General features: G+C 52.9%; 6 protein-coding genes and 1 long non-coding RNA gene across 13 annotated transcripts; 4 read left to right on the forward strand and 3 right to left on the reverse strand.

The window, feature by feature from the left end:
• Window positions 1-14,770: 14,770 nt before the first annotated feature.
• On the reverse strand, window positions 14,771-34,907 carry FKBP6 (FKBP prolyl isomerase family member 6 (inactive); the record flags this gene model as incomplete). Its single annotated transcript, XM_084493437.1, has 8 exons — window positions 14,771-15,198; window positions 27,043-27,131; window positions 29,806-29,915; window positions 30,223-30,417; window positions 31,459-31,578; window positions 32,876-33,078; window positions 33,645-33,734; window positions 34,742-34,907. 7 exons carry the CDS (start codon window positions 34,905-34,907, stop codon window positions 27,053-27,055), a joined length of 963 nt encoding a protein of 320 aa, XP_084349563.1. The 3' UTR covers window positions 14,771-15,198; window positions 27,043-27,052.
• Window positions 34,908-35,607: 700 nt separating this feature from the next.
• On the forward strand, window positions 35,608-41,583 carry TRIM50 (tripartite motif containing 50). Of its 3 annotated transcripts, none has more exons than XM_084492850.1 (7): window positions 35,608-35,999; window positions 37,268-37,707; window positions 38,598-38,693; window positions 39,557-39,787; window positions 40,106-40,128; window positions 40,421-40,545; window positions 40,874-41,583. In XM_084492850.1, the coding sequence occupies exons 2-7, from the start codon at window positions 37,285-37,287 to the stop codon at window positions 41,479-41,481; spliced, it is 1,506 nt and encodes a 501-aa protein (XP_084348976.1). In that variant the 5' UTR covers window positions 35,608-35,999; window positions 37,268-37,284; the 3' UTR covers window positions 41,482-41,583. The 3 variants fall into 3 exon arrangements, with proteins under 3 accessions (XP_084348976.1, XP_084348977.1, XP_084348978.1); XM_084492851.1 differs by having other exon boundaries at window positions 35,608-35,987; XM_084492852.1 differs by having other exon boundaries at window positions 35,608-35,976.
• Window positions 41,584-41,871: 288 nt separating this feature from the next.
• Window positions 41,872-46,765, forward strand: NSUN5 (NOP2/Sun RNA methyltransferase 5). 3 transcript variants are annotated; one of them, XM_084492893.1, is made up of 11 exons: window positions 41,872-41,984; window positions 42,102-42,224; window positions 42,301-42,475; window positions 42,551-42,659; window positions 42,960-43,098; window positions 43,510-43,625; window positions 44,009-44,187; window positions 44,275-44,479; window positions 44,597-44,749; window positions 44,906-45,002; window positions 46,465-46,765. In XM_084492893.1, the coding sequence occupies exons 1-11, from the start codon at window positions 41,892-41,894 to the stop codon at window positions 46,552-46,554; spliced, it is 1,479 nt and encodes a 492-aa protein (XP_084349019.1). In that variant the 5' UTR covers window positions 41,872-41,891; the 3' UTR covers window positions 46,555-46,765. The 3 variants fall into 3 exon arrangements, with proteins under 3 accessions (XP_084349019.1, XP_084349020.1, XP_084349018.1); XM_084492894.1 differs by having other exon boundaries at window positions 42,331-42,475; XM_084492892.1 differs by having other exon boundaries at window positions 42,301-42,659.
• POM121 (POM121 transmembrane nucleoporin) lies at window positions 45,770-60,423 on the reverse strand. Of its 2 annotated transcripts, none has more exons than XM_084492891.1 (13): window positions 60,074-60,423; window positions 59,790-59,993; window positions 59,348-59,509; window positions 57,363-57,443; window positions 56,857-57,028; window positions 55,710-55,801; window positions 54,729-54,799; window positions 53,443-53,567; window positions 52,941-53,043; window positions 52,486-52,668; window positions 50,503-52,182; window positions 48,949-49,077; window positions 45,770-48,720 (listed from the first exon to the last, which is right to left on the reverse strand). In XM_084492891.1, exons 1-13 carry the CDS (start codon window positions 60,382-60,384, stop codon window positions 48,626-48,628), a joined length of 3,408 nt encoding a protein of 1,135 aa, XP_084349017.1. In that variant the 5' UTR covers window positions 60,385-60,423; the 3' UTR covers window positions 45,770-48,625. The 2 variants fall into 2 exon arrangements, with proteins under 2 accessions (XP_084349017.1, XP_084349016.1); XM_084492890.1 differs by having other exon boundaries at window positions 52,486-52,671; window positions 60,074-60,353.
• A 1,387-nt stretch (window positions 60,424-61,810) lies between these two features.
• HIP1 (huntingtin interacting protein 1) lies at window positions 61,811-111,676 on the reverse strand. Of its 2 annotated transcripts, none has more exons than XM_084492742.1 (31): window positions 111,533-111,676; window positions 82,410-82,473; window positions 81,576-81,718; window positions 80,642-80,698; window positions 79,292-79,372; window positions 76,820-76,896; window positions 76,509-76,570; window positions 74,488-74,628; window positions 74,099-74,156; window positions 71,819-71,894; window positions 71,291-71,422; window positions 70,554-70,651; window positions 70,115-70,187; window positions 69,536-69,719; window positions 69,371-69,459; window positions 69,180-69,296; window positions 68,913-69,014; window positions 67,091-67,285; window positions 66,669-66,816; window positions 66,436-66,522; window positions 66,123-66,230; window positions 65,897-66,033; window positions 65,661-65,771; window positions 65,453-65,511; window positions 65,132-65,225; window positions 64,655-64,755; window positions 64,423-64,528; window positions 64,108-64,231; window positions 63,855-63,916; window positions 63,246-63,357; window positions 61,811-62,805 (listed from the first exon to the last, which is right to left on the reverse strand). In XM_084492742.1, exons 1-31 carry the CDS (start codon window positions 111,647-111,649, stop codon window positions 62,795-62,797), a joined length of 3,126 nt encoding a protein of 1,041 aa, XP_084348868.1. In that variant the 5' UTR covers window positions 111,650-111,676; the 3' UTR covers window positions 61,811-62,794. The 2 variants fall into 2 exon arrangements, with proteins under 2 accessions (XP_084348868.1, XP_084348869.1); XM_084492743.1 differs by lacking the exon at window positions 111,533-111,676 and adding an exon at window positions 90,535-90,755.
• LOC311421162 lies at window positions 90,876-93,748 on the forward strand. The gene is made up of 3 exons (XR_014684724.1): window positions 90,876-91,215; window positions 91,581-91,692; window positions 91,852-93,748. It is a non-coding gene; the product is annotated as an uncharacterized lncRNA (long non-coding RNA).
• Window positions 111,677-121,808: 10,132 nt separating the features above from the next.
• Window positions 121,809-127,412, forward strand: LOC311421202 (E3 ubiquitin-protein ligase TRIM39-like). The gene is made up of 6 exons (XM_084492840.1): window positions 121,809-122,303; window positions 122,897-122,992; window positions 124,758-124,988; window positions 125,115-125,137; window positions 125,692-125,804; window positions 126,564-127,412. The coding sequence occupies exons 1-6, from the start codon at window positions 121,878-121,880 to the stop codon at window positions 127,133-127,135; spliced, it is 1,461 nt and encodes a 486-aa protein (XP_084348966.1). The 5' UTR covers window positions 121,809-121,877; the 3' UTR covers window positions 127,136-127,412.
• Window positions 127,413-133,623: the final 6,211 nt, after the last annotated feature.

Raw genomic sequence — 133,623 nt, forward strand, 5'->3', positions numbered from 1 at the left:
GGGGATTTCTGGGGACAGACACCAAAGAAATGGGGGCAGGAACGTGGCACCAGCAGGAGGAGGTGGGTGAAGCAGCTGGAGTTTCGTGGCACTGTCCCTGCCCCAGCCCCAGCCAGCACCAATGGAAGGGAAAAGCCATTTCTTCCCTGACTCAGGCATTAATTATAGCAATGCAACGAGAGCCCCGGGGGGAGGAGGGGGGGAGGGGACGGATTAACAACCCCCCTCATCCTGCTCCCAAGTTGCAGCTATTTTTATGGCTTCACGGGACTCTACAGCGTGTGTCACTGGGCAGGCAGCCCTGTCTAGGAAGGACACTGTGGGCATGGCAGCACCAGAACATGGCATAGGGCAAGCCAGTGAGCAGTGGGCATGGCCTCGCGTCCTGGGGGCTCCTGCTGTCCCCCAGACACTACCTGACAGCCCTGCAAGGCTGCATGTTGAGACACCTGGGCCCTTGCATGTGTACCCTTAAAGGACAGGGCTTGTCCCCTCCTTGTCTCACTCACCTTCCATCTGCACACTCACTCTCCAGGCTGTAATGGCAGGGGATGTCACGTTCTCCCAGTCCTGGTGCCAGGCTGGTGTGGGGTAGGCAAGCGATGCCAAAGGCTCTGTAGGGTCTCCAAGGGCCTGTAAGAGCCCCATCCATGCCCTTCCAGCTTTGAGCCAAGCCAGGGCCTGACCCAACACTGCATTGTGGGGAAGAAAACCTCTTTGCAAATGCCCCCATGGCCTTTGGCCCCTGGCAAGGGGGGACAGGGGATGTCCCTGCCATGCTGCTGTCCCTGTGTGGGACATAAACTGCATGCTCACAGCCAGCAGAGCCAGCGCCTCTGCCACACTGCAGAGAAGGTTTCCAAACATTTCCTGGAGGATTTGGGATTTTTTTTCCCTTTCCCCTTGGTGTGTGGTTTTGGTAACTTCAGTAGTTGCAAGAGCCATGTTCAAGAAGGTCAGTGGGAGCCATAGGCAAGGCCAGGCATGTCTGCACCAGATGCAAGCCTGGAGGGAGCAAATGCATTGGCTGGGGCTGGAGGAGGTGAAGGTGCTGAGGACATGTCTCTGTGTATGTCCATGTCTCCACCAATGCCAGCCACACATCTTGCCCAGCTGGGAGCTGTGGATGTGGTCCTTTGTTTGCATTCCCCACCTAAAAGGGAGATTGTGCAGCCCTGGACAGTAAGAGGTGCTACTGGAATGTTGTAAAAAAAGACAAAGCAGGGTACTGGGTGCTGAGACACACACCAGGGATCAGGGTGCATGGTATGAGGGCAGAGAGAACAGGCTAAGAGCCCTGCATGGAGACTCTGGCTCGAGGCTGCTCCTGCCTTGTGCTCTCTTCTTTCATCTCTGTCAGCAGGGTGTTGGGGATGCTCAGTGCCCACTGCTAGCTCTGAGCTTCCCCTCACTGCTCCCAGGGGTGGCAGAAGAACAGGATTTATCCTTACCAGTAGAGGGGATGTGGGCAGGGGGATGGCATCCCAGCTGCATCAGGCCTCGTTAGGGCAACAGCAGCCTCTCTCCAGAGCACAATGGGACAGCTCGGAAGAAACGCCCTGCTGCTGGCAGCCATCCCTACCCTAGAGCAGCTGGGGGCAGGCAGCACAGGGCAAGGCCCTGGCCCCCTGAGAGCCCTGGGAGCCTGAGGGACCAGCACGTGGATGGGGACCATGTGCAGCATGGGACTGGTGGCTCCCCAGCCTCCATGCTCAGGGGTCAGAGCAGGATGGCAGTGGGGTGCCCCTGGGGGAGCCCCAATGGGGAGGTGGCTAGCACAGGGACAGGTGAGAAAATAAGGCTGTCCCCCACCATCTCCCTTGGCTGCTTTTCCTGCAGACACTATTTTTAGCTGGTGAGTGTGGCTGATAATGCAGCTGGTGGCACAACCAGCTGCTTCCAGCCTCCTTTGAGGGCTGGGACGCACAAGCCTGGCCTGGAGACCCCAGCCTGCCCCAGCATCCTCCTCAGAAAGCTGGGCTGAGCCATGTCCTGCCCCAGCCTTCTTGCTCACCCCAGCAGACCCTACCACAGGGAGGACAGGACACAGGTAGGCCTCAGCATCAGGCATTCACTCTGAACCCTACTGATGGCAACATCAGCAGTTCACAGCAGCTGCCTCACAGAGGCTGGTGGAGGACTGAAGCTCGCTGCCAGCAGACTGAGCTCTGGGAACAATGGGTCATACAGCCACCAGACCATGCCATGGGGTGACTGTCTGCCCCACAGCTGACCTTCAGTGTTCCCCAGTGTCCTGGCAGACCAAGAACAGGCAGAGGAGAAGCATGGTGTTTGAAGCTGGCTCTGTTGTGCTCTCAGATGACTTCCCAGGCTAGCACAGAAGCCCTTTCATCCACAGCTCTGCTGCCTGCCTCTTGCACCCGCTTGCTTTGCCAAAAAGGAGCTCTTCCCCAGGACGCCGTATCCCACAGCCCTGTGGTGCCACTGGGCTGTGCTCCCAGCATGCCAGTGTCAGCAGCGGCCCCAGTGCAGGCACACACTCGGCTCTTTCTTCACCCGGTCCAGGCCCCTCAGCCCCGCACACAGCCCAGTGCTGGCAGGCGGGCCTGCACTGCACAATGTGCCTCCTTGTTCGCCCTGTCCCAGGGCCTGCTTGCGGGGAATGGCAGGGAATCGCCTCCGTTTCCTGCTGGAGTTTTATTACATCTCCATATAAATAAATAAATACGGCTCAGAGGAGAAGACGAGAACCATGGGGCAGCTTAGAGCCAGGCAGGACGTGGGCTGGGCAGAGCCCTGTGGCGGGGCCAGGAAAGGGGGAGACGACACCAGGTCTCACCCTGCCGGGAGCACCCCAGCATAGCATGGGACAGTGGGAACATGCTCTTCCTGCCCTTCCATCCTTTCATCCCCTTGTCTGTATCCCTATGCTTTCTTGCCTTTCACACTGTGCAGAGCAGCGTGCTCCCCAGGTAGAGTTTCAGGCTCTTCCAGGCATCCCTGCCTTCCCCCACTCTTGTGCCTCTCCTTCATCTTCCAGTGACTGCAGCAGCCCTGTCCTCACACCCAGCTCCTCACAGAGCTGAGGATAGCCAAGACACTGTGCTGGGCTGGAGATGCTTTTAACTTCCTACTACTTCCTAGTTGGCCAAAGTGCCCATTCGGCCAAACCAAGGCAGGTGCCCAGTGACAGCTGAATGCACTGAACCCACAGAGCCCCCAAAACCTCCCCTGCTACCTGTAAGCGTGGGTGGCCTCTTGGCAGCCCTGTGTGCACATGCCAGAAAGTCACAAAATTATAGAATCAGTTAGATGGGAAAAGGCCCTTAAGATCATTGAGTCCTCCTCATACTTGCTGCAGACTGTAACACCCCTGTGGCAGAAGCCTTTCTCCCAGCTGCGCAGCCATGCTGAGCAGCCAGGGCCAGCACCCAGCTACCACAGACACTGTCATGGGGCAGGGGTGGCCTGGGAAGAGTTTTGGTGCTTCCACCAGTGCTTTTGGGCTGGGCTGGCTTCAGTCCCTTCAGCAAAGTTCAGACTGAGGCAGATGAGACAAAAGCAATCTGCAGCTGAATATGTGCACATCCCTGAGATCTCATCCCCTTCCCAATGCTCTGTTACTGAACAGAGCTCATTGCCACTGGGGAACGCAGTACTACACTGCTTCTTTTCTTTCCATGACCCAAGTCAGCCCACGTTCAGGTCACTGTCCTTCTTCTTCCTGACAGTTCCTACCCAATGTTGTGTCTCCTCTTGCTCTCAACCAACCACCTGGTACGCATGTCCTCCCCTCCCATCCAGATCTTCCTTCAGTACTTCCCTCATCTTCTCCTCTCTGTGTGGAGTGTGCTCAGACCATCATTTCCAACCTATCCAGAGATTTGTTCCAGGGAGAAGTTCTTCAGCCATGTCTCTTATCTGTTTACCTGGGCACCGTGGTCATTCAACAATTTCCATTGCTATCTCCATCCAGCCTTAGCACATAGTTGATAACCACACAATTCTTCATTTCAGTGTGCTTAGAGCTGAGCTGCTGCGGATGAGCTGCTGCAATAAGGAACTGGATTACTCCAGCACCCGACAAGGCCAGGACTGACACTGATGTCCTGGCCAAGCCAGGTGGACACTGAGTTTTGTACACTTTTGGACAGAGGATTTCCAGCTCCAATTCAACTGAAAACAGAACCCTTCTTGCCTTGCTGCCTCACTGCCTGCAGACTTTTGGACTTCATGCCCAAACAATTGTTTCCTTATCACCAGTCACTCTGGTCCTCATTGAGCCTGGCAGAGACTGACCAGACATCTGATACTTACACTCATGAGTGATCAGCAAAAATCGATCGCCTGCCAACACCCGCTGGCAGTGCCATACCCACTCGAAGACACTCCTCAGGGATGTCCCAACCTGACCCAAGTGGGATGGCCCAGGGACAAAGTTCAGGCACAGAGTATCCAAAATGGAGAATTAAAGCCCCAGGCAAATACTGGTGTGTGCAAGCAGCTACAGGTCCTGAGAGCATGCAGTGCACCCCAGCAGGACATTGCTACCAGCAGCATGCCACACACCTGGTAAAAGACATCCTAATACACAAATATTTATGAAAATACTAAAGAATGCAAAGTTTTAAAATACAAACAAACAAAGCAGTGCAGATGGTGGGTAATCAGAGCACCTCCTTCTTTTTTGAAAAATTTGATTTTCACAAGCTGGGGTAGTGCTTCCTTACAGCTGTCATCATGGCACTGAGAGCTCAAGACAGAAACTTGGAATGGAAACCCTCAGGTATGTTAAACAAAAATATTATTTACCATTCACTTACTAACCCTGTTCTCATCTAGGGAAAAAAACACAGAACTCCAGTATTTATTTAACAGGACTCAGCAGTTTGGGGTTTTGCTGATGGTGCCTAAATATAGTTCATGAGAAACAAATAATCTTTCAAGGGACACCCCCTCCCTCCACCTCTCAACCACCTTTCTTTAAAGGTCAGACAACAGCAGGGAAGGCTCTGACCCCACTCTGGCAACTACTGGCATCTGCGCATGATTTTTTAAGGGAAGAGAAGGCTGGTGCACCAGCAGCTCCATGAAGGTTAGTTGACACGTGGGCACTGTGTGGGGCTCGCCCTACAACACTGATCCAACCCATTCGTGTGCTAGAGGAGGGCTTTGCTCTGTCCCATTCCTATTCTCTGGCTATTCCCTTTGGGCCTCTGCTGCCCTCTAATCAGCACCAGCTTAAGTGAGCTGGGAGCACTTAAGGAGACACAGAAGGGCAAAGGCCCATGTGCAGTACTGGGCAGGGGAATGCCTACAGGTCACGTCACATCCTGCAGTGGAGCCAGAGCAAGGTCCCAGCTCTCAGTGCTGGCAGATCACTCTGAGCCCTGTGAAGTACTCGCTTCTGCCAGACACAGTGGAGGCAGGAGAGCTGCTGCACAGGAAAGGACCACAGCTCCAGGGCAGGGAAGAGATGGTAACAGCCATGGAGATAGGAAAAGAGGAAAAGGATTAAAGACAGGGTGAGCCCTCTCTCTGCTGAAAGGTCTTAACGAGAAGAACTCATGGAAGTATTCGCAGAGGATGGGAAGTGACCCAAGTCTTCTTCCCCTGATGTCCCACCTGTGTCTTCCCATCCTTAGCATTTCCTCAGCTACCTCCTTGGTGCTGGGAAAGGCAGGAGCTTTGCCAGCCTCTTCCCGTGCCAGCTCGCCCTTCCAGGCTGGCTTCTCCAGGTGCTCTTACAGACATTAGTAGCAAGAAAAAGGAATTTTACTTAACCTGAGTCATCCTTACCTCTTTATATCTGCCATCATCTTGCCTTGTCTAAAGGGCAAAGAACCAAGAAAAGGAACATGCCCTGAAGCTGACAATGGCAAGCAGAGCTGGACAGGAATGCAAGTGTGCCTCCAGATGTGCAGCTTAGACCAGTGAGCCACACTGTGTGAATGCTGCACTCCACTGCACTGCCGTGGCTGTGGGTGAGCCATGCCCAGTCATGCCAGGGGCTGCCCTCTCAGATGGCTGTTGCCCCAGGGTACGTCTTACTTCTGAGATACCCTTTCTTCCCACCTGAAAGCCCAGAGGATCACAGGAAGCTGCAACAGCACAGCAAACCCAAGCCCAACCCTGTGCTACAAGGCTTGGCTGGTCACTGGCCACCCTCCAAGCATCCCCAGCCTATAAAAGCCTCAAGGGCTCACAGCAAAGAATCATAGGATCTCCTGAGTTGGAAGGGACCCATAAGGATCATCAAGTCCAACTCCTGGCACCACACAGGTCTACCCAAAAGTCTAGACCATGTGACTAAGTGCACAGTCCAATCTCTTCTTGAATTCAGACAGGCTCGGTGCAGTGACTACTTCCCTGGGGAGCCTGTTCCAGTGTGCAACCACCCTCTCTGTGAAGAGCCTCTTCCTGATGTACAGCCTAAACTTCCCCTGCCTCAGCTTAACACCATTCCCACGGGTCCTACCACTGGTGATCATGGAGAACAGGTCACCTGCCCCTCCACTCCCCCTCATGAGGAAGCTGTAGTCTGCGATGAGGTCTCCTCTCAGCCTCCTCTTTTCCAGGCTGAACAGGCCCAGTGACCTCAGCTGCTCCTCATGTCTTCCTCTCTAGGCCCTTCACCATCTTCGTAGCCCTCCTCTGGACACTCTCCAGCAGTTTAATGTCCTTCTTGTACAGCAGTGCCCAGAACTGCACACAGTGCTTGAGGTGAGGCCACACCAGTGCAGAGCAGAGCAGGATGACAATCACTTCCCTCGACCAACTAGCGATACCATGCTTGATGCATCCCAGGATATGGTTGGCCCTCCCGGCTGCCAGGGCATACTGCTGGCAGTGGGTGGGATGGAAGGGCAGAGCTCTGTCCACTGCTTCCCTCCCCCAAAATCCCAGAAAGGAGAGAGGCCACTGGAGGCCCCCCATCCATCATCACGTACCCAGGGGGACAGGGAGCCCCAAGGGTGCTATGCTGCAGGAGGGGGCAGGCAGGGCCAGGAGAGGTCCTCAGAGTACAGCAGCAGGTTCCCATCCCACTGCGCTCCAGGGCAGCAGCCACTCTGCCATGGAACAGCTTCCTGATCACATCTCTTCTGCCACCCCAACCCACATCCCTTGTGGTCCACAACTGCACCCCTGCCCTACAAAGCACAGCTGGACAGGCTGGTCTGTGCCCTGGCAGGCATTTAATGTCGCAAACATCCTGGAAAAGGAAAGCCTTCCTTGCTGTCCCCACTTGTCCCCCCTCCCACCCTCTCCCCCCTTTGGGCCTCCACATTTTCCATCCTGTGAGTGCAGGAAAATGTGAAGGCATGGAAAACCAAACCATTCCCTAGCAGCCATGCCACCTTACTACTACTCATCCCCCATCACCTTGCAGTTCACACATTTCCAGTGCCTGTGTCCAGCTCTCAGGTTCTCCTTTGCCCCTAGGATGCAGGACCTGCCCTATCCCACCCAGCTCATGGCACAGAGGCACTGCCCTGTATCCAGCATCAAGCCCTCAGTGCGTGCTGCTGATGAGAGCAGCTTTCAGCACTCACTAAGGCTGTCTGGAAGGAGCCAGCTCTGCCACAGGGACCTAAGGCAGGGAAGAGAGTGAGAGCTCAGGAACACCAGCTCAAAGCTGCCTGGAAAACCTCTGCAATTTCCCCTGCTCTCTCTGGCACTCGGTGCTTTCCCATTAGCCTTTCCAAGAATCAGCTACGCTCAGGGTGACTGCAGGCGCCTTGCAACTGCAAGCCCTTCCCTGGTGCTGTACCCAGCCCTGTCCTGCAGATACGTACATGGCTCCAGCCTCTGGTAGCTCTGCAGTCTTGGCTAAAGCCAGCATTGCACAGGAGGACCAGCCCCTCTGCCTGGCACGTGCACGTCCCCCACAGCCTGCCCCAGCTCACACAAGACTTGCTCCATGCCCCCAGGTGTGGGAAGCTCTGGCATTTCTACCCCACCCTGCTGCAGGAAGGCAGAGCTGTAAATTTCACTTTCCCCGCTGCCGGCCAAGTCGGGCAGAGTGTCAAACACTCCCCGTGCCAGGGCAGGGTCCCAGCCACAGCTTTCAGCCCTATTTTAAGTTAAATACGGATCCTCCTTTTTCCCACCCACTTCACAGATTTCTCAACTGCAACCCCAGCCTTTTCCTGGACCCTTCCTTTCTGCCCAACCGGACAAACGTGTGCTTGTGCATGCATGCATTCACACACACAGCTGCCCGTGTTCAGGGCAGGAGCTCACCAAAAGGGATGCAATCCACCACCCAAAGCGCTCTTCCACGAGAATTTCTGCCCCAAAGTAGTCTCATCATCATCCATTCCTGATGCACAGCTCCTCACACGCCTCCTCACTGAAGAGCTTGTCTTCAGCATCCTGTTGACTCAAAGCAGGATCTTGCATGCCTTTCAACTCCCACATCCCATAACCAAATGGAGGAGAGGTTCCAAGGGTCCAGTGCAGCACGATCCAGGGCCAGCTCCAGAAGCACTTCCGTGGCTTCTCCATAGCCTGACTTGGGCTGAGCAGGGATGCCCCTGGCAGCAGCAGGTCCCCAGGGTCACAAATGTGGGGCCACTGAGTGCAAAGGCCCGGGCACTGCTCACCCGGTGCTAGCAGGGCCTGCGGGCTCACCACACCATAAGAGCATTGCCATCAAGCATCAGGACAGCAGGACCCCTTCAACACACTCATGTCTGTAATATGGATGGCCACAACAACAGATAAACAAGCAGAGCCACCTAAGGAGTTAGGGGATGCTCCATCTCCCAACCTGTGCAGATTAAACCCCTTCCAATGGCACCCTTCATCCATAGCTTGCATCAAACAGATTGACCCATGGAGAAGTTGTTCGCTGAGCTGCAGTCCCACTCAAGAGCATCTCCTGAGGTCCCCCTCAGGAAGAAGGGTGATGCCTGTGTCAGCCATAAGACAGAGCAACAGCAAACAGACGTTCACTGAAACAACTGCTAATTGTTCCCAATTTCAGCCAGGTCTTGAATACTCATCAGCACATGGCATGATCCATAATGCATTTCACAGGATGGTGAGGAATGATGGCAGCTGACCTCAGGGGAAGGAGCACTGCCACAGCTCCAGTGCTGCTGATCAAGGCAGAGGGGGATTTGTCTTCACACTCCTTTGACAGAAAAGGAAAACGTGCTCCAAGAAGGCAGCTGCTCTGCGCCACTCTGTGCTTTCACTGCAGCACCTCAAGCTCTGCCAGAGTTATGTTTTGCATGTGTTTGAGGGAAGGACTGAGGATGCCAGGGGATCTGCAAGGATGCTGCTGCCCCACTGAAAGGCTGTGGCTCAGGGCAGGGTCCTTTCCCAGGACAGGCCCTGGGACATGACAGCCACCTCACCAGGCATTCCTCCTACTTCTCACTGTAGCAAAATCTTATTCCAAGCCCTCCTAATGCTTTGAGATGTACCTAATACAGCAATTGCCTTTCAGACAGGTAGATGAAGACCTGACCTTGCTTCTCACCAAAGCCAGTGAGAAACTTCATTTGGCCAAACAAGAAAACAAAGCAAAAAAAAAAAAAAAAAAAACAAAAAAAAAAAACCAGCAGGCAGACTATCTGGTTTCTTAAGCAAGAAATGCAGGTTAGTAACATCCACACTGAAGAAATGGCCTTTAACACAGGACCCCACACAATCCCAGGATGAAGGTCAACTCACGTACTTTCCTCAACAAGCTGCCTCAGCAGAGGTCCAGTGGCAAAGCAGGTGATCCCATTGCTAAAGGAGTCCCACGGATTTCCTTGGGCAAAGCAACAAGGTGGGATGCTGTTCTCTTGTGGCACTGTGTCCCTGCCCCACGTGCTCCTCCTGTCGTGCAGGTTGTTGTTTCCCATCAGGCTGTGAAACAATACCCGTGCACAGCACTTCCAACATGCCCATGGCCACAGACCCAGGGCCACTGCCCAGACCCTGCTCCAGCTCCAGCTCTCGCTCCACTCCTGATGTCCAGGACAGCTGTATGCTGCCACCCACCTTTGCTCGCTCCTATGGCTCCATCTCCCTCGGCAAGTGCTGGCCAGCCCTGGGCACCCCACAAACCATCAGATCCTGGACGCAGGGGCTGTGTAAAGGCCACAAGCACAACAGTAGCACCAGCCTGACCCAGGCACATGAACTGTCTGTCCATGAGGACACCTAAGGGAGGCCACTAGGGGTTGTATGGCCACTCACTGTTGCCTCATACACCTACATTGCCCAGAGACTGTGGCCTCAAGCTCACACAAAATAACCTAAATGTGTTAAATTCAACAAAAAGAGGAAGTCTGAGATGTGCATGCCATTTGAGGAGTGCTGAAGAGCACACACAAGGAAAGCAGAGCCATTTCATGAAGACCAAGCAAGGCCTCTGCCTGCAGTGCCCATAGGAGGGCTAAGCCAGTGCCTCTGCAGGTGCACAAGGCAGGCTGGGTGCTTGGCTATCATCCCTGAGAGCAGCTTTCTGCTGCTGCAGGTCATAGGGCTCTTTCCTGAGTCACAGAAAAAACTTGCCCCTAAGAAGAGTGGCATTGCACGACCATGACACAGAAGCCTGGCTGTACGCAATACGTCAAAACACACCTAACAAAGAACAAGCCCCTGAAAACTTGCTTGTGCCAGAAAAGCCTTTGCTACTGAATACAGGAGCAAGGCTGAGGAACCCAGAAATGCATGCAGGATTTCCTGAGGCCAGGCCCTGACTCCACGGCCTGAGCTTGCATCAGTAAATTGCAGCTCCAGGTGCCAGCAGCCCCAGGACACATTCTCATGCCCCTGCCTTGCATAGGAGAAGTTTGATGGAGGTGCAAAGCAAGCAAACCAGTGGATCCCCAGCGGGTCTACCCAGCTCACCCTTCAGGCGAGCTCTCATCCATCACCTGCAGCCCAGTCCATGGTGGTGCCCAGCCAGCAGCAACAATGCCTGGACATCATAGCCAGCCGCCACTCTGGTGCACTGGTGTGCTGTGAAAGAAAGGAATTTCTGTATAAATCCCATTTACCATCAGGTTTCTCACTTCCCTTCCAGCAGACAATCGCAGCCCTCAGAGCACTGCTGTATGAAGGGACTGTTTAATATATTTTTGGAAGAGGAAAAAAAAAAACCACTCAAAAGAGCCTCTTTCAGCTAATAATGAAGTGAATATTATATTAAGAATGAAAACATATTCAGGGTAACTTACAGAGGGAGACAGAAAACCTTTTCATAACACCCTGGCCACAAACACAACTGCCAATTAAACCAGCTTCGTTCTCTAGCCTGTGCCAACACAAACGAGGGGGCAGGGAACATGGAAGCACCCTGTGCCCATGCAGCTCAGCCCCGGCCAGGCAGCTGGCGCCACCAAGCAGTTTCCGCTCTGCTGACTTTCAGGCCCAGCTGCTGAAATAAAAAGGCTCAAGGCCCCATCCGGCACAGCTCAGGGCAGCCCCACATGCAGGGGCTCTCAGCCGGGCTGTGGCAATATGCCAGGGGATGCTTGGCCCACAAGCCTGTTTCTGCTTCTCCTTGGGAGTACACCACACTGTAGGGCTGCTTTGGTAAAATTTTGTTTTGCTGCTCTTTGCAGAGGGCAGGTTGCAGCACCTGGGTACTGCCACCGTGGGGACAGGAATCCCCATGGCACCAGACCCAAGGGACCACAAGGGCAGCAGTGTGTCCCTACAGCAAGGTGCCGAGCTGGTATAGCCAGCCTCCAATACCTGCCATGGGGTCTCAGGTAGGTGACACCTGCACCTTGATGCTCTCTGCATCTCCCACCCACCACCCTGCAGGGCTGAGGACAGGTCTGCCACCAGGACCACAAAGCTCAGCTCGGACTGTAATAGAGGTGCCAAAACACGGAGCACCTGCAAACATCCCCTATCACCACCAGTGGCCACAGGTTCTCACATGCCCTCAGTATGTCACCCTGCCTTTGTTTCTGACATTCCATGCATTTTGGGTACCTGCTGGTGATCCCAGCTCACCCTAACCCCAGAGGTGCTGCAAGCACAGCCCACACACTTCTGTGCACAACATGGTAGGGGCACTGACACCTGCCAGTGCTCTCCAGGGTCACATCAGCTGCCATCAGAACAGACAAGGGAGGCACGGGGACAGCATCCTCACTGCAGGGCTCACTGGCACAGAGCAGTGGTGCAAGGACAGGGGGGCAACAAGCAGGAGAGCTGGCTGGCAGCTGACACCCAAGAGGCAGGGGTTCTCATTTGCAGTTCATGTGCAAGCCCGAAAACCTAAAGTGATGGTGAAGGAGTGAGGGCACGCATCATGGGTTTTGGTTAAGCTCAAGCACATCCACACCAGGAAAACATCATATGATATCAGATATTTTAATTTCAAGTTCAGAAGCTGCAAGCTGACATTAGATAAACCCACACTGGAAATACAAGACCACTTTTGAGCTGTAAGTGGTAACCAACCTTTGGAACAGTTTCTTCATGGAACACCCTGAAGATGTTTGTCAAGCTATTTAATAGGGGAGAAAAAATTAGCATTTTGGCCAAAAATAAAAATTCCAGTAGTAAACTTCTCAAAAGCCCACATTTTCTGATTAACAATCAGAAACTGTGTTTCTCTGCAGAGATTTTTCTGTTTTGCCCAAGGACTTGCATTTCTGTTTTAATGCCAAGTAAAGATTCAAGCACATTTTTGATCTTGCCCAGAGGCTGAAAATTCACATTTCTTCCTTTAAAAAAATCACAACAGTAATTTTTGGCATTAATTTCATAAAGACTAAAAACAATCACTTCAGCAATCTCTACTTGATCATGCAAAGTCTTCAATATATCAGTAAACTTGTCTTCAAACTAAAGACAGACTCCAGGTCAAATACATGCCCCACACAGCCCTGGCCTTGGGCAGCAGCCTGGAGATGTGTAATTACCATTACTGGAAGTACTGCAGTGTGCACAGCCAGCAGCTGACAACAGGAGCAGATCTTTCCGAGACTTATAGGAGTCCCACCATCCCACCAACATCTACTTACATATATGTGATTTTACACCTTGAATGCCTTCCTTGAGTTTTGTCTCTACAAGTTTAGAGAGCAGCCTTTGCAAGGTTGTCTATGCACAGCTGTGCTGTTCGCACATCCATCCAAAATGGTGGTCACACTCGCTCGACCTATCACCCAAAGGCTCTCAGAAATGCTAAAATGTCCCACAACAGAGCAAAAGGCTGAGAAAGCACTGTAAAAGGCATAGCTACCTCATGCTGGAAAACACTGCCACATTTATGTCTTCAGGTGTTTTATCTGATCCTAACAGTCACAAAACAATTGTCTGCTTCACACAGCAAAAATGCATCAGCTTCCAATCAAAAGAAGCTATTGGAATAGCTTGTACAAAAACAGTATCCAGATATAAAACCCACCAGAAACAAACCCCTTAATTGCATTACCTTTGACATAAGTATTACCAAGGATGCATTGCCATCTAGTGTCGACCCAGCAAAAAAAAAAAAAAAAAAAAAAATCCATCATGGTACTATGAACCAAACAGGGACTGGAAAAGACCAATGCAAAGCACAGGAGACTGGGCTGCCTGTGCAGTCTGTGGGACAGAACAGCTGGGAAACTCTGGCCACAACAGCTATGGAAATCCAAATACAAAAAGCCAGCCACATTAAGCAAATGACAGCCCAGGCTTAAGACCTTTTAACCTGATTTGTGTCACCTGCCAGTTCTTTCAGTCTCACTGAATACCTTCCATGCAACACTTGCTTTTCTGTTGCATATTATTACCACACATCAGGACTCTTGAAGCAGGATAAAACATTACATAGTATAATTAAGACAGGTAGTATTTTATAATTTTCTGGTCATCAGGTTGATGCTTTTGAAGGCTTTTGGAAAAAGCAGGTCTGGCAAAGAGGCATATTGTTTGTCAGGGAAAAGAGGAAGAAACGAACCTCACAATCCCTTTAGACCTGTTTTCTTCAAACTAAGCAGCACAGCAGGTTGGATGTTCTCCTTCTCAGAGCCCAAGATATCCTTTCTCCAGAAGCACAAAGGACAAGAACAAGTAGACAAGCAAAAAGGCCCACAAGAGGGTTTACAAAGTGCTGCCAATCCAAAGCTTTCCTAATTTTCCTTTTTTTTTTCCCCCCCTTCTTCAGTATGTCCTAATGAGAGGGAATTTTATTTTAACATACCATCAGTGTGGTGATATGGAGTCCAAAAGCCATAAAGGTGCTGGCATAACTGCGGAAAGCAAGAACACTTCGTACATCTCTCTCCAGGCAAGAGGCCACCTTGGAACACATGTTGACCACAAACAACTCTCCCTGCCCTGCAAGTCAACAATGTGGTACTGAATCATGTTTGGAAGACATTACCCATTCTAGTCAAACAGACTGGACAAGTATCATTAAAACAGCATTTCACGTTACCAGGCTTCTCCTCCACAGAATCTGAGTGGCTTCTTGTCAGTTCTGCATTCTCTTGCTGCTCTCTCACTAAGAGGCACTTGGTTTTGCACTTACCAACTCAGCCATGCCACAAAGGCCTATGTTCAGGAAGAATTAGAGCACATAGTGGATTTTACTCAAAAAGGAAACCAACTTGATCAAATCTAGAGAAGTCAGCAGTATTTGAAGGGGAAAAGGAAAAAGCTGGTAGTCTTAAGTCATTAGACATTTAGTATCAACACTCACTGGAATGTTTAGTCAAAAAAAAAAAAAAAACTGTAACATGTTGCTGCCCCAGACTGGAGCTAGCTACACTAACAAACTGGAGCCTATTTCCAAATTCCAGTTCCTTACACTGGCAGAGACATTAATCACTCTTGCACAATAAATAGGCACAAGTCCTGCCAACATAGTTCTGATTTATTTTTCAGAACAAAAACAGTATGAAATGTAACTTTTAAAGAACAATCTGTATAAACAATACAAAACTTCATGGCATTTGTATTTACAGATTCCATAAAAGCAGCCCAGAACCTGCAAAAGGTAAGGCTTCAAATTTTCTTCAAAGAGCATGCAACAGAGAAGAGAGCAATCCTTCTATACAGCAGTACTTAGTTCTAGAAACTAAGCCCCAGAACATGGGGAACAAGAACCAAATTCAGGAAAACCAGGTTGTGTATATACCAACAGAAACTCCACATTATACTCTAAACAAGACCACACTTTCCCCTTTTCCCAAAGCACAGATCCAATGCTGAAATCTTCATCTGCCCAGAGGTAGGTCATCTTCCCATCCAAGAACTGTTCTTTCATCAGCTGGGGAAGTCCTAGGACAATAAATACCAGTCAACATTCCCACAGGGATCACTGTGTATTTTATTCCATTGTAGCATCTCCAAGCATTAAGAAGTCAATCATTACTAGCCCATGTGTACAGTAGCCTTAAAAGAATTACCAAAGAGTTCTGTTAATTAGCATAAGTGGAACTGGCATAGTAGAATTCCTATGAAATTCAACTTCCTCACCTGGGACTTGGAAGAAACTGATTATTAAGCAATAAGAATTTAATATTAGCAAGCCCACCTCAGAGTGGCCTGAAATTGCCCTTCAGACCACCTTCCTTCCTACACCAAGTCAATAATATTACACATAATCAGTGTTTTTTCCAACCCTGTTCTGGGAACCCAAGACTGGACATCTACATGTACTCTTTGCCTTTGAAAAGTTAGTCTTCTGTCTTTTAGATTCACCATGCTCCTCCTCTGAGATTCCTGTTGCTTCTCACTGCATTTGTTTGCTCCCATCTTCATCCCCTCCTCACACCCTAGTCCCATGTGGAGGTCATTTCCACCAAGAGGCTTAGCAACATACAACATCTGCAGTGCATCAAGGCACACAGTGCTCCCAGCATCTCATCCTTTGTTATCTCCCCTTGCCCCATCACTCTCACTTGGCATTTTTTTTTTTTTTTTAAACCAGTCTTGGAGTCCTGACATATACCAAATGACAGATTCTGTACCCAGAGAAGCCTTTCTCTCACTTGCAACTCCTGCCCCATCCCACCAGCTCTTTAAGGTCAGTAGAGCTTCACTGGAAGGAAAATAGTATCTAGATATAAGGCATTTTCTCTGGATGTAATGCAGACCTGTTTCTAAGCTGTGATTTTTTTTTCCCCCCTCTCTGTGGAACCCCTTGGGTCACTGATCAAGACTCAGATCACCTGCCTCACCCTCTACATGGTGACAGTTTCACAACACTGACCTTGCTGGGAACAGCTCACCTGCTCCTCCAGTGCCTCTTCCAGCCATACTTTGCCTCCCCAACTGCAGAGAGGAGCAGCACCTCTTGCTCCTAGTTCCTCACAAGCTGTTTGAGCCCGTATTCTAGTACTGGCTCAACACCACAAGTTCTCTAGTGCAGCTGTGTTGCATGTAAGCAGAACATGGGATTCCCTGTTTTCCTCACAGCCATTAAGCACCTGTGGTAAGACATACGTGCTGCTTTCCTACGTACCTGTTATGTGTTTCAGCATCCTGCTGCTCACGATGCTTCTTCAACTGACAACCCTAAGATCACTCAGAGGAATACAGATATGGAAGGTGTTCCCCTAATTTGTCAGGGCACAAACGATCCTGAAACACTGCTGAGAAGTCAGCCTCATTCCTCCAGCATTTTGAGGCTGAACAGTGGAAGGGAAAGAAGGAAAAGAACCAAAAACCTCGCAAAAAATCCTTAAAAACCTTTCCACAAAGTAACCCGTTATCTGTCTCTTGCTCTCCTGTTCTGGGGGGTCAAAAGAAGAATGCACATTCAAAAGATGCCCTATCTTCTCTCAGCTTAAGAATACCAGGAGCCCAAGTCAATTTTTGCTACTCTTTCAGGAGCTGTAGCCACTTGAGCTTTTTCAGTTAGCTTGGCTGCAGTGATCTCTGCAAATTTAAATCAAATAACTTCACAAAATAGAGAAGCCTGCTCCTTAGAGGATATCAACTTACAGACTGCTATCCGGAAAGTTGAAGAGCAGTAATTCTAAGGAAAACAGACATTTACCAACTAAAGGATGAGAAGACAAAGCATGCTTAAGATACACACCTCATTTATTACATAACCTTGGAAGGCACATATTTTGCTCTGGCACCACAGGATCACAGGACAATTAGGGTTGCAAGGAACTGGTCTCCAGTTCAATACCCTGTTCACAGAGTTAGCTGTGAGGTTGACTGGATTACTCATCTTCCCCCCAATGACTTTGAAGAACCCAGGTTTTATTCAGTCAGTACACTCAGAGCCACACAAGACAACTCAGAACCCATGACTCAAATGACACCATGCCAGAAAAAGTAGTCTGAATCAGGACAATCTGCCTCTCTGAAAAGCTGGCCCCAACTACAGTTTGGGATTTAAAAAAAAAGCACAGAACAGTCAAGTAACTTTCAGGATTACTGGAAATTCACAAGCAGCAGATTTCTAGTCTAGCACAAAATAGGAGTCACTCTATCAAGTCAGCACTTAGTCACTGCCCTGGTTCATCCAGACTCATCTTACAGCTTCATTTATAAGGCTACCTCTTACTGCCAAACCTTCCAAAACCAGGGGTTCACTGAGTACCTTGTGTTACATTCACGGCTTTGTGCTGACAACCTAGTACATATCCTGACCAAGAAAAAAGGGAGAAGTTTATGGAAAAAAATTACTAGAGGACACTGCAGCTGATCTCTTTTCTTTGAAACTTTGAAAGTTAATCAGAGATAGAAATGCTTAAATGCTCTGGTGTACAGCATAGAATTGTAGCAATCAGGACTAAAAATAAAAGGTTTCTAAAGTGAAAAAAAATCTGCATACTTGATGTTCTGTGCTTTATTAGAGAAAAGCATCTTTGCTCTTGTTAAAATGCAACTGACTTCTACTCTGTTGCTACTTGTCAGTCTACTACTATACCCACGCAGCACTTCCTTTTATGTGTCCCTGATAGGCATACTTAAAAGATAATCACTTTATGTTTCTACTGTTAGTTGCGGTTTGGGGTGTCTAGCTGGATATAAAACCTACAGTTACTGAGATTTCTCATGCACCACAAAAACAGGAGAACAAACAGAGTCTTCTGGTTTCATGGCTGCTATTTGAAGTAATAAAGTCTTTACATAGAGCTAATTAAAAAAAAAATATTCAAACTGAAACCCTAAAGCCATTTCAAGGAGCGTCTGATCAGTTCATCTCTTTCATTTCCACCTAATGGCTACACAATCAAAAGAGAAGTGGAAGGGAAATGAGCAGCCCTGAAGACGTTGAGTTGGAAGGCGTTCAAAGAGTTTGCTGTTTAGGTAGGAGAACGGCACGCTCCAACCAGGACTCCACTCCAATGTTTGTTCCCTTCCCTTAAAAACAGGTTGGCAGCAGCTCAGCCACACAACAGCAACACTTGCTCACTTTGAAGTTCAGACAGAAGTCTGTTGTACCAGCTATTTTAATTCATGCTTCAGAAAGACAAAGCAGTTGAGCACCAATTTACAGTGAACAATAAGCCAGGTCACAGGTCGTTTATAACCACAATCGCCTTTACTCTGCATTAAAGCCATAACTAACTATTAATGTTCAACTAAAGCTTTAAAATTTAAGCTGCTTTTTCTTGCATGAAGAACTGCAGTTGCATCTTCCCTGGTTCCCCCTCTCCTGCCTCAGCCTCCAGAAGGGCTACAGGAAAGAACATGTAGGCACCAAGCATAGCAGATGAAATTTTTGCTGAAGCACAAAGAAGCCACGAAGTGTGCACTTAAAGCACTGTTCCTGTCTTTTCAGCCCTCATTAAACTCATGCTTTGAATCAGCTGCTCCCAAGAGCACTGCACTAAGATAACCCACTGTGAGAAGGAACTTCTCAAGAGAAGCAATCAAATCATCAGCTTTGTGGAGAGCAGATAACCTAGGAGGCTAGCCTGGCTGTTAAATCCCAGTGAAGTGCCTTTAAGAGACAACACCTACTTTCAGAGAAATGCAGCCTACAAGTGCTTCTAACAGGAGGCAGAACACCTCATTTTCAGCACTTCAACTCAAACCTTATGGTCACTGACTATAGAGAAGAAAGGAACAGTCTTGATTTGTTAGTCACAAGGATATAGTACATCTTATACCACAGGTCCCCAAGAGCACTCCAAAAGCGCACATTTCATGCACATTTTTTAGAGCACAGATCAGCAAAGGAGCTAAAACCTTCTACAATAGCAATTGCCCGAGAAGTGCTCTTCATTCAAGACCTGACAAGTCCAAAAGAAACTGCCACTCTGAAATAACAGTCTAGAGAAAAAACACTGCCACCAGGACATGAACAAGCTCCTTCTTAAATGCATCATGTGGACTCCCTAAGAGGTTACAGACAGGCTGCAGATCTTTTGAACACAAGAAAAAAGCCCAGCTACAGCTTTATCAGCTAGCTGATAAGATGTGCTGAGTGATCCATCCTGATACAGTGAGAAGAAACAGCTATTTACAAGACCAGAGAATCATGGTTTGTCAGAACATTATTAAAGGGAATGCTACACATCCCCATGACACGTATTCCATCTCGGAGCATGCAACATTCCTTCAGAAGATAACCTAATTAGGATACCATTTATCTGCTATGAAAGCAATTTTGATGTCAGCCATACCTTCGTCTCACCTAGGTGTTTAGGGATGTCCACCTGTTATTGCCTCAAGTGAAATCATATTGCTTCAAGTGAAATTACTTATGGCCAAGATTACTGTGAAGCCTATCTTCAGGTAGTACAAGAGCATGCAGAAGCTGAGAGGCTCTGCAGGTCTGAAGGTTTCAACAGGCTGATCAACAGCTGCCAGGAGTACCCCAACACAGGTTCAAGAGATGTCAAAATTCAAAAAGCGAAGGTGCAAGGAACAGATGCTTTACTCCTTGCTTATATTGAACTATATCAATTTTCATTGTCTTCTTAATATCTGTGCTTAAAGTGCTTTTTTTTTCCCCCATGATAGCTTTTCTTGCCAGTGGATCCATAACCCTCAACCCTGCAAAGGATCCACAATGAGTCCAATGCCCGTACACTAGAAAGACAGTTCAGTGGAAGGAAGAATTAAGAATTAACCGGAGATCCTTAATTAGTCTTGACAACAGAGAGCTTGAATGCTGATGACATGCACTAGCACCCTTAACCTGAGGTGATGGTGAAAGGGTCTGTCAAGTCTGCTCAGGTCTTTTGTGCAACAGGGATACCTAAGGCAAAGAAGAGAAACACAGGAAGTAGAGCTCTTTCCCAGGCATTTCCAAAGGAAAATCCCTTAAAAGCAGCAACAAACCTTCATCAGAGAGCAAGAGCTCTCATAAAACAGGCAATTATGAGAAGGTGAAAGGAAAAAGATCATCTCTTCAGCACACACTTCTGACTCAGTAAGGACATCATACAGCAAGTGTGGGGTGAAATTGATCCACACAGCAGCTCCCAGTCCTTCAAGAGCTCAGATAGCTTTCATGTCAATAATGCTCCGCATTCTGTCAAATCAACAGTTCCCCAATAAAGCATCATGGGTACTGGGAAAGGCGCATGAAGGTCACGTCTTTCATGTCTTCCCTTATTGCAAATAATCCTGCAGATCTGCAGACTAACTCACAGTAGTGCCAAAACACTTAAGCAAAAACCCTTCCCTAAAGTAGTATCCCCCAAACTGGAAAGCCTTGTTAATATCTCCTGCCTCTTGGTACAGAGTACCACAAAAGTTGTCTTGTTGCTAAGTGCTATCACCAGTGTCACACATAGCAGTGAATGCCCTGGTGCTGTTCAAACAGTGATGAGCCTCAGATCTTACAATAGGCTGCACTGTGCCACTGCTGATGGCTACACCCCATTACGAGGCTGAACATCATGAACAATGCTTGGTAGCTCACAAGCAGGGGAATATTTCCCAAAACCACAGGACCCTCTTATGAGGGTCCTTAGCACTCTTTACTCTCAGCTGTCTCTGTATCATCACAGATATCATGACACCTGCTTAGAACATTTTAAACTCCTCTGAAGTTTGTCTGTGTTTCACCATGTACTCCACTAGAATGGAAAGCTCACAAGAGCCCTGACCACTGCCAGCACCCCCTCATGATCAGGAGAGCACCTTGCCAGGAACCTAGGGTGTCAGGACACTAGAAGTTTAGTTTTACTTGAACAAAGTGGTGTCTGCGAAATAAACCAAAAAAAAACATGGAAAGCCCCAAAAAAATAAGCCACCAAGGCATGGTTTGCACCACCGTCATCTGAGGTTTTTCTACTGTGTTGAAATTAACTTATAGTGTGCTGCAGCTCCTCTGCACTGTGAATCCTACCAGAGGCTCTGATGTCTGGTCTCAGTGACAGAGTCCTCAGTGCAGAACCATGCTGAAGCAGTAGAAAACAGGCACACCCACACTCCATGGATCAACTGATCCCACTGGAGGCAGTACACATGGCTAAAACAGACAGGCCACCTCTGACCCAAGTCCAAGCACAGATTTAGATCACTTTGTGTTTCTGCTCAGGATAAGTTGTCACTGAAATAAGCAAGCAGCAAAGAGCATCCTTTACTCTTTGGAGGCAGTAATGTCTTTCAAACCCAAAACAATGCATGTTTCTTTATACAGGCATAGTTACAGTTCTCCACACTCAACACTCCTCCTGCCTGACTAGAAGAACAAGCACACAACAGCATATGGAAAAGGGACCTTTGTTTTGCTGTACAAGGCTGTGTGTGACATTAAAACCCTCAGATTTAAGACTAAAACAGATACAATAAAGACATCTCTTCTGCTAGCCCAGAGAGGAAGTCTGTAGCACCCCAGATCAGGAGGACTGGTGGCCAGTTCTGCCTATCTACTGTATGGGATGGCATATGCACCTGGCAGCCCAGGGAGAGCTGCTTACCATCTGTAATACTGCAAGAACTAGAAGTACCAGTGGGGGCTTTTGTGCCTCAACAACAGTACAATTAAGCAATAATCTGATCCCAGGCACAGCCACCTGCAGTAGGCTGCCATCCAAAAACTGTTTGGTTACAACTTACTTGAGGTAATGTTTCTCCAATTTTCCCTTTTTTGCTTGTCAAGCTAAAACATTTCTACTTACACTTCATACAGCCTATCACAGCTGAAACACAAGAGGTAGAGAAAGGAGACTTTAAGCTCTTCTATGAAATACCATTTTTAAAATAACCACACATCTCCTTGCTGCTGGAAGTGAAGGCCAATAACTCTGAAGGCTCTGCAAAACTAAAGCTTTCTTCATAAAGATATTTACATCTTAGACACAGACCACTGCCCTTCAAATTCTACCTGCACAATAAACCACATATTATCATAGTAATAGAAAGAACCCAGCATATTTTTCACTTTTCACTGGTTTGTAACAGCAGCATTGAAGTTAGCATGTTTTACCTTCCTGCTCCTGGCAGAAGCTCTGAGAAATAAAAGCCCATAAAAGGAATATTCACCAGGGGCTCTGCCTGTCCTTTCCAGGGCAAGAATGCTGTGCAGGCCCAGGCAGAAGCTTGAGGAGAAACACAGCCATGAACACTTTCCTATCTCAACAGGGAGGCTCAGAATTGAGCACACGAAGGGCAACACCAGGTTTTAGATATTCACAAAGTTTCAGAGCAGATGGGCTTGGGCTGGGCCCTGAGGCACCCCTCCAATGAAACTAGAGTACCAGCACTTCACTAATGCCTTGGAGGATGGGCAATGCAGGGCAACCTGAGATACTGCATGGATCTCCCTCCTAGTCTGGGCAACATCACCTCTAGTACCATAAGTGCCCTCACCAAGGACTTCTGTAAACAAGCCTTTGTGATTAAGTGTTAGGAGGATGAAGCCAGGCTCTTCTCGGTGACATCTACTGATAGGACAAGGTGCAATGGGTGCAAGCTGGAACACAGGAGGTTCCACTTAAATTAAGAAAACTTTTTCCACAGTTAGGGTAACGGAGCACTGGAACAGGCTGCCCAGGGGGGTTGTGGAGTCTCCTCCTCTGGAGACATTGAAAACCCACCAGGACATGTTCCTGTGTGACATGATTTAAGTGTTTCTGCTCTGGCATGGGGATTGGATTAAATGATCTTTCAAGGTCCCTTCCAATCCCTAATGTTCTGTGATTCTGGGATCACAAAAGAGTACATCAGAGTTCAAAGAGCCCAGGAGCTCCTGTTGGTCCCTGCCCTCAGTTCCCTCTAAACCATCTTTTAGCCCAACCTGTTGTCACAGCATAACAAACCAGGGACACATGTCCAGTACATCAGAAGGGAAGCAGGGGATCCCTATGTGGAGGTGGAGTCATTTCTCCACTCCTGGTTTCTGGAAGGGACCATGGCCTACCAACCTTCAAGAGAAGTATTACAGATACTAGTAGACATGAATTGCAGAACTCCTGTCAAAGAAAAAAAAAAAGATGCTACAGGAAGAAATATCTAGAGTGGGAAAAAAAAAAACAACCAACAAAACAACCAAAAATCTTAAAGCTTTTCTCCTTCCTCTGCTTAGTAAGGAGAATGCTTAATTAAGTCATCCTTCAAGACTACCCACTAGCTCTAATGATGCTCAGCATAAAGCAGATGCTTTATTTCCTTTGCAGCACAGGCCATCTCAGTGGTACAATAATTTGCATATTCTAAAGGAAGTGAAATTGCTGGTTCTGTTGTTAAGCTGTACACAGTAGGTAGGGACAGCAACAGCAGGAGGCACATTTTAGATCTTCAGCTTAGCAATAAAGGAGAGCAGTAGGGGAAGGAGGAAGCTGCTGTTTACTTAGAAGTCTGGAGCCTTCCCAATGCAGGCGGTTTTGATTCTACTATTCACATACTACTCAGTTTATTTGCAAGTCTCTCTTAGCTTATTAGGTCAGTTTAACTGGCACTGATACTGATTTTAAGCCTAATTACAGTCACTTCTACCAGGTGACACAACCCCAATTCTGCAGCCAATTCCCACCAATTAATGGCTTTAGAATTGCTAGACCCTGCTATTCATAGCAATCTCAAGTTTGACCTTAGTTTCCTGCCATAATTTCAGCATTACTTGTTTGCACTGGAACATTTCCCTGCATGCTCTCAGCTACCAAGACTACTTCTCCTGTGTACTGAAATTGAGATACACATTAGAGGCAAGCCTTCAGCTTTGGTTCATCTTTAATTAAAAAAAAAGAAAAAAAAAAGCATAAAGATTCACCAGTCTGGGATGAAGCTACCACCAAGGACCCTTTAATAGGTTCCATACATTTCCAGACATTTCTAGGGAATTTGTCTGTGCTTCATGATTAAGTTCTCTTTATCGTGAAGGACCACAGCAATACAAAATCTTTCACCAAAACTCTTCACTTTTCAATGAACAGAAACTCCACTAAGCCAGTGGTCCTCAGTCTACGCATTCTACGGTTAAGGGTCAAATGGGACTTACAGCTATGCGTGTACCAAGTAACCTGGCTTGACACATGCTGCACAACACAAGGTGTACAGAGGCAGGCAAATAGCCCAGACTTGAAGAGACGCAAGCAAGAGGCCCCAGGTCACTGTTTGCAATGGACTGCAGCAGGACAGATTTAAAAAAGCATCTGTGCTTCTATTTCTACCCCTGAGTATTTCTGGATTCCTCAAAGAAGCATCAGGAACAGCCTCACATTTCAACAAATAGAATGTTTACTCTGACATAAAACTCCACTAAAAAGGAAGAAAGTATGTTCTGAGCAAGATGATGCTTGCGGCACTTACGGGACCTACACTATACAGTAAGAGAGACGCATACCAGGCAGAATGAGTATACTCAGGTGCATCTGTTTTTTCAGTGTCATTGTGGAAAACACAGAACAGCAGCCCTGGGTTATCCAGTAGAGACAAACTATTTGTCCCATAACAAAGCAACCACTGCACATCTCAAAGCTTACAGCAAAGCCACCTCGGTAGGAGCACCAAACCAGAGGATATGGCAGTGAGTCAGGACAGGGAGAATGCCACAACTACAGCAGAGTCACTCAGCTGGTAAGCTGGACATGGGGTCAGAACTGCCATACTCAGACCTGCCAACTGGTATGCAGAGGTTTTCCTTAACTGTTGCAATTCCACTGGATCATTCAACGTGAGCTACAGGCAGCATTCACAGGCCATCTACTCACTAAATGCTTAAGACAAATGATAAAACAGGCATGCCAGACTGACTGGGTAAGCTTGTGCCCTAAACTGAACTTGTACAAAGTTGTCAGAAAACACTAAAGAATGCTTTGCCTCAATTCTGGCTAGATAGTGGTGCATTTCAGAGAAAGGAGCTCCAGCTGGAACCTGCTGTGCTCCTCTCTGAATATTTCTTTTTTTTTTTTTCTCATGCAACACACAGCAGCAAGAGATTTTTCTTACAAGGAATTAACAATGAATTGTTATGTGGGTGATGACGTAAGTTTGTCTGGAAGACTTTAAAAAACAACTTCAAGGAAGGTCAGAATCTTTGACTGACAGCTGACAATCAGCTGTTGAAGCAGGCAGAGCTCCAGGAAAGTGCGGTACACTTGCATCAGTGCAAATATACAGAGCCAGTGGAGAAGATCTTGCTGATGGATAGTTACACCTAATTTTGAAGGTTGCCTCAGACAAAGGCTTCTCCTTTGCACTTCTCAATCTCCATGAACTGAAGACTTTTTTTCCCCACTTGCAACAATAGCTACTTTCCATTGTACTGCGTAGAAATCAGTATCTTCATCAGCCTCTCTTTGGGAAAGAAGAGGTTACATTGCTTTACCACCAGATGACCTGCCTGCAGGCCCAGCAGATGACTCCGTACGCTCAGAGCTCCACTATGACACAGGGCCAGCTGATGCACAGATTGACACAAGAAGTTCCCCAGGTCAGGCACTGCTATGTACTACAGTCAAAAACAAAAGAAGTCATACAGGCTTTCCAATTGCAAGTCTCTAAAATTCAGTAAACTAAGACTCAGAGCCTCCTCTGCAAGTCTGCAGCCACAGACTTCCTGCACACAGTGGTAAAACCACAGCCAGTCACAAACCCCTTTTCATAGCGATGTGTCTGGGGGTAGGTACCTGCTAACAGATCTGACCATCTCATCCTGAATCCAGAGAAGAATTTGTGCTTTGAGGCAGCTCAGCAACATGCAGCTATGATCGGGGCACAAGGGAGACAAGATGGGTAAAGACTACAGCAAAGAGGCACATACAGCCAGAAGAGGGATGTGTTGCTTTAGGAAACAGGCATGCAGTCAAACCTCTTCCTCAAATATTGGGTTAGCTTCCTCACAACCACAGGCAAGAGAAAGAGGCAACCTTAAAATACCACAGCTGAATCCTACACTCACACTTTTGATGATGGAAAGGCTGCTAATACTCATTTTCAGCAAGTAGAATGGCAACAGGCAGTATCCCTCTATCTTAACATAATCTCTGACAGACCTGAGCTGGTGATGCTTTGACAGAAGGCTGCTGTCATTTTCCACAACCCCTTCCCTAGGGCTTAGCCTGAGGCAAGAGACCAGTGAAGGTTTTCACTCCCCCTTATACCCTGGTGAAGGTTTTGACCAAAAAAAAATAAAATAAAATAAAAAATAAATTATCAAAGAGCCGTTGTGCATTTATAAACCTGTCAATTTTGCTAGAAGATTTAAGGTTTTAAAGAGTCCAAAACATCTATTTGAAAATTTATATACAAACAGGTTTTTTAATATTTAAAAAAAGAGAGAAATTAAATATTTAGATTTTTTTTCTGAAGTAAGGCATTCCAGCAGCTCCAGACAGGAATGCTGGAGGGGAGGGAGAAATCCAAATCTTAAGTTTGACCGAAACAATTTTTTTGTTTGTTTTGTTTCTTTTAATTGGCAGAGAAACAAGACTACATAGCTATTTCTCTCCCTGGCTCTAACAAGGAATAACTGGGATGAGCAGCACAGGAAACAACAAAACCAAACTTACCCAAGTGTTGCTGGTTTTAAGTTCCTGTCCCACGCCAGCCCTCCTGGCAGGAAAGATTCCCCAAGCACACAGTGCAGTAACATTTCACCCTGCTGTCCTACCCCTTCCCCTCCACACATACCCATTAACTTACCTTTTGTCACCAAAATCCTCCCAGGCAGAAGAGAAGCAGGTTTCCCCACTACCACCAGAAAACCCAACCCAGATAAGACTTTAGGAGACCTCAGCCATTTCACAACTTGATTACCTTTTTCTGGTCATGCATGAGAAGAATTGAGACTGGCAAGCATTCGGCAGCACATTTCTTTCTCCTTTTCCATGTAGTCTTTATAGCAGCTGGAAAGCAGAGCACAAACATGGGAAGCATGGGCTGTGAACTGCCCACCCAACTGCCAGTGCCACAACCAGAAAAAATATACACACACACACTTTTAAAATAAACTAGCCTAGTATAAGAGTGTGCTGCTAGAAAAGGAGCAGCTGTTCCAGCCCCTTCTTTCTGCCATGTCCAGGAATTAATTCTGCCTCATTCCCAGACCTTGGGTCCCTTCTCTGCTGGTGCCTATTAGCTACTACAATCATTCGATTTCTGGAAGCCTGATGCTTTCTACTCTAGTTTTGCAAGTGTGAGGTGATGCAGAGGAACCCCCAGCTGTATCCTGAGGTCTAGTTTGGTGCCCCCTCATTTTCACCATTCCTCGCGCAAGCCATTACAGTGCCTAGCAGGACACGTGGTCCAGGTGCTCCACTACTTGGCAAACTGCTGCTAATGGCTATCTACCACTGACCCTTTGAATCTGGGCAGAGGATAGGTAAGAGACAGCAATGACACATGCCCAGACTGTGTAGATGGCAGGGCAAATGCTTCCACCTCCAATCTCATCTTCCTGCCAGCATCACATTTACATGTCAAAAGCTATGCAGACCACTCTATTTTAATCACCGCTTCTCCCAGCACCAGCACGGCCAAGAGGAAGCACAGCACCCTCCACTCCACCTCACCAGCAACAAGGACTCACTGATACAGAATCCCTAAGCCAGAGGGTAACTCAGTTTAGGCACTGTCCCAGGGATCAATGGCTGAAAAAAAAAAAAAAAAAAAAAAAAAAAGCTGCCAAAGGCAGCAGCAGAATTTGCACCAAGACTGCTACAGCTGGTACCAGATATGTTCCGCAAGATATGTGCCCAGGGTTCTGCCTGTTTTTCTCAGGTCAAAGTGAATTTTGCCAAGAACCTGGCTTAGCTGTTAAATGTGTCCTTTTTGAAGTTCAGTTTTACGCACCAAAAGGTAGTTATTGATTAACTTTGCAAAAAGGAGTGTTGTAAGCGTATTCAGAAAGGAAGTGAAAAGCTTTTAAGAAAAAGATTTTGATTCATATGCCACTTTTGAAGCCTTTGCCAGATGACATTATAGGTTTTCACAGGCTAGGCAGCTTGTTAACATTACAGAGATCCAGACTGAGGTGTGGCATGACTAACACCACCCAATATCATCATCCTCATCAATTTCATACTAATTCCACTCTTTGTCATTGTAAAGGCAACAAATACACCAGTTTTAACTGGCAGCAAAGCAGAGACTCCAAGACAGATGTTTAACACATACCCAGCTTACTGCAACACACATTAGTAGCACATGTTGCTACCTCCAGACTCAGAGCTGACAAGCCTGCCTGTTGCTTCTCTGAAGACAGAATGCCTTGTTCTTCCTGGCAGAACAAGCTCAAAATTATTAGCAAGATTTTTCTTCTACCAGCCAATATATTCTGAACAAGTTTAAGACAAAGCACAAGGCTTCTAGAATCAGGATATTTAATACCGTATCATGGGTCTTTGATACCACCTGCAAACTGATCCTCCAAGAGCAGCCACCTAGTCATCCAGAGCTATTTGATAACTGCGTTCACCTAGCATTTGGTAACAAGGTACTTAGGCCGATGAGGATGAGTGGAAGTAGCGTACTTCAGATCTCCAGACCACCAGCTATTACTACCTTCGGGTTATCCATAATCCTGAAGTAATAGAAGAAATCTGAAGCCATGTGTTGTTACGTGTGATTTGGACATAGAGGACAGATGTACAAGTACAGTGCTCTAGCAAAATGTCACCCTGGGAAGACCCACGCAACTGGCTGCACCAGCCACTTCAACTATTCCTATTACAGATGTGACTGCTCCCTACAAACATTGCTGCAAATGCCTAGCAGCAACAGAAAAGAGCCTTCCTATTCAGGGGAAGCTTTGGGATCTCTGAAGTTGGGTCTTCATCACATTATGTTTGAACAGTGCCAGAAGTGCAGCATACATTTTTGGGAACCAGCAACTGCTTTTACCAGTTTCAAACAAAAGAACAGAGTGAGGACAGAGACTAGTGTTAGTCATGTTTTCAGGGGGTGAGGGCATGACTAAGGCTGACAGGATTGTGCTATACTCAGCCTGTGGGCAAAGGGAAAGTTTGCCTTTGGGATTGCTCATTTATCACCACCAAGGCAGCAAGAAATTCACTTTTAAGATCTTCCCACAGTTGAACATCAGTATTTGTAGTCTTGTACAGTGAAACTCTGAAGCACTTGCAGTGCAAAAAAAAAAAAATTGCTGTAATCAGCCAACACATCTTAAAGAAAGTGAAAATCTGTATTAATGCAGAACATTATCATCTTGGGCGCTAGGCTACTGCACTTCATTAGTTGAGGCATTTCAGCAGCTCCCTACTTCCCTGCCATCAGCCCAATCCACCTACTCAGATGGAATGTATCACACATCCCTCTGTGCAAGAAACCCTCTGGAAAGAATGGATGCTCTCAGCTTCTCACATATCACCTGTAACCACTGTGTGCAGAACCTTTGAACCAACCGTCTCCACACTAAAGGAGCTTCTGCATTTTCCCAAGTCACTTACCCAACAGTCTTTGTTTAAAAAAGTTAAATCAAACGAACACCAAAGTATTTTTGAGTGGAGGTTTCCAGCCTGTCTAAAGACTCCTTCCACAGGGATAGAAAGGAGTTCTCACCTTGCCAACTTTTTCAGCTCATTGTTAATATCGTTGTTAAACGGCTCTATTTGCTGAGCTCTGACCAGGAAGTCACGGGCTTTTTTGTATTCCGTCATGCAGAGACAAGCCTGCCATTGAAAGAAGACAGATGCACCAAAAGATAAATATAGACTCACTGCTGCTCTTCAGACAGAAATATGTATGACTACAAGCATTTCTAAGACAGACCTAGGTAGCTCAGAAATCCCTCAAGCAAAGACTTGTGACAGATTTACAGAGCCAGATTTTCTGAAAGGTCAGATGCAGAAAAATCAGACTGCTGCAGGAGCTTAGTCATTAATTTAGTGGCTCTCAGTTTATTCTAGGTACTCTCCACAGGCAGAGACTTTGGGTCATTGCTTGATGCAGTTACCAGAGAAATTTATTTTTGCCCACCTGGCCACACCTGAACAGCGCTTTGGTGTTTCTGTGGTCAATCTCCAACGCCTTTTCCCCATACATCAAAGCTCGGTCAGGATGTTCCAGCTTCAGGTAGGTAACTGAGAGATTCAAGAGCACCAACAACTTGGAAGCATCAATTTGACACTGCTCTGCCACACTGGAAGGGCTGCGACCAAGGATTGAGTATGCCTGAGAAGACAGGAAAAAGGACAAGTGCACAGCAAATCTACTATGGAAAGTGATAAATCCATCCCAATCAGCCAGCTACATCTGTTTGTATTTATCTTGGTTAGTTAAAAGATAATAATAAAACCCCTAAATATACTGCACAGCATTACCTGCATGACTAGCCAACTCAAACACAAGACTCCAGCAAACTTACTGAGGAACTAGAGAGCAGCAGAAAAATACACCTGTTACCCAGACTACGAATAAAGGTGAAAAAGCAGTATTTTAGGAAGAAAGAATTTGTTGTTGTTGTTAAAAATACCAAGAGAAAGCAATCTTAAATGGAGGGAAGAAAAACGTCTCAAAGCCTCACTGCTTCTGAAACAAAGACAAATGCATTCCAGTTTGGGAACTTGAGTATTTTCCTGCCCAGACATGCTGTGACATCCTTGGAGATGGTCAGAACCTGAATGGACACAATCCTGGGCAACCTCCTGCTCTTGACGACCTTGAGAAGGGGGTTGAACTGGATGATTTCCAGAAGTTTCTTACAACCTCAAGTATTCTGTGGTTCCCAAACGGGAGGCTAGAAGTTGAGTGTCCAGGTGCTGGTGATACCTCTATTCCTAGAACATGGAGACTCTAGATGACTTTCAGCATTAAGCAGGATTCTGCTGCAATACAAGGTTTTACTGCCTTATAACATCTCTCAGCAAGAGCTGCCATGAAAGCTGAGAAAGGCTCCACTTTAGCAGTCCATCACAAAAGCCACTCAGGGCTCACACAGACACTGAGATGCACTCTGCCTCAGCTAGGGCCCACAGGGAGCAAGTCTGAAGGAAGAAGGTTCTACGTATTTCTGCCAACCCTCCTCCTCCCTTTATTACTGCTGTTCACACAAAAGCAAGTGTTTCAGATAACTTCTTAAATAACAAACTGAATATATTGAACATGTAATTAAGTTGTGTAATCTTTGAATTGTACTCATTACTGTGAACTAGCACTAAATAATTACCACTTTCACAGCCCATAGACAGAAAACACATTTTTCCAGTGTCATACCCTTTTGTATCTCTCTTTGGCACCCTCAAAGCACTGCTTACGGTAGAGGTAATTGCCAAACTCTCTCTCCGTATCTGCCACTTTCAACACCTTTTGTAGAGGAAAGGTATCCTGCTGCTCCTGTATAAAGAAACACAGGAATTTCAGCTCAAATAGAAGACAACAAGCAGAGATCACAGGCAGGACGCCCCTGCCCAGTCCCTTTCCCTTCACAAGGCAGGAGTCAGACCATTGCCAAGGTACCCTGCAGCGTCCAGCCAGGCCACCACAATGGTATTTCCCTTCTCCAGGCTGAAACATGCCACTGTTCTGTCAATAACTCCCACTCTGAGAAGTGCTACAGAACAGGTCAAGAAACAAAACAGGACAAAAAAAAAAAAATCACAGGGTAGGAGGGTCAGAAATTTGTTCTTAAATCCTGCCCATTGCTCTCATCTGCTTAGCACAGAACAGACCATAAATACAAAAACACTATTCCTGGCACAAAAGGTGAAGCTGTTTGACAGGCTGCATTGCTCTAGTGGTGCCACATCACCCTGGGTGGCTGCCTCATGCTAACTCTATGACCAGCCTGATACCACACAGGACACCAAGCCAGCAAAGAAAAAAAAAAAGAACAGCAACAAAAAAAAAAAAAAAGAGGGACAGGTTTTCCCCTGGGTTTGCAACTTTGAATCAGCTCAAGGAGAGGAACAAACAAGAAAGGGTGGATAACAGGCAAAACAGGGAGTACACTGTCCCCCATGCAACAGTGGTTTGATCTCAGGGTTGCATCTGGAAGAAGTGGCCTCTGCAAGAGCAGTGAGGGAATAAAGAGGGCCTCTCTCCACCAGCATTGCTGCCTGTGCCCCAATCACTGACCCTCAACCACAGCCCAAAGCCCTTCACATGAAAAGGGGGAATTAACAATAACACCACAGCTCACCAGGGAGGAAAGTGAACAGTGAAGGAGCACTTGGGAAAGCAGCCAAGAAGTAAAGACAAAAGGTGGGGGGTGGGGGACACTTCAACACTGCAGACTTAAAAAGGGTTTTGTTTTTAAAGTGACAGTTAGTTACTATTCCTGCCACTTCAGAAAACTTCCTGGAAGCTGGTGCCCCCTAGTGAAACCATGAGTTTTTTCGTACAGCTAAAAATAAAGGTAAGTTGTTCACTGGCTCCAACACAGTGGAGCAAATAAAGGCAGCACCCAGCTTCTCCCTCTACACTTGGCAGTAAGCAGGGCAAGGCATGCCAGGGGAACACTAACGGGCATACGTCTGCATCTGACTGGAGCCAGCAGCCCAGGGCCTGGATAACTTCACCTCCATTGAAGCTTAACAAACATATGTAACACATGATACACAGCAACTGAAGGGAAAGACAGCAAAGGCCGAGTCTCCAGATTTATGCCTCAAGCCTTATTAAGGCAACTCACAGCAGTCAATGCAAAGAATGCATCAGAATCAGCAGAATCTAGGAAGTCCAACATCTCCACTTCAAATAAGACTGTAGCATTTGGGGGAATCAGAGGAGGACAGCCCTGCTGGCCATAGGCATAAACCGGCGTGAAGACAAATCTTGCAACCTCTCCCTTCTTCATCGTGAGCAGGCCGATTTCCAGGCCCCTCAGTGTAATGTCTGTCACAACAAGAAATGGAAGGCCATGAGAATCCCCAACCCAGAATCTACCCTTAGACTCCACATAATTTCTCTTAAGGTCTAGGCAAAAAAGGCCCAGTGTTCACATACCACCACCTACAACAGTCAGTTCCCTACAGTTATGACAGCTCACAGCAAACACTATATCACACATCTCAAAATCACCTTGATATTTGAATAATTGAGGTTATCAAGGCATTCTGTGGAACCGAGCAATGCCCCCTCTCTGGTGATTTAAAAACATCAAAATCTGTATCTGCTATAGTAGGTCTGACAGTAAGCACCTGCACTACTACCAACAGCGTAAGTCCTGCTGCTCACTCCCATTGTGGGGAGAGGTGCATGACTATCAATTCTAGATTAACCACCACCTACCTGAAGGATGCATTTTGACCCCCTTCAGTAGTTTTAAAGGTTCCAAAAAGAAAAACAAACAAACAAACAAAAAAAAAACAACCCAAACCTAAAGATACTAAAGTGCATTTAAATTACCATGTCTTAACAGGCATGTCCTTATGACCCCATGAATCCCAGGACAAGCCTACCTTCTCCAAGTTTCATCAACCTAGGAAGCTTCGTAGTACAGTTTGTGCAGAAGGGCTCATCTGCATGTTCCAGGTACCCAGAGTACTTCACTGCACAGCCCAAAACATGGAGCAGGGAGAAGAGAAAAGCAAGAGTTTGATTTCATGTCCACCACCAAACACCAGCAGCAGCATGCTAGGAGTTAGTTTTGCAACGCCCCCCCACACTTCTGCTGAGGGGACAACCAGCCCCACATTTGTACCAAAAAATTGGCCACATACAAGAAGCCAAGTGGTGTTGAATGTGTTTTAACATCAACACCAAATAAAATCGCTACTTTGCATTCTCAATTTCTATTGAAGCAGAAAATGCAATTTTGCTTCAAAAACCGGTGAGCTGTGGGCAGGAAGAGAAGGAAACCTCCAGCCGAGAAATTAAAATGCCCCAGTCATCTGGGGAAGGATGTAACAAAGTCATTCCCAAACAGAGCTTGAGCCCTGAAAAGAAAAACAATGGAGAAAGTATACCCCCTCAGAACTCTGCCACTGTCTGGGGAATGGTACGGCTAACTCCAGTTGTAATTCAAATATAGGAAAAATAAAATAAAATAAAGTACTATAATAGGCTTCCTTTGTTGCACAACTAAGCCCTCACACAGGAACCACTTTCAGCTTCAAACTTCTTTGTACTGTGAACGCAGCTGGGACCTGGAAAACCTGCTTTGCTCAAGGTCAGGATGCCCTTTCACTTAAGGTCAGCCACAAGAAGCAAAGCAGACTATCCCAAGCACTACAAAAACTGGCAAGAAAGCCTGGACGGTCTCTGAAACATGAAGCCTTACTGAGGCAAACCAGGAGCACTTTGAAGCTCCTGCCCCGACCACGTGCTACCGCCCTGAGGAGCACCCGGCTGCCGGCCCAGCCGCGCAGGGGGGCGCCGAGCGCGCAGCCGCTCCCCGCGGCGGGGCTCCGGGAGGCCTCCCCAGGGCTCAGCGCCCTGCACGGCCCCAGCCGCGCAGGCCAAGGCCGAGCCCCGCACCGCGCTGCGAGCGGCACGGGGCCGCCACGGCTCCCGGGGGCTCCGCTTCGGGCTCCCCCTACGTGGCCGGGAGCGGTACCTGCCACGGTGGCGGCGGGAGGCGCGGGCTGCCCGGTGCCGGGCCGCAGCTCCTCCTTGCGCACCCCCCCGTCACCGCTGAGGTCCTGCAGGCCCCGGGCCCACGGCCCCCAGCGCCGCGGCCTCGCCCCGAGCCCTGCCCAGGCCCCGCCGCCGCCGCCCTGCATCGCCGCGGAGCCCCGCCCCAATCACCGCCCGCGCCGCGGCGTCGGCCAATAGCGCTCCGAGGAGCGAGCGCGTCCCAGCACGCCGCCTAAAAGCCACGCGCCGGCGCCTCTTGCCCCTGTGTGGCTGCTGGCCAATGGGGACGTCACGTGGCCTCGCGGTGCACTCTGGGGGATGCAGTCCGGACGGTCCCGCTCCCCCCCGCGTCTCGGCAAGGGGCTCGGCGAGCGGGGCCGTAAGTCAAACACAGCTGTGTAAACGCAAAATTATACTTTGTTTTGTTGTTGTTGTTTTTACAGTCACACACACAAAACTACATTTATTTTTTTTTTACAATCACAGAAAAGCACATGCATGCCTTGTCCAAAATCGGAGCAACAACACTCGCTTTGGGTTTTCTCCTGGTCTTTTCCAAAAGAATTAAATGGTTTTAACAAAACCAAAACCAAACCAACCAACTGCCACCATCAAAACGAACAAAGAAACCTATTTTAACCAAAGAAGAGTTTTAGTTGATAAGAAAGTGTTCTGGGGAAAGTGTGTCCCCTGATCCAAGTGATGTGGGTGTCCAGAACCGCAGTAGGATGCACATAACCCAGCACCTCTGCGAGGCGAACACCCCCTCCTGTGGCAAACACCCAGTCCCGAGGCCAGCACCACCCCGTCCTGCCTTATCAGAGCTCCAGTAGCTGCCCACGCAGTCACATGATGACCATTCCTGTACCAAACAAAGGGCTGGCGTGTACCAGGAGAGGACAGGGGCCAACAGCACTGTAGAACCAGGCGGCGGGCGAGCAGCACTTGCTGCCTCGCTGCTGTGTACGCTGCTGCTGGCCCTGCAGCTACCTGGCCTCACCCAGGCAAGCAGGTGCACCCCCAGCGGGGCTGATGCCACATCAGTGGAGTAGCGGGGTGGCCAGCGCAGCTCCCTTCCTGCTGAGAAGCTACCACCCCTGCTGCTTGCCAAATCTGCCCCTCCACCGGGGCTGAAATCTTCCACCAGGCCAGGAAAAGGCAAGGGACATCCATCAGGCTCCGTGTGCCAAGAAGAACCAGTGAGGAGAGGACACGGTGCGGGGCACGTGAGTGGTGTGGTGAGTGGGTGGCTGTCAGGGGGGTTCTCCATGAGCAGAGGTAGCAGCTGAAGCTGCTTTCCCCTGCGGGTTCTTATGGGTATCTGACCATTCCTGGGCTGACATTGGAGCTTTTCTTGATTCCTCACCAAGCTCCCATATGCTATGCTTGATAAAGGCTGAGCTCAAGTCACTGCCTCTCCTTTCCCTGGAGAACTTACCGAGTCTGTCTTTGACTTCAGGTTTGTTTTCACATGAATGGGGAAACCATAAAAGTTCTACCAGCCTATATTCAGAAGCAGACATGCGCAACGCTGTCAGGCTGTCACAGTTAGAGCAGTGTCACCTCCAGGGCCTGGGCCACATATTGCTGTTGCTCGTCCAGGTGGCAATGCCCTCCCTACAGTGGGGGTGTGCTGCTAGCTGTCCTGGCCACAATGTGTAGGCAGTTGAGCCCATCTGGCTCAGGATCTTGGTGTTTACATCCCACCGTGCTGGGGAGCCACTACTGCATGAACCTTACATGAGAACGGCCATGTGTGGCCCCAGAGCCAGCGGGAGATGCAGGGTTTCAGCTTGTGTCTCTCAGGAGTGCTGGCCTGGAGCATGGAGCACTGTGGGGACCATGTTGAGTTTCAAGGGGGTGAGCTGCAGGTACAGCTCTGAAAGCTCTGGCTCAAGCTCCTAACCCTCATATCGGTCGAAATGGGCCTTACAGGTTTTATTGTGTGGCTTCTGTCCCCATCTTGCAGATGAAGATGGTCTTTATGATTTTATTCTGTTTTTGCTTAGACGTATCACTTGAGCTAATGCCAATCCTTGTGAGGACATGCAGGGGCTAAAACAACAAATCCAAAGAGATATGTAGAAATTCATACAAGCCAGGGTCACTACTGGAATTTTGCAGCAAAAAATTCCTCTCAGCTCTGTCTCCAGCTGTGCCAGCCCCTGGCACATAGACAGGTCTCCCCTAAGATGTGATGCACTCTGATACAGCTCCCAAAGGCCCCACAGGGGTCACCTTGGTGGTGACTTCTGACATCATAGGCAGAACCAATAGGGCCTAACCCCTCATGTTGTCAGACCCCAAGCCCATCTTGTATTAAAACATGCATCTTAAAATTTGTGCGCAGCCTAATGATGAGTTTGTAACTGTCTGAGCTACTGCTGGGGCATGAAGGTGTTTGAGGTGTCTCTCAAACACCTTACCCAAATGCTCAGCCCTCTTTGTTCTTATGTGCTTACTTTGCTCTTTGCAATAGGAGTGATCTCCCACCTGTTTTTCCCAGGCTAGGTCTGTGCTGCCATGCTAAAAGGTGGCAGCATGGCTCGGAGGATGAGCATCGATGAGCTGGAAGACCAGCTCCTCTGTCCCATCTGCTTGGAGGTCTTCAAGGAGCCCTTGATGCTGCAGTGTGGGCATTCTTACTGCAAGTCGTGTGTGGTGTCACTGTCTGGAGAGCTGGACGGGCAGTTCCTGTGCCCCGTGTGCCGCCAAACCGTGGACTGCAGCGCTTCACCACCCAACGTCACACTGGCCCGTGTCATTGAGGCACTGCAGAGCCGGGGCGAGGCAGAGCCCACCCCAGAGTCCTGCCCAACACACCACAACCCCCTCAGCCTCTTCTGCGAGACTGACCAAGAGGTGATCTGTGGGCTGTGCGGCACCATCGGGAACCACCGCCAGCACAAGATCACCCCCATCTCTACCACGTACTGCCGGATGAAGGTTGGCAGGCAGGGACTCCCCAGGCTGGGGGTTAGGGTGTCTGTAGCAGTCCCAGCCCCAAGCACAGCAGTACTAGCTGGACAAGTGTCCCCTTTCCTTGAAGGGACAGGCTGGAAATGAGGCCAGTGTGGGCAGCATGGTCCCATAGCACAGGCAGATGTGGGGCAGGGGAACCTTGGCTGGGGGTCAGCTGTTTCTCAGGTCAAGCATGTCCCTGGCTGAGGGGGCAACATGGTTTTGGTGGCTAGAGCACCGTGGGGAGAGCTGAGGGTGAGGTAGTGCCAAAGGGACCTTTCAAGATTGCTTTCAAATACTATCAAACGGAGTCTGGAGATAAGGGCTGAGGCGAGGTGCCACAGGAGAGCAAGGAGGCAGGGAAACAGGAGCCCCAGCCAGGCAGAGTAAACAGCTGGCATCCCCTACCCAACATCACATGAAAGCCCAAGGAATGGAAAAGCACGGGGCCACTGTTCCCCTCAGCTCCTGACACTGGGGTGATAAGAGTGGGACGCACCAGAAAAAAACACCCTGCCTGAGTCAGACTCTGGACACTAGTGCCGACAGGGTGTCACAGGCCTGGCACTGGCTTGCAGCCACTCACCAGTGCAGAGCTGCAACGGGTGCAAGGTATGGAGGGGCAGGAATGGGAGTGGAGATGTGGTGCTCCTGGCAAGAGTACTTGGCATGCTCTGAGTGTTCTCCTGCCTCTGGCAACCCCAAATCCTGTAGATCCAAGTGATCAGCAGGATGTGCAGGACCCCTGAAAGCTTGGAAGAGCATGGCTTCTCAGGGCCACAGCTTCTTGGGGGGCTGGCAAGCACAGGAGGACAGCCTTTGATCAAGTAGGCTGGCAGAGAGGACCATCCTAGAGAGAGTTACTGTCGTTTTAGGAGGAGCTGTCTGTGCTGTTAACCGATGTCCACCAGTACAAGAGGAACCTGGATGAACACTTCAGCAAGCTCATCAACAACAAAAGCCGCATTGCAGTGAGTGCCACATGCCAAGGGAGCCTGCTCTGCGTAGTCCCTTGTGTCCCACACAACTCTTGGAGCAACCTCTACTCCTGGGTCTCCTCAGCTCACCTCCTCTTTTCCTCTCCCTCTCTTCTCCCTTCCCTGGGACAGCAGACAGGGCTTATCATTCACCCCGTTCCCTGAGATTGCTGTTCTCCATGAAACTTGGGGATTAAACATAGCCATGTTTTGGGAAAGGTGACGTAGCCCTCTCTGGTGGCTTTTGTTTTCCAAAGGGGTGATGTAACCTTCACTGAGTGTCTTGGCAGGACAAAGCTTTTTTGACCGAACGTCCTTGGAGATGATGAGATAACAGTGAAAAACACCCTACTCAGAGCAGGCTTCCCAGTCAGAACGCTGATAATTGCACATTGAGTTTATGTTTGGTTTAGAGGTGTGTCCATTTTCCACACAGTAGACATCTCAAAGAGACCTCTTGGTATCCCTTCTGAGGCTTAAGCTTCCCAGTGGGGATCCTCAGAAAGGCTGAACCCAAATTAAACTGGAGCTGCACTTCCCCCACTTAGCCCAGGACACAGGTTGTTCCCTGGCAGCAGAGGGATCTGAAGACTCTTTTCCAAGGTTCTGACGAAGCCAGCTGGGGCATCAGGAACATAAAATCTGGGTGGGGTGTAAGGGAGGGGTGCCATGGTGCTGAGGCCAGCAAGGTGGAAAGACATTTAGCCTCTGTGAAGAGATGCTCTTGATTTGGAACAGAAGTGGAGGGCAGCTTGCTGGGATGCACAGACTTTTCTGCTGGCGCCTCAGAAACCAGAAAGCAGGTGAAGGGAACATAGTAAGGTAGTCCTGCACAGCCACTTGCTGTCTCCCTGCAGAACGAAGCAGATGTCTTCAAGTGGGTGATCCGGAAGGAGTTCCAGGAGCTGCACAGATACATTGATGAGGAGAAGGCCACCTTCCTGGAGAGCGTTGAAGGGAAAGCAGCCCAGCTCATAACTTCCATCGAGTCCCAGGTCAAGCAGACATCAGATGCCCTGCAGAGGCTGAAGAAGATACATAGCTCTCTGGAGATGCTCAGCAATGAAAGTCAGCTTGATTTCATCCGTGTGAGTATGCTAACTAGTGTGTGCTTCAGGAAGGTGGTAAGGGTCAGACAGGCTCTCCTGCCTTCATCCGACTGCTCACAGCCCTGGGCCTTCCCCTGAGCAGTGAGTACCCCCACCAAGCATAGCTAGAATACCAAGAGAAGTGAGATGTCAGTGCCCTCTGTCCTGCCAGGGCCTCCCCAGATGGCAGAGGCCCAGGAGAGGAGAAGCCTGGCCTTTCTGGTGTGGGGCACGGATATGTGGAGGTGTGACCATGCAGATAAGTGCCATTTTGCGAGCCTCCCACCACTGACTCTTTCTTTCCCTTGTGTTTTCCAGAAATACAGCTCCTCCCAGTTCAGGTGAGTGATGGGATGGAACCAGTGGGGACAGCAGCACCTCTGCACTGGGGCTAAAGAGCCCAAGCCAGTGGGCACCTCAGCATTGCTGGGGTAATCTAGCATGGACACACTGCCCTGCTCACTTCCGTGGTCGTTGCTGTCATGACGGAGAGCCACGGCCAGAGCCATGCATGCAGCCCCAGAAGAGGTCAAGAGCAGCTGTGGAGATGCCAGTGGCTCCATCATACATAGTAGAAGGTGAGAAGAGGCCACACACACATCAACGCTGTCATGGCTGCCCATGTCTTTCCAGGTCAGAGCTTCCCAGCCTGCTCCCAGGTGATGGCATCTTTAGCCCCATTTCCTTCAAGCCATGTTTCCACCAAGATGACATCAAGATGACAGTTTGGAAGCGGCTGCACCGCCATGTCCTGCCAGGTACCAACCTCCCCATGTGGCATCACACTGGGAGCCCTGGCTTACTGGCACATGCTGCTGGGACAGGCTGCCCAGCTGGCACCATGCTGCCCTGGCCTCTGACTTGCTCTCCAGTTGTGTTCTTCTCACCTCCAGGAGAGCTCCTGGAGCAGTGGCTGACCCAGTATCTCATGCTGGTAGCAGCTTGCTCTTGTGTAACACTTTGTCTGCTTAAAGTTCAGCAGCACCAGCCCCTCTGGCTGTGCCAGCTCTCAGGGCAGAGTCAGCGTCACCTGGAGCCACAGCCCTACCTGCTATTGTGGCTGGAGGCTGACTGCTTTCTTTTCAGCTCCAGAGATGCTGAAACTGGACCCGGTGACCGCGCATCCCCTCCTGGAACTCTTCAAGGGTGACACAGTGGTGCAATGTGGACTCTACCAGCGCCGGGACAGCAACCCCAAGCGTTTTGACTCCAGCAGCTGCATCCTCACCTGCAAGGGCTTCTCCTGTGGCCAACACTACTGGGAGGTGATAGTGGGCACCCGCAGCCACTGGCGCGTGGGCATCATCAAGGGCACAGTCAGCCGCAAAGGGAAGCTCAGCAAGTCTCCTGAGAACGGCGTGTGGCTCATTGGCCTAAAGGAAGGCAAAGTCTACGAGGCCTTCAGCACCCCACGGGCCATCCTTCCACTGACCGCCCGGCCGCAGCGCATCGGGATCTACCTGCACTACGAGCGGGGCGAGCTGACCTTCTACAACGCCGACAGCCCCGACGAGCTCAGCCCCATCTACACCTTCCAGGCGGAGTTCCAGGGCCAGCTCTACCCCATTGTGGACCTGTGCTGGCCCGAGCGGGGGCCCTACTCGCCCCCTATCATCCTGCCCCCCCCCGGCGCCACCCGGCGCCCCCAGGGGCCGTGCCGCCAGCCGGTCCCCGAGGCGCCCGCCGAGCCGTAGCGCGGCCGCCGGGGCGAGCCTCGGCCCCCCGCGGGAGGGCCCCTCCCGGCCCCTCGGGGAGCGCGGCCGCGGCCCCGCTCAATAAACGGCACTGCCCGAGCCGCGCCGCGACCGCTGCGAGCCGCCCGCCGGACGGGGCCTGGGGGGCGGGGCGTGGGGGCGGGACCTGGGGGAGCGGGCGGGGCCTGGGGCGGGGCGGGGCGACCGGGAGGGGGCCTGGCGGTGGGTGGGGCTTGCGGGAGGGGCGGTGCCGAGGGGCGGGGTCCGTGGGGCAGGGGCGGGGCCATGAGGGGCAGGGGCGGGGCGATGCGAGCACTCGGGGCGGGGCCATGAGGGGCAGGGGCGGGGCGAGCCGAGGCGTGCGGCGGAAGTGACGGCGGCGGCGGCGCAGGCAGCGCGCGGTGGCGGCCATGGCGCTGTACGGCGCGGCCGCCGCCGTCCTGAGCGGGCTGGAGCGCGGCGAGGGCGGCCTGAGCGGGCTGGTGTACGGCAGCCGCTTCCCGGTGCGCGGCGCGGCGGGGCGGGGCGGGGCGGGGCGGGGTGGAGGGCCCGGGGGGGCTCGGGGGGGCTGCAGCGCCCGTGACCGCCCGTGACCGCCCGGTGCCGCTGCCGCCCCGCAGCACACCCGGCAGCTGTACGCGCTGGTGGCCGAGACCCTGCGCTACTCCCCGGTGCTGGAGGCGCTGCTGGACGGCGCCGCGCTGCTGCGGGCCGAGAGGAGGCTGCCGCTGCCGCTGGCCAAGGTGAGGGGGGCCGCGGGGCGGGGGGGGGGGGGGGGGTTCGGCCGCGGGGCCTCGCGGCGCTGACTGCTGCCCGCAGGTGCTGGTGTACGACCTGCTGTTCGGCAAGGGCCTCAAGTGCGGGGGCCGCTGGAAGGCGCTGGTCCGGCGGCACCGGGCGCGGCTGGAGGCCGAGCTGGCCCGGCTGAAGGTGCGGCGCGGGGTGAGCCGCAACGAGGAGCTGCTGGCGCCCGGCCCGGGAGCCGGCCCCGGAGGTGAGCGGGGCGGGGGCCGGGCTCTCCCCGCGGCGGCGGGGCCGGGTCTGACTCCCCCCTCCCTGTGCTCCCCAGCCCCGTGTGTCCCCCGCTACGTCCGGGTCAACACCCTGAAGACGCGTGTGGACGATGTGGTGGACTTCTTCAAGCGCCAGGGCTACTCGTTCTTGGGCAAGGCAGGCAGGTGAGCGATCCCCTGCCCCAACCTGTGTCTCAGAGGGGTGCTGGTGGGCAGGCAGCGAGCTCCTGCAGGATGAAGGCTGGTGAGCGATGAAGGGGTGATGCTGCTGCTCACAGTGGCTGGGTCAGGGTCTCTGCTGCCACGTTCCCCGTTCCTACCTTCTGCCTCTCTGGGTGCTGCCTGGAGCTGAAGTGGAGAGAGAGGAGGTGTGGGATGAAGGGGTTTCTGTGCCTGGGCCCTGGAGGGTTCTGATTTTGGGCATGGTGGAGCAGGATTGTGCTCAATCTCTTTCCTTGTGGACAGCATGGAAGAGCTGAGGACCCTCTCTGGGAAGAAATTCTTACTGGATCTTCATCTCCCAGAGCTGCTGGTTTTCCCTCCGCAGACTGACTTCCATGACAACCGTCTCTATACATCAGGACACATCATTCTGCAGGACAAGGTCAGAGAGCTGGGGAGCAGGAAGCTGCAGTGCAGGGGTGGGAAAACCACTGGCAGGAGTGGAGGCTGTCTTTTCCCCCCAATGTCTGGACTTGGGGCTGCTTTGCTGCAGCACTTGAACGAAACAGAAACTCTGAGCACAGCCTGAGTCTGCGGGGTTCCCCCCCAGCTTTGCTTGTTTGCTTGACAATAAGCTGGGAGGAACATGGCACTCTGGGTTGTGCAGTGCTGTTCCCATGCTGCAGGAAGAGTTTTCTAGCAGCAGAGGTAGGTGCTGTGCAGACTTGGCCCCATGTTCCAGTGGTCACCTGTGAACCCACAGCATCTGACGTGACCTCAGGAGGGGCCAAGGGTAGCTCGTGTACAAGGTGCATGCAGCCTGAACCTTTCAGGGTGACTTGTTCTCCTGCAGGCCAGCTGCCTCCCTGCCTTCCTGCTCAGCCCTGTTGCCAGCTCCCATGTGATTGATGCCTGTGCTGCCCCTGGGAACAAGACCAGCCACCTGGCTGCCATACTGAAGAACAAGGGGTGAGTGCAGGCTGGGGTGTGGCAGGGCCCAGAGGGACTGAGAGTGGTCACAGTTGTGAGAATGTGGCAGGGCTGAGGTGGGAAGAGCTACAGCCTGTAACCTTACCTGCTGACTCAGGCTGACACTCCCTTCTCCCGAGGCAGGCTGGGGATCTGATGATGTTGGGTCATTGGGAATGCCTGAGGGGACGTGGAATCAGAGGGTCATGCCCCAGCTGCTGACTTGGCACTCTGCCCTGTATACCTATGTGGGAGAGAAGCTTCTCAGCTCTGGCTGCCCTGCAGATAGGTGTTTAGGGCTGCTGGTGGCAGCTGTGGTGACCATGGCCCTGGGACTGGGCAGGGTGTTCACGCTTCTCTTGGGTGCTGGGTTCTGCTTTCAGACAGATTTTTGCCTTTGATCTGGATGCTAAACGCCTGGCCACCATGAACACCATGCTGACGCGAGCCGGTGTCACCAGCTTCAAGCTGGCCCAGCAGGACTTCCTGACAGTTGATCCCCATGACCCTAAGTACAGCAAAGTGACCTATATCCTCCTGGACCCATCATGCAGTGGCTCAGGTAATGTGGGGGCTCGAGCCATCCCATCTGCCAAAGGTAGCAGGCTTAAGCTGGGCTTTTGGTGGGTGACTGCAGCGCTCTCTGCAGGGATGGTGAACCGGCTGCCGGTGGAGGAAGCTGCCCCAAGTGCAGAGCGGCTGCAGGCACTGGCTGGCTTCCAGCGCAGAGTCTTGAGCCATGCACTGAGCTTCCCAGCGGTCCAGCGCCTGGCCTACTCCACCTGCTCAGTGCACCGGGAAGAGAATGAGGATGTGGTGCAGGCGGTGCTCCAGGAACAGGGCTCAGCCTTCAGGTGTGCTTGTTTTGGGAAGCGATGGGGAAGGACAGAACACAGGAAGCTGGGAGGTTGTTGCCTCAGCAGCTGTTCTGCTGCTTTGGGGTCAGCGCTGTCCCTTGTGCCATGCTGTAGGCTAGTGAACGTGTTCCCATCCTGGCCCGGCCGAGGACTTCCTACCTTCCCTGGGGCAGAGTGTTGCCTTCGTGCCTCCCCTGAAGCCACACTCACTCAGGGCTTCTTTGTGGCTGTCCTGGAGCGCTGCAGGGACCAGGCTGCTGTCCCCAGGTAGGTGGTGGAAGGGGTGTAACTGGGCCCAGGGCTGCCTAGGTACCTTGGTGATGCCTTCCTGGTGTAAGGAGGAAGGAAGGAAGGCGGAAGGGCTAGCTGCCCTGAGTGCTGGAGAAGGCAGGAACCACACGTCTATCTTTGTTCCTGTCACAGCTCCTTGCCTGCATCAGCTGAGGAAAGTCTGCAGCAAGGAGAGGAAATGGAGCCAGGAGCAGCTCCTCCCAAGAAGAGGAGACGGAAAAAGCAGCGGGTAAAGACATGAAATAATTTCTTAGGAGCATGCAGTGGCTGGTTTTAGCTGGTGGATGCTGTTCCTCCCGTGCCCTGCTGCACTGCAGCCCTTGTACTGCCTAGACAACAGAAATAAAAGCTTTCCACCAGCTGATGGTGTGGTTAACTTCTGTAATTCACTGCTCCTCCCCAGGACCAAATGGTCTGAGTAAATGGTCTGGGTATTGCACATGCCATTGCACAGGAGGAAACTGCTCCTCCAGGTATGTATAGGGGCCTTTGAAGCCAGCGCACAGCACAAAGCTTGCCCTCAATGATAGACCTGGACTAGGGTAGCCTTAGGAAGTGAAGTCAAACAACACCAGTGTTTCTGTATCCTGGGGGCCTGGATTGCCCCTGCTGGATTAGTGACATACCTTATTTTTCCCTAAAAAGCTTTAACCCAGCCTAATCTGTAGTTTTGGAAAAGGCTTTTGACTGGTGGTAATGAAGCAAATAAGATAATCCCTTGCTGGAGAAGACCACAATTTCTGCAGTATGCTGTCTTGCCCAGGAACAGCCACTGCTTGTGGTCTTACAGCTGAATAACAGGCACGCTAACGGACAGGCAAAGGTGGGAGAACAAACATGTTGGTGAAATAATAGTCTGCCATCCCCCAACTCATCACCCTGTGTTTGAATGGGGAGAGCAACACAAATGCAAGCTGGAAGGAACTAGAAAGCAGTACCATATACTGCACTAGCAATGTAGAACCCTGCTTGAGCCCAAGACTCAAAGGCAAGCAAGACAGGAACAGTCTTTTTATTTTAAATCAGTGACATAAGAAGCGAGAGGAAAAAAAAAAAAAATTGCACATTCACACTAAAATCCTCCTCAGCCACACCAGGAATGATCCAAGTCTTGAGTAAAACCCCAGCTTCCCTCTGTCCCCCTACTGCAGCCCAGGCACAGGGGTATCTCCCAGCAGGGGTCTGAAGGGGCCTGTACAGCACAGAGGGGAAACAGCTTGGACTTCACCTGCCTGGGGACTTGGCACAGTTCTGGTTTTGTTCAGGGCAGCCCAGAAACAGCAGAGCCAACAGCCAATGCTCCACAGGGTGCCCTCACCTCCTTGTTCAGCACCTGCCACCCTCTGCCCACTGGCCCTTGGTGGAGCTGGAATGATTTGAGGAAGGCTGAGAGACAGATCAGGTCCTGCCCTTGTGAGGCTAAGCAACAGCAGTCTGCACACCCTAGCTGTATGCTCCCTCACCTTTGGAGCCCCATGACTGCTCTCCAGGCACAGCAACACCTGGGGAGAGGGATGAATCACCAGAATGAGCTTGCACATGCGTGTAGCCCATGATTAGCTACTTTCTCAACCTCCAAGGGCATGTTTGCTCAACTTGGCTTCTTCACAGCACCTATCTGCCATGCTCCAATCAGCCCCGCAACAGACTACTACATCCCCCCAGCCGCTTTTTTTTTTTGTTTTTTGCAGATGCTATCAACCCCCCCCACCAGCTCTGGCAGCTGTGACCCTTTAAGGGAGAAGGTGCCAGCCTGCATCACCTCCACCCTTCTGCACTAAAGGGGGGCAACCCTGCTGTGCCACATAGACCCTGGTCACCTACTCTCCTTCTGCCTGCTGGGAGAGGCACCTTGTTCCTGGCAGACAAGAGGAACACGCAAGAGCTCCTGCTCCTCATCCTCAGGGGAATTAAAAAAAAAAAAAAGTTACATCACATCCACATACATCACATTTTAAAAATAATGACTTGTTACAGCCTGGGAGGAGCACACAGTCACAGAGTACACAGCTGGGCTGCTCCAGCCAGCCCCTGGGACACAGCTGCCTTTCCCCAGCACAGCCAGTCCCCTGGGGCAGAGGTGGGGTGGGCCCACACCTCCTCACCAGGCTGTAACGTAACAGCACAGGTAAACTACCAACAGCGCTGCAGGGTCTAGCAACCTCACTGAACCAAGCTTGAAGGAATTCAAAGGCAATTTAGCTTAAATATAAAAATAAATTCTTATTTTGTTATAAAATGTTTAAATATTTTTTTTGTTTTGTTTTTAAATTTAGACTTCAGCAGACACACACACTCACACGGCTCGGAGAGTAAAAAAACCCGGCAGCAAAGCACTCCTGGAAGCAGAGGGGAGCCTGCGGGCAGGGGTGCCCGTCCCTCTCCCTGGGCAGGGTAGCTGTTGGACACGGACCTGAGCTCTGGCAGCCTCTTCCTGTAAGACCTCCCCAAGATGGAACAGCCCCATTCCCAGATGGGTGGGGACAGGGGAGAGCACCATAGCTCCTAGGAGCCGGTAAACAGAAAAGGATGGGGGATGAGCTAAAAGTGGGAATCAATTCAGGTCTAGGGAGGTGCAAACCCACCTCCTCTGGGCTCCTTCCTTTGGCAGTGCCAGAGGACCCCAAGGTGGCAAAATGGTTCCAGCTCCTAGCCCAGGAGAGTAGGGCATGGGAGGGGAAGTTGGGAGAGGAGAGGTTGCCAGGGCCCAAGCCCCCATGCTGGGGAGCCAGGGCCAGATCCCCCCACCCCAGCTGCCTTTCTTTCAGTCACAATGACAAATGGACAGAACTCACCCAGCAAGAGTAGCCACGCAGTGATGCTACTGTCAACATCCAATTAGCTAGGGCACATCCCCTGCAAAGGAACAGGTGCCCCCCAAAAAAAACTCCAAACAGCAAATCCGGCATAACCAACATGCCGCCACACACACGGTTCAGTTTTTCCTCCAAACTCGATTCAATGAGAGCATTAAAACAGGAGCACAAACAAAGCAAAACAAACAAGGCTGTACACAAGCAGGGAGGGGAGGGAAGGGGAAAAGCCCAGCACCCAACAAACAGCAGCGAGGGTCAAGGGCTGCCCATGCCCACTGTGCTCTTCCAGCTGAACTTCAGTGCTGTGGCACAGAGCTGCCTGCCCAGCGCATGCTGCACGAGGTCTGAGGTTCGACAGTAGATGCGAAGTTGTGACAATGAGCTTGTCATCTAGCTGCAGCTGGGTCAGCCATTTATGGCACCAAAATGCCCAAACTTGCAAGGCCAGGCTGGTGCTAACCCAGGATCTCTGCAGAGATGACAATAACCAGCTCAAAGCAGAGTCCTCCAGAGGAATCGTGTTCACCAGGCTCCAAGATTAAATGGCAGGGAAAGATTTCTGGGCCTGGTGAAAACCACGTCCCTCAGCAGCCCAGAGCAGAGAACTGTGACCAGCAAGGCTGCAGCATGGCTGTGGCTGGGCTCCAACCACTGATGTGCCAGCTGCTGTACTGGGGACGGGGGGGCTGATAGCCAGGGGGCTCAGGAGGGGACAGGAACAGCCATAGGAAGCAACGGGGAAAAATTACACATTATGAAACATGGCAAAACAGTGAGGGAGGAAACACTGTGGGTATGTACAGAGGTTCATCCAGCCTTGGCTGTGGAACTGTTCAAGTAAGAAGTTTGGTTTATCCTGTTGTCCCACCCCAGTCAGCGCCACCCAGCACTGCCTCCAGCTGGCATCCGTCAGGGGCCTGGCCCCGTCACCACTGCTCCCACCACGGGGACTGCTCCAGACCAGAGGCCCTCACGTGTATGCTGGCGCAGGTGCTCCTTGCACAGGCCAGCAACAGGGACCTGATAGCCCCAGAGGTTACTTTTTGCGGGTGTGCTGCCTCCGTGCCTGCAGCCGCTGACGAGCACCAGTCTTGGATCCTGCTCCAATGGAAAACGATGGGGTTGATGGACCTGGAAGCAAAAAGATTGCATAGGTCTCTCTGGCCTGGCAGAGGAGGAATTCTGGGGAAATGATTTTGCCTCCCCTGGAGCCCAGCAGATACCACCTCAGCCTGTTGCAGGGAATTGCATCAAACCTGGCTCCCACAACACAGCCTGGTCCTGCTGCTGTCCCAAATCCAAAGAGTAATATGGCCAACCAGCCCCCAACAGCTCCCTGGCCTGGTGAGGAACCCTTACCAAAGGAAGTGCCAACTCCTCCAAATGCTGAGGCAGGAGTGCTGGGCGTCCCAAAGGAAAGGCTGCTGCTTCCACTCCCCACTGCTCCTGGGACAGGCGTGCTTTGCCCGAAGGTGGGAGCAGGAGTTCCTGGAAAGCAACATAACCACCATGAGCCCGGTTCAGCAAAGAGGAAGAACCTGGCCTTTGGGGGACAGGAGGCACAGATCTCCCCCTATAGACTGAAGTGAAGCAGGCCCCCAGGTCCTGCTTCTTCACCCAAGAACCATTTTTCATGCAAGACGTTGCATTCTTGCTTTCTCATCATAATTCCTGGACCCTCTTGCCATGAGGGAAGCATGGGTAAATTTGCAGCTCAGGGAAGCACAAAGGTTTGTATCTGTCTAGACCAGAAGTTTCTCAGCATGTAGGTTGCAACTCCATGGTAGGCAAGGTAGTTTAGCAAGGGTTCCAAGTGGTAGTACTTTGGTCATGACAGCCCTATAGGCTTGGGGCAGAGTAGCTGGAAAGCTGTGCAGAGGAAAGGGATCTGGGCGTATTGATTGATACTCAACTGAACATGAGCCTGCAGTGTGCCCAGGTGGCCAAGAAGGCCAAGGGCACCCTGGCTTGTACCAGCAGCCAGCAGGACCAGGAAGGTACTCTGCTCTGGTGAGGCTGCACCTCAAGTGCTGCTTTGTCCTTCTTGTAGTGAGGGGCCCATCGAGACCCTGGAGTGTGTCCAGAGAAGGGCTGCGACACTGGTGAAAGGCCTGGAACAAAAGTCCTGTGAGGAGCAGCTGAGGGAGCTGGGGTTGTTTAGTCTGGGGAAGAGGAGGCTCAGGGGAGACCTTATTGCTCTCTACAATTACCTGAAAGGAAGTTGTGGGAAGCTGGGGGTCAGCTTCTTCTTGCAAATAACTAGCAATAGGACTAGAGGGAATGGCCTCAAGTTGTATCAGAGGAGGTTTGGGTTGGAAATTAGCAGACATTTCTTTCTTCTGCTGAAAGAACAGTCAGGCATTGGAATGGGTTGCCCAGGGAGTCTTTGGCATCACCAGCCCTGGGGGTGTTTAAGGAAAGGTTGGATGTGGTGCTTCAGGACATGGTTTTGTGGTGATATTAGTGGTAGGGGGATAGTTGGACCAGATGATCTTGGAGGTCTTTTCCAACCCTAATGATTCTGTGATTCTAGAACGCTTCAGAGACAACAGAGAAGACTGTATTCACTGGCTGGAAGTGTTTCCACTCACCAAGAAATTCCAATTTGTTTCTAACTACCAGCAAGACCTCGGCTTCTCAGGGGCAGGAGAGCACCTGGCTGGGCTCAGTGCTCATGTGGAACTAGAAAGCTGGCATGCTTAGCGGGGCCAAGGAGCAGTGAAGAGCTACAGACTAATCTGCCCCTCTACCACCAAGGGCTGGGGACCTGTGCAGAGTGCACTGCACTACTGTTAACCCATTGAGGGCTGCGGAGCCTGGGGGAGGATCTCAGCAAGGTCTGGAAGGAAAGCAGCTGCCTAGATCCTGCCCTGCCCTCCACCCTGCCAGAAGGCCCCAACCACTGCCACTCACCTCCAAACACAGGCTTGGTATCAGGGGTGCTGGGCACAGTGAAGGCAAACGGCGTGTTCTGGTTCTGTGCACCCAGCGTGCTCTGTGTCAGGGAAGAGCCGAATGGCGTTGCTGCCGCTGCTGCTCCGCTCTGCCCAGCCCCGAAGTTGAATGCAACAGCAGGGGAGCCGCTGTTCAGGGTGGGCACACTGAGCCCAAAGGCACTGGCAGAGGGGCCTGGCTGGGCAGCTGCCCCGAAGGTGAAAGGAGAAGGGGTGGTGCCAAAGACGGCTGTGCCAGTGCTGCTGCTTGTGGTCTGGGTGCTGGAACCAAAGCTGACTGTAGTGGAGGTGGCTGTCCCGAAAGAGAAGACCGATGTGGTGGTCCCAAACACTGCCTGGGTGCTGCTGGTGCCAAAGGCACTCTGGGTGCCACCTGTGCCAAAGGCTGGCTGTGCACTGCTACCAAACGCTGGCTGAGTGGTGGACTGTGCTGTGGGGGCTCCAAAACTGAACGTGGGGCCAAAGCTGATGGGGCCTGCAGCAGGCTTGCTGGTGGGCAGCTGGCTCTCTGCAGCACCAGTGCTGAACGCTGGCTGGCTTGCTGCCCCAGGATATGGCGGTGGTGGCTTCGCGCTTGTGCTGAAAGAACTGCCAAAAGCTGAAATGGAGGAGCCAAATGTTAACGCCGACTGACCTGTGGTGGCCGGGGTAGATGACGATAGCGTGGTGCTCCCAAATATGCTGAAGCCCACAGTGGTGGTAGGTGCCATTGAGTTTGAAGCTGCTTGGCCAAACGTGGGGCCTCCAGGGACACTGGTGGTGGCAGTGACAGTGGCTGGAGTTGGCTTTCCAAACTGGAACACTGGCCCTGGGGCAGCAAAGCTGGAATCTGTACTGGTAGCTGAGCTGGCCAGGCCACCGAACAGGAACGGCTGCGACGTACTTGTGGATGTGGCAGTGGTCACAGTCAGGCTGGCAGTAGGGCCGGTGGAGGCAGGTGGGTTGAGTCCAAAGCTGAAAACTGGTTTAATGGTGGCATCTGTGGAGGAACTCAGAGTGGTGGCAGTTGTAGCTGCGGTGGTAAAGATGACGTTAGGGAGACCTGTGAATCCTGCCGTGGTGGTAGTGGAAGCTGCTGGTACATCTGCAGCCGAGGCTGTCTGTGACAGTGGTTTGAACGTGAAAGGAGAGGCCTTTGCTGGAGACAAAGCTGCTGTCACGCTGCCAAAGATAGGCTTGAACATGGTGGCGGTGGAAGATGTTGAGGAAGGGCCTGAGCTTGCAGACACAGTGACTGCAGAGGAGATGACAGCTGTACAGGGTGCTGTGCTCTCATTTTTTGGCAAAGCACCGAAGATGGGTTTGAAGACGGGGGCTGTAGTGGGGACAGCAGTGGCTGTGGTCGTTGCTGGCTGGCTGGCAGGTGGGGTGCTCAGCATCCCAAATAAGATGTTTGGCTTTGGTAAGGAGAGAGGCTTAACAGGGGTCTGGCCCAGCTCTGTGAACGCAGGTGCCACACTGCTGGGAGGCTGTGCCCCCGAGGCAGGAGGTGCAGAAAGCACAGGTGTGCTTAACACAGGCACAGGCTTGGTGTCAGCAGAGGTCACAGGCAGAGAACTCAACTCCAGTGACACAGCAGCAGCAGGTGGCTGTGATGCTGATGAAGAAGGCTGGGACCCTATTACAGCTCCAGTGGAGTCTGGAAAGGGGAAGAGAGCTTTTTTTAGGGACATGGGCCTAACATACAGACAGCTTTTCTCCCAGACAGCCATCCTAGTTCTGCAAAGGTTCCTGGAGACCCAGTCCTCCATGCTTAACACAGCTCACAACAGGACCATGGCCTGTGTCCCCCAACTTGTCCTCCAAGTTCTGCCTGCCAGGGCATGCAGAACATTTAAACAGGAATTTTTCCAGCCTGCCTTCAACAGAAGGAATGCAGGGCTCCTGCTGAGCCTGGACTGCTCTGCCACCATCCCACCCTGCTGACCTTACTTCTCCTCACCTGCTGTCATAGGTGCAGCCTGGCTGCTCTGCATCTTCTTCAGGCTGTCCAGGAGCGAGTTGCTGCTGGGTAGGACAGGAGCTATTGATGCAGGCGCAGGCCCTGGGGACGTCACCATGGTTACTGTGAATGCCAGCGGCCTGGACACAGGTGTAGTCTCTGCAGTGGTGCTGGGAACTGGATCTACTGGAAAGGAGACAAAAAATCAGTATCCGTAACTTGCTGTAGGGGACTAGCCATTAGTAAAACTGCAGACTCTGGGGCATGACCTCTTTGAGTCTCAAGGCACTGAGAACATCCCTAGATCCAAGGACCAGGCAGAGACTTGCCTGGGAGCTTCCCTAGCCTGTGCTACAGACACCCCACTGCCTGCCAGCCCCAGCCCTGGGTTTCTACTCCACTGCTCCCTGCCAACCCCATCAGGAGCCCAGCCTGCCCAGAGGTGCAGCCCTTACCAGCCTTATCCTCCAAGACTTTGTTGAACCACTGCAACGCTGCTTTCTTCTCCGCATCCAGGTCCTCTGATGTGATGGAGTAGCCCAGCTGAGGTGGTGGGGGCTGCCAAGAGAGAGCAGCAGCTTAGCTCCTTCTCAGGGAAGCCGGCAGAGCTTCTCTGAATGTGTGGTGAAGGCAGGCAGTCGCAAGACCCGTGAAGCAGGTGGTTCTGCCACAGCACGCTACCGCGGAGCTCCAATCCCCACTCATCGTGACCCCGGCTTGGCGCTGAGGGCACGGCAGGCCTTCCCCAGGCCATTACCTGGTCCGGCAGCAGGCAGCACAATCACGCACAGCCCACCAGACACTGGGGCTGGGGATAGCGTCACTTCCCACTCCGCCAAGGACGGGGCCTCCTTCCTGAGGGCAGGCAGGTCAGTCTCCCCCCAGCCCTGCAGAAATTGCAGTGAGCACATTCTATTGCCAGAGGAGGGCAAAAGGGGCTGCGAGACAGTGACGTACCAGCGCCAGCTGGTCCCCCCGGCGAGATGACAGCAACTGGATCTTCCTCTTCCGCTTCCCGCTGCTCCCTGACACAGATGGTGGGCTCAGGGAATTTCGCTTCTTTCTCATTGGTGTCTCCACCACTGCAGAAGAAGGTAAGTCAGACCCAGCTCTGGGCAGAGGAGTTGGGATTGTATCAGCAGATACAACTCCTCTCTCACAGAATCATCTAGGTTGGAAAAGACCACCAAGATCACCTAGTCCAACCTCTGACCTAACACTAACAAGTCCTTCACTAAACTGTATCACTGAGCTCTACATGTAAACTTCTTTTGAAGACCTCCAGGGATGGTGACTCCACCACTTCCCTGGGCAGCCCATTCCAATGCCTCACAACCCTCTCAGTAAAGAGGTTCTTCCTAATATCCAACCTAAAACACCCCTGGCACAACTTTAGCCCATTCCCCCTCGTCCTGTCACCAGGCGCATGGGAGAACAGACCAACCCCCACCTCGCTACAGCCTCCTTTAGGTACTTATAGAGAGCGATAAGGTCACCCCTGAGCCTCCTCTTCTCCAGGCTGAACAACCCCAGCTCCCTCAGCCACTCCTCATAAGACTTGTTCTCCAGACCCCTCACCTGTGTGACCCAAACTCAAAGAGCAGAGCCAAAGATATGGCTTTTAGCTGAGAACAAGGCTACAAGACTCCGGAAAAGCAGCTGGCCACAGCACATCCTGGGACAGTTTGGTACAAGAGCCTGTTGGCATTCAGCAGAGAAGCAACTCCTTTTACCACTTCCAAACAGTCCTTGCAATCTGCCTACTTGAATCACACACTAGGAAAGCTACACGAGCCACATCTAGCGCTGCACCATGGCAGACAGGTGGCTATTTATGATGGACACGGGATATCCTGTCCATTTTAGATGAGGAAGCATTGGAAGAGGCTCAGCCTGGAATCTGATTGGGATGCTGCTTGTAGCATGGCACATCTTGGTGCAAGGTTGACACCTGGACCCGTGCCAATCAAGGTTCTGGGGCTCCCTCTTGCAAGCCAGCTCCCACACATCTGCTAGCATGCAGACATCATCAGTATCCCTTGCTCATCGCCTGGAAATTCATTTAGGGCAGTTGCTGAGGCCAGAAGAAGTACCACTGCCTCAGCACCAGCACATTCCTAGTTGCCAGGTAGCACTTCAACCCAATCCCACCTGTAGACTTAAAGTCACATCACATCCCCACTGCTTGTGTGTATTGACAGCCTATCCAACCCTGCACAGAACTGCTGCCAGCCCATGCTCACCTTTCTCTGTCTGCAGCTCCTTGTCTGATTTCACTGGAGTGGAAGTGTTGGAGCGATGTGACTCCTCCTCCCTGTGCCAGTGGGAGAAAGCTAGTTAAAGTCAAGCCCCAGGCATGGCGCCATCCCTTGAGAGCAGGACAGGCCAAACACATTAAGGATTCCTATTAGTAACACCGGCCTGTGGCCTCAGCCAAACAACGTGCCTTGAGACATCTTGAGCACAGCCCTGCACCACCCTGAAAGCAGCTCAAGGCTCAGGAGCTCCTTCCCTCTCCAGACCACAGCTTGATGCAAGTCTGCAGAAGCCCCAATTCTCTGTAGGACAAATCAACCCAAGGGCAGCACCCAGCAGCCCTGGATGGGAAACACAAAGGTGTCTGTCTGTCATGCACAGGTCTCCGTCTGTCACCCACCCTTTCAGGGCAAGGGTGGTGTCAGTTTTAGTTCCGACAAATCCTTACTGCGGAGTCAGGTCCTTCTCTCAGCTGGGAGAGAGGAGCACATGGGCCTACGCTACAAGGCAGGCACCAAAAGGCAACTGTATATTATGTATTTTACATAGCTCTGGTGAATTGCTTTAGAGGAGACAGCAAGAATCAGGACCTGCCTCTTCCCAGGTTTTGGTGGCTCAAGTAACCCAGGCTATCACAATGCCACAACACAACGCTGCCTCTGTGGCAATATCTGAACGTTTACATCTCTAACCCAGTCCCAGAATGCGGCGGGGATTAGGATGGTGCAGCTCTGCTGCTCCAGAACTCCTGCTGGGACAGCAGCATAACAAGGTGGCAGGGACAAGTGGACAAAAGCAACAGGGCTGCCACACAGGTGCGTCGTACAACAGTCACTTTTCAGAAACAGGCCTGGACTACCCGGCCTCATGGAGAGCAGGATTTGGTCACCAGGCTAGCTGAGACATTGCCTGCCCTCCCCCTAGCTGGCATCAATGAGCAGGCGCTCCCCAGGCGAGTGGCTAGTTACCTGGCTTTCCTGAGAGGCCATTCAGGTGTCTGGGGGCGGGAGGATGCGGGGCTGGACAGCGGGGAAATGCTCACACCACTCCTCTTCCACAGCTGGAATCCAGAGAGAGACCAGCAGTAACTTAGTGCACAAGCTGGGAGAGAGGAAACTGTCCCATCCTCCTGCTCACTTGCACGCTAAGTGCCATCTCCTCCCAGGACCGTGGCTAACAAGCCCAGAGCCTCACTCTCTCCACCACTTTGCTCCCCTCCATGTTCAGTAGAGCACAGCAGCATCTGGCCACCCCCAACTCAATCTGCATTGAGAGCAAGCAGCCTCCAGGCTCTTAACAGCCAGTCCTGCCAAGAGGACAGGAGGAAGGATGCTGCTTGTCAGGTGCAGCTCTCTTGCCATCACACAGCAGAGGCTGCTCAGCTGCCCCAGACACCCTTGCACGTCTACAGCGGCTCTGGCTGAAGCAGGGCACCTCCTTGCCAGAGCTCAGAGAGGATGAATCCCACTTCAAGGATTTCATACTCCCATCAGGGGAAACCTGTCCTTACTAATAGCATGGAGGAAGCCTTTCTCTACAAGGACAGCACAGATTCATTAACCATGACTATGTTCCTCCATCAGATCTGCAGCCTGACCCAAGAGCCATTTGAGCAATGTTTTATTTTATAGCTCAGCAGCTGCCAAGGGGGCCTGGGTCAAAGTGGGAACACATGGTTCCAATACACGCTGACTGCAGCTGAAAAGGTGGCAGTGCAGCAACGGGATTTACTTTTCCTTCTTTCCTTTCACCTGGATCCAGCCACCCTAGCATGCTGGCCAAGTCTAAGCAGGGAGGGGTGGGAGTGTCCTCCTGGTTTCAGGAGGACGGCTCAGCCTGGGGACACCCCTGGCAACGTGCACTGAAGGATGAGGAACATCACTGCCTGCTGCTGCTGACACAGCAGCCAGTCTAATGTGCAAGGAGCTGGATCTGCCTGCCTAAGCTGTGCTGGAGACTCACTGCAGTGCTCACCACCAGGCACCTCGCAACACTGCTCTCATCTTACAAGCCCTGGGTTCGAGTTACGCAGGTGATCCCAAAGGAGGGTTGAGCTACTCTGCACCATGCTTGGCTGTGGGCTCCAGTGGTGCCTTTGGCAGGGGTGTTTCCTACCTGAGAGAGGCCCCGGCTGGAGCTGTAGGAGCTGGCAATGGCATTGCGGATAGAGCTGGGTATCCCACCAGCATATGTGTTGTTGAGGGAGCTCATGGAGGAGGTGCGTGACCTCTTGTTCGAGCAGTCATCTGGGCAGTGTGAAACAAGGCCTCTCTTCAGAGAGCCAGGCCTGCAGAAAGTTAAAGACTATTTTAGGAGCTCCCCACCATTCTACCCATAGGCCCTTTAAATGCAGGACAGGTTGAGGAAAGCAACCCTGCTTTCACACAGCACGGAGCTTGGGAAGAGGCCTCTGCAGCAGCACAGCCCTACAGCCACTGGCCTGCACTCACAAAGCACAGCTCTAATACTGAGTGACAGCCAGGAGGCACAGTCACGGCCTCTCTTCCTCTTCACAGAAGCTAGGCTCCACAAACAAAACCCAAACACCTTTTCCAGAGCACACAAACTTTCAGACTCACCTCCCAGCCAACAGTAGTTGTTTTGGCCCAGTGGGCACTTACTTGGGTATGAGAGAGGCAGGGACACCGTTGGCTACCAGAGGCTCAAATGCTGACTGCCCACTTCCACTGCTATCATGGCGCCTGCAGGAAAGAGGGCAGAAACCTGTGAGAGCGAGGAGGCAAAAGTGACGAGGGCTGCCCTCTCAGCCTGGCAACAGGACCTCTTCCAGGGGCCTAGGCACTGTGAAGGCACAAACCTTGCTTTTTTCTTGCCAACACCTGGGATAAGGGTTTTCCCCATCCACAGCCCACTGCAGATTCTCTTTCCACCCAATCCTTACCTCATCAATTCTCATCCCCAGCTGCTTCCTCCCAAGCACCAGCAGCTCCATCAGCTGCCTGCTGGGCAGAGCAGTTTTCACTTAACAAAATATTTGCTCAAATACGTTATTTGAAGCTAAAATATTTCAGAGAGACTTTGCAGCTCATTTTTGGAATGGACCTAAGCTCCAGAGGTCTAGTCTTCTACCTCTTCCTAGCCAGCACCTTGGATGATTTGAGTCAGAAATGGGATCCCTCTTTCCCCCAACGATTCAGTAGAGAATTTAAGCCTGAAAGTCTTAAAACAAACCCTACTATGAAGCAGAGCTGGAGGCGTCAGATCCATCCTGTCACTTAGCCGAAATCCTTCCTTCAAGCTCTGAACGTGTTGGTCACATTGCGCAGGCAATCCAGTGCTCTCCAGCTGATGCATACCCCTTTCTGTCCTCAAAGGTCACAGTATTTTCTGCCTACAAGCATTCTTCATGCTTGTCAGATATCAATCCCTTCAAAATTGGCTTTTTTTGGCAGAGATTGGTATTGGCATGTTGAAAAAAAAAAAAAAAGGCAGATCCTGTTCACGTAACCAGCCTGTTATCCTACCCAGCTCTGGTAGGGCTCAGATTCACCAAGCTGTGGCAAGTGTTCAAAAGGAGAGGAAACTCCCATGATGGAGGAAGAATCCACACGTCCTGCTGCAGCTCCCACCACCAGCCTGCTCCTGCAGCAGCAGGACAGCAGCCAGCAGCTCTCTGCAAACTCCACTCATCCTGTTGTGCTCAGGACCACCTCCAGCAGCAGCCCCAGAGCAGCACTCAGGGCAATGCACCCATGCACTGCCTTTCTCTGCTCAAACCACTCCTCCTTAGTCTCTCCATTAATGTGCCTCAGCCCAGGAAGGCTGTCCTGGAACATGATGGGCAGAAGGGTACAATGCAAACAGCCCCCACGTATGTGGGAAGGAGAAACAAGAAACAGAAGCAAAGAGAAAAACAAGGCAGTGCTGTGTCCCAGCAGTGACAAAGGCTCCAGCAGACCTTGGTATCCAGGATTTACGCCTTGTCCTTCACTGGCAAAGCCACTGCACCCTCACTTCTTGTAGCTCAGAGCTAGAAATCACTGACCTTGACTAATGAAAGCAGAAGATAGTCTCTTCTGTTTCCCCTTTTGTCTTTACCTCCTTTTGGTACTTACAGCGCGTGAAGGAACCATGCAGAGCTTTTAAAGCATAATGCTTCCACCTGGAGACCTAAGACGTGTGGATTGCATCTCTCCTTGACAACTAGGGCCAACTGAAGGATAGACATTTCAGCCTATGGCTGATACCAAGTTTTCCTTGCCAGTTTCCCCAGCCTACAAACCCCTGTGATGACAGAAATCACTCCCCTTCCCGGGAGCCTTGACAGACTTCCCTGATCCACATTCAGGCCTCTCCGAGCCCTAGCAACGCAGGGGAACATGCCTGACCTGCGAGCTTGCCCAGGCAAAACTTAAACCATATCCCTTTGATCTCAAGGGCAAAAAGGAGTCTTGGAAGAATTTCGGACACAGCTGAGAGGGCTGGGTGATGGGACATGCTTCCTCTTTGCATTCCTCTGGTTCAGTTTCCAGTGCTCTTTTCTATCCCAGGCTCTGTGTCACATCACATTTGTCACCACTGAAGCGCCAGGCCCATTCTGACCATCCCAATACACAGTCAGCAACCTGCACCACAAGGTTATTACCTTCTCTTACTCTCTTGATCGTTCCCCAGAACCTGGTCCTCCTCCTCCTCCTCCACAGCCCTCTTCCTGCTCTCCTTGATGGCATTCAGCACAGTCTCTTTTGCACATGGGTCTGGGCTGCTGTTGGCCAGGAAGGCCACAGGTGAGGTCAGCTGCTCCAGCCTGGTGAAGAAAGCAAGGAGTTAGAGATAGGGGAACCCCAGGGCCAGCCCCACAACCTCTCGCACTGGCTGCCCGGCGGCTCCGTGTGAGCGGTGAGGGCCGTCCCACGCGGTCTGAATCCCAGCATTCTTCCCAGGGCACAAAAGCAACGCCGCGGGCAGGGGTTAGGCCAGCGCAGGGCCGCGCTCTCCCACCGCGGTGCTCCGGGCAGCGGGTGCAGCAGCCGAGGGCCGGCGGCCGGCCCTCCCGGGGCAGCTCCCGGGGCCCCTCCCGTACTCACGCGGGGCTGCGGGCCAGGCCTCCGGGCCGGGCGATCCTCACGGTGACGGGGCTGCGGGCCGGGCCGGCGCGGCGCGCCCAGGCCGCGCTCCTCCGCGGGCAGGCGTCCCAGCAGGCGGCGGGCAGGGCGCCGGGCACGGCGCTGCGGGCCTGCGGCAGCGGGTACCGGCGGCGCGGCGCCTGCGGCCGGCAGCGCGGCGGGGTCCTGCGGAGACACGGCGGTCAGACACACCGCGCCCCGCCGCGGCGGCCCGCTCCCCCCCCGCCCCGCCCCGCCCCGCTTACCCCAGGCCCGGGCCGAGGCGCCGCGGCGGGGTTCGCTGGGGCCGGCCCGAGGCGGCGGCCGGGCCCCCGTTGGCGGCGGCTTTGGCGGGCGGGCCGGGCCGCATGGCGCACCAGGCCCCCGCCGCGCCCAGCGCCGCCGCGCCCACCAGGGCGCCCCGCAGCACCAGGCAGGCCAGCGCCAGCGCCAGGCCCACGGCCGCCAGCGCCGCCGCCGCCGCGCCCCGCCGCCCCCAGGGCCCCGCGCCCGGCCCGGCCCCCGCCATCCCGCGCCGCGCCGCGCCGAGCCGCCCGCCAGCCGCGGCTCCCGGCATGCACTGCGCGGCGGGGCGGGCGCCGGGGCCGGGGCCGCCCCCTCCCGGCTCGAGCCCGGCGGCCGCGGCCCCGCCCCGGCCTCGCCCCCGCCCGCCCCGCCCCGCCCCGCCCCGCCCCTCCCCCGCCCGCCCGCAGCGCCGCGTGCCGGGCCCCTGCCCCGCCCGCCCCGGCAACGGGCACGAGTCCGGGCCCGGGGCCCCGGGTGCCCGGAGCCCTGCCCGCCCCCGTTCCCCTCCCGGGAAGCACGCCGAGCTGGCAGCAGGGCCGAAGGCTTTATTTAAAAACCGGGAGCACGCCGTGCCGCGCCATGCCGGAACCCGCGGGGCAGCCGCGCCGGGCCCGGGCGGTCCTGGGCCCGGAGCCGGAGGAGGGAGAAGCGCTGGGACTGGGAGCAGCGCCGCGGCCCCCTCCCCGCGCCCCTCCCGCCACCCCGGGGCCCAGCCGGGCCCAGCCTGGAAACCTGAGGTAGCAGCTGGTGGTCGCCCGCGCCAGCCAGACCTCCGAGAAGCCGGCGGGGGCTCAGGGGCACCCCGGTCTCCCCGCGTCCCCGCCGCAGAGGGGCGGCGCGTATTGCTTCCAGAGGGACCGGGAGGCCGGGGGCTGTCGGGGTCCTGGCAGGCTGGGGCTGCGGAGGGGGCGGTTTGGCAGCAGCTCGCTGTGGCAGGACCCTTAGGGCCGCGGGGTCCCTGCAGGCGGCACGGTGGTGGTCACCCTCTCCTGTGTCTGGGGAAGCCCCAGGGCCGTGGTGCTGGCTGGGGTGGCTGGGCAGGGGGACACGGGCAGATCCCACTGGTCCAAGTGGCTGGCACGGCCGATGTGTGTTACCAGGAAAGCATGTGGTGACAGTCCAGCCATCCTGGGCGATGGGTGCCAAGGCCACCCACTCCCCTCCGTGGCCAGGCAGTGCCAACCAGTCACCACATCCTAAAGGGAGAGTGACCAAATGCTGCCCCACAGCACCCTGCTGCAGTCCGCTCCTGCTGGGAAGGGCTCCCCAGTCCCACGAGGGAGACAAGTGTCCACCCGGCTTGGCTGTGGGCACATCCCAGCAAACCTGGGGATGGCAAGGAGGGGCGGCCAGGCAGGGTGAGGATATGGCTGTGCGCTGCTGTGCGCTGGTCTGATCCCACCATCCCTGCCACGGTGAGACAAGCTGGGGGCCTGATGGGCCGGGGGCTGGAGGTCACCCCCTGCCCTGCAAGTCCCCTGCTCCAAGGCACAAAGGTTCCCTGGCTGGGGCTGGATGTTCAGCACCAGCCCCACAGCCGCCCCTGCCCCTAGGGACAGTGGCACGCCAGGGCCGCTTGCTGCAGCTTTGGGGCACCCCGACTGCACCCCAACCCCTCCGTGCTGCTGCCCTTGAGCCACTCCATGCCTCTGGGAGCTGCTGGCCTGGGAGCAGATGTTGCCCAAATGTGAGCCAAGCACCTTGTAGAGTGGTTTATTGCTGGCATTGACACAGTGATCTCTCAGGGCAGCATAGCGCTGCACAGGGCCAGCCAGCCCAGCTCCTCTGCTCCAAGCACTGCTCCAGACAGGGCACTTTGGGAACACGGGGACAGGAACTCGTCACAACCTTCCTCTCACTGCCAGCCCAAGCCCTGCTCATTGCTGACTGCTCCCAGAACTGCTGCTGGGACCTGCCTGGGCTGCCAATGGGCCCAGTGAGCTCTGCAGGGCTTGGAGGAAGCAATGGCTCTTACCGCCAGGGTTCAGCAACCCAGGCTGCCTCGTGTGAACGAGCCCCTGACCTGGCAGCAGCACGGGACCCTGGCCTTACGGTGGCCAAAGGCACTCTGCTTCCACACAGACTCACCCACCACCCTGGCTGCTGCTAGCAGCTGAGCAGGCCAGGGGGCTGGGGCTGGGGGAGCATGCCTAGCACCAAGCCCCGAGCTAGCCCAGCAGCACCAGCAGAGCCAGTTCCTGACCCCACCGCATCCCTGCGGCCCTTTGCACCAGGCAGGCTCCTTCCCTTGAGGTGTTTGCGCTGAGCCAGTTAACGCATTAAGGCTGGAGAAGCAGCAAGAGGTGAAGGAAACCCGAATGCTCCTGGTCCACCAGAGCTGGGTCAAACAGTTCAGAGAATCTGTGCAAAAATGAAACTAAAGGGTTAGAGACCACCCCAGAGACCCCCCCCCAAGCAGCTCTAATAAATACACGTGCAGTTTGCAGCTGGCGTGAGGTTGGGTGGCTGGGGAGCCCTCGCTCCTGGCCCCAGGGTCTCCCTTGGCAGCGACGTGGCTCTCGGTCCTCCAGCACTGCAGGCAGCTCTTGGGGAACGCAGAGGACGTGTGCTTCGGGGTGGATTTTGCACCAGTTTATTGTGTATCTTCTGAAAGGGCTGCACCAAGCTGGGTCCCAGCCAACCGAAGGGGTGTCTGCTGCTAGCTGCTTCTGCTGCAGCATCTAGTCGGTGGCTGGAAAGGGGAGAGACAGTAAGGGGATGTAGAGCAATGTGCTCTTCTTGGGACCCCAGGGTTTCACATGCTGTGGCTCCAGGGCAGCAGCACCCCAGTGGCATGCGGGCCAGCTGGCTGCAGAGCCCAGGGCTGAACAATGGGACCAGCAGGGATGGTGGGGCTCTAGGGAGAGCCGGTCCTGGGTACTTGATAACTTCCACAGCCTTTTGCACAGGCCAGAGTCTCCATGGCTTTGGCCACACGTGCTAATTGCTGTCAGGCTCTGCTTTATTCCAGCTGCAGTGAAATCCCTGCCCTGCCTTCGCTCACTGCCTGGGCTGTGGGCAGGGCTGCCCTCCTGCCTGCTTCCCAGAGCTGCTTCCCAGCCAGAGCAGCAGATACAGCCTGAAGGGCTGCTGCCCTCCTGCAGTGCACAACCCCTGCCGGTGGGTACTCACCATCCTCCTCCCAGCCCTCTGCCACTCCTGCCAGCTCGTAATGCTTCTTGCGCAGCTCCCCCAGCTTCTGCCGCTCCTTCTGCAGCTGGTTTTCCAGCTCCAACACTCGCACCTGAAGGACAAAGCACACACTGCTATTGCTACTCTGTGTCCCTGCAGCACAGCCAGCTCTGCCACCTGCATGCTCCACACCAGCTGTGCCGGGCTTCCTGACACCAAGCCCACCATCACCAAGGTACATCCCATTAATGTTCCAACAGCAAAAGTTCCTGGAGAGGGGACTTAGCTCAGACGCATCTGAGGATGGGGAAAGCTCAAGGAACAAATGCATGCTGCTCCTGGGCAAGCTCAGCCTTCACTTTCGTCCACTGGGCTTCACCCACAAGCTCCTGGTGCCCAGGTGCTGGTCATGCTCTGTGCTTGCATGGCCTGCTTGGGCAGCAGTTGGGAATGGTGCTTGAGGAAAAGAGCCTCTTTACCAGGAGCAAGAAAATGGCTCAGCTCTCCCCTGCTCCCACTCCTTGGGACAGCCTGGGCACCCTCTCATCAGCCCAAACATGCCAGATGCAATGTTGGCTGTGTTTCTGAAAGTGCAGAGGAAGCTCCTACCTGAGAGTCCATTTCTTGACGCTTGATCTGGGTTAGTGTCATGCTAGAGAAGTCCATGCTGTCTGCAGAGACAAAAACACCGTGTCCCCTTGGGGGCTGCTCCCCAGTGTGACCTGCCCTCCTCAGCAGCTCCCATGCTGCAGGCAGAAACCACTGTGCACGTGGATATGGCCAACCGAACACCGAGGGCGCAAAGAGTGGAGATCTGGGGGCAGGTCTGTGCTGCTGGCCAGGCCTGCAGCCCCGTGCTCACCTTTCTCCTCAATCTGTGACTTGCCAGACTTGGTGGAGGCCACCACACCGGCTGTGGCCTGGTTGACACCCCGAGAAGCTTGCTGGAGCTTGGCCAGGTTGGCGCTATCTTTGTCTGCCTTCACCTGCCGGGGCCGAGAGGGTGTACGTGCTCATGTCCCACCAGGTCCCACAATCCAAGCCAAGGACCTGGCATGCCAGCTCCAGCCTCACTCTGCCACCAGGTAACCCTGGTCCCAAGCAACCCTGCTGGGGGCCCCAGAACACAGCTAGGGGAGCAGTGGTGTTTCTGCCACACAGGGCACAGTGTTCCTACCTTGGAAGCTGCCACCAGCTGTGCGGTGCTGGCTGCAATCTCATGGGAACAGACCATCAGCTCCTCGAATTTCCCTTTCCCTTGAACCACCAGGTCAGCAGCATCGCTGCAAGAGGACAGAGAAGGGCTAGAGCATCCCTCGGGCCAGCTCTCTCATACCCTCTCACCCTTCTCACCTCCTGCCCCTTGGGGACGGCAAAGACCCTGCTACCCTCCACAGGGTGCCACTTACACCATGACAGTTGCTCCCCAGCCCACAGCCTTCGAGGCAGAGATGAGACCTTCCGTCCAGCGGGAATTCTTGGCATAAAACTCCTTGGGTGATGCTGCGCCCTGCAGAGGATAAGGGAACAGTCACATGCTGGAGCAAGGGGATGCGCCCTCACCCCAGGGTGACAGGGTCTGGGGTCCCCAAATCTCTGCTCTTAGGAGACAAGAGTAAATCAGGATTTCATCTGAGATACATGTGGAAGTGGAGCAGACACCTAACCCTAGGTGTCATGGGCTCCCCTGTGCAGCATGAGAGCTTTGCTGATGGCATTTGCAACCTCTGGGTGCAAAACAGAGACCTAGGACCGGGGCAGACAGCCTCAATGCTGGCAGCTGTCCTGGCTGTCAGCACACAGCTCTGCATCACTCCCGTGGCAATCCCGTGCTGGCCAAGTCCTTGCCCGCCCACACTGCCCTCGCTCCCTGCCCGCCTGCTCACCCGTCCGCTCTCCACAATCTCTCGCTGCAGGTCCTTGGACGCCAGGACCAGCACCTGTATTGCCTGCATAAGGCCTGTGCAGGAGCCCAGGATCCTGTGAGATAAATCCCAGTGAGCTGTGGGAAGGCTGGCACGGGTGCAAACCACGCAGCTGGTGAGGTGCAGAGATCCCAGAGCCTTGAGGAAGATGCCCACCCTGCAACACTGTGTCTCATTGTGGCTCCCCAACTCACTCTTGCATCCCCAAACCCTTCTTCCTCTTCTCTTAGCACCTGGATTTAAACCAGTACCTTAATCTGTGATGCCCTGGCCACTGCTCACCTCTCATTCACTTCCAGTTTGACCCCAGTGTCACCAGCCCGAGCCTTGCTCAGCATCTCCTGGCAGAGGGGAGAAGCTACGCTGAGCCACCTGCACTGCCTGGCTGCCATACCCAGCCTTGTGCAGGTGGCCCCATGAGGCACGGTGCCCAAGGGTGCCTCAAGGCATGCAGTGACCCCGTGGGGCAGCCCTTGCAGTGCCGGTTCACCTCAATCCGTGCGGCCGCAGTCTCAATGGCCGCGGATGTAGCTGCCATCTCCTTGTCCACCAGATCACCCAGCTCTTCCTGCTCCACGTCCAGTCCTCTGGGTCGCAGCTCCTGGGGACAGGACGGAGAAAAATGCCTAAGGGAGGCACAGCCCCTCCACAGGTGCCACCACCCTGCTTGCCCCAAGTTGCTCCCCATGCCCCAATCCCACTTGGTGGTGATGCCCATGCACCCACCTCCCCAATGGCACTGATCCGGCCCAGGCAGCTGGTCACCGCGGCGCAGTCAGCGCCTTCCACACTATCCAGGTCTTGCAGGGAGCTGAGGTAGCTCATGGCCTCGCTGCCACACTGCTTGCACATCTCCAGCAGACCTGTGAGCGCCACAGAAGAGGCTGAGGGTGCTGCTGCCCATGAGGCCAGAGACCCCCAGCCCCTGCCCACCGCAGCTGGAAGCACTCACGGTCAGCAGGCTCCACTGGGGCCATGTGGGAGGTAGCGCTGCCTTGCAGGATGGTGTCGCTGATGAGGTGGGCAAAGAGGGCCACACAGGGCAGCAGGCTGCTCACATCTGCAGACAGAGAAAAGGCGCAAGGCTCAGCTGAAGCGGCCTAGGAACCCATTTAGCTCTCACTTTTGCTTCCCCTGTTCCCACTTGGGCTCTGCAGAGCCTAAGCCTTGGTTGTGGCTCTCAGCCCAGGCCTCTCATCCTGCTGCTTCCTGGAGATGCCACCTCTTGCCCACCTGAGCCCTTCCCCAGTGCTGCCGTGTCTCACCTGTATGATTGGAAAGGTATTTTCTGTGTGCATCCTGCAGCCTCTCTGTGCACTCAGAGGCTGCCAATGTCCTGGACAGGAGGTAATCTGCAGGCACACAAGAGACAAGACTTGAACAAAGTACAGCACAGCATCTCTCTATGGCTGGGCTGTCCCAGAAGAAATTGGGGAGGGTGGCTTTGCAAGGCCACTGTTTGGGACGTGCTGGCTTTGGTGGGCACTGGGGAGCTCACCTGCTGAGCCAGTGCAGCTGATGTGAGCAGGGTCCTCGAGGCGACTGAGGGCATCCTGCACCATCCTCTCTGCCTCCCGTGCACTGCCCTGCAGCAGAGCAAACTGTTCCTTGGCGAGGCGCTGCTGCAGCATCTGCTCCATGCTCTCCTGCCAAGGCAGTGTGTCAGGCTCCCTCCCCACTGCACCAGCTGGCAAACCCTGACACCCCTCCACTGCCTCCAGCTCTGGCAAACACCCACAGCCAGGGCTTGGCACGGGGGCTTTGCTCTTGTCCCTGGGGACCAGCAGTGCGGCAGTGGGCAGCCAAGTGCCATGGAACACTGCTCCCCATGTGGCTCCTCACTGTAGTGGAGTGGCCCTTGGCTCCGGGTGCACTGCTGGTGACGCTGGGATGCCTGCAACAGCGGTGCCCCTGGGGTACCTTGTCTTGCAGCTGTGTCTGCAGTGTCTCCAGCTCCTTCTTGCTGCTCTCCTTTTCGCTGCTGAGTGTGTCCTGAAGCTGCTGCAGCTCAGCCTGCAGGGCTGCTATCTCCTCACCATACCGCTCTGCCGCCCGGCTCAGGCTGTCTCTCTCCTGCTCCAGGTCTGCTATCCGGGTGCTCTGCTCTGCTCCCACCTGGCCGGGCACAAAACACCCATCAAGACTGTGCTGAGGACGTGGCATTGAAGACATGAACCCTTGCATTTGGAGAATTGCTTGTGGCTTGTGGTCCATGCCCAGGCCATCTCAACCACTGCTGCTTGATGCATTGCAACCCACACAGCTGCGGGCAGAGTGCAGCCCTGCATCACCCATGCCAGGCAGCCCAGCAGTACCTTTGAAGCAGCGGACAACCTTGTGTGGGGCCAGCTGAAGCTCCCTTGGATGCCATTCCACTTTTATCAGCTGATGACTGTCGTCATCCTGATGCATGAGCAGATGAAGGGCTCTTTGACCCACTGCAGCTTGTCTGCCCACCCTGGGGAAGGGCAGGTCCATTTCCCTGACAGCTCCCTGCCTCTACAACAAGCCTGGAGACCTCCAGAGCCCTGTGCAGCGAATGGCCATGTCTTCACAGGCACAACAGACCCTCTGGCACAGCAGTGAGTCCAAAGCAAAGGCCTCTGACAGGAGGGCATGCTGCCTGCCAGCGTTTTGCAGCAGGCAGTCACCCTGCGTCCTGGTTTCAGTTAGAACAGAGTTAATTTTCTTCCTAGTAGCTGGTAGAATGCTGTGTTTTGGCTTAGGATGAGAAGACTGCTGATAACACCCCAATGTTTTAATTGTTGCAGAGCAGTGCTTATACCAAGCCAAGGACATCTCAGCTTCTTGCTCTGTCCTGCCAACAGGCAGGCTGGGGGTGCAGCAAGAGCTGGGAGGGGACAGACCCAGGACAGGTGACCCAAACTGGCCAAAGGGGTATTCCATACCATCTGACGTCATGCTAAAAATATAGGGGTGGCTAAATATATAGGGGTGGCTAGCCGGGGTGAGGGGGCCGGACTGCTCGGGGTTAGGCTGGGCATCAGTCAGCGGGTGGTGAGCAATTGCATTGTGCATCACTTGTTTGTACACATTATTATTATTAGTACTATTATCATAATTGTATTATTATTATTATTATTATTATTATTATCGTTATTATTATATTCCTGTCTTATTAAACTGTCTTTATCTCAACTCACGGGCTTCACTTTCCATTTCTCTCCCCCGTCCCAGAGAGGGAGGGGGGAGGGTGAGCAAACCGCTGTGTGGTGTTTAGCTGCCGGCCGGGTTAAACCATGACACCCTGTCTGACTGCTTTTTCACCTGTGAGGATTTATTCCAGCAATTTCTTCCTCACTCACACAGGAGTGGACTGTTCAGCTTCTCCATCAGAGGCTATGGAGATAGGACATGGGGGTGAAGGCTGCCTGCTGGCTCTAGGGCAATCAGCTCCTGAGTCTGTCCCTTCTGAGCTGGGAGTCCCTGCTGCTGGAAACCACTGCTTGGTGCAGCCTCACACATGAGTGCTAAACCCCATGGTACGATCACTGAACCCATCCAGATCTGGGAAGGACAAGGACAGAAAGCTGGTTATTGGCCCAATGGCACCTTGGTGGGTAATGCCTTGCCAAGGCACTGTGACAATGGGCAGACCTGCCTTTCTCCTGGGCACAGATAAATGCTGCAAGCCCATCTGAGACTTAGTGGAGAGGAAATGGGGCTGGGCTCAGAAACCGGAGCAGGGTGGCAGCGGCATGGCCGCGGCAGGGGCTCTCACCTGTGTGCTGGACTCCAGTGTGCCCTGCAGGACCTGCAGCTCCTGCTTGCTGGCCGCCAGCTCCTGCTTCAGCATTTCCAGCACCTCGGCTTGCTCCTGAGACTGTGGGCAGGAGAGAGGTCGCCCTGAGCCGGCCCCTGTGGGGCACTCACCCGCTTCCCTCCGAGTGCAACCAGGAAGGTCCCTTGGGGTGTGAGACCCCATCCCTGTCCCCACCACCTGTCCCCATCCCCAGGACAACCCCACTGTGCCATGCGCCCTACTCACCTTCCTCTGAGCCTGCTCGCTCACCCGCTGGAAGGAGTCCTCCAGCTCCTTCTTCTCCCTCTCCACATCACCCTGGGCCTGTCTTGCCACTGTCACCTGCTTGGTCACGTCTGCGTTCTGGGGATAGCAGTGGGAGCTCAGGGGCCAGCCCAGCCCAGGATGCATGCTCCTTGGGTGGCTGTGGGGCCCACCTTCCGCAGCAGGTCAGCGTGGTTCTGCACCAGCTCGCTGTACTTCTCCTTGAGCTTGCTGTATCGCTGCTCATTCGCCTGTGCCCTCCCTGACACACACAGGGTGAGGTGAGCACTGGGGGCGCCCTGTGGTCCCCCGCCAACCTCCCCGGGCCCTCTACTCACGTTCGATCTCTGTCAGGCTCCTCTGCGCTTTCTCTGTGTCCTCCCGCTGCTTCTTCAGCTCCTCCAGCTCAGTGCGCAGGAACTCGCTCTCGTCCAGCGCCTGCTGCTTCAGGTGCCGCTGCTCGGCCAGCTCAGCCTCCAGCTCACTGATGCGCCCGCGCAGCTGCAGGGTGCGACGCTCGTTCTGCAGATACAGCAGGTGGGCAGCTCCTGGCACCGTCCAGCGCCCGGCAGCCCCAAATGCACCAGATGGACCTTATGCAGTGGGGTAAGCCACGCTGTGCAGCCGTGGGAGCCCTTCCCCATGCACAGCGGCTGCCCCACACGGCTGCTCTGTACAGACAGATTGCTGCAGAGGAGCTGGAACCATCAGGTGTGGAGCAGGACACGGACAGGGTCAGGGCCTCACATCCCTGGGGCAGCAGTGTCACAGCTCCCACCCTTCACCACCCTGCTGGCCCCTTCACAGTGTGAGCTGCCCCGGTATCGCCATGCGGTCCATGGGCCTACAGCTGCAGGGTGCTGGAGATGATGTGGCCAGCATGCACCATGTGCCACCAACCAGCTATTGTCACCCACCTCAGCCTTGAAGCTCTCCAGCTCCTCCTTCAGGGTCCTGATCTCCCCGTAGAGCTGCTCTATTAATCGGTCCCTGGGAAGGAGACACCAGGCACCACCTCAGTACTCCTGGCACTGACACAGGGATGTGGAGACAAGGAGAGAAGGTCCTCATGGAGGCCACTGTGTCCTCAGGGACAGCTGAGCTCAGCTCTGCCTCCTGCTCCACACCGAAACCCATGGACAGGAGTGCTTGGGGCTCCTGGGATTGTGCTGGGTTTGGCCATGGCCCTGAGATGGCCCAAGTGGGGACACGTCCCTGGAAGGGGTTGGGTGTGGGCAGCCACAGCACTTGCTGGCAGATGCGGTGCTGTGTTCTGGGGAGCTCCCGCTCTGCTTCGTCCTCCCTCTGCCACCCAGTGACGGGAGGAGCCACGGACCCACTGATCGGAGGACTCACTTGTCATCCTTGTTCATCCCATTCTGACTGTTGAAATTGAAGGGGTCGCTGCTGAGTGAGCTGCCAAAAATGTCATCAAACTTGTTGTCAAACAGACTCTGCAGGAAGAGAAGCACAGGGACCCAGGTGAGCACTGCTGCTCCCCTGCTTGTGCAACGGGAGCCTGCATCCCCTGCTGTCCCTGAATGGACTGCACAGCCATCCCACCGGCCAGCAGGACTGCTGCCTGCAAATGCTGCCCATCTGGATTTCCCAGAGCCCCCATAGCCTTGTGCACAGGCAGATCCCAGCACTTCCTATGGGGCAACTGTGGTCCTGGAGGGCAAATCCCCAAAGTCATTTCACATTAATTTGTCTTCTTAAAATGCTGAGTGCACAAGAAGAACTCTTAATGGAGAGGTGCAAAGAACTCCTCTTCCAGCAGAAACATCCATGCAAGCACAGAAAGCTGTAGGGTAATGCTAGGAAGGAAAACATCCCCAGCCAGCCATCACTGGAGGGCACCAAACTATTAAGAGAAGCACCGTGGGATGCATTCAGCCTGACTCAAACACAGGCAGGGAGCCCACGCTCCCCACTGGGCACCCTGCAGCACCCATCAGTGACACACAGCACCCTGTGCTGACGCTCAGTGCTGCCTGAGACCCTGCGACAGCACAGTTCAGAGAGAAAGTGATGGGTGCGGAGACAGAGGGCAGCACCATAGGCACAGCCATGGGCCATGCCTCAGTGTTTACCTGTGACGCTGTTTCCATTTCCACCAGGTCTGTGATGGGCTCACTGTCAGGCGAGGATGCCTCAGCGGGGATGACCACCACAGGGCTGATGTGCTCTGACAGTGCTGAGGCTCTCAGGAAATTGGGAGGGTTCTGGGAAGGGAGGAGAGCACAGCTGGAAGGTGTAAGACCAGTTCCACAGTAGGGCTACCAATATGGCTGGCCCTGTGTCACACCTGAAAAATCATTTCACTCCTCATCCCTCCCAGCTATGCTGCCGTGAGGAGGGATCCTGGACCCCAGCCCTCTAGGGACAGCGTGCAGCCAGAAAGCAGCTCCATCCCACAGGAACATTAAAAGAACCTGACCCAAGGAAGATGCAGGGATGAGCCCTGGGCCCCACAAGCCCTGAGTTGCCACCATGTCCACGAAGCAAAGCAGGTGGCACACGATGCTTTCTGGACAATGATTGCTCATTGCCATCAGCCCTCCCTGCTGCTCCCAGCCATGGGGATGGCGAGGGCTGCACCAACACCGTGGTGCTCTCACCTCTGGGAGCTGTGGGATCTGAATTAGCCGTTTGAAGTACTGCAGGTTACTGGAGCGACAGAAGAGGTCCTTCAGCCTGGAAGGGGACAGAGGCTGGTTAAGGAAGGCTCTCCGTGTACCCCAGTTTCTCACTGCTCTCATACATCCCCATCAGGCAGCTCCTCTGCACACCCCATACAAACCCTTGCCAGGCTCCAGAGCAGTGTCACCGCATTGTGCTGGAAGGAACGGGAGCATATGCCACCACCAAACCCATGGCAGGTTGTCAGAAGACCCTGGCCCCCAGACTCCCACCGCTGGTAAACACTGATTGCCAGAGGCTTTCTCGCATAAACCCAGGATTTGACGAGCAGAGAGAAGGACCTAAGACCACAAACTGTGGGAGAGCCACTGCACTGGGTTGTACCAGAGGCCCTGCCACCTCTCTGCGCTGTCCTGACAGTAGCCAAAATAGTAGTTTTGAGTGAACAGCTGTGAAACAGCCCCACTGCTCCCATTATATCTCCAGCCACTGGCTGGTCAGGGCTTCCTGCATAGAGGCTACATCTGCACCATCATCTTCAATTCTCCCCATGAGCAGCCCTGCCTCCCTTCTAACCTGATTTCCAGTTCTGGCACCAAGAGCAGCCTGTGATAAATGCTCTCCACCCCTGGTTTTACACCTGGTATTATGCAAGAAGAAAAGCTGCAGCCAACCTGGCATTCAGCCTGGTGCTGCCACCACCATGAGCTGCCATTCCCTTGGCATGGTTGATATTTGCCCCTGGGTCTGTCCTGGGCATTCAGAACCCGCTTACAGCCTAGCCATCTACTGATGGTCGTGCCTGGTGTTTTTCCCACAGGCACTGGTTTGCAGTTTTTGACCTTGAATCGAGATGTCCTATATTGTGCAGTCTCAGTGCTGTGATGTGCCCCTGCTGCTCTTTGTCGCCAGTTTTCATTTTGACTACCCTAAATAACTGCGTACCACAGGCCATAGCACTTCACTGCCTGCTCGCTCTTGATCTCATTTAAAATACAATGAACAGCACTGCTTCCAGCACAGTCACTGGGAATTACCCTGAAAACCCCACTGGTACAAAACTTTATCAATTGTCACCTGCCTTTCGAGCAGTTGCTAATCCAGGGGAGACCTGTCCTTCCATCTCAAGGCAGCTTTTTTTTCCAGAGCTTTCGGAAATAAACATGCTCACTAGTGTTTGCACATCGCATGTGTGAGTTCCCAGGTAACTGGGTACATGTGATTTGGCTCCGGCCATTTGCTCCTATACTCCTATCTGTTGCTATTAAAATCTCTGCTATTGATATTTTAATTTGGGACAGTGCCTCACACAACAGGACACATGCCATAAGCAATTTTACCTTTTCCTGTTCTGAGCTGTACCCCAAAAAGACAGTTTTTCCCTCTCAAAAGCCACCTCTGCTTGGCTGAATGACCTGAATTTGCCTGCAAAGTCAGGTCTTCAGAGGACAACACCCTGAGCTCTGCAACACCTGAAGATTTTCTCTTTCTGCTGCTTCTTTTAACAAGCTGTCTTGGTTTGCCTTTTTTTTTTTTTTTTTTGAAATTAAGCACTACTCAGGGAAATCTCTTTTTCACGGGCCTAGAGACTACAAAATTGACTACCCAGGGGCACACCAGACACTGTTGCTTGCAACAGTACCTCAAGCTGTGCCTATCACAGCTTGAAGGATGGCAACTGGGGAAAATTAGGACCTGCCCATGAGCACCCCACCACATTCAGCTTCTCAGTCCTTGCTAAGCAGGTGCTTTCAGTGGCAGCAGTGCAGTGGTGCTGTGTAGTTCAAACTCCTCCAGTGAAGCCAGGAAGGGCAGGGTTGGGTCCTCAGCAGCGACGGAGAGACATTCATCTCAGCACGTCAACTGCAAATTGCAGTTAAAACTGCAATTAAAGGGTTTGAGGGTTTTAAATCATCAACTGGCGCTTCGCACAAAATGCCATTAGCAGCTGAATGCCTCTTTAGAATTAATAATGCAGTTATCTGGTAATTCAATAGCATTGGATTAGCCAAACGGAGTGGGTGTCCTGGTGAAAGCATCCCCACTCCAGCAAAGCAGCTTCAAAGCAGAGGCAGTGAATTTGAAGCAGGCTGATTTTGGAGCCCTGCACTAGACAAATTCATGCATTTCCTCTGCCTCCATTGCTCAGCTGCTGAGCCTGAGTGCAGAGGGCTCCAGCACCCCAGGGCTCCCTGATCAGATCTCGGTAGCCAGAGCACCACCTGGGGTGGCAGCTGGCACCCCAGGTCTCCACTTACTTTCTGAACTGCTCCAAGAAGCGGTCCCGGTGGCCCTGCAGTGTGTCAGCAGGCAGACCTGGGAGAAGCAGCAGATATAAACCTCACTCCGTGTCCCCACCTCAGGAAGAAGCAGGGCTCCAGGGGCAGCCTGTCAGCAGGGACAAGCATTTTGCAGGGACACTTGTCCTCCTCCCGGTGTCCAAATGGGGAGCCCCAGCCACACACTGGCAAAGAGTGCAGACACCCGGGTGTTGCTAAGTGGCCAGCCAGGCTGCTTCCATGTAGGATGCCCCAGCAAGCTGGGCTGGGGGCATGTGGGTTCCCGGAGTCGCCCCATGCATAGCCTGCTGGCTCGCCACATCCCCTCCACCCCTCTGAGCTCCCTCTGAGGCATGGGGGGTACTCACAGGAGTGGAGCTTGAAGAGCAGCTTGACTGTGTAGTCGTAGAGGTGGCTGCAGTCCAGGATCACCTGGATGAGCGGAGCAAGGCGGCACTGCCCCGCAGCCGTGACCGACACAGACCGTGACATGTCCAGGGAGCTGAACACTGGTGGGGAGGAGCAAGGACATGGTTCAGAGGGGTAGAGGGAATGTCAGGCTGTCAGAGCTAGGATTTGTGTAAACCAAACAGACAACTGCCTTGGAGCTAATGGTCTGCACTCCTTTACAGCCAGAGAATAGTGACAGCCCTCTGTGGCTGGCTCATTTCTTCCCAAACCGGGTGTTTGACACAGGTCAGCTTGCTGGGGCAGCCACGGAAATGCCACCCAGAGCAAGAGACCTGATGGCCTGTCATGTAGCCTCCGTCATGTAGCTGCCTCCGTCCCAGTTTGTGCCATGAAACTTCAGCAAGAGCAGAAGCTCCCACCTGTGACTCTCCGGCACCACACTGGTGTGGGAACTCCTTGGCACCATACAGTGAGGGTGCCTGGTCCGGAGCCAGCCTTCAGCAGGGAGCAACAGGACAAAACCCACCCAAGCATGTGCAGGGACCCTGAGACTCCTCTCAGCTCCCAGCTGAGCTCCCGAGGGATGAGACCAGATACAAATACTAGAAAAAGGCAGAGGTGGAAAGGAGCTTGGCGCATGCTCCAGCCCTGGGGTGGCTGCCAACCACCTGTTTTGGGAGATGACTCTGGGAGCAGGAGGAACATCACCGGCATCCAAGGTGAGTGTGCACAAAGCCAGATGCAGCCCCAGGGCAGGAGCGTGCTGCGGTGGCAGACAAAGCAGGTCACCCTGTGCTAATCCCAGTTGGCTGTGCTGCTCAGCCTCTCCTGCACACAGATCTGTCAAGCCTCTGTGCTGGGAAGCACCAAGCAGCCTCGGGGTAAATAACAGACAGCACAAATATTCTCCAATTTAGAGGCAGGCGGGAGCAGGGGCTGCACTCCTGGTGTGTGTGGAGCATCCTGCTGCACCGTGTGTGCTGCTGGGGAGATGCTCCAGAAATACCCAGGAGCAGATGGCAGGGATCCTCTGCAGGGAGCAGAGTACAAGACACACTGGAGCATCCCACATAACTGCAGGGGACATGCATCCCACTGCACTCCTTGACTGTTAGAGGCACGTTTTATGGATCAGGGTCATGTGTAGGGTGCCTAACCAAGAGAATCTTCATGTGCATTTACACAAAGCACTAACACAGCTGAGTTACTGAAGCACTTACCAAGGTACATGACAGTACAAAGGGGGGAGCTGGAGGCCAGCGAAGTGAGGTCTTGAGCACCACAGCCTCTGGTTTCCACAGTACATCTAATTATATCTAATATGTTCCCATGCAAGTCCTAGGAAAGGGATGCCTGGCAGCTGGGAAGGAAGGGCTGCTGCCGTATGTGTCTGGGGACCATCTTCAGAGTCTGGTGTTATGCATCCTAAGGTGGCCTTGCTCTGGTACTTCTTTAATTTGTCCCAAACCCAACCTTGCTAGAGTGTGCAGAAGCACATTACGGTCCTAAGACTTTAGATTGACTTGTTTTTACCTCCATGCCTGATTACAGCCTCTGAGAGCATGAGGAAGAGAGGGTACTCCCACACCTCTTCCAGCTCCAGCACTACTGCAAGTACCTGGGGGAACTTGTGTTCTCCACTAATAAAAGCCAGAAACTGTCACAAGCTCACAAGTAAGATGAGAAGAAACTCAGCTGAGGAAGGCTGTGGAGTGGGAGCCTGAAGCTGGGGAGTTAAAACCAGAGGCATGTGGGGGAGAGTGGAGCTGTGCATTGCAGCTGACCCCACACAGAGCTGCAGGAGGGCTGTGATGAGGCTAGAATGGCTCTGACATGGAATAAGTTCATCTAAGAACAACCGTGGTGAAGTGCACGGAAAACAGATAAGACCTGATGCCCTCAGACAACTCCCTTCCCAGAGCCGGTGCTGCCGCATGGCACACACCAGGCCCACACACTAGGGTGATGAGGGGCTTACCTGTCTGGAATAGGTTCAGCTCACACTCCAGGTAGTCAAACATCTCCACCGTCAGCTGGAAGCTATGGAAGAGGGGCCAGGAAGGTTGGGCAGTGTCCCTGCACAACCTTACCCCGTGCCGAGGTGACACACTGCCTGCCTGAGAGGTACGTGACAGCCCTGGCAGGTGGCTTTGTCTGCTCACAGTGCCCATGGCAGGTGGTGGGGACAAGGTGCCAGACAGGGACACGTCCCTGGCTTGGAGGGGCAGCCGGCGAGGGTGCGCAGAGCTCCCCATCCTCCCCCTTGCCACCTGCCTGTCCCGCACTCACAAGTTATTGACGTCGCTCTCCCCTGCCTCATCGAGCTGCCGGTCGGACATCTGGAGATTGCCGGGAAACCGTGGGTTCTGTGGGGGGAAGAAGCAGTCAGGAACATGGAGGGGCTCCCGTGCCCACCGTGGCTCCACACCAGGACACCTGGCCTGGTGTCCCTGCTGAACCAAAGGATCCCGAGCTGGGCTCCTCAGTGCTGAGCAGGGGCTGCTGCCCCCAGGTCTGCCGGTGGGTTAAAGTCTCGATGTCCATCACCAGATCCCTCCATCCTGGCAAAGCAATGCTGAGAGCCCCAAAGGGGCTTCACCTCATCCCTGCAGACTCCAGACTGAGGACAAAGGCAAGTGATCACCCTGAAAGCCCCATCCCTTGCCAGAAGGAAAAGTGACGCTCAGCAAAGTCCCTCATCCACAGGGCAGGGGCTGCAGCAGTGGGGAGCGGCTGGTACCTGCTGCTGCAGGGGGTAAGTCCTGCTGAAAAAAGGCTAACAAGAGGCCTGCTGAGCCCTGGGTGAGCAGGAGCCAGAGCCTCCATGGTCCATACAGCCTGTACTTCTAGCAAGAAAAGTCAGTTCCCTCTGGGCTTAGAAACCTGCCCAGCTGCAAAGAGATGGGGCAGCAGCTCCTGCAAGGCTGAAAAGGAAAGTGCTGCAGGGCAGAAAGGAGCTGCCATTTACCTCGGAGGGCAAAGCCTCTTATTACTGCCACTACTAGTCAAGGTACGCCATACTATGGCTCCAAACAGAGCTGAATAGGGATTACAGGTACAGGCCTAGCTTCTGAAAATATCTTTTCAGCAGAGCTCAAAAAGAAAGAAAACACTGCAGGTACCAAACCTGCCACAGCCAACTACTTTAAGCATTAGAGCACTTGAACCCACACAAGGCAGTGTTTGTGTACAAGCCCACAATGACTTTTCATTCTGTTCTTGGAGGAACGCCTTTATTTTAATGCCACAAGCATAAGAGAACGTCTGCCTAAATAATAAACTCCATCAACGGGCGCACTGCTTCCCAACACCCCACAGGGCACATCACATTCCTTTCTATAAATATATTCCCCATCACCTTTGGCAGCCAGCACTGGCCGAGCTGTGTGCAGGCATGCTGCAGCAACAGACCTGGAGCCAGCCAACTCTGACCACATCCTCTCCAAAACTCAGCCCAGACAAGGGACCTGCACAGCAACTCTGCTCTGGAGGCTCAAAACAAGCTCCCGAGGCAGGCACACAAGAGAGGGGGGAAAAAAATCTAAGCTGTTCCCCTGCTCCGAGTGGCCAGAAGCACCCAGAGTCCAAGAGCCAGAAAGCATGGATTTTAGTGAGTAAGAATGATTATTTGAGCTACCAGACCACAAGCTGGAGACATCACTGTGTGGAACAGGATGGGACACCATGCTGCTGCTCTGCTGACTCTGGCTGGGACCCAGCCCTCCCACACCACCCCATGTTCAGCGATGTTTAACAAGTAATTTACAAGAGATGGGGGCAGACCCTCTGGCAGCTGTAGAAGAGCTTTGTGCTTCATCCATTGCTGACCATGGCCAATAATCCTCAATGCTGGTATGCAGGTTGGAGCAGGTGCTGCTGCTCATCCTCTTCCATGCACAAACCAGGACACCCCACTGGCCTGAAGCCCCGGCTTCCCTCCCTGTGTTCCTGGTGATACATGAGAGCTGGGCTCCACGCAGGATTTTCAGGACATTTACACTCCAGCACCGGCTCCTGCCCTGCCTGTGCTTCCCCTACCTGGCCCTGCTGTCAGGCAGGAGACCTTCCTGCTGTGCACTACAGCTGCTCTACCTCAGCCTGCCCTGCTCAGCCCGGCACACTGCGGCTCTGCCCCCTCTGCCTGCCCAGGTGCCTGGGCTCCTGCAGAGCTCAGGAGGGGATGTGCACCCCAAGGCTGGGGGTCTCTCCGTACTTTGCATAGCCCCCTGCATTCAGCACAAGGAAGACCATGCCAGGTGCCACCATGAGAACAGCTGTCCCTGAGGCTGTGGTCCTTGGAACACTTCTGATCCAGACACTAGCAGGCTGGGGCATGTTTCACGATGGTCACAATACAGAAGAGGACATGCTGGGGTCACAGCCAGGATGACACTCCTGCAGCAGCTCTGCCTGTTGCTGTCCTGCATTGCCACCAACTTCTGCCCCTGCAGCTCCCTGTAGCATGAACTCCCACAGCCCAGCTGTGCTTTGGGAGCAGGGCTGAGCCCCAGGCTCCCCAGCACCCATCCCTCAATGCAGCAGTGGCTCAGCAAGTCCTACCTCTGGTGCCTAGTGCGACAGCCAGGCTCCACCAAGCCAGACGGCATGGCTTAGTGCCCTTGACATGCTTCAACTACCCTTTGCGAGGCAGCTCATCACTAAGGTCCAAGTGACAAGCAGGCTGGGGACACGTGGTGGTGAGGATGGGATGGGATGGGATGGGATGGGATGGGACGGGACGGGACGGGATGGGATGCTCACCTTTGTGTGAAACTCCATCTTGGTTCTCAGCAGTTTGAGGTAGATGCTGCACAGCTGTCCATAGCCCTCGCTCAGGTGGCCCTGGGGATACCAAGAAGATGTTCAGACCTTGGTCGGGCTGTGCCTTCAAAAAAGCCTTCTTGCTTTGCTGCGGGCAGTGACAGATCTGACCCCTGCCTACCTGGACTCCTGCCCCATCCTACTGACCTGTGCCTCTGCCCTACGCTGCCTGGGTCAGCAGCAGTCAAAGGCCCAGCACCTTCTTCATCTTCCTCCTCCTCTTCCTCGATACACCACTGCCATACAAGCTGGCCAAGTGTGCTGTGCCCTCTGGGATACTAAGGGGAGTTCTGTGCACTTCCACCACCTGCATGTGGTTTAGGCCCTCTATATGGGCCTGGGGAGGGTCATGGCAGGGGATTTGGCCACCATCTTCTCATCTCAGTCTCTCATATTGCAGATTTCAGTTCTGCTTTTGACTATCAGAACACTTTTACTGGGTTTTGCCATAAAACAGAAAGCACATCACAGAATCATAGAATAACAGAATTGCAGTCAGTTGAAAGGTACCCACAAGGATCAGAGTCCAATTCCTGACTCCACACAAGACTACCTAAAAATTAAGCTATATTTTTGAGAGAGTGAATGCTTCTGGTATTCCAGTAGGCTTGGTGCTATGACCACTTTCCCTAGGGAGCCTGTTCCAGTATCTGAATATGTTTAGTTTTGCCCAACGTGTTTTATTTTGATGGAAGTGGATACTGAATGCGACCTGCACACCAAGTCTGGTGTGCTCAAGCCACCCACCCATCACATTGAGCTCAGTTTCAAGCTGCATCTCTTCAACCCTCCTTGGGGGTCCTGCTTGCCTTTCAGCTGCCCTGCGCCCCTCTCCTGTGCTGTCTCAGTGGTGTTCTTCTCCACCAGCATCATCTTCCTGCTTCACACATCCCCACAACTCCCAGCCCATCTCCTGCAGCCTGCCTTGCCCTGCTCTCCTGAACTTCTGGTGCCTGATTTAACCTACTGTATCTGGAAAAAAAGTCACTTAAGCTATTGTGAGTATTTCTTGCTATAAATACTCCGTCTCATTCACCCCTCTCTGCAGCATGATGAGGCGAACTGAGCAGATACAGCACTTCCAGGCTAGGAGGCTCTGGGGAGGTGTTGAGACTGTGCTGACGGGCAGAGTGAGCCCTGAGGGATTTTGTGCGTCCCTGGTGCTCAGAACCCAGCATCTAGCTCCTCGCAGGTGAGATGACCACACAGTCCCTGCTGAGGAGCTGGCCCCATTTCACCCTCCGTTTGGGCAGCCACAGAGTCCCACAGCTGGCAGGGTCAACCACTTACCCACATCCTGCTCATGTCACTCAGCTCATTCTTGTACCTCACAGAATCCTTCAGGACCTGGACAGATGAAGAAGAAAATAATCAGCAAATGAGGGTGGCATGCCCGGGCACTGACGGCAAAGTGTGTGTTATCGTGACCCAGCAATTAGTCTAAGGAATGGGTGCCCTGGACATGTTCCTGACTCTGCAGCCAGCCTGCTGCCCTGTTACTTCCCAGCCCCAGAGTGCCTCCATCTCCCTGTCCATGCATAGGGCAGGATCCTGTTTGGCAGCTCCTGCATGCATGCCAATACCCCGGGGACAGTGGTTCCTCCAGCACCATCACTGCAGTCATGGTAGGCACCAGGGTGAGTTATTCTTCATGACTTAGTGCGGGCTATTGTGGGCAGACTGGCACCATGAAGGCTCCTGCAAAGCACATGGGGAGGGATGCCCTGTCCAGTCCCTGCTGAGGACTCCCTGCTGCCTTTCACTACTCACAGCTGCGGGAGGGTAACGTCTGGCTGACACCCCTACTGCCCCATGCGGACCCCCAGGAAGAGCTTTGGTCCCAGGTTGGCTGCTGAGCCAAGCTTGCTGCACTGAGAAGCGTTGGGACACTGGTACCAGAGCTCTGCAGGACACAGCTGGGGTCAAGTCAGGGAGTGGAGGGACTCCAGTGCCCAGGGAAGTGGTGGAGTCACCATCCCTGGAAGTCTTCAAAAGACGCTTAGATGTAGAGCTTAGGGATATGGTTTAGTGGAGGGCTGTTAGCGTTAGGTTGGAGGTTGGACTCGATGACCTTGAGGTCTCTTCCAACCTAGAAAATTCTGTGATTCTGTGGGGACAGACATCAGTTCCAGCACACAAAATTCAAGGAAAGGGTCAGGAGTCTGAAGGGTGCTGATGAATATGAGGTCTCCTCATGCAGTTGGGAGCGTGGGACAGCACTCACGTTCGAATGGCCATCGCGGAGGAGCTTGTGGAAGACGTGGCAGAACTTCCAGCAGAGCACGGCGTTGCCTGAGAGCGGCAGCCTGTTCACCACTGACCAGAAGGTCTGTGCCCCCTTTTCGTGGTGCGTGCCCAGGATGCATGGTGGAGGCTGGTCAAGGAAATGGGGGTGGAAGTTGCCCCACAGCTTGGCTGGCTGCTTCGAAACCACTCCCAACCCTGCAACCCCATCGGCATAAAACATGGGGTCCTGCAGAGCATCTGTGCCCATCCCTGTGAATTTGAGGGGACAGGAGAATGAACCCCACAAAGCTGGGCAGCAGAGTGTTGATGCCAAGTGTGGGGCAAGCAGGGCTGCTGTGCACGAGGGACATGCTGTCCTCTCCCAACCAGCACCCGCAGAGCTGAGGGAAGCCTAGCCACCAATGATAGGCTGCCAAGCACAGGCAACGCTGCCCAGGCACCCTGCACACCGCTGCCCCAGGAATGCCACTGCATGCTCAGAGTCAGGTGGGCAGGTCCCTCCGCTGACCCTGCTGCGATGCCAGAGGTCAGCTTTTAGTGACAGTGCTTTGACCCAGCATCATCTGCCCCTCCATCCCTCCCATCACCGCTCCCATGAGATGGCCTGGACTAAATGGACGGATTGTTGGTGCCATGCCAGGAAGCCCTAGCCAGCAGGGAGAGCCCCTGGGGGTCTCATCCAGCCCCCCCAAGCACCCCAGCAGCCTGCCCGGCACCCCCACCACGTGCTGCCTTGCTGCGGGCCCTTTTCCAAGCAGCCCCAGCCAGCTCCCACGCTTGCTTGTCCTGTGGCCAACTCTCGGAAGGATATTTCTGGCGTGTTTCTCCTTGACAGCCACTTCCTGTGTATTAATAGCCTTATTGATGCTGACAGTCTGAAAAACAGAAGGGGGGGGATGAGATGGGAAGGATTTGGGTTCCCCCAGTACCCCCGCTCTGCCAGCACCTGTTGGGGCCTGGGTCCCATCCAGGTCCCCGGCCCACGAAGCAGCTGCTGGCCTGTGCCAGCTGGACACTGCCCATTCCTGGATGCCTTTCTGGGATGTGCCTGGCATCTGCCAGGTTCAGCTGCTGCCAGAACTCATTTACTCAGCATAATAATGATGCAATTAAAGCAGCGACCACAAAAGGACCCTCTCCTGCCCTAGAGGTGGTGGCTCAGGCAGGGGAAGACAAATTTCTCCCCTGATCTTGGATCACGGGTAGCAGCCAGCAGCTCCAGCTCTGCTTTCTGCTGGGTGCTGAGCAGAGAGGGTGTTTCAGGGAGGATGGGGAAATCCAGTACTGGAACGGTGAGACCACCATGAGCAGTACAGAGCAGAACAGGACCTGGGATGGCCGTGTCATTTGGCAACAAACAACAGGTCCCAGCTTAATCACTGCCAAAGTGGAGTGACGGGTGTGCACTGGACAGAGGAAATTGAGCAGCTTTGTGAGTACCTTCAGCCATGGGATAGTTTTACCATGTGCATGGTGGAGGAGGGCAGGAGATGCACCCCCAACAGCTCTCCCCATTTCCTGCTGCAGCTTTCCCTCCTCCAGCCAGAACCCATTGACCTCCATGTCGCAGCCCAGCTACACTCCTGCTCCTGCTCCGTCTGTGCCCCCTCCCAGCCCCACCATATGCTCCTCCCTGCAGCCAGGGACTCCCCAGCTGCTCCCGCCCCACTTGGAGCTGGCACAACCCTCCCCAGTGCAGCCAAGCCCACCATACCCTCAGGCTGCTCTCAGCTCTCTGCCAGGAAAGGCATGGTTTGCAATGCAAATGTTGTGGACTTTGTGAAGCCCACATTGAGAAGCATAGGCACAGAGTGAGAAGTCAGTGCGCTCTGTAGCCTACAGAGAGGCAGTTGCTGGAGGTGTTTTCTTTACAGGATTTTGAGTGTTTTTTTTAGCCTTATCCTCCTTCTGCATCTGCTTTCTCAAGTATGCAGCAGGGCTGAGAACTGGACTGGGCCTAGAAGGTGTTTTGGCTCTCACAGGCACACAAACCTTGTGGGACTAAGCCTGTTCCAAGCCCAGCCACAGGCAGTGGTCAAAACCAAGCGGATCAAGGAAGCTGCTTGGTGTGAGTGCTATGGTTCTGGCATGGAGCCACCCGCTCCGCAGGCTCATGCTCTGCTCACAGCAACATCCAGCACCTGCTGGACACCAGAACACTCACGTTCCCAGTGCTCTGTGAGGATCCATGCTATTGATGGAAGAAATAGGCTGGCTCAGCTCTGTCAGAAGTAGTTAATTACTGATGCAAGCCAATTAAAGCAGTGGGACTGATTCCAGTGCCTTACTCATTGACAGTCCGTCCTGCATCCCCGCAGCACTCCACATCTCCAAAATGTTCTCATAAGGGAAGCAGGACCATAGGGCAACCAAGGGCACAGCCATACACACCCCACATGCAGCTGGGCATGGCCCAACCCCCCAGCAAACAAGGTGAAGCACAACCCACCTTCCCCCCAAAACATCTCTGCCCCCAGGCACCCGCCAGCTGGAGTGGGGACAATATGCTTATGGGCTGAGATGGCTTCTGCTTGAACTCACAACTGCAGCCTCAAGAGGAACCCCCTAGGGCCAAGCACCCCTCTTTAGACAAAACGGTGTGTCCTGGTTGTGCTGTGGGGACACTGCTGCTCATTCCAGCAGTGGACAACAGCATGGGGGCTTTAGAGCACGGCTAATCCATTTATCCCTTTGCTTTTTTTCACTACCACCCATATGGCACAGGCTCTGCTGAGGATACACATCAGTCGCCGGTCATGCTGCGCTGCTGCTTGCCGTGCTCCCTGCCTGCTGTGAGCATCCTGCACCAGGCCAACCTGGCTGAGGTGTGGGCACAGGGCAGAGCCTGCTGCTCGGCCTTGCTTAATGGAAGCTGAAAGAGACCCTGCAGGGATGGTGGAGGGAACCCAGATGGTTCCTTCTACAGGAGGCTGCAGGCCAACAGTCCTGGCTCACGCCCTCCTCACAGCTGGGCTGGGCTGGCTCCAGAGGGAAGTGGAGCCGGGGGGGTCCTGCATGGCCTCTGTTCCCCCGGAAAAGCTGGAAGTGGAGCTCCAAGCTTAAACTGCTGCTTCCTGTTGGCTTTTCCTGATGAGTCAAGGACAAGGCTTTGGTGCAGGCCTGGCAGGCTCCTGGCACTAGGAACCCAAGTGGAGCGGGACAGCAGGGGCAGCAGCCATGACGCCATGCCTGGTCTGCTCTGCGTGGTGGCCTCTGGGAGTCCCGTCCCCAAGCCCTGCTGTCCCTTTGAGGCCTAGTACAGATGATGGGGAGGTTTTGGGCTCGATGGCCCAATGATGCTCCAGTGCTGCCTGCCACCACTGGCTCAGGCAGAGCCGCCACAGGCGTTGGGCTGGAGCAGTACCCATGAAAGCAAACAGAGACGTGGAGCAGCAGCAAGAGTGTTTTGGCTGCAAAAATGGGTCAAAAAGGCTGAGGTGTCTCACGAGAGATGCTGGGCTGTCTTGAAAGGAGATTATATGCCTTTTATGCCAGCTGACAGGTAGGGAGAAGCATGGGCGAGGCACCGCTCCCAGCCACTATGGTGTTTTAATTGTGAGTTTCTCCATCGCAGTAGCTGTTTCTGACCTCCAGGCCATGAATGTTTCCTTGGTGGTGCCACAGCCCTGCTCTGGTTTCTCTGAGCTGATGGAGGGATGCCAGAGCTGGCACTGGGGCCAACATGGGGAGACTGCTTGGGGAGACAGGCATGCAGTGGAGATGATGCCTCTGCAAATGCACCCTCCCTGTACCCCCTCATTTCCTCTTTTGTGCAATCCTTTGGTGCGATGCCGCAAATTTGGGCTGGAGAGGAAGTGAGAGGAGAAGCTGGTGGAGCGTCAGTGGGCCCCATGCACACAGCAAGAGCTGCTGGGGTTGCACCACTGCATCAGCATCCCCACAGCAGGGCCATGGGGCTGGAGCACGGGGCACAGCTCAGGTGAGCACTGACGGGAGCAGATCAACCAAAACATGGCTCCGGGTGTGTGACCACAGGCACCACCCAGAGGAACAAAGGGGCACAAAAACACATGTGGGATCTGAGACAGAGCTACAGAGGGCTCTCTGAGTGCAGTGAGACCAGTCCCTCTCTTTCACATGCACATGTAGATATGCACATCCTCATCCCCCTTCCAGATTTCCCCAAATTACAAGCTTAGCATCCTTTGAATTGCAAATCTCCTATTATGCAGAGAACAGTTCAGCTCTGCACAGTAGCTGCATGGCGCCTTCCCACATCTCCTTTCATTTCCAAAAGGAAATGAGTGTTGATTAAAGAATCCAGAGCTATTTCAAATTATTTGGAGAAACTGAGTAAGTTGCAGTGCAAATCCTCTTAGTAATGCTCCTCATTTCTCCTTAATTCCTTTCTATAAATGGATAGCTGGGATTGAGCATACCTCCGGAAAACTGCTCTCAACCAAGCCCTGCAGACACAGGGGCTCCAGGGGAAGCAAATGAGAAGATCTGACCAGCACAGAGCTGCCTGGAAAAATTTGTGAAATTAATTAAAATGCAAATCCCAGCTCAGCAAAGCTCCACTGTGGTCGCTGGGCAGCAGGGCCGGGGAGCAGTACATGACAATCCCCCTGGGAAGTGAGGGAGCCTTCCAGAGGTGTAAATCACAGCTGCTCAAAGGGCACATGTCTCTTTTTAAACATCACTCAACTGCAGCAGCCAAAAGCAAAACACAGGCTCTCCAAGCTCAGGAAAGGCTTTCCGCTGCGACGTCCCGAAGCAAAGTGGGCTGGATAACGCCTGCAGTGATTCATGACCCGCTCAGGACTGGGAGCTCCTGAGAGCTGCAGTAAAGCACAGGCATGCCCAAGGAGGCAGCTACCACGCAGCTCAGCCTCATGGCCTTATACAGTAGCACCCAGGCAGGGAACAGCCCTGGTTTTGTACACAACCGCAGTGGAAGGGAAGTGAAGAAACAGAGGCTGTGGAGGCAGCATGGCAGGCCAGGTGGCATGCCTCATACACACACATGTATACACATGTGTATACATTTCGTTGTACAAAATAAGAGAATGCCCAGCAAAAACGGAGTGGCTCGCAGCCTTCCATCATAGTCCTAAATGCTCTCTTTGAACTGGGAGTGAAAGGAGACATAAAAAATATTTTCCAACCTTTAATCTGGGCAATTTGGCTGCATCAGGGGCTTCCATTCCTGGACCCATGAACTTAGAAACAAAGTGCTCTTCTGCCTCCCACTGAGGAGCTGAAGCCACTCCAGGGATCACACACCCTGAGCTGCTCCAATCAACCACAGACTAATACCCAGAAAGGCACAAGTCTCATCATTTGCCTTCACTTGGGCTGTAAGAAACAACCACATTTTTCCCAAAGCAATGCTTGCCTCTGGCTTTAGACACCCTGAAACCTCACCACATCCACGAGGGTTTGCACACTGCATCCAGGGCTGGAGATTTACTTAATGTTCACTTGGGAAAAGAAAACCTCAGCTCCCAAAGTAACCTGCTCTCTGAAAGGCCATGCATGGTCTGGCACAAGCCAATGGCTTGGGGCAGCGCAGGGCACTTTGCTACAGGGAGCGAGCACTGCATGTGAGGTTCTTCTTGGTACAGACATGGCCAGACCAGAGGTGACGCTGCACCATGTAACACCACTGCCTTTGGTTCTACTCTCCTGAGGTTGGGAAGACAATGACTTCAGACCTATATGATGCTTGGCCTCCCAACCATTAATGCTCACCTGCACAAGTCAAAGCATGACATGAGTGTTATAGAACAGCACATCCAGCATGTGTGGTGTTTTGAGGAGAAAAACCTACTGCTCTGGGACAGGAAGGGGTGGTGCAATATTTAGAGGTCTCCATCTTATTCTGCACACCACAAGGCAACACAAGAGGGCTGAGCAGCTGTCGGACTCCTCAGCAAGATCTGTGGCATCTGCCTCATGAGCCACAGCACTGTTATCACAATAGAAAACATAAAATAATTCAAGGGATGCACATTTTGAGTGCATCTGAACATAAGAACAGAGGAGACCATCCCACTAGCTCCCAGCTACTCCTGAGGGCAGCAGAGTTGCATCAAACTTGTGGAAAGCATCTGCAAGTCGTGCTTCTATGAACAGTATGTGCAAGAAATTGCTCCTAGAAGGTGGCTTTGTGGATCTTCCAACTCAAATAGTAGGCTCAACAGTATCATGAGAGGCAGGGTGGGAAGAGACAGAGAAATTTGATCGCTCCCACTGCCTTTGAGCCAATCAAAGAGAAAGAATGAAGAAAAGCACTCAATTGACTTGTGATGGGTGTCAGAGACTTGAGTGAGAAGTCTGATGTGGATAGTGGAGATCTGGCTGATGCCAGGAAGGGAGAGCCGAGCTGTTAGCATAGGTCTGAAGGCTTTGGTTATACCGACCCTGGAAACAAGAGCTTGCTGCGTTAAACACCACCTCACACAGCACTTCATACCATCCTGGTATCAAAACCCAAACAGTTGGGACACTTGATTTCTCAAATACCATAAACAGCTTATGCAGATTAATTACTTGGACACACTCCAAGCTCTGAATTTTATTCCTTTTTTTTTTTTTTTTTTTTTTTTAATCCAATTTAAGGAACATGGACTCTTTCAACACACAGAAAAGCTTTGGGAAAGAAAGGACAGAAGGAAAATCAATTTTGGGGAGAATTGCTGGCAAAAACTAAGGCTATGGAATAAGCCAAACCTCACTAATGACCATCCAGGGAGTTTACGCAGTAAAGCCTAGGATCCATTTGAAACCTCCAGGTGAAACAAGTAGTCAAATGAAAAGTCAGCTGAGACTGCAGCAGAACCTGGGGAGTGCTCCAGCTGCCTCAGGAGCCAGCATGGATCCTGCTCAGCCTCACTCCTTCCTGCAGCCCCTCTGGGAAAAGAGCTGTCAGCACCAGGAGGCAGGCCATGAGGTTGGCCAGAAACCACCTCCTTCCACCAGATGCAGCAGCTGAGAACAGAGCCAGTTCACTGGTTGGGTAAGAGAGCTCCCCATCAGACATCATCCCCCTGGGGCACAATCAGACCTGCAGTGACCAGAAGCCCCAGTGCAAGCAGACACTGGAATGACCTGCCAGATCCAGAAGCAGTGAGAAAACCACATGGCAGTGAGCCCTTACACACGTTGACATGGGCACCATGAGCACCTGAGCCCTGCTCCCACTGGGCAGCATGGATTCCACTAGCAGAGCTTCCCCAGCTCCTCTGTAGCCACTCCCCCTGACAACCACTCATTACTCTTCTTACTTAATTATTGATAAGGGCATGATATCATCATCAGCCAATTGCACTTGTGCCCCACATTGCCCAGCCTGCTCTGTCATGGCCAGAAGCCCTTTCCGCACACTGTCCCATTAGCCAGGCTTTTAATTTTAAGTGGGGATTTTATGCAAAGATAATCTCTTCCACCAGTGGTGATTTGCATCAGTGGAGGGAGGATCACTATGTTTTCTGGGGTCAGTGTTCCAGGAAGGTCCTCCACAGTCTTCAAATACTCCTGATACTTTCCCAGTGGCCCCAACTGGAGTCTTCTGCTTGCTGACAAATACCAACATTCAGGCACTTTTATAATAGGGGAGGAATCACGGGAGAGATACAGGATGCCTGAGGATGCAGGGAGAACCAGAATGCCACATGCTCATCTCCAGATGAGCTTTGTAGTGACCAGCAGCCATCCCAGGACCAAACTTGCTTGGGAAATGTTAAATCTTATGGAGATGTCTTCAGGACGAAACTAGTCCCTTCAACAGCAAGACAGCCTGCAAAGCACATCTCAGAGTACAGCAATCTCTGCTATCTCCCATGTGACAGGCACCCTGAAGTGCTCCGGGATGAGGTGACAGCCCCATGCACTATGCCACGGACTGTTTAAGCACCAGACGCAGAGCTGTGGGTCACCCTGCCTGGCAGGAATGCCCGCGGCGCGGTAGCACCAGCAGAATGGTCCCTGGCTGGGCGAACCCCAGGCTGTAAAGGCAGCAACAGGCACTCTTGTGGAAATCCTTCCTTGCAGCTCCTCCTGCAAAGCAGCAGCTCCTCTGAACAGAATGAAGAGTCCCTTGCCACTGTGGGCAGATGTGAGAAAATTAAGGGAGCATTCCTCTTCCCTACGTCAGTTTGTTAAACGAACAGCCACCACCCAGACAGATGGCTGCAAGCTGGTTACTCCAGAAACGTCCAGGTGTTCCTTGGGGACACCTGGATCCTGTGCAGGAGCCAAGAACAGCCTGGACCCTGCTGGCTCCCTGCTGCTACACCCCTGCCACCTCATCCTGTCCCCAGCCCTGCTCTGCCAGAGCACCTGTGCCCCCATCCTCGCTGCTCCCAACCTGGGGGTAGTGAAAAGCAAAATCTCCCTCTCAAGGTGACCAGCGCAGGGGATGGCCGTGCCTCCATGCCAGGATGGCTCCTCATGCCCTGCTTCCCTCAACCCATCTCCATCCCTTGTGACCAAGCAGGGGCTGGCCTTATGCATCCCGGCTAGCCATGCGTGGCAGCTTGAGCAGACAGGGCACGGCCTGTACCCTGCTAACCCAAATGCGGGGTGCATGGCAACGTGCGGGTAGGAGTGCACCCCAACACAGGGGAGCTGCCTTGCAGCGGGGATCAGCTTAACCCCAACGACGCCTCCCGCCGGGGATGAATCCCCGACAGCTGGAGTACGGTTCCCGTTGCAACACGTCCAGTAACACCGGGCTGTTTCTTCCTGCTTTCACAGCAAAAAACACCCAAATTCGGGTTGGTGGGGGTTTCGCAAACAGATGAAACTTGCCAAGCGCCCGCCTCGGGAGGGAGCAAGCCCTCAATCCCAGCTCCAGCAGCTCCCCCCGGAGCACTGACCCTCTCCCCCGGGGCCGCTGGTCCCCCCCTCCGCAGCCCTCGGAGCGCCGCACCGCTGCTGGGGGCCCCGGAGGAGGAGGAGGATGCACTCACCATTTTGCCCGCCTCCATGGCCTCTCCAGCCGGGCTGAGGCCGGCTCGCCGGAGCCCGATCGGCGGGGACGGGCCCCACTCCCCGCTCCCCGCTCCCGGCCGCAGCGGCTCCGCGGCTCCCACGGCGGCGGCGCGGGGCGGGAGCGGGGCGGGGGCGCGGGAGGCTCCGCGGAGGAGCTGGGTGGGGGGGGGGGGGGGAGTTGGAAGCGCGCACCCGCACGCGGCGCGCTCCCGCGAGCCACGGCGCAGCCCCGCGGGGTGGGGGCGGGGGATGGGAGGGCCGGCGGGGGCGCGCTCGCCCCCGCGCTGGACAACAAAGGCGGCCCCGGGCTGGTGGCCGGGGGGGAGCTTCGTGGGTGCCCGGCTGCACCCTGGAGCTGCGGGCTTTGGGGCAGCCAGGAGCGCCTGGGGAGGGCACCGCCCCATCCCTGTGCCCCTTCTCCGTGCCCCCCGGGCGCTGCTGGGGATCCTACACCCGGTGGTCCTGCAGGTGACCTGTCCGTGCTCTCTCTGAGACAAGAGCTCATGGGCCGTGATCTCTCCTGCAACAAAAAAGCAATCAGGCTGGTACAGTGCGCGTGCTCCCCGTCCTCGGGGAGGCACAGTGTGCCGGCTGGCATCACCTGGCCGTGGACCAGAGAATCCCCCTTCGTTGTGGGACAGGAGGGAACACAACAGCAGGTCAGTATCTTTGCTGTTCCCAGCTGCTACCAGTGTTTGAGAAGCTCTTTAGCATCTTCAGATGGGGGGTATAAAAGAAACCCAAACAATTCTATAATCATTCTTTAAATTCCCAAAAGCAAATCCAAAGCAGGTAGGAGGAAAAGCATCATGGCACTGAAACACAGCTAACCCTCTGCAGAAGGCAGAGAAGAAGCTTCATGGCCTCAAGCAAAAAAATGTTCTGTGATGCTAGCCCTAGACTAACTCAATAAGCCTCCCAGATTACTACTTTAGTCTAGTCATGGCACAGCCCCTTGTTAATGGATGGTGACTTGGCTGCTCTTAACAAGATCACAGAATTCGACATCCCATGCACTCTGCAGGGACCTGTGGGGACTGAGAGCCACCCCTTGGGCCCAGGAGCACCCAGATCACGCTGACCCAAGTCACCAAGCAAGTTCCAGCCATGGGGGATGCTTTTGGAGCCAAGACCAGGTAGTGTTTTCCCTCTGGTGGCTCTCAAAGTCTCCACCGAGATTCCCATGTGGGACAGACACACAGACACACTGCTTCACTGCAGCTATGAACCTCCTCCTTTTGCTGGACTGACTGATTCTAACCTATAGCCAAATTTTACACCTTATCCATTTGCAGCTTTCACCTACTGCCCTCACCTTGTAGAACCCTGGCAATGTGACAAAAAGGCCAAAAGAGGAATTTCCCACTTTAAATGAACTGTGATGCCCGGTTCCTATGGGAGCAGGTGGTCTGGTCCCTGCTGCTCGTCCCAGCCCGTGGGTATGCACAAGGCAGCACGCTGGGTGTGGGCACCAGTCCCCATCGTGGGCACTTGTCCCCATCACGCCAGGCATGACGGGGCTCCGAGCACATATGCACAGTAGGCCTGTGGCAGGAAGGGTGCATCAGGCCCCTGTGGTGCTGGCGGTGGAAGACGCAGTACCTACTGCAGCAAGGGAGGCAAAACCAGAATTGAGTGCTGTGACTTGAGAAAGGGAGCTGGGTTTGCTCCCTCCTTGCTGCAAAGCCCTTTGGTCAGCAACATCCAGCTGGTTATGGGATATGGGAAAAAGCTCATTATCTGCCCCAAGAAAATCTTGGTAACTTGAGTACAGACATTACAACCGAAAACCGACTGGCATCTTTCCCTAACGCTGTGACACATCTGGCTGCTTTGCTGCACTTCATGCACAGTCCTATTTTAGAGCAAGCTCTCCCTACCTGGAGGTATGTGTCATCAGCGATCTGCTGGGAACCAGTCCAGGCCCATGCGGAGGAAGACCTAAAGATATCCACCAGCCTGCAAGGTGATCCCAGCCATTGGGGACAACCTCAGACTATGCTCGCACCGCAGCCTGCTCTGCAAAATAGGAATGGACACCCACTGGATGCAAGAAACCTGCTCTACCCACTGCAGCCCCCCTCCTGGAAATGCCTCCAGCACAGAAGATGAGAGCATTGGTCCTCACTACACAGCCCTGCTCTGTGGCATCCCCAGCCTGATCTTCCCCTGGTCAGTGGGATCCAGGAATTAATTAATCCAGCATCAGCTGGATTTACCATTGCTCTGAACTGGACGGCACCAGCACTGCATGGCTTGCTGTCCTAGGTCCATCACACAGCCCCCTGTGGATGCAGAGCACCAAGAGGTTCCAGCCCTGCAATTAGCACTTGCATGGGGATTTAATATCTCATTTGAACAAATGGAGACCTTAGGGCATGTGTGCAAGAGCAAACCCAAAGGTAAAGCGGAAAACAAAGAGAACCACTCACATCCTTGGGAGTAAAACTCAGTCCTGACCCCCACCAAAACATGCATAGGACAGATGTGAATTTTCCCCCTATGTCACCTGCATCAGAAATGTACAGCTTTTAAAATAGTTTGTAGGATTCCCTCTTTAGCAGATACATTGGTGACACCATGCAATGCCCATGAGCTTCCCATACTGCATACTTGCTGTTTTACCTCCTGTGGCTGGCTTTCAGCTCCAAGACCCCCTTCATGCTACCATGCCCTCCTGCAAGGCAGCATTTTGTAGCAAACCCTGTCAGTTCATCATCCTTAACCTTGGCTTTCAGAATGTTAATCTAGGGCTAGCACAGAGAGAAGGAGGCAGGGAACCAGCATCACAATGTGGGATCAGGCCCTGGGTGAGCATCTGCCTTGGATGCTGCACGGTTATTGCCATTAGAGGAGTTTTGTACAGAGGCTTGAAGAGCTGCTAGAGCTGATAGAGACAGGTCAGTGTCTCACTCATGTCCCAGTTGTGGGACAGCGCAGAGCAAGGACTGTGTAGCCATCGGGGGACAGGGAGTGCTCCAGGCCTGGAGCTTCCCAGCAAGGAGGGCTCTGACAAAGCTCCTTGGCTAAAGGGCAAACATCAGAGCCAAGGCAGCTATAGAAAAAAACTCTGAAAAATAATTTAGAGGCAACTTCAGAAGAGTCTCCAGAACAAAGGGAAAATAAAGTTCCCCACTGGCCAAGGAAGCTGCACTCCCAAAGCATGAAGCAGGGAGGGAGATGGCCACACGTGCTGAGCCCTGGCATGATCCGTGAGGACAAATCGCCCTGCCATAGGGCGATTTGTACCCCTGGGATGACCCCTCGCCCTGCCACAGGGGTGACACTTCAGAGAAGTGGCCCAGGGTGCAAGTTTCTTCCTTTCTGGGCTCATCTGAGCCCACACAAGATCCCTGCTGTGGATCCCCTGCCAAGCAGGAGCCCCAGGGCGAGCTGCTCCTGCCCTACATGGTGCTCACTGTGACTGGGACAGCTGTTCCCAGTGGCTCACATAAGGATGTCAAAACACTGAATCTGCTACTTTTTGTAGCTGCAAGAGCAGCAGCTCCGCTTTCAGCATGGTTTCCCTGAAGTGCTATACATACAAAGCAGTTTTATACTCAACTTGCCTGAGGGACAACCCAAATCCACCTAGGACTATGCAACGTTAAGTGAGCTTGCTCCAAATCTCTGCCAGTTTGCACACACACATGCAGAGCTCTGGACAGTGTCAGGGGTGCAGTTTTATCAGCCAGGGGGAGCACACAACCTTGAAGCCTCTCCCACTCTGCCAGTAGCACTGGGCACAGCTGAATCAATGTCTGCTCCAGCCCTGGAGAGCAGGGCTCATGCTTTTAGCAACCTCTGTGCTTCGATCTGCAGGTGTATGTGCAGACTGGTCAGCATCCAGCACCTTTCCACTCCAGAACTGCCTCACTTCCCAGCAATTTGGGAAGGGCTGCAGGAAAACCGGCCCTAGACAGCCTCCCCAGCAGCCTTTTTTGGGCCAATGCACTCTGGTCATTAGCAAATGACCATGGCTCTAGAGGGGTACTGGAGACAGGTGCCTGGAGGTCACACGTTGAGGGACAAAAGCCAGCAGGGCATCACAAGCAATAATGCCTGCAGCACAGCCTTATGCACAGCCTTGACCCTGCCTCCCCCAGCTCTGGGAGCTGTGGGTATGGTGTGACATTCCCCCACAGCAGCAGGGGAGGCAAGGCTGTGCTGCTTGGGGGAGCAACCCCTGCTCTGTCCCTGTGTCCTGGTGGCCCCTCTGGGCACAGAGCCCTCTCCTCCCCAGCTGTGTTCAGCCTCCACTGTGCTGAACTTAGAGACCCTCGGCTAGCCCTGGGAATCAGCCACAGCCTCCAGTGGCTCCTTCAGGGCTCTGCAAAATGCTTGGCTGAGAGGTGCAGCACAGCTGGGAGCGCTGTGGGCAAGGAGGGAGGAGAGGCGTCCATCCTCTGCCCTGAGCTGGAGGGAGGCTTTGGGAGCATCTTTAAAATTTATTTCAGCAGCTGACTCCCACAGAGATGAAGGGAGTTAGGCATAAAATGTCTTGGCAAATGCAGCTTTTTGTCATTACAGACAGTTTAACAAAGGTTAGTCAAGTAATGATCTACAAGTCATTTTATTTTATTGGTTTTACATTTCTTACTTCTATTTGAGCAAATCTCTGTCTGAGCTCATGCTTTGAGGTGAGATGAAGTGGAAGCCAGGTCCTCTCTGTGGCATGAACCATTCATGTCTCCAAAAGTTCTTGTCTCTCCCTTCCCCCCCCCCCCCCCCCCGCCATTGTTCATTTTACCATGTCTAAAAATAATCTGAAGCCTTTTAAACCATCTTCCGTTGCAGCCTCCTCCCTCCTCGATGACTAATAATATCAGTTGCTCCCTCTTGATCTTTCTCTGTTTCCCAAATCTGCCCAGAGAGAAGAGAACCAAGCCAGAGCTGAGCACCCACAGCTTGGAATCACAGTACATTCATGGCAGGATTTTCCACAACATTCTTCCCCACAGTGAATTTGCTGGTGTCCCCTTTGTCATCCCAGGGGTGCAAGGCTGACCTATGCTGCTGGGGGCTCATCTGCTTCTGCTTGGGAAGCACTGGAGCTGTACTTGCACGGTGGCTGCTCCTGTGTGCCAGGGCAGCACATTTCATCACTGTGCTGGGAGTTTATTATTAAATAATAAACAATTATTATTTCTCTTCGGGGGATGCAATCTTTCCCAGCTGCATCAGCCTGCTGGAGCAGTTCAAACCAACCACCCCACAGCAGCTCTAGCAGCTCACAACAAACCAGCCCTGCCCACTTAGGGGGACACCGGGACCCTGCAGGAGCACCAGCAGCATGGGATCTCCAGGAGCTGGGAAGGACTTTCCCAAGCTCTCTGCATAAGGCAGAGCAGCAGGTTCAGCAGAGAGACATCCAGCACGTATGAAACTATTTGCTTTCTGTTTCACAGGCTTTGGCTGGTCTCAGCACATCTCCTCACCTTGCACAGCTCTGCACCACAGCCTGTATCGAAGGGACGTGCTGGTTGAGGATCTGCTGTGCTGGGTTTCATTTCTGACCCGTGGAACTGGGTGAGCACCTCTGGCTGTGCCAGGAGCATTGGCTGTGTTGTGTTTTTTCAGAGAAGGATGTGAATGCCAGCCACTGGGTGTATTTGTAATACTTCCACTTGTAGGAAAACCCACCTCACTATTGCTGTTTGTGGCTTTATTTATTTTTTTCTCCCTGAACTGTGAGACCAGATCTTTGTAATGCAGAACAACCTCACACGCTTGTATCAGGTGCAAATCCTCCCACCCTTTCTCGGGTACCAGTGACATTTGTCCTGTAGCCAGCAGCTACCTATATGCATGGCCTCGACCTCTCAACAGTCTCCTGGGTGAGCACTGACTCTCCTGCACAGGACCCCTAGGGGTAGGGGCAGGCTCGGCAATCCGCAGGATCTGCTGCAGCTTGCAGGCATGTATGCTCTCTGACCTCACACCTCTGACTTCCAGATAGGACCCTGCAATGAGCAACCTGCAAAAAAACCCTACACTCATTAACACCCAATTACACGTTATGTAAAAATATGTAAAAACCCTGAAAGGGTCACAATCTGAGGTGAATCAGCTGCTTTTTTTGGTACCAAATCTGCACTTTAGGTTGGATTTCAAAGTTGCTTGGGTGCTCCAATGCTCCTGAAAATCTCCCTGGACAATTATTGCCCAAATACCTTTGCAAATCTTGATTTAGGAAAATATCCTATTCAGTGCAGTACTTAAAAGCTCAATGCAATTTAAAAATCTTTCTAATGCTGCAGTTTCCTGTGCATGTGAAAGTGAGGAGGAAAAGCTGATCAGCTGCAGGTGGGCATGGGTCCAGGGCTCGCAGTGCATGGATGCTCATGGGGCAGGGAGCAGGCAGCTGTGGGAGCAGGCAGCCCAGGCTCCAGCAAAAAGCCAGCCCAGCACTGGGCTGTGATAGAGGCCCCAGAGGCACCAAGCCTCCCTGGACAGAAGAGGCACCAAATGCCCCCAGTGTACAGAAATGCTGTGCTGCCAGCCCTGCACCTGGTGCAGGAAGGGGGCCCGACCTCATTACTCTTGCCTTGTGGGAGGCAGCTTTGTTGTGCTGTCGATATACAGATTTTCTTCAAAAATTAAATACAGCCACAGTTTGTGCTACTGTTATTGACTGTTTGTTATTTTTAGCTGTCTGTTCAATCTATACCGGCTCATGTTACAGCCACCACAGGAGCTTCGAGTAACATTGGTCAGACAGTGCCTGCAGATGGGGCCAGCCCAAGACAATGGGATTAAAAATGCACAAGGGAAAGAGACTGGCAGAATAAGCTGCACCTGCCCCATATGCTCCCCCCACTGCCAGTGCTGCAAGGTGATGGCAGATCCTGGCTGCAGGACCGGAGCAGAAGAAAGTCCCATTCCTCAGGTGGGGTGAAGGGTTATGGAGCCTTGCAAAGGGCAGACAGGGCAGGCACCAGCTCGAGTGCTTGATCCAAAAGGACAGCATGTAGTAGCAGCAATAACAGGGTTGTAACTGAATTGTGGAAGAGGGATTTAAAACTTCACGCTTAACCTCAGCAAATACGTGCATGACCACTTGATTCTCACTTGCAGATGCCTTCTATGTCCCCTGAGTCCCCATTTGTATGTATAGGTTATCTGGAAACCCCTCTTGACTCCAGCAGAGGCTGTCTTCCTTCACACACGTACAGCCTGTTCTGTACAATGCACCGCTTGAGTTGCTTCCTTCTTGTAAGCACAACACCGACACTACCAAGATAAGCACAATGCCCAGAAAAGGAAGCAGGGTTAGCAAAGATCGTAAATGTGCTACCAAAACATCAGCACTGTGCTCACTGCTCTCATGCTGCTGCCCCCATCAGGCAGCTCACAATGTGGGCACCACAGCCGGGTGCTCCACCACTGGGTGCTTCTCCATCATCTGCTCCCCTGTGTGCCCCCGGGGTCTGCTCAGATAAATGCTCCCAAGCAGAAATCAAAGGCCCCTACTTTGTTCTCACTTCTTCACTTTGAAACCCCTCCATAATTGGATCATTGCCATAAATTATTCAGGAAACAAGTTGATAAATCCCATCAATTTCCTTTCAAAGCCCTTAAGTTCTGCCTCAGAGGCACTGGCTTCATTTACAGGAGCCATGGGCAGCAAGGCTGCTGCCTGGGGAGCATCCAAGGCTGCAGAGGAAGCAGTGCCAAAATACCTCCATTTTGTGTTTGGGGAGCAGTGCCAGCATCTCTCACATCCCCAGAGGGGAGAGCCATCACCCTGGACAGGCTGTTCATCCCTCTCCAAGCAGTGTCTGTTAGACACCTGTCCCACAGCCAACACCGGGCAACGTCAAACCTGGAGATCCATTTCCCTGCTTTGCTTGTCCTCACTATGTATCTGGAAATATTCACAGGGCCAGACGTTGCATCCTGGCTGAGTTGCTGCCAGCACTGTCCAGCATCTCCTGAATTCCTCAGTGGCTTTGTGGGAGGTGACACGTCCCAGCTGCAAGGCTGCTGCTCGGAGCTCCAGGATGGGGCTGCACTCGGTGCCGTCCTCCCTTTTGCAGAGCAGTGAGCCTCCTCCCTTTTACCTCTCTCAAATCTCTGCCTTGGGTGATCCCTGAGGTGGCCCATGGAAGGAATCATTCGGTTATCTCCTTTTGCTTCTCCCTTGGATGGAGATCTGGCTGTGGTGTCTTGTGCAAGGGGCTTCAGCCGAAGGCCCAACCAGGACCCCATCACTCTCGCCTTACAGTGCAAGAATTTCCTGTCTTCTCCAGAGCTTTATTTCCACACAAAACCAAAAGCCTGGTGAAAAGGTGGCTGAGTGGAGGCTCACAGATTTGTGACATGACAGATGCCCACAGCTCTCACAGCTCCTGCAGTCCCCAAATGCTGACAGCTTGGCACAACTGTGTAACAAATGGGGAACGAGCTCTGATACAAAACCTCCTGGTACATGGGGTTGGGAGAAGCTGCAGCAATTGTGCCCACAGCTGCTGGGCCCCTGGGGCTGGATGGTGCCAGGCCACACCAGCAGCCAAGCCAGCTTCTGATGGACAGGCAGTGGTAGAAGTGCTGGTAGGACACAGACAGCGTGTTCTGTTCACAGCCCCAGGGAAGTTTCCAGCTGCGAGTAAATTCCCCTCGATGTGGGCTTGCTGCCCATGTGATGTGCATGGCTGCACTGAGAGGTCTGAATAAAGCATGCGGAGACCGCAGACCCTACCCCACCCAGGTCTAAGACCTAGCACTTGGCCTTGTTGAACTTAACAAGGTTCCCATGGGCCCACTTACTGAGCTCGTCCAGGTCCCTCTGGATGGCATCCCTGCTTGGTGTGCTGACCCACCACAGGAGCCCCCCTGGGGCTGAGCGCTGTGCCCCTGCCCAGCAAGGAAACAACTAATTCCCAGGCTCCAAACCTCTTTTGTTGGAAGGTCTGGTGCTTCCATAGGAGCTATGCCTATGGGCAACAGAGGGCTGCAGGACCAAGCTTTGCGGGCAGTGCAGCTTGACGGGTCCCTGGGGATCTCCCAAGGAGTGTCCAGCTTGGTTAAGGGACCAGTGCAGTGCTTGAAGCCCAGCCCTAGGCACCCCTCTGAGATGGGGAATTGTCCCAAGCCCAAGGTGACATCAAGATCCCCTCCCAGGGTGCAGGGACCATGCTGGCCCGACCTGGCCACACTCTGCATTGTTCCCAACGCTGTTCCAACCACATCCTTTTTAGCATAATTATTCATTTCAGTAACATAACTAAGCTGTGTAGGCTTCTCTCCCAGTGTCCATTCCCCATGCAGTGGAGCAGGCATGCTCAAGGATGGGGCAAGGAAGGAAAAAGTGGTATTTTCTGATGGACTTGTAGCTGGAGAATAAAACAGCAGCCCCATTCTCGTACCTAAGTGCGTGCTTTCCTTGAACTCTTGTAAATGTAACAGTGGGCCACACTCTCCCTGCTTAATCCACCTCCGCCCAGGCTGCAGGAGATATGCTATGGCTCTGGGGATGCTCAGGTGAGGAGCACAAACATCCTGCAGCAAAGCTGCACCCTGCCTGCCTGCAAGCGCTCGGCGTGGTCTGTGCTGGCTGGCCAGGATGTGCATGTTTGTTTGCTACAAGTTTGGAAAACAGGCATGTGGTGCCAGAGGAGGGATGTCCGCTGGGGATGCAGGGTGGAGCAGGATGAAATCTGAGCAAACACAGAGGTGGAAAAACCCCAGCATATGAAGGAAACTGTGTTTCACATGTGGTCCTGCTGCCTTTCTGAAGCTTAGAAATGGGGGAATCACAGGCACAAAAGGCTGCAAAGTTCCTTCCCGAGATCTAAATATTAGTTTTTACTCATTTTTCATTTTTGAAAACAAACACTGCTGGCCTGGAGCTCATACTAGCAATCCAATTTATTTACCCAGCCCTAGAACAAAGGGTTGCACTGTGGTGCTCCTGCCAGCCTCGCAACCACTGCTGGAGCAACAGCTCCAGCAACAGTGAAGGCAAAACCCTGCTCTGGGTGTGGAAAACATGCCTGTGCCATCCAGTAGGATATGGAAAATAGATTAGAAGCACTTGGACTTTACACAGCCAAGTTACAGGCAGCCACGCAAGGAGCCTCTCCAGCACCAGGAGACATCCCCACACTTGAGCCGTCTGTGCGTGTTCCAGCACTGCACTGGAGAAGCTCGCAGCAACCAGTGCTGGGTGCGGGAGGCCAGGGGCTGCAGCTGCCACTCCGCTCCCTGCCTCCTCCCACTTGCAGAGAGGCAGTGGATGGAGCTGGGGGATGCACTTGTGTGCATCCCCTTGGGTTTCAGCAGATCAGATGTTATAACCTGAGAGTGAGATGTCCACTCTCAAAAGTGAATCACAGCATCCTGAGCACTGCCAGCAGCGTCCTGCCCACCTGGTGCCGGGTGCATGTTGCTGACGTGCTCTGCCGAAGGGTGACCACTGCGGCCTGCTGACAAGGGCTCCTGTGAAAGCTGGTGGGTGTCAGCCAGCCCATGGGACACAAAAGCAGCAGCAACCACACTGTGCGGGCTTGGGACCATGGGGGAGCAGCACCCAGTGCTGCTGTGGAGAAAAACCTTCCTCCTGCCTTCAGAAAATTGGAACTTTACACATGTTTTTGGATGCTGGCCCCTGCTTGAGGCCAGCCTCAACCATCCCAGAGGTGCAGCCACTGCTTGCAGTACTCATGTGTGAGGAGCTGAGCACCATCCTTATCCTGCAGGACTGGAAAAGATGGAAGTTCCCAGGATAAGAAGAGTAAGCTTTAGCCATAGCTGCACAGGCTGCTTGCAGGATGCTGTAATCACACTGCTTCTCTTCACAGGCTGGAAAGAAACAGGCATTTGGAGGTGCTAAGATCAGATACTCAGAATTCACTCATCAGAAGAAAGGAGCTCGGCAGACTTCATTCCCTCTGAATCTCTTGATAGGAGCAGTTCGTAACATTACCACAGTGTGCAAAATCTCCTTTCCCTTCTGCTGAGGGGAAAAGAAGCTGGAGATATGAGCCAGCAGTGTGCCCTGGCAGCCAGGAGGGCCAATCGTATCCTGGGGTGCATCAAGCACGGCATCGCTAGTAGGTCAAGGGAGGTGATTGTCCCGCTCTACTCTGCGCTGGTGCGGCCTCACCTCGAGTACTGTGTGCAGTTCTGGGCACCACAGTATAAAAAGGACATGAAACTGTTGGAAAGTGTCCAGAGGAGGGCTACGAAGATGGTGAAAGGCCTGGAGGGGAAGACGTACGAGGAACGGCTGAGGTCACTGGGCCTGTTCAGCCTGGAGAAGAGGAGGCTGAGGGGAGACCTCATCGCAGTCTACAACTTCCTCGTAAGGGGGTGTCAAGAGGCAGGAGACCTTTTCTCCATTAACACTAGTGACAGGACCCGCGGGAACGGGGTTAAGCTCAGGCAGGGGAAATTTAGGCTGGACGTCAGGAGGGGGTTCTTCACAGAGAGGGTGGTTGCACACTGGAACAGGCTCCCCAGGGAAGTGGTCACTGCACCGAGCCTGTCTGAATTTAAGAAGAGATTGGACTGTGAACTTAGGCACATGGTCTGAACTTTTGGGTAGACCTGTGCGGTGTCGAGAGTTGGACTTGATGATCCTTAAGGGTCCCTTCCAACTCAGGATATTCTATGATTCTATGATTCTATGATATAGGGAATAATTGTTCCTGCAGCAGCAGAAAGGGAGGGAAAAAGGTTAAAACCATGAACGATGTAAAGTACACAAGCTGGCTAATTGCCATTTCCACGTGATGGCTGATGAGAAAGAAAAAATGTCTCAGATTTGACCTTGAATGCATTTTTCTCACAAAAAAAAAAAAAAAAAGAGAGATGCCACTGTAGGCACCTGCTCCTCTCCTGTAGCAGCAGGAGCGGAGCAGAGCCCTAGCAGGCTCAGCTCGTAGCTGCCTCTGCTGCCCTTTGGGGGACTTTGTTTCATATTGCACAGCTTCCTGAACATTCACTGAAGCAGAGCCTGAATACTGCTGTCCCACCTCCTGCATCCACCCCATCCCCAGCAGGCAGCAGCGTCGCACCACCCCGTCCCCTCCAACCCACACCTCCAAATGTGTCAACTGCAACCCGTGCATAGCCAAAATCACAAGTAATTTTAAGGGGATGAAAGACCCAGATGTTGTTAAGCAGATGTTGTCTTCTTTCTGCTCAGATTCATTTGCTCGTGTCCCCTTGCAGCCAGTACCAACCTCTGCATCTCCAGGTGACAGCTCAGGTGAGACCAAGGGCCTCAGCTCCCCCACACCCAAGGCTCCAGCAGACCTCGCTGGGCTCAGTGGCTCTGATACTTCTGACATTTCTTTTTCCAGGGGCAGGAGACATTCAGTGCTTCAGCAGGGAGAGTTTGGGCAAACTGTTAGTGTATCTGGAGGCTACCAGAAATCAGGGTGTGGGTGAGAGCCCCTCCTTAGACATTTCCAGCTTTTGCTGGATGACTGCAGTCAGTGTAATGTAGGAAAGGAATCTCCTAACACCTTGCAGGAGCTCAGCCCCACGGCTGGTTTGAGTGCACTGGGAATAAGACAAAGAAGAAAGAAGACATGATCTGACTGGAACAAGCACGGGATGTGTTCCTCAGCTTGGCATTTGCAGCAAACTTGGACATCTCCGTTAAAAAAATAAAACTGGAATGCATAAGCGGAGACTATCCCTATTTCTAGCTGTGGCTCCTCCCCTGTGTATTTGGCCTCCCTGACAACTCAGTAATTCAAAGCACTTCTTTTTGAGCTATAAAAAGTGCCTGAGTGGTAATGCAATTTCTGGGAAGACAAATAAGAGGAGAGCACGCATGAAGAGTGCAGGGTGAGCTCGTGGGGCTGGTGAGGAGCAAGTCATCCAGCTGAGGCCAAGAGCATCTTACCAGCAGATAAAGGAAGCTAGGAGCACTTTGTACCAGTGTGGGAGAAAACTGGAGCTATCTCCTAAAGGGGTTAATGCTGACCCTGACACCAGATCCACACTTCCAGCTGAGCCGTATGAACCATGAAAGCTCTGGGTAATAGAGTGAGGCCACAGAATTCAGCAAGCCCAGAAGTGCGTACCTCTGCCCTCTCCAGAGAAGTGTTTACCTCCACAAAAGCAGTCAGGCCTTGCTGACAGTAGGAACATTTCATTCCCGTTTGTGAAGTAAACAAAGCATTCCTTGCTGGGAAAACACAGGATCTCCACCAGGTTACGAACTGGGAACAATGCCACCAGAAGAGATTTTCCCAGGCCACGCAGAAGTCAAGAACTTCCTCTGCCTCCACCTCAGCGCTGCCTTAAAACCTCAAAAACCTTTACTCATCACTCAGAGGTGGAACATGACTGTTGTTGGAAGCAATTCTGAAGGCTGTACTGCTGAAGTGAGCGGCCCACGAGCAGTGGCCTAGTGACGGTGTGCTCGGTGTGCTGGTGACCACAGCTGTGGTGCTGAGGGACCCGTGGGGGTGAGCATGGCCGCTGCCCAGCCCTCTCGGCTGTATGAGCGCTACCAGTGCCCAAGCAGGGCGTGATTTGCTGTTCAGTTCTGCGGATCACAGAGGGTGTGCAGAGCCCCACCCTGAATCAGTGGGGAGCCTTGTGGGCAGCAGGCCAGAAACCCAAGGGATGCATCTGGCTTGTACAGAAGGTGCAAAAGGCTCTTTGTGACTCCTTCCTATGGCCACTGCCCTGAGCTACACTCGCCCCAAATGCACAAAGTGCCTTCCGCACCCAGAGGTCAGAGCCAAGTGGAGCTGCCAGCCCCAGACGTGTCTCCAAGGACAGGCAGTGCACAGGGTGGTGCTGTGGGCCCGGCCTCAGCGCTGGTGCCACAGGGCGCAGAGGGCACTCAGGCACTGCAGCATGTCCCCAGGGAAGTGTGGTCACGGCTGTCAGTGTTCAACAAGTGACTGGACCGTGCTCGTAGATATGTGGTTTAACTTTCAGGTTGCCCTGCATGGAGCCAGGTGTTGGACTTGATCTTCAGGGATCTCTTCCAACTCAGGATATTCCATGGGCTGTCTAGTGGAAGAGGGACAATTCCAGGCTTCCCGCAGCAGCGTGCCCCTGTGTTGTGCCATGAGCACCTTGCAACACTATTTGCGCTTACGAAACCCTGTATTCTTGCTCGCTTCCACGTAAAAATAATGTCTGGAAAACACTGTTTTCCAGCCAGCATCTGCTAATTAAAATAAAAAGCAATGCCATACACTCTCTAGAGAGCCCTGGGCTGCCTGCATAGAATAAAAGAGACAAATGTTAACAATAAATAGCAAGTCTCCAGCCTGGCCCTGATGAGAAAACCCTCTTCTCCCAATGAGTCCCTTTGTTTACTGCAACTTGCCTCTTCTCTGCATGGTAAATATTTAATGTGCCATCTTCAGCAGCCCAGCTGCTGGAAGAATAGTGCTGTTGGGGGTGCAGGGGTCTGTGCCTGTACAGGAGGAGCTGGGTCACTTGGCAAAGCAAGAGCCAGGGGATAAAAACTGCAGGACCTCAAGGAACAGACTCCCCCAGGCCCATGGCATCTGGTGCTGTGGGACCGATAACCACACAAGTCTGGTCCATCTGGGAAGAGTACAGAGCAATGCTGTTAAATTGGGATTAACTGTAATTACATAAAGCTGGGTACCAGTCATACTATGCCGAAGGCAGCAAAATTATGAAAGTCCTGGAATAAAGTAATCACAGCTTTGGTAATCTGTTTTGTTAGTTTGGTAACAGCAAAGAAATAGTCTTCTCACTGCAAGACTAAGGATGGAAGACCTGGGCAACTCAAGTCAACCTGGCAGCCTGAGTTTCATGACCAAGCTACGAAAAAAGGCTGGTAACCTCACTATGAGCTGCATAAAGCTTACTGAGTGCTGGAGCTACATGATTTCACAGTAGCTGCTGAGAAAAAAAAGAGTGTTTTTGTAGTTACCATGCTGATGCTTTTTGCTTTGATGGGAACAGAGAATGCAATGATGCCTGCCTGTCCCAGCACCAAAGCAGCATGCCTGGCTCAAGGCACAGCAGGAAAGGGTTCAGCAAGCATGTACTGAGCCCCACGGATGGCACAGACACAGCTGATGGACATACTCACCTTGAAGCCCATGGTGGGGGCAGGGAACACCTGGGATCTCCCCTCTGCTGGCCTGAAGGTGATGCCAGAAGCCATGAGCTGGGTGTGCAGCCTGGCATGAGGCTCAGCCCAGCCTGATGGTACAGCCACGGCCACGGCTGCCCCACAGCCTTTGTGCTGCAGAAGTTACACAAGGAAGCTGCGCATGCTAGTAAGTAAAATATTAGATGTCCGCATGCAGCTTTGAGCCAGTAACTTCACCTTCTGCATGCAGACCAGGGGTAATTTACCTCCCACCCTGATTAGCCGCAAACAGCAAACAATGTACAATGCATCCAGCAGCAGCTGGGGACTCGCACATCCGGACTAAAATACCGTCTGTGCTGCTCATTGCATGTCCCCTTTGAACAGTCTGTCCCCAGGAAGATTTCCTCTTTGGTGAGTGCAGAATAAATCAGGTGAGCCTGTGGCAGTGATCAGGACCAGAATCCAGCCTTTCTTCCACTTCTCCCACTGCTGCATTGCTCTCGTTGCCATCTTGGCAGCAGCAGAATCCTGACTGCTTGGTTGAATTCTCTGCACCCAGTAAATGCTGGGTACTTAGGCACGGCCCTGCACACCTGCAGGCTGCTGGCAAAGCACCTGCCAGCAGAGCCTGGGGCACCTGGCGCTGTGCTCACCTCTCCTCCAAATGTTGCTCACTGTATGCTGGTATCTGTAATTATCAACGTTCTTAAATAAATAAATAAATAAATAATATAAAAATATATATTTTAAGGTAAACTGTCAGATTTGCGTAAGAATAAGCTTGCAAAGATGCATCAACATCTGGCTTAAGCCCTATTCTTGCTTTCTCTGAATCACAGATCCAGACAGGTTCTGGCTCAAATACATCTGCGTTTCAGAAGCCAGAGTCTCTGGAGCCTCAGCCTCATGCAAAGGCTGGTGCTGGTTTTAGCACGCAGTTTTCTTCCTCTTTGAAGCATCTGAAGCCAGATGATTACAAATATAAGAACTCAAACTATTTTGTCCTGGATACCTTTTAAAATGTTTCTTTCCAGCTGCCAACCAAGCAGAGAAGACAGTGAGCTGCAAAACTGTGGATGAGCGATGAACATGGCAAGACAAGAGCAGCAGCTTCAGCCCTGTGCCCCTGCTCTGCCCTGAGGTGTTTCCCCAAGCACCTGCAGCCCTGAGCAGCAGGAACCCAGCCCTGTGCCGCAGACCTGGCACCTCCTCATGCCTGGCACCCGCTGCCTCGCCGTTACCCACTGTCCCCATCCTCCCCTTGGTTTTCTGGGCTCAGGGTTGCTGCCACTGCCAGCCAAGGGGACAGCAGGTGCTGAGCTGGGGATCAGGCTTCTCATGGCTGTGATGTCCCCCAGCCCCGTCCTCCTGTGCAGTCCTAGGTGCGTTCTGGGGCAAGCCCCCATGCTAGTTGCCAGCTGGCCCATAAATGTCACATTCCCACCTGAAGCAACCTGGCAGCAGGTGTCCCCACCTTCTATGCCACACCTATTTATTGTCCTGGAGCTCAGCCACTTTTTGAGTCCAGGATCACAGAAAAACCTCAGTTATTTCTCCCCCTGCCCCTTCCCCCACCCCCCCTTTTTTTTGTTTAAATCCCAGCTTTCATTAAAGAGAAAGACAGACCTCATACAGCTAATCTGGTAAAAGACAAGCTATTTTCTTTCACACAGATGAAGCTGTGGGGATGGAAATAAGTTTCTAAGTGAGACTGAAAAGAGCCGAGATGACTCATTTCTTTGCTGCTGAAACTGTATTCACTCCCAAGCACCTCTAATTCCTATTAAAATAAAATACACCAAGAGCATTGGGGAACACTTGGGACAAAGCACAAGAGCTCGTTTTTTCCTGGAGATGAAAGAGCAGAGAATTAATCCCCTGTATCACCAACTCCCCCAGGATGGGCTCAGCTGGCTTCATCCCTCACTCTCCACAGACAGAAGCTATTTTTTCCTGTTCTTGCCAGTGTCAATATGTTTCTTTAAATATCTGTTCAGAGAGGCTATATATATAGGAACACTCTGGTGCTTTTGAAAGGAGCCTCATTTCCTGTGCAAGAACTTAAGATCTTGGCAAAACTGCTGGCGGCTGCAGCATCTGAACCACAAAAATTGTTTTCTAAAAGTGAAGATGTCAGAAGCAAAATGGCATTTCCTCTGCGATGGCAAGCTGCACTGAGCCACGTCCCAGTTGCCGTGGGTGGGGAAGGGACACAGTGTTCCCCCCACAGTGGCACGGCCAAAAGCGGGGATGCTGCAGGAACTGCCTCCCACCTGCACTGGGCCACGAGCCTCCAGCAGCTCCCATGCCAGCGGGATGAAATAACCCTACTACCCTCGACCCAAAACGAAACTGGCCCTTGCAGCCTGCAGTGCTGTGTTTTGGGCTTTTCAGCAGCAGAATGGTGGAAGCCACCGCAGAATAACGAGCTGGTTTTGGTGCTGATTTGGGACAGTGGGGTGGCATCATGCTGCAGAAGGCAACAGCAGTGGTGCTTGTACCCACAGGAACCAGCACCAGGGCAGAGCTCTCAGGATGGAACCGAAGCTCTTGGGTCATGCAAAGGAGGAATATGAGGATCCACAAGCAGGCAATTGCCTGAACCCACAGAGACCCCAGGGACCATGAGCTTACAGTTTTGCACCATGCTAGTTACCTTGGAGGGTACAAGCAGCAGTGAAGACAGCTCAATGATCACCTGCAACTGCACATATGACTTCCCAGGGGAATTACTTAGTTGTAAATTGCTATTTTTGGTGGTCCTGCACCAACAACATGTGGTTCTAAGGACCCAGCTATAGCTGCAAACAAGAAAGAGAAGGTGGATGCAGTGGGCAATCAACAATCCATGTTTCTCTTTGCTACTGGGTGCCCTGCTTAGAAAAAAAAACTTGCAGAGAAGATGAAGTGAAAGCTTTTTAGATTTCCTGGAAGAGTTTTAAACAAGAAGTGTCTTCTCCCAGCACTTGGCCACTATCAGGACAAACCACAGTGGACGAATGCCCAAAGACACCTGATGGGTAGTGGATGTGGCACACAGCTATGACACATCTCCTGACACAAACCTCAGGGGATCTGTCTCTGGGGATGAACACAAAACTTCTGCATCTCTGCTCAAGCCTTAAGGAGCAACGGAAACCACCAGCCCTGTCCCAACCTGGCTGTAACCCAGAGGGAGAGCTTTATAACAGGACAGGAACATCATCAAAGCCCAGCAAGCCGCTTCTCACTGTTGCTCTGGGCACTTACGCCCACAAAGGAAACTTCCCCCATTACTCCTTTCTGAGCACATTTGCCCCTCTCCAGCATTTGGTTTCCCAAAAGCGGAAAGGGACTTGTGCAGGACCCTAAAAGGCAGTGAGCCAGAATTGTTCTGGATGAGGAAGGAAACTTTCCCATACATTCAGGTTTCTGGATGGTGATCGTCCCTACCAGCAGTGCCAGGGATGCTCCTGGAGCTCAGAGCACTGCCAGCATGGAGGGGCTCCCGGGTCCCCCTGCTGTCATCAGAAGACCCCACAGGCAAGCTGTGAAGCTACAGTGGACAACAGCAGTGCACCAGCCAGCATATGGCACAGCACAGGTGACAGCACTGTGCTGGCATCTCAGCGGCCATCCTTTGGAAGGGATTGGGGCAGAGGTGGCTCGGCACATCTACACAAAGCCAATGGCTCTGGGAAGTGCCAAGGCAGATGGTGCGCAGCAGCAGCACCAGGAGGTTTTTGTGTCCTGCTGTGATGCTCTGCACTTAGTGTCATCTGTGTGCATCCTCCCTACCTCACAGAAATCCTTCTTCCTTCTGACACCATTTCTGCTCTCAAGATCTTGTCTCATCTAAGTGCTGAACATCTTGTCTCCGCCAAACCAGCACATTGTGTCCACGCAGAGTGAGCCAGCCCCATCAAGGCACAGAAACGTCCACAGGGGACAGGTGCAGGGAGAAGCGAAAGGAAGCCCAAGCAGGGAAGGGCACCCACCTAAGCGAGCAGGTCTTAGCTTCAGAAGCTCAGTACAGAAAGAAGAATTTGCAGAGAATGCAAACTTCACAGTAGGTTAGCAGCCACGTGAAATAAAAGCATCTATCTCAACATATGGTAGAATTTTCACTTTTGGTGGTTTTTCTCCTTGCTCAGACAGCTTTGCTCTGTCCGAAGATTTATTCTACTGAGGTTGAAGCAGTGAGCAGCACTGAATCCCAGCAAGGGAAACACTGACAAAAGGGAGAAAGCTGTTGCAACAGCCATGGCAGCAGTGCACCCCATATGGCCATGCACTGGCAGGACAGCACAAGTGAAGGATCTGGCATCCCTGTTACTCAGCTTTCCATTAAAACAACCAGCAATGACAGTAAAAGAAAAGGGGAGCAGTCAGGCAGGTGCCAAAGCCAGGGAGCCACGTCTCTGGGGCTCGTGGAGCAGCTACCACCCAGCAGGGAGCCAGCCAGGGCCAGCACATGGCAGCAGCGTATCAGAGACATCATGTTTTGCTGTGCCCTCACGTTTTCCACATTTGCATCACTGGCAAAACTAAGACACAAGCACACATGAAGAAAAGAGACCACCAGGAAAGTTATTTTGACATATCCCTAAGCCAATGGACATCAACAGGGCAGACCATTGTGCAATGTGATGACAACCACAAGAGCATCCCACCATGAGAGCTTCATATGGCGCTTTTTTTTACCAACCTGACTCTTTGACCACAGAAAATGGGTGCTACCAAACCCAATTAGGTGTCATCCAGGCTCACTGGAAGCCTATTTTGACATGCCTTCTATCTGTAGGGGCTCTTTTAGCCCAAGATATTGCTACTGCTGCTATGGGACCTGCAGGTTTTGGAGGCAAGGATGGAATGAGCCTGTGTGCATGTGGAAACCTGGTAAAATCATAATTTTGAAAGCCATTTGAGAAAATGTATGAACCTTTGTAAAGAAAAGTCACTTTCAAAAAAAAACAAACACCAAAACCCAAAAAACAAAACTCAAAAAGCCACCCAGCATGAGGTTTCTATAATAAAACCTCAAAAAGAAGAAGTTTGACAAACACTGTGGATGACCAATGTGTGGAAGATCCGAGCAGTGCCTGTGAAGTTCCCCATACTAGAGAGAAAGCAAGAATTATGCAAAAAGTAGAAAGGAGTAAGCCAGGAAATTGCAGAGCAGAACACTCACAAGAACCAAAAGTCACACAGGGAACGAGCCAACCCTTCGAAGAGCACCTCCGAGAAACACATGCCGTGTTGTTTCTCATCAGGAGCCTTCCTCTGCATAGTGCCACATTCCACGTTAAACCCTTAGTCGCATAAGAAACAGTGTGGCCAGCAGGTCGAGGGAAGTGATTGTCCCCCTGGTGAGGCCACACCTTGAGTACTGTGTTCAGTTTTGGGCCCCTCACTACAAGAAGGACATGGAGGTGCTTGAGCAGATCCAGAGAAGGGCGACGAAGCTGGTGAGGGGCCTGGAGAACAAGTCCTACGAGGAGCGGCTGAGGGAGCTGGGCTTGTTCAGCCTGGAGAAGAGGAGGCTCAGGGGCGACCTTATCGCTCTTTTTAGGTACCTCAAGGGAGGCTGTAGCGAGGTGGGGGTTGGCCTGTTCTCCCACGTGCCTGGTGACAGGACGAGGGGGAATGGGCTAAAGTTGTGCCAGGGGAGGTTTAGGTTGGATGTTAGGAAGAGTTTCTTTACTGAGAGGGTTACGAGGCATTGGGATGGGCTGCCCACGTGAGTGGTGGAGTCACCATCCCTGGAGGTCTTTACAAGACGTTGCGATGCAGCGCTCAGTGACACGGCGCCCCCGGGCACCACAGCGGTGCCGAGCGCCGGCGCGAGCCCCGCCGAACATGGCGGCCGCCGACCCCGGCAGGAGGCTGGCCCCGCCCCCCCGCCCGGCCCGGCCCCGCCCCGCCCCGCCCCGCCCCGCCCATACCTGGGCGCGCTCGAAGCTCTCCCGCTCCGCCTCCAGGCCGCCGCCGGCCGCCCGCCGGCCGAGCACCTTGGGCAGCGGGTTGCCCGCCTGCTTCATGGAGCTGCTCACGCGGTCCATGCCCCGCCGCGCCCGCCGCCGTTCCGGCCCCGCCGCGCCCTCGCAACCGCTCCGCTCCGACCCGCCGCTGTCCGTGCCACGCGCCATTGGCCCACCTACCTGTCACTCACGAACGGGCCCACCCCACCCACACCGCCCACTCCCCGCCCCTTCGTTCTCATTGGCCGCTCCCAACGCCAGTCAGAAGGAGCCTCCTCCCCCCCGAGGGCCGTCCTCGGGCTGGCGCATGCGGCCAGCTCTCGCACCCCCCCCCCGTCACTGGTCGGACTCCACGCCACTCAACGTCAGCTCCCGCCCCTCCGCGGGAGCCACGCCCCTTGTCCCGCCTCTACGGACAACAATAACTGCGCGCGCCCCGCCCCCTGCTGGTGCCCTGCGGTGATTGGTTCTCGCACCTGCCGCTCACGGCCTCTGCCCCTCCCTCCCCTCCCGCCTGGCGCCACCTGGCGGCCGGGGTACCGCTGCGCAGCGCCCGGCCCGGGCCCGAGGGTGGCGATGTCCGTGGTCGCGGTGTCTCCGAGGCTGGATTATCTCTGGATGATCTCTGACCTTGGCAAAGGGCAGCAGCGGGGCTGCGCTGGGTTTGTGCCAGACGGGTTCCTGGGTCTCAAAAACCAGCCGCATAAAAGCAGTGTCTCTGTTTCTGGTGGGATGTAGCTGGGCACAGCTGTCTCGTCAGCTGCTGCCTGTTGGAGGTGACAGGACGATCTGGGAGAAGCTGCTTAGGATGTGGGTTGGGTTGTTGTGAGCTGTTCTGCAAGCAGTAATACCCTGGGTAGCTCACTTTTGTGGCTTTTCAGCTGAAACAATTGCACAAGTGCCCTCCTGCAGGTGCCCTGTGGGACGTGTGAGCAGGCTGTGCAGTACACCTCACAGATGTCCACACTTGTGCCTTGGATATCAGATTCTCAGCTGCTGGAAACGGCATGCACTGTGTGTCCAGCAAGGCCACCTCCTCCCACCCCAGCTCATCTTGACTCCCTGTCTGCATTCTCTCTAATGCACTTTCTGGAAACCTGCCTCCTTTCTTGGGGCTGGTCCCAGAGGAAGTTTAATGTGTTTAAGTCAGCCACTGTTAGAGCAAGATGATTAATAATTGAAGAAATGAAGTCATTACCGAATAGAGATGAAGAAAAGAAAGGACAGAGGGACACAAAAGGAAAAGGAAAGAAAGGTCACACCCCTCTGCGTGGCTAAAGCCATCCTGTTCCCACATGGCCCCCCAGCAGGCAGGACTGGATGCTGGAGGGCTAGATGCACCTCAGCCCTGGGCTAGTTACCCCATGGCTGTGAGCTGTGCTCACTTCTTCCTCTTACTGAAGAGCAGAGTCAATTCCTCTCCTTCCACAGCCAGGGCTTGGTGCTCATGCTGGGACCTGGGCTGCTCCGTTCTCTTGCCCAGCTCCAAGAGGTTGGGCTGCAGCCTGGAAGCAAAGGGCAGTGGGGCAGCCTGTCATGGGGATGGACAGCAACTTCCCCACTGTCACCCAGCCCAGTGCAGTGGATTTTGCAGATCTGGGGCAGGAGGCCTTGATGTGTGTCTGGGGCTGTGGAGCATGATGACCTGCCTTTCAGTAGCTACCAGAGATGCCTGCCACCTGTGCGTCTTCTGTAGCATGAAGACCATGGGTCTGGTGTCTGCTGGGACATGGGCAGGACCATGTGTCCCCTCTCTCCCTTCCTTAGGGCAGTGCAGTGCTCAGCAGCAGGTGACCCCTGGTGAGCGCTGGCTCAGGCTGGGCAGAGGGGACAGGGCTGGTCTGTGTCTAACTGCAGGGCTCTGCAGGGTGGCCTCCCCTTGCTGCTCAAGCGCTTTGAGGCTCCGTCCATCCATAATGGCCCTGGAGGATGCTGCTCCCTCTTTGCTGGGACAAGGCTTCTCAGCTTGATCTCAGCCCTAAGGACCTCCAAGCCACAGGGAACAAGAAATGACAGGAAAGAGGCCAGAAGGATCAGAAGGGATGGAAGGGGCTGCGGGCCCTGACTGGGGTGGAGGAACGCTATGTTCCCAAGGGTTTCCAACTGCCCTCCCCAGCCAGAGCTGGGAGACTCCCAGGGTCCCACTGCCACACTCCCCCCCATCCCCCCCGTGGCCTGGCCCAGGCTCAGCGAGAGCACAGATATCCCTTGTTTCAGCAAGAAAACAGAGGCACAGAGAGCTCCACAGTCCTTCCTCTGTTATCCAGCTGGCTGTACTGGAGCAGGCGGGCACAGAGCTCTGTGCAAAGATCCTGCCGCTCTCTTTCCCCCTGGAGGTGAGATCCCAAACAGGCCTCCATGCTTCAGTCACCCTTGTAGACACCCCAAGGCATAAGCCCTTGAGCCCACCAGAGCGGATGAGCTGTCCCTGGTGGGCATATCTCCTGGAGGGCAGTGGCTGAAACAAGCCTTCCACAAATGCAATCATGTAACCAGAAATACAACCCTGGTGATAGGGTTATTTGCTCAGACCCTGGGACAAAAATGTTTTACAAGCCAAAGTGCCCCCCTGGAGCAGGGTGAGGACAAAGTCTTGGGTGCAGGGCAGTGGTCCAGATCCAGCAGGAGTGTCCCTGGTGGAGCAAAAGGCATGTGGTGTCTTCCCCTGGGGCAAGTAGAGCCTACACATGCAGGCTTTATAATCTTTTGATTCCATTTTTTTAATGCTTTGGGCAAAAGAGATGCTGCTGCTGAATCCTTGTCAGCTAGTGCCATCAAAGTGCCTTTGTGGGAAGCAGCCCTGGCCAGCTGTGCAAGGTGGTGAGTGGGGAAAGGAAGACAAGAATCTCATGCAGGACTGCCAGCTCCCACCTGGGAGCAGCCAAGACAGAGCAGCCAGTTGCAAGGGTCTTGGAGAGCTTAGCTATGGAGTGTGAGGGCACCATGTGGTCCTTATCTCCATCTTGAGTAAGCTCTGCTATTTGCGCAGGTTTTTCAAGGAGGGATGCAAACCCAAGCATCACCAAGCCTCAGCAGCTGTATCTGCTTATCCAAGAATCCAAAAGCAGAGCTGAGCATGGTTTGTAGATGGACTTAAGGAGAAGACCCGAATTCAACAGGAACCTTGGGCTGCAGTGCTGCTGGGGTGGCTGCCTAGGTGAAGAACTTGCTGAGGAACGGGGCCTGGAGGTGGGAAGTGCTTGCCATCTGCTGGAGAGCTTCCTCACTGCAGGGCAGCAGCTCGGCAGGAGCTCAGCAGGAGCACTGAGACAGGCACCCAGCCCTTGGTTGACCATCTCACGTGTGCCACTTGTGCCGGGGGTGGGAAAGGCTATTCTCCCCCCAGGGTAGGACATTAAAAGCTTGCTTTGCTTCTGTATTAGGAGTCAACCTTTGACTGCCAGAACGTGATCACTGAGAAAAGGTTTTCTGTGTATGACTTGGGGTGCGCAGGTTTGTGCGGAGGACCTTGTGCTTGTTGCAGAAGAGCATGGGCAGTGAAGAGACAGTGGCTACAAGAGAGCACGGGCTGTAGATCCAGAGAGCCAGAAGTTATCCCTGTCTTCTCTTTATGATACTGTCACCAGAGCTCATGTGGAGCACTGTCCTTGATTTTCTGCATTTGTGAAATCCTACAGTCTGATCTGCAGATATCACATGTATCTCAGCATCAGTGAAGACAACAGGAGGACAAAATACCATGTAATGTCGGGTGTTCAGAAATATCAGGTGCTGAGTATCTCAAAGGTGACACACATATGATTTCCTCTTAGTTTATCTGAGCTGCAGCTGCTGTACCTAAAACAGTCACTCAGTGCTACAGCTGCTGGGCAAACCCATCTCATCTCCGGCCAGGTTGGTGCTCAGTGCTGAGGGCATCCTCAGGTAAACCAGGATACACATGCATGGCTGTAATTTGGCAAAGGCAGCCTGTCCTTGGAAGTGTTACCAATGTCTGTGGGGGCCAGATCCTGACAAAGCAGCTGGCTACCTCCCAGTCTTCAGTGGGGCTTGTCTAGGCACCCTGAATTTATCTTGGCAAATTGCACAAACTGCAAGAATATATTTTTTCCTTGAAGTGTGCTTAGAAACTGTTGGTGTCTTTCTGCTGACATTTACCAGAATTACTCATCCTGATATATAAATTTTCATCCAAGAATTTCAATGCAATTTCACAAGAAGCACTGTAGACCATACAGTCCTGTAGGACTGGCTGGAATCAAACATGAACAGTCCCAAACGATGCAGACCAAGGATCCATCTAGCCCAACACTAATGTCTCCAGATGTGGGCAGACTCCTTGAAGAGAAAGGAAAATGTTTGTGCTGACTCCCTTGAATGCACGTGCAGCCTCCAACCATTCTCATTTTACAAATCTTCTTGAGCTTATCACTTTGAAATTCATGCCCTGGCTCAGACACATGGATATTTCCTTGTGTTCTCCATGTCCCTTGGCAAGATCTCATCTGAGATCTTGCTTGTCTTTCTCAGAATTGCAGCACCCTGCAGTCTGACTTCCCACATGCTCCGTCATGTTCCTTCTGTTTCTTACTGATTTGTTCCCAGTTTAAGCCCAATTTCCCCACAGTAGTGATGTAGCAGCTTCTGGGGCACTGGGATAATGTGACCCTCAGGTGAAACTCCAAAACTGAGAGACAGTGTGGTGTGGCAGTCTACCTTGAGGGCTAAGAAAAGACTTTCTCCTGCATCCCAAATCTGTTCTGGTAATGAATCCAAAGATACCATGTGTGGTTTCTATTGAAAGCTGAAACACACCATACGGCAGAGGTTTTATAGATTCCATAAATAGCTACTATTTAGGATGTATGATATAGAGGAGGTTTTAGAAATCAAAATATTTAGAGATTTGCGTTATTTGTCTTGGCAGGAAGGAGCAGCCAAGACTGAAATTCAAAATTGTCCTTCAAGGAAGGAATGGAGTTGAAGAAAACAGTGAAATGGGGAAATAGCAGAGGTGTCAAAAGCTCCAAGAATTCCCTTTGCAATGAATGAAATCAGGAGACACATTCTGGTATATCTGAAAGGATCACAAATTCATTCAAAAATCTAGGCACATATATATTCCTGATAGAAAATATTGATTTTCAAAATGAATCATGACATTTCCATCAAAACCATATTTGAATATTGCAAGAACATCCAGAACAGTCAGCTAAAAGCAGCTCTAAGGGGGCTGTGTCAGTGTGAGCTGCATTAGCAAGGACGTCTCCAACTCATTCCCCAGCCTTTTCTCCTCCTCACAGTTTTATTCTAGTCCCCGCGTGGAGATGTGCAACAGGTGTGTTAATATTGGTCAAGATATGAAATGTGTGTGAATGCTGGATGTGAAAGCACTGGTAGAAGTGGCAGGAGCAGGAATATGAGAGCAGCAAGTATTAGTAGCACTTAGGGTAGCAGGTCATCATGACTCCAGTGCATCACAGTCTCCATCTCTCCTCTCCTCTCCTCTCCTCTCCTCTCCTCTCCTCTCCTCTCCTCTCCTCTCCTCTCCTCTCCTCTCCTCTCCTCTCCTCTCCTCTCCTCTCCTCTCCTCTCCTCTCCTCTCCTCTCCTCTCCTCTCCTCTCCTCTCCTCTCCTCTCCTCTCCACTTGCAAGCTCCAGGCCCAGAATCAGCTCTTCAGCTGGTCCAGGGAATCTACTTAATAGAATAACAGAATGGTTTGGGCTGGAAGGGACCTTAAGGATCATCTAATTCCAACCCTTCTGCCATGGGCAGGATCACCTCCCACTACATCAGATTGCCCAAAGCCCCATCCAATCTGGCCTTGAACACTCCCAGGGATGGGGCATCCACAGCTTCTTTGGGCAGCTTGTGCCTCACTACCCTCTGATTGAAAATTTTCCTCCTAAAATACCTAATCTAAATCTACCTTTCCTTAGTTTAAAACCATTATCCTATCACTACTCTCCCTAACAAAGAGTACCTCTCAGCTTTCCTGTAGCCCCCGGTAGGTACTGGAAGGCCACTGTAGGGTCTCCCTGGAGCCTCCTCCTCTCCAGACTGAACAACCCCAACTCCCTCATCCTGTCTTCACAGGAGAGCTGATCCAGCCCTCCAATCATCCTCATGGCCTCCTCTGGACTCGCTCTGACAGGTCCATGTCCTTCTCGTGCTGGGGGCCCCAGAGCTGAACACAGGGCTCCAGGTAGGGTCTCATGAGAGCAGAGCAGAGGGGGAGAATCACCTCCCTTTCCCTGCTGGCTGCACTGGTTTTGATGCAGACCAGGGTGGAGTTGGCTTTCTGGGCTGCAAGTATACATTGCCAGCTCATGTCAACCTTCTCATCAACCAGCACCCCCAGGTCCTTCCCCTCAGGGCTGCTCTCAATCTATTCTACGCCCAGCCTGTATTTGTGCTTGGGAGCACCCTGGCCCAGATGCAGACCTTGCACTTGGCCTTGTTGAACTTCACGAGGTTCACACAGGCCCATCTCTCAGGCCTGTCCAGGTGCCTCTGGATGGCATTCCCTTTGTCGTGTCGACAGCACCACACAGCTTGGTGTCATCCTCAAACCTGTTGAGGGTGCACTCAATTTCACTGTCTATGTCACCAACAAAGATGTTAAACAGTGCCGGTCCCAATACCAATCCCTCAGGAACACCACTCATTACTGATTTCCACTTGGACATTGAGTCATTGACTGCAACTCTTTGAGTGACACCATGCAGCCAATCTGGACCACTTCCCCCCCTGGGAGTTCCTCCTCTACATTCCTACAAGGCCACCACTCTGGGCAGTGGTTTCTCTTTTCTTAACCATCCTTTCCAATAAAGGAGATAAGTCACTTTCTTCATGGACCATTACGAAAAGCAGCCTGCTCATATGGCTGTGGCCATGGTTGTCCAGTGCCCAAATACATGTGCTAGCACCACGGGTAGTAAACTCTTCCTCTGCTTGCCTGAAACTTCATCCGCAAGCCTAGAGGTCATCAGAGTCCTTCTGTGGGGATGTGACATTTCCAAGACGAGTTTCCCTGCCAGTGCAGTGACACCGTTCCTGTCCCAAACAGTATCAGCTGAGCGAGCAAATATCTTCTGTATGTGTGTATGGCTGCTGTGACAATGGCAAAGCAATACCAGGAGGGTGTTAATTCTATGTTGCTGGGCCATATAATCATCTAAGCCAAACTGCCAAGCCAACACAGTCATGTGCTTCTAAAGCTCTTTGTGATAGTTAACGGCCAATTATCATGTCCATCAATAACATAGCAGTATTTTAGCTGTCACTGGTATTTCACAGAATCACAGAATCATCTAGGTTGGAAGAGACCTCAAGATCATTGAACCCAACCTCTGACCTAACACTAGCAAGTCCTCCACTAAACCATATCACTAAGTTCAACATCTAAACATCTTTTAAAGACTTCCAGGGATGGTGACTCTACCACTTCCCTGGGCAGCCCATTCCAATGCCTCACAACCCTTTTGGTAAAGAAGTTCTTCCTAATATCCAACCTAAAACACCCCTGGTGCAACTTTAGCCCATTCCCCCTTGTCCTATCACTGGGCACATGGGAGAACAGACCAACCCCCACCTCGCTACAGCCTCCTTTAAGGTACTTATAGAGAGCGATAAGGTCACCCCTGAGCCTCCTCTTCTCCAGGCTGAACAAGCCCAGCTCCCTCAGCCGCTCCTCATAAGACTTGTTCTCCAGACCCCTCACCAGCTTTGTTGCCCTTCTCTGGACTCACTCGAGCACCTCGATGTCCTTCTTGTAGCAAGGGGCTCAAAACTGAACACAGTACTCAAGGTGCGGCCTCACCAGAGCTGAGTAGAGGGGGACAATCACTTCCCTCGACTTGCTGGCCACACTGCTTCTTATGCAAGCCAGGATGCTGTTGGCCTTCTTGGCCACCTGCATCATAGTTACAGAACCAGTTACCCAATAACTTCCTGCAAATGATGGGAAGGACAAGAAAGGAGCCTCATCTTAGGATACACGCTGTACCCTCAGCTCTACATGGCTGCATTCTGGTGGTGTCCTTGTCCCACAGACAAAGCCCCATCGTGGCAGGGCAGCGCTGTGAGCAGGCAGGGCATGGTTGCTGTGTGCCTTGCTGACCCGCTGAGCAGGCAGCTGGGGAGGTTGGCCTGACTTGTAGGCTCTCCCTGCTGCCATGGCTGCAGGGAAGTGGATTGGCCCCAGTTTTTCCATGACGCAGGTGTTCTAGGAAATACAAGTGTGTGGTAGTCATGCTTATTCTCCATCCATTGCCATCATGTGACTTCTAGGCAAGAGGGCCAGCTACCAAGCTCCTGAAACATTACTTCTAGGTATTCTAGGTGCCCATTTGGTCTGGGGAAATGAAAGGAGAGTTGGTCATATCCTGTTCTTTATCATATCAGTGTCTTTTCATCATATTCTACTTGCCACATCAGGGCATTACTGCTCATCAGGGCTCCAGGCACTACTTCCCTCCACTGTATGGTAGTGGACTCCACACTCCTGACACAGCGTTTCTTGATACAGCACTTCTTCCATTGTGTCATGTTTTCTTTCAGCAACAATTCCGACACATTTCCGGCCTTGGTTCCCTTTATAAAGTGGGTTGAACCCAGGGATCCTGCATCAGGCACAGCAACAGGCCCATTGCAACATTCTAGCCTGACTCCTACAGTCTATCTCCACCAAAGGGCATGAAGTCCTCCACAGCTGCCCTTGCTGTTCTTGTGGCTGCCCTCTGCTGCCAGGTCCTCTCTTCTCCAGGTGAGTCCAAGCTCTATTCTCCAAGGAACTCTCTACTCTTTCTTTCTGCCATATTAGGTCCAGTAATGCTTGGCAACTCTCTCTTCTGAGTATCTGCTGCAGGAAAAGAGAGGCACATCTTGCTGCTCTTTGGCTTACTGGGGAAAGGATGACTGTGGTGGGAGATGGTGGTGGGAGCATCATCTCCTCCAGCAGGGCCATTCTGGTCCTGTCACCCTGCTTCTCCCTGATGGCACTTTTCCTGGTCTGGTTTAATCATGAAACTTCTCTTCCAGCTGCTATCAACTTCTCCGGTCCCTGCTGTGTCAAATACTTGAGCAAAAATTTTCCCTCAGGACATGTGACAATGTATCAGAACACGAGTAGCCACTGTCCCCAGCCAGGCGTGATGTAAGTAGATCTGCCCAGATGCCAGGAGCTGCCTCCCAGATGGGTGACAGTGCCATGAAATCCCACAGCACACCCTATCCCGGCCAGGGGAACCACCACATTAGGAGAACAGCCTGGAAACAACTGAGGGACTAGCTCAGTTGGCTGTCCCAAACAGCCAGCTGTGGTCTTCATTAGATTTTGAGTTGAAAGAACTTCTGCTGGTTGCCCCCACAAAGATAGCGGGTCCCAGACAGGACATCTGGGGGATGAAGTGGCTTTTTCCTCTAAACGAAGAAGGCAGGATACCTGTAATGACATTAAACCCACCCCCTGTGTTTCCCTGGGGCTGCTCTGCAGTGATAGAGGTGTGTGGTTTGGTGGGGTTCCCTGGTGGCAAGGAGCAGGCGGTCCCCCTGCCCTATCCTCCCTTTTCTCCCAACTCCTTTAACTGGATTTCATTCTGCAGATTCACCACATTCAAGGGCAAGTCATTCTGTGGCAACCCCCAAGATAAGTGGGTCCAGAATATCCTGAAACAGCACAAGGACCAGGCTGACAGTGTATGAGCAATGCCCTGCTCCCTTCAAGCATCACCTCTGCCGAAGAACTTCTTGTGGTCAACTCTGAGACATGTCCCTGTCCTCTTGTCACCTGTGAATTTTGTAGACTGGTACTGTGTTTATTTAAGTGCATGAAAAAGCATCTTAATTTATTTGTTATTTTCAGGCAAACTTTTTGTTCCAATTTGTACTGATTGTATTTCAGTTATTTTTGGATAATAAAAATGATCAAAACCTGCACCTTCTCCCACTGCCTCAGGATGCTGTGTATAGGCAGCAGCAGAGTTAGTGGTCCCAGGGCTCTGTGCTCCAACCCTCCTGGCAGCCCCACAGAGAGGATGGTGTAGGCTCACCACCCTCAGCAGCTGCACAAACATCCTGGTGGATGCTACCAGACCATGTGCCGCCATTCTCCATAGCCTGTGGGAGCCCAGGCCGTGGAGCCTGGGTTATTCCTGGTGCTTTGTGATTCTCTGTGCTGTCCCTGCAGGGCTTCCCTTACACTTTCAGCCCTGAGGGCCCCGAGGAAGCCACAGCCCCAGGCTGTGCTGCTGGGTGCCACGCTCCGCCCCTGCCTGCTGCTGCCTGCTTGCCAGTGTCTTCGCCCCGGGCTGCAGCAGGCCGGGCTGCCTGGGTGAGGAGACTGCCATGGCCCTCTCCGGAGCCCTGGAGCGTCTGCAGGAGGAGGCCATCTGCTCTATCTGCCTGGAGTACATGACTGAGCCCGTCAGTGTCGACTGCGGGCACAACTTCTGCCATGGCTGCATCACCAAGCACTGCCAGGAGAAGTGTCTCTGGAATGACGCGCCCTTCTCCTGCCCGCAGTGCCGGGCCCCCTGCCGCCGCAGCAGCCTGCGCCCCAACAGGCAGCTGGCCAACATCGTGGAGAGCATCCGGCAGCTGAGGCTGGGGGGCGGCGTGGCGCCAGGGACCCCACTCTGTACCCAGCACGACGAGCGCCTCAAGCTCTTCTGTGAGGTGGATGAAGAGGCCATCTGCGTGGTGTGCCGGGAGTCCCAGCACCACCGCTCCCACGCTGTCTACCCCATTGAGGAGGCTGCACAGGTGTACAAGGTATGAGAGGCTGGGGTGCCGGGAGCACCCCTCTGCAACCTCTGGGCACTGCCTCAGGCAGGCAGGGGAGGGGTGGTACAGCTACCCAGCTGCTCATTCTGGGGATGAGGCTGGACCCGCTGCCTCCTGAGCTGGGAAGGGAGACACCCAGCCTTGCCCCTGTCTGTGTGGGTACAGTGGGCAGCTGAGGTCCCTGCCCCTGGAGGAGGACAGGGCTCTGGGTGCTGCTGTGGGGATGTTTTGCCTCAGCAGTGGGGTACAGAGCTGCTGGCACCCAAGTGCCATGTCCAGGAGTCGCTCCCGGCACCACACTGCTGGCTGGCAAGTGCCCCAGCAAGGTGGGTGCAGTCAGTTCGCTCTCGGAAGCTAAATAGTGAAGAAAGCAGTGGGAAATCCATACAGCGTGGAGGGGGTTAACAAGGCTAGCAGAGCAAAGAGCACAGCTGCTGTGTTCGGGTGCCAGGGTTGGTACCGCCTGGCACTGGGTCACATTCCCCTCGCTGCCTGCTGGCACTGGCAGCCGCAGGCCCAGGGATGGGGCAGAGCAGGATGGGTGCTGCTGGGGTGAGCTGATCTGTTTCTGTTCTTTTCAGGTGAAACTCCAGAAAGTGTTGGAACATCTTTCCAAGGAAGTAGAGGATATGAAGAAATGTGAGTCAGTGACAAAGATGAAAATCCAGGAGTGCAAGGCAGGTGCCTGGTTTAATTCTTCATGAATTAGCTTAGATGACATTAGGAATTTAAAAAAAAATAATAATCCTGAATGATCTTATCTGGTGCTATGAGTTTTCTGGGGCTGTGACATGTCCCAAGTCCTGCTGTCATGGGGAGGACCCACATCCACCGATGATCCTGGCTGCAGCATGAGAAGCAGTGAAAGTGCCATAAGACCTTTTCCATGGAGTGAATGACCCACACACAATGAAAGTGCTTAGTTTCCAGTGTGCTGGGCCCACTCGGCTCTGTGTGCCAAGCAGGGGTGAGGTACCCACTGCAGTGGGCAATGCCACTGGGATAGAAACCAGGATCAGTAAATTTGGATGGCTCAGAAAATATTGAAAGGTCTATAAATGCTTTGAAAAAAGCAGCACACCATCTCTGATGAAATCATGGGGGCTTGTGCACCGGTTAAACAGTAATTTATTATTTATTTTTTTTTTTCTTGAGTTAAATCCGGGAGTGAACTACATGGTGAACTGTGCCCCACAGCAATAAGAACTGGAATTGGTTTTATTACAAAAACAGAATAGCTGAATTACTGCACCTCTGCCTGCCTCCAGGCAGTCCTGGGGAAGTAGGACACCAGCAAAAGAGAGTCATTTTAGCCTGGAAAGTAAAAGTAACTGCAGAAAAGGAAAAGAAACTGCTGGATGGAGAGTTCCTCAGCTGAGTTGATGATTAATCAGCTTTGGCAGGGAAAACAGGTTTCTCTGGGCTCTCCCAGTTAGAGCTGCCCAGTTAGAGCTCCCTGTGAGAGCTGCCACTGTCTGCTGCTTGTGGGTGCTGGGTGTTTGGGGTGCTGCTGCGTGCCTGCTGTGCCCCTCAAGCACTGGCATGGGCTGGGATAGGACTTGTGACAGAGCCGGGTCCTCACCCCGCCTGCCTGAGTCAGGGCTGTGCGGTCACAGCCTGGCTGCCCCCAGCTTCCTCTGACCCAGTGGCTGATTGGACTGCTTTAGTAAAAAGGAAAAAATGTCCGTTGTGAGTGCTGGGGAGGAAGTGTCTGAGAGTCCTGGCTTATCAAGCATACATGAGTCAGGTTCTGAAAAATCATGTGCTTGGACAGAAGAATAAATGCATTGCAGTTTCCTTTCATTTACCTCCTGGACTTTGAGATTTCCTGGTCCTACTTAACCCCAGCGTGTTTTTCAGGAGTCACTTATCTTTCATGCTCCAGGTTTTGGGCCAAGTGACAACTTTCAGGGCTCAGGAAAAAAAAAAAAAAAAACAAAAAACAAACAAACAAACAAACAACAAAAAAAAAACCACCACAGCCCCTGCCTGTTGTTGCTCCTCAGCTCTGGGATTAGTGAGAGCTCTTAGCAATCCAGGGAGCCCTGCCCAGCTCTCTTCCAGCCCTCCCATTCCTAGGTGCTGATGCGTTTCCCTGGGGCTTCCCATGGTAGGAAGATGGCACCACTCCTAACAAAACCCTGCCTGACACCTCATGGCAACTCCTTGCAGCCCCCACAACCCCCTGTGCTGCACCGAGACATCGGTGGGCATTGGAGGTCCACCCAACCAGAACTGCTGTGGTCAAAGCCCTACTGCTGGTAAACTCAAGATGTCCAGTGGGAACTCTGCCTAAATAAAAGCACAATGATTTTTTTTTGGATCTTCATTTAAATAAACACACACAAAAATGCAGCGGTTTCCTGGATGTCGGGCATAGTTCTGACTTAGTTGTCTGGATAACATTTCCTCTCTTCACCCCTGCATCTTTCCTATCACAAGGAGACAGTGAAGAAAAAGCGGGAGAGGATTGTGAGCGAGTTTGGGAAGCTGCATCGGCTGCTGGCTGCTGAGGAGAAGCTGCTTCTTCAGAAGCTGGAGGAGGAGGAGAAGCAGATTCTAGTGATGATCTCTGAAAGCATGTTTAGGCTGGTGGAGCAGAAGTCCTTGCTGGATGAGCTGATCCTGGAGATAAAGGAGAAAATGCACCTGCCGGACGAGGGGCTTCTCAAGGTCAGGCTGTGCCTCCAGCCCTCTAACTCATCCCCGACCTCAGTCCCAAGACCTCTGTTGTCTGGATGGGTTGCTGAGGCCAGGCTGGAGTGAAAAACCCAGAATGACTTTCTCTTCTCCTTCTAGGACATGAAATGCATCCTGAGCAGGTAGGCACCCGTGCTTGTTCCTCCTACAGTACCAGCTCCCTGCAGGCTCTCAGTGTGATGTCCATGTGCCATCCACCCTCTGTCCTCCCTGCCCACTGTCTCATTTGTCCTCCAGAGATGGAGTGAACTGGGGCTAACAAGAGAGGGGACTGGAACCAGAGTGGGCTGCAGAGCACTCCATCCATCCTCTTCTCCTGGGGCCCGAGAGCCCTGGAAGTCTTGCCTTGTGCCATGGGCTGTGAGGTGAGAGATGTGTCTGCACCTGAGGGGCATGCTGCCAGGCTGGCCTGGGTTTCTTCCTACTCTGGGCATTCCTGCATGGCAGTGGCACTGCAGCTCCATGGGAGCCTTTTCTGGTGCACCACTTAGCTCTAGAGCAAAGGTCCCATCATGCTTGCTGCCAAGAGCAGTACTCTGGGATGACAGAGGAGATTGAGGGAGGAGATGCGTCTGTGCAGCCAGAAGAAAGGCATTAGAAAGCTCCCAAAATGCAGGAGGAGCTGTGCTGTAGGCATTGGATGTTGCCCCCCCCCCCCCCATTGCTGTCCTTTCAGGTGTGAAGCGGTGAAGTTCCAGACCCCTAAAGCTGTGTCTGTGACCCTGAAGGAGGACTACAGCATTCCGGAGCGCTGTCTGGGCATGAGGGAAATGCTGAAGAAGTTCAAAGGTGAGGGGACTGCTTCCAGTTCCTGGTGCAGGTGGTCCTGATCCCCCTATAACCTGGAACACAAGGAGGTGTTGCATACCCCTGACATGTGGGTGAGACACTGGTTTGGGAGTGATCCTGGCTGAAGCCTTTGGTCCTGTCGGGTTCTGGAGAAGGTTACATTTGCATGAGGGAAGCCATGCCTTCTGTGCTGCTCAAATGCTGTTGGAGATGTTGGCTGTGTCAGAGTCCGTCCATGATTGGGCTCCTCTTTAATGACATGATTTCAGACCATGCCCCAGTTCAGATCAGGCTTTCTTGTTAGCACCGGCGCTAACTGTGGGTTTTTCCAACAAGTTTGGTCCAGATGGTCCCGTTTTGCATATCAGTGGGTTCAGGCTGATTTCATGGTGATGACACCTTCCTCCTTCTAGTGTCAGATGGTTGGGAGGTGACCCTGGTGCCTACGAGAGCATTGCCCACAAACTCTTATTTTCGGTATTGCTTCTGAAGCTGTATCCAATCTGCTGGGCTGCCTTGGTTGTTCTTGCTCTGCAGTCCCATGCCAAATAATTTGATGTGGTTTACAGTTGAAATGATTTTATGAATTGCATTTCTGCATGCTGGGGCTGGCAGCACGAGGCACTGTGCAGTCAAAGGCACAAGCAATTAAACACAGCCAGCAGCAAGGTCTGCAGCTGGAGCACTCCAGCGTGTTGGTGGCAGACACCCAGCCTGCCCACGAAGTCCGCTTGTCCTTTCTCCCTTCTCTCACACCAGTGGACGTGACTCTAGACCCTGAGACAGCGCACCCTGATCTTATCCTATCCGAAGACCACAAGAGCGTGAGGCGTGGGGGCAGGAAACTGCTCCTGTCCTTCTTCGACAACACCAGGAGGTTTAACTCCGCTCCGGTGGTGCTGGGAGTGCAGCTCTTCTTCTCAGGCCGCCACTACTGGGAGGTGCATGTGGGAGACAAGCCGGAGTGGGGCTTAGGGCTGTGCAAGGAGGCTGCCAGCCGGAAAGGCAACATCCTCTTCTCTCCAAACAATGGCTACTGGGTGCTACGGCTGCAGAATGGCAGCAACTATGAGGCCCTGACCTGTCCCATCTCCCATCTGACCCTGAGCATCAGACCCCGGTGCATCGGCATCTTCCTGGACTACGAGGCTGGAGAAATCTCCTTCTACAATGTGACCGACCGCTCCCACCTTTACACTTTCACTGACAAGTTCTCAGGGAAGCTCCGTCCTCTTTTCTACCTGGGTTCCTTCTTGGGGGGCAAAAATGCAGAGCCCTTGGTGATCTCCTGGATGAGGGACATGCAGGGGACTGGCTGCATCGTCCTGTAATGGGAGGCAAGCAGAGACTTGGGGGCCCGATGGGCTGCTCGGGTCAGCATGGGGATGATGGCTGGGCAGCAGCTGTGTGCGTGGGGGGCACATAGCGATGACCCCACCAGCCCCTGCTCCTGCCAGGACTCTGCTGAAACTGGGGCACCCGTTGGCCACCACCGTCTTGCCACTCACCCACAGGCTCCTGGTAGTGGGTGTCTGCACACCATGCTGCTTTGTCATGTGTTTGGTATGAGCTGTACTGACACAAGGCAATAAACGGATGATGTGGGGAGCCCTGAGCAGTCTGCAGTGCAATTTTTGTGGTGCATCCATCCCTGCTGGTAAACCCCGAGCCCTGGCTGACACCCAGCATCTCAGCACTGAATTTTGTAGCTTGGAGAGAAGGTGCTGCTATGTGCTTGTTGCTGGATTATGGACCACGTGTGGTGTCCAAAGGGTGCTGTTGGCCATGGCTCTTTGCAGTCCAGGGGGGGCCACCAGGGCAGCGGTCTCCCAAGTGGGGTTCACAACTGGCCCTAGAAATTGCTGAAGGGAAAAATGGCCAATACTGTATCTCTACACTGACTCATGGATGGTGGCAAATGCTCTGTGGGGGTGGCTGCGACAATGGAAACAGAACAACTGGCAGCGCAGAGGTAAACCTATGTGGGCTGCTACCCTGTGGCAAGATATTGCTGCCCGGGTGGAAAACCTGGCTGTAAAGGTATGTCATGTAGATGCCCACATGCCTAAGAATTGTGCTACCGAAGAACATCAGAACAACGAAGAAGTAGATCGAGCTTCGAAAATTGAAGTAGCTCAGGTAGACCTGGACTGGGGACATAAGGGTGAGCTATTTGTAGCTTGATGGGCCCATGAAACATCAGGACATCTAGGGAGGGATGCCACATACAGATAGGCTTGTTATCAAGGGGTGGACCTGACCATTGAGGCCATCACATAGGTTACCCATCAATGTGAGACCTGTGCTGCAATCAGACGAGACATGAGGGTAAAGTCTCCCTGGAATAGGGTGAGATGGCTTGGATTTCGATATGGTGAGGCCTGGCAGATTGACTACACTGGACCACTCCCACAAACCCGCCAAGGTAAACATTACATACTTACCATGGTAGAAGCAACTACTGGGTGGCTGGAAACATATCCAGTAAACCATGCCACAGCCCGAAACACTATCTTGGGCCTGGAAAGACAAGTGCTGCTGCGACATGGTACACCAGAGAGAATTGAGTCCGACAATGGGAGTCACTTCCGAAACAATTTGGTCACTTCCTGGGCCAAGAGACATGGCACTGAGTGGGTGTATCACATCCCTTATCACCCACAAGCCTCTGGGAAGGTTGAGAGGTACAATGGACTGTTAAAAACTATGCTGCGAGCATTGGGTGCTGGGACATGGAAACATTGGGATATAAATCTACCTGAGGCCACTTGTCTAGTTAACAACAGGGGGTCTGACAGCCATCCTGGTCCTGCTGAAACAAAACCCCTACACACTGTGGGAGAAGCTAAAGTCCCTGTAGTGCATGTGGGAAAGTGGATTGGAAAGGTGGTGTGGGTTGCCCCTACCATGGGAAAAGGCAAACCCACTCATGGGATTGTCTTCGCCCAAGGATCAGGGTATACCTGGTGGGTAATGCAGAAAGATGGGGATATCAAGTGTGTGCCTCAAGGAGATTTAACACTGGGAGAAAATTAATCTGTAATCCAAGTTATGTGTTGTAGGAGGACACTGCAGAACCAACGACAGGTCAACTTTGCAAGGAACCGGGCAAGTGCAACAGTGATGTGAGCTAAGCTGGTGCTGGTGTCAAGAAAACCAATTTTGCCTGCCCTGAGTGACCACTTTGACAGTTGAAGCTGAAATCATCAACAGTTTTTATGAACATATTGGGAAAAGACCTATGGAATGAAAGGAAGTACAGACATATAAATACTTCAATGGACAGAGAACAATGGTGATGAGAGCATCTATATACTAAACTGTGTGGTACCTGATTGTGACACAAATGTTATGGAATAAGGGGTGGAGGTTGTGTTGGGTCTGTCTGAGCTGGAGTCACCTTTTCCCTGCAGTAGCCCACACAGTGCTGTGCTCTGCACTTGTAGCTGGAACAGCACTGATATCACCTCAGTGTTGTGTCTATTGCTGCATAGTGCTGGCACAGCATCAGGACTCCTTCCAAGCCCTCAAGAGCCAGCAGGTTGAGGGTGGGCAAGTGATGGGGAGGAGACATTGCCAGGGCAGCTGACCTAAACCAACCAAAGGGATATTCCATAACACCTGATGTCACACTCAGCAATAAAAAGGGGGGCTCTTGTGGGGGAGGGGGCAGTTCCTCCTGAACAACCACTATGCATTTTGAGGCCCTGCTTCCAAGGACATGGCCAAACATCACTTATTGATGGGAAGTAGAGAATATTTTTTTCACTTCACTCTGTGCTTCCCCGCGGACTTACTGTTTCTGTGGTTTCTTTTTCTCCCCGTTCTCTTTCCCTTTAATTAAACCTTTCTCATCTCAAACCTCGAGTTCTCTGTATTGTATTTTCTCCCCATTCCTCATTGAGGAGAGGGGGAGTGAGAGAGCGGCTGTGGTGGAGCTCTGCTGCCCACCTGAGTAAAACCACCACACCAACACAGCACTTCCTCTTGGCTTGTTTTTGTCACTTTTTGGTGAGTCTCACCCACCTCCCCTCGACCGCTTGCTCTCTCTTCTGTACAAGGCTGGAGAAATCTCCTTCTACAATGTGACCGACCGCTCCCACCTTTACACTTTCACTGACAAGTTCTCAGGGAAGCTCCGTCCTCTTTTCTACCTGGGTTCCTTCTTGGGGGGCAAAAATGCAGAGCCCTTGGTGATCTCCTGGATGAGGGACATGCAGGGGACTGGCTGCATCGTCCTGTAATGGGAGGCAAGCAGAGACTTGGGGGCCCGATGGGCTGCTCGGGTCAGCATGGGGATGATGGCTGGGCAGCAGCTGTGTGCGTGGGGGGCACATAGCGATGACCCCACCAGCCCCTGCTCCTGCCAGGACTCTGCTGAAACTGGGGCACCCGTTGGCCACCACCGTCTTGCCACTCACCCACAGGCTCCTGGTAGTGGGTGTCTGCACACCATGCTGCTTTGTCATGTGTTTGGTATGAGCTGTACTGACACAAGGCAATAAACGGATGATGTGGGGAGCCCTGAGCAGTCTGCAGTGCAATTTTTGTGGTGCATCCATCCCTGCTGGTAAACCCCGAGCCCTGGCTGACACCCAGCATCTCAGCACTGAATTTTGTAGCTTGGAGAGAAGGTGCTGCTATGTGCTTGTTGCTGGATTATGGACCACGTGTGGTGTCCAAAGGGTGCTGTTGGCCATGGCTCTTTGCAGTCCAGGGGGGGCCACCAGGGCAGCGGTCTCCCAAGTGGGGTTCACAAGATGATTGATTCGGATGTGGAAGAAAATATTATAACTTCAGTAGTATATGTATATAATTTATACATAAATAAATACACATATACTGGGGGCTTTGATTAAAAAAAAATTAACAAGAAGGATTTGTAATCAGGCAAGTTTGGAGGCCACTGCTCTGGAGATCCTGCTGTGGCAACAGTGGGACACCATGTTGGCAGAGTTCGATAGCAGCAGCTGCCTGTGCAGCTGACCACACTTCATCTCTGTGTCACTGGGACCAGGGGTGAAGGCAAGGGGATGCGTGTGTGGGGGTTGCACTGTGTGTTGGACAGTTCTTGATTTAGTGACCAATTCAATTAGAATAAAACATGATTTGATAAGGAATGATCTAAAATACCTGGTACAGTTTCTCTGGGGATGTCCTCGATGTTGATTAGGAAGCTCCTAGTAAAAAATGGTGTTGGACCCAACACAGCAGTTCCTCTTGGCTTGTTTTTGTCACTTTTTGGTGAACCTCACCCACCTCCCCTCGTCTGCTTGCTCTCTCTTCTGTAGGCTGCACAGAAGAGAAGAGAGCCTGGCTGGGAGAGCGTGGTCCCAGCTCTGCCACGTGCCCAGGAAGGGCAATGGGCCTTGGTGGGCCTCACACCTTTTTTTGACCTCCATGGAGGTTTCACAAAGGGAGTTTATGTGGCCTGGGAATCTATAGAAAGAACACGAACGTTGAGGGCTTGGCAGAGGGCTGGAAGCAGAGGCAGCTGGGGGCTGCCAGGGAAACCTGCTGCGCAGAGCAGCATTTGGGAAGGGGCCAGGCTAAATGTCACCAGGGCGGGAGGAGACGGTGGGATGGAAGCTGTCCAGAAAGCAAGAGCAATATCACTGCAGCAAGGTGCCAGATGAAGAGCACTGCCACAGATCAGGAGCGACAAAGAGCTTTTTCAGAAGAGGCAGGAGGAAATGCAACAATCTAGAGGTCTTCCAGATAGGCAGGGATGACAGTGAAAAAGTGAACGGCTGAGCAGAAAGGATGTGAGGTCACCCCACCGCAACACCCAGTGCGTCCCTAGAAGTCATGCATCTGCTTCTCCAAAGAAGGAGAATAAAGGTCCACGGTATGAGATAACTCTGAATGTGCTATACAATTTTCCACTTGATGGAATCTGTGCATCATCTGCAGCTAAGAAACTGCTCTGTGCTGACACCAGTCTGCCCTGAGGTGTCCGGACTGGATGGCAAGTGTGGTTTAAGGCTAGAGCTGTTCCTAAAACTGCTTACAAGCTGTTGCTCTAAGTCATGGCAAGTTGAGCTTGCCCACTTCCTCTATGGAAGTGTTTGTGTGTTTAAAGAACCATAGAATCATCTGGGTTGCAAAAAGACTTCAAGATCAGGTCCAGCCACCAACCTGACCAACTCAGTCCCATCACTAAGCCACGTCCCTTAGTGCCACTTCTACATGTGTTTTAGAAACCTCCATGGATGAGGACTGCATCACTTTCCTGGGCAGCCTGTTCCAATGCTTAACTATACTTTCCATGAACAAATTCTTCCTAATGTCCAATATAACCCCCCCCCCCCTCCTGAAGACACCCCCCGGTGCAACTTGAGACCACTTCCCTGTGTTTCCTTCTGTATTGCCTGGCTCTGGCCTCCATAGAGTTCCTGCCCATCAAGGACCAGGTCCCGCTTAGACCACTTGCCCTGGCCATGTGGAGTAGTTACACGGCACAGTGTGGTCTGGCCTGAGCATCTGGGTTTTCCCATGGCGGTTGTGCTCCTGATCCTCTGCAGGCCAGCACCAAGCAAGCTGGTGACCTCCACACTCAGACATAGATTATTTAGTTCCAAAGAGGTTGGCCTGTATGCACCGGGGTGATCACAGTCACACAGTTTCCCCTTGATTTCCATATCCCAAAGGAAGATGGGTGTATACGTATGTATGTATGTAAGTTCTGCGGGTACATTTTGGGTTGAGACTGCCTCTTGCTGAGGCAGGTCCCAGGGCTGATCTCCTGTTCAAGGTGTCTGTTTTTTTCTGAAGGCATCCTCAGGATGCCACTTCTGGTGAATGGCACAGCTTGGAGATGGGTGATCAGTGAGCTATTCTTTCTGAGTCATCTGTGGATTTGTCACTTTTTGAGGGTTTGACTCCTGTTTGGTCACCCAGAGGGGCTGATTGTCCCAGCTGGGAATCTCAGCAGTAAAATTTACAGACCTGCAATTCTAGCAATGTGTTTTCTCAACAAATTTTAACATCCTTCTTTCTCTTCTAGTATACTGGAAATTGTTTCATCATCAGAATGTGAGTGCTCGTCTGCTTCTTTCTAAGAACAGAGCAGAAATGTTCTTTCAGGTCCTAATTGCCATTTCTGCTTTCTGTTGGCCATGGCTGACAGTGTGATAGTCAGACACCATTTCTAGTATTACATTTCATCATCTTACTAAATACTTCTGTGTATTCAGCCCAGGCTGTCAGGGATATATCGTTACTTAAGGAAAGTGTTATACTGCAGCATGCAAAACCATCCACCATTACTTCCCTAATGTTTAAAAGTTGTGAGTCATCTGGCTTAAAATTTACAGTTAATAAGCCCAGATAATACCTGCAGAAATTTTAGTCTTTTCTTTCCAGTATCTCAGCTTATTGGGATCAGCCAGGATGTTCCAAGGTGGGTTTTCTAACGCCGAGGGCTTTGATATTCCCTTTTGTCCTCCTCTCGCTATCTGTGAAGAGCCTCCTGCCAACACTTGAGTTCAGGAGCAACATTCTCTAGCAAAACTCCAGGTATGGCAATGTAAGTGGCCACAGCAGCTCGGGTGATTCTGAGTTTGGGTTGTGCCTTTGCCTCCAAACCCTGCACCCATGCCTACTCCTGTGCTTGCCCTTGTCCTCACTGGCTTGGGCCACTGCCTCCCTTCCTCCACCCCTGTCCCGGTGCTGCCATGGGGGAGGCTTGCAGCTTTGGGTGGAAGACGGAGTCTCCCCACCCGTCGTGAACCAGGGCCCCCTTCCCTGGGGTGGTGGGGACAGCATGGAGCCAGTGCTCGTGAACCTAAATAGCAGAGATGGAAAAGCATCAGGCCAT

This window comes from Aythya ferina, assembly GCF_964211825.1.
Source record: "Aythya ferina genome assembly, chromosome: 19".
Lineage (NCBI taxonomy): Eukaryota > Metazoa > Chordata > Aves > Anseriformes > Anatidae > Aythya > Aythya ferina.

Bases quoted from the DNA above. Each gene is read 5' to 3' on its own strand.
- HIP1 (XM_084492742.1), bottom strand. From the start codon at position 111,649: ATGGACCGCGTGAGCAGCTCCATGAAGCAGGCGGGCAACCCGCTGCCC. The intron at 76,897-79,291 runs GTGAGCATCCCA...TTCCCCCCACAG, and splicing joins AGATGGAGTTTCACACAAAG to AACCCACGGTTTCCCGGCAA. The intron at 69,460-69,535 runs GTGAGTAGAGGG...TGTGTGTGTCAG, and splicing joins GAGCCTGACAGAGATCGAAC to GGAGGGCACAGGCGAATGAG.
- NSUN5 (XM_084492892.1), top strand. From the start codon at position 41,892: ATGGCGCTGTACGGCGCGGCCGCCGCCGTCCTGAGCGGGCTGGAGCGC. The intron at 42,225-42,300 runs GTGAGGGGGGCC...TGCTGCCCGCAG, and splicing joins TGCCGCTGCCGCTGGCCAAG to GTGCTGGTGTACGACCTGCT. The intron at 42,660-42,959 runs GTGAGCGATCCC...CCTTGTGGACAG, and splicing joins TTCTTGGGCAAGGCAGGCAG to CATGGAAGAGCTGAGGACCC.
- LOC311421202 (XM_084492840.1), top strand. From the start codon at position 121,878: ATGGCCCTCTCCGGAGCCCTGGAGCGTCTGCAGGAGGAGGCCATCTGC. The intron at 124,989-125,114 runs GTCAGGCTGTGC...TTCTCCTTCTAG, and splicing joins CGGACGAGGGGCTTCTCAAG to GACATGAAATGCATCCTGAG. The intron at 125,138-125,691 runs GTAGGCACCCGT...CTGTCCTTTCAG, and splicing joins ATGAAATGCATCCTGAGCAG to GTGTGAAGCGGTGAAGTTCC.
- TRIM50 (XM_084492850.1), top strand. From the start codon at position 37,285: ATGCTAAAAGGTGGCAGCATGGCTCGGAGGATGAGCATCGATGAGCTG. The intron at 38,694-39,556 runs GTGAGTGCCACA...GTCTCCCTGCAG, and splicing joins ACAACAAAAGCCGCATTGCA to AACGAAGCAGATGTCTTCAA. The intron at 40,546-40,873 runs GTACCAACCTCC...CTTTCTTTTCAG, and splicing joins GCACCGCCATGTCCTGCCAG to CTCCAGAGATGCTGAAACTG.
- POM121 (XM_084492891.1), bottom strand. From the start codon at position 60,384: ATGCCGGGAGCCGCGGCTGGCGGGCGGCTCGGCGCGGCGCGGCGCGGG. The intron at 59,510-59,789 runs GTGAGTACGGGA...TTTCTTCACCAG, and splicing joins GGCCTGGCCCGCAGCCCCGC to GCTGGAGCAGCTGACCTCAC. The intron at 57,029-57,362 runs GTAAGTGCCCAC...AACTTTCTGCAG, and splicing joins CCTGCCTCTCTCATACCCAA to GCCTGGCTCTCTGAAGAGAG.